Here is a 144,179-nt window from a genome sequence, read left to right as displayed (position 1 = left end):
TGACAGCTGGCTACTGGCAGATAAGGTTAGCTGAGTCTGCAAAAGCCAAAACTGCATTTTCTACCCCTGGTGGGCACTATCAATTTATTGTAATGCCCTTTGGTTTGAAAACCTGCCACTTTTCAAAGGTTGCTGAACCAAGTCCTCTCAGGCCTGGAAGACTTTAGTGCAGCATATCTAGATGATATTGCTGTCTTCAGCTCCACCTGGGAGGATCACCTGATACACCTGAGGAAAGTTTTGGAAGCCCTGCAAAAGGCAGGGCTCACTATCAAGGCTATTAAGTACCAGATAGGGCAGAGTCAGGTTGTGTACCTGGGCCACCTTGTAGGTGGAGGCCAGGTTCAACCACCCAGACTCAGGTCCGAGCTTTCTTGGGCCTGACTGGTTATTATAGAAGGTTTGTAAAGGGATATGGATCCATTGTGACCCCCTTGAATGACCTAACATCTAAGAGGATGCCCAAGAAGGTTCAGTGGACTGTCAGCTGTCAGAAAGCTTTTGATGACCTAAAACAGGCTATGTGCTCTGCTCCAGTGCACCAAAGCCCCAACTACTCCAAAGAATTCATAGTTCAAACTGATGCTTCTGAGGTGGGGGTAGATGCTGTATTATCACAACTGAATGAAGAGGGCCAGGATCAACCAGTAGCTTTTATTAGCAGAAGGTTGACCCCCAGAGAGAAATGTTGGTCAGCTATAGAGAGGGAGGCCTTTGCTGTGGTCTGGGCCTTGAAGAAGCTGAGGCCATACTTGTTTGGCACTCACTTCCTTGTTCAAACAGACCATAAGCCCCTCCTATGGCTAAAACAGATGAAGGGTGAAAACCCCAAACTACTCAGGTGCTCCATTTCCCTACAGGGGATGGACTTTACAGTGGAACATAGACCTGGGAGCAACCATGCCAATGCAGATGGCCTCTCCAGATATTTCCACTTAGAACATGAAGACTCAACTGGTCAAGGTTAGTTTAATGTCCCTGCGTGTGGGGGGGGGGGGGGTTATGTAGGAGAGTGGCATCGACTGCATAGTTGCCCCCAACTTTTTGCTGATTTTTTGACTGTTTTATGACTCTAGACAGGCTGTGGCCCTGCTATCCAGGACCCCAGCCTATCTGCTTCATCTCTAAACTGATGTGAGTACCCTAGGTACAACCCAATTGGATACTGAGGATACCCTGTCAGCCCTTGTAGATGGTACCCTAGGTACCCAGGGCATGGGTCTCTCAGAGGCCTACCAGGGCTGCAGCACTTATTGTGCCACCCTGGGACAGCCATACCAAATGACACCACCAGACCACTACTGTAGTCTGGGTAAGGTGGTGCTTGCACCCCCTTACAGGGATACAGGTACCCTGTGTCCCACCTATGTACAACACATGTATTCTCATTGGTCACCCCTCAAGCAGGCCTTGCTAATCCTACAAGGCAGGGTGCTGAGATATGTGTGAGGGGGGACCCCTACCTGAGTAGGGCCCCTCTGCAACCCTCGTAAAAATCATTGCTGGGTTGTTTGTAGTGTAGCCATACCATATACTCTTAACCGCATTATAAGTATATCGCTATGGCGTGATAACTTGAGAATGGCTACACAGAACCATATCGTGTTTGGTGTCAAACATGTAGGAATCATACCCCCAGTCCAGCCATGGGCATGAGGGCATGATTCCCCCCTGCTAGAGGGGCGATATGGGAAAAGCGGCAGAACTTAGACACCAATTTAAAAGTGCACACGTATCCCAAAATGGATGCTACTCGCCACCCACACGACTCTGGCTGCCTGTTGCTGGGAAAAACCCCAGCCTCGGCAGCTGGACAATAGGGATCCTGTTGCAGGGAGGTGCCAGCACCTTCCCAGACAGGCTATGTGGATCGGAACTGGGTGGGTGCACCATAGGATGCCTTTCAGAGTTGCACGTAGGCTGCTACAGCGCCTACATTCTGCATACACCGCCTGGAACCGGTTCAGGGACATCCTGCCCCTCGCCCATGCGGAAAACACACAAAGGGGAGAGGGTGTAGCCACCCTTTCCCGCCTCAACTCTCATTGGTGGGCTCTGATCTGGACCCTCCCCTAATCTCCTGGATAAAGGTGAATAATGTGTCCCCAGAGCCTCAGATTAATCTTGGACTTCACAGACCTGACCTTCGATGAGCTGCTGCCCAGATGACTGAAGAAATCTCCCTTGGGGTAAAGGAGTTACCCCCCTGCTTGGCAGGCACCTGAAACACTGCAAGTGACCTGGTTGGAACTTTGCTGCTCCTTCAGACATCAACGACTCCTCTCAACCTTGAGGTAGGTTTCCTAGCATCCCAGAGGCCAGTGAGCGTGCCCAGCAAGTCTGAGCACCATGGACCGCTTGGGTGCTGAGATCCCCAGTACCCCAGGACACCGGCCACCTCTTGCGTAGCACATGACCCTGACGAGTGGGGAAGGAGTGCTTTGGCCCAATATTGAGCCAACCTCTCAGCAGCAACTGTGCCAAAGATCAGCACCCTAGCCCACTCCTGTGGCCTGTGGGCACCCTTTTACACACTCCAAATTGCTGCCTCCCGCGGTCCCTTGTCTCTCAACTTGTGGGCCCTAGCAGAGGTCAATCTTTACTTTTAAGAGTTCCCCTGGTTGCTCCATGCCTGCTCTACAGTTTTCTTGAAGGAGACCTCGCTCAGACCTCTTGGGTCTGCACCAGTAGCTGATTTGTTTATCTTGCATGGGTTGCAGTTGCCAAGGCTTAGTGGCTCCAATACGGACACTAACACTGCAGCGACCCTCATCCTATGTAGGACAGTCGCCTTTCAGAAGCTGGCCTTCCTTGAAGCCTCCTGGAGCCCATGGCTGCAGATCCAAGCTACACCTTTTCCACTTGAAGCACCCAACATTGAAGGGCCTCTTTTCCTTGAGCTCCCTGGTCACTGTGCCGTGACCCAGACTCTGTCCCCTCTGCTTCCAGGTTCTCCTCTACAAGATCTACAACTTCATTCTTCACGACATCCTCGACGCTTTTGGCTAGCAGCAGTTTTGTACATTTTCCCATTGAAAACCAGCCCTCGAACCGACATCGAAAACGACCTATGCACCCGGCTTCACTGGGGCAGGTAACAGTGGTACCTCGGTACTCTCGTGGTAGTGGGCTCCTCAAAAGCTTAACTCTAAGCTCCGAACTTTGAACTCCTGCTAAAAGTGTCTTTAATCTTTAAAAATCAAACCGCAACATTCTCCATAGGCCAGCGATCCTAAATGCCCTAGGCATTGTCTGTAGAATTGTTGTGGTTCTTATACCACTTTTTTAATATATGGTTTGGTCCCCCCCCTGGGGCCCTGTGATTCCAGTGCTATTTATTGTATCTATAAATGCTTGTTTGAATTGTAACTTTACCTCTAGCCTCATAAAGAGACTTGTGGGATTCTGTTTAGAATAAATACATATATTTTATATATATACCTGTGTGGACTACTCTTTCATTTGGTCATTCAAGAGGTTATCTATGGTAAAACAACAAGCTTAACACTCCTTCAAGACTTAGCCTGAAGGCTGCTCTCCACAGCTACCACTAGGATAGCTTTCTTTAAAGGTTGTTTTTAACCTATCACCTTAAGAGTCGAATTGGAATGGTGCAAGGTGGCCACTATAACTAGTGGTCAGCATATGCCAGGCCAACTTCTCACACAGTGTTATTGCTGGACTGAATGGATATTACCTGGGTAAATGGAGCAGTGAATCAGTAGTTTGTAGGTGGTTACAGGACTGCATGAATAGTGCACATGTGATTGTAGCACTGCATATGTCAGTACCTGGGTCATCCCATGAGCACATGGATACTTACTGGATATTTAGAGTGCTGCAAGGAGAGTAAATGATGAATTTATAAGTGCTTGGGTTTTGGCGCAATGATTATATGATGACATGGTACTGTCTGGATGATTGGAGGAGTGCACGGAGAGTGACAGTGTGATTGCTGTACTGCGTGGGTACTACCTGGGTAATTGGAGGAGTGAATCAGTAGTGTGTAGGTGGTTAAAGTACTGCATGGATAGTGCGCATGTGGTTGTAGCAATTCATGTGTTAGTGCCTGGGTCATTCCACGAGTGTATGGATAGTGACTGGATATTTAGAGTGCTGCAAGTAGAGTGCATTGTGAAATTAAAAGTGCTTGGGTTTTAGCAGAGTGATTGGATTACTACATGATAATGGCTGGGTGATTGGTGGAGTGCACGGGGAGTAACTGTGTGATTGCTGAACTGCATGGATAATACCTGGGTAATTGGAGCAGTGATTGAGTAGTGTGTAGGTGGTTACACGACTGCATGGATAGTGCACATGTGATTGTAGCACTGCATGTGTTAGTGCCAGGGTCATTCCACATGTGCATGGATAGTGACTGGATATTTAGAGTGCTGCAAGGAGAGTGCATGGTGAATTTATAAGTGCTTGGGTTTTGGCAGAGTGATTGGATAATGACATGGTACTGGCTGGATGATTGGAGGAGTTCCCGGAGAGTGACAGTGTGAATGCTGGACTGCATGGGTACTACCTGGGTATTTGGAGGAGTGAATCAGTAGTGTGTAGGTGGTTAAAGGACTGCATGGATAGTGCGCATGTGATTGTAGCACTGCATGTGTTAGTGCCTGGGTCATTCCACAAGTACAAGGATAGTGACGGCATATGTAGAGTGCTGCAAGGAGAGTGCATGGTGAATTTATACGTGCTTGGGTTTTGGCAGATTGATTGGATTACTACATAATACTGTCTGGGTGATTGGAGGAGTGCACTGGGAGTGACAGTGTGATTGCTGCATTGCATAGATTCTACCTGGGTAATTGGAGGAGTGAATCAGCAGTTTGTAGGTGGATACAGGACTGCATGGATAGTGCACATGTGATTGTAGCTCTGCAAGTATTAGTGCCTGGGTCATTCCACAAGTACATGGATAGTGACGGGATATTTAGAGTGCTGCAAGGAGAGTGCATGTTGAATTTAAAAGTGCTTGGGTTTTGGTGCAGTGATTACATAAGGACATGGTACTGGCTGGATGATTGGAGGTGCGCACAGAGAGTGACAATGTAATTGCTAAACTGCATGGGTACTTCCTGGGTAATTGGATGAGTGAATCAGTAGTGTGTAGGTGGTTACAGGACTGCATGTATAGTGCAAATTTGAGTGCAGCACTGCATGTGTTAGTGCCTGGGTCATTCCACGAGTACATGGATAGTGACTGGATATTTAGAGTGCTGCTAAGGAGAGTGCATGGTGAATTTATAAGTGCTTCTATTTGCGCAGTGATTAGATAAGGACATGGTACTGGCTGGATGATTGGAGGATTGCACTGAGAGTGAGAGTGTGATTGCTGGCCTGCATGGATACTACCTGGGTAATTGGAGCAGTGAATCAGTAGTGTGCAGGAGGTTACAGGACTGCATGAATAGTGCATATGTGATTGTAGCACTGCATGTGTTAGTGTCTAGGTCATTCCACGAGAACATGGATAGTGACTAAATATATAGAGTGCTGCAAGGACAGTGCATGATGAATTTATGAGTGCTTGGGTTTTGGCGCATTGATTAGATAAGGACATAGTACTGGCTGGGTGATTGGAGGAGTGCACAGGGAGTGAAAGTGGTATTGCTGGACTGCAGGGGTACTACCTGGGTAATTGTCGGAGTGAATCACTAGTGTGTAGGTGGTTACATGACTGCATGAATAATGGACATGTGATTGTAGCGCTTCATGTGTTAGTACCTGGGCCATTCCACGAGAACATGGAGAGTGACTGGATATTTATAGTGCTGCAAGGAGAGTGCATGATGAATTTATAAGTGCTTGGGTTTTGGCGCAGTGATTACATAAGGACATGGTACTGGTTGGATGATTGGAGGAGTGCACGGAACGTGAAAGTGTGATTGCTGGAATGCATGGGTACTACCTGGGTAATTGGAGGAGTGACTCACTAGTTTGTAGGTGGTTACATGACTGCATGGATAATGCACATGTGAGTGTAGCACTGCATGTGTTAGTGTCTAGGTCATTCCACGAGAACATGGATAGTGACTAAATATACAGAGTGCTGCAAGGACAGTGCATGATGAATTTATAAGTGCTTGGGTTTTGGCGCATTGATTAGATAAGGACATAGTACTGGCTGGGTGATTGGAGGAGTGCACAGAGAGTGAAAGTGGAATTGCTGGACTGCAGGGGTACTATCTGGGTAATTGTCGGAGTGAATCACTAGTGTTTAGATGGTTACATGACTGCATGAATAATGGACATGTGATTGTAGCACTTCATGTGTTAGTGCCTGGGTCATTCCACGAGTAGATGGAGAGTGACTGGATATTTAGAGTGCTGCAAGGAGAGTGCATGATGAATTTATAAGTGTTTGCGTTTTGTCGCAGTGATTAGATGATGGCATGGTACTGGCTGGATGATTAGAGGAGTGCACAGAGAATGACAGTGTGATTGCTGAATTGCATGAGAACTATCTGGGTAATTGGAGGAGTGAATCAGTAGTGTTTAGGTGGTTAGAGGACTGCATGGATAGTGCACATGTGATTGTAGCACTGCATGTGTTAGTGCCTGGGTCATTCCAAGAATACATGGATAGTGACAGGATATTTGGAGTGCTACAAGGCGAGTGCATGGTGAATTTAGAAGTGGTTGGGTTTTGGGGCAGTGATTACATAAGGACACATACTGGCTGGATGATTGGAGGAGTGCACTGAGAATGACAGTGTAATTGCTGGACTGCATGGGTAATACCTGAGTAATTGGAGGAGTGAATCAGTAGTGTGTAGGTGGTTACAGGACTGCATGGATAGTGCAAATCTGAGTGCAGCACTTGCTGTGTTAGTGCCTGGGTCATTCCACGAGTACATGGATAGTGACTGGATATTTAAAGTGCTGCAAGGAGTGTGCATTGTGAATTTATAAGTGCTTGGTTTTTACACAGTGATTAGATAAGGACATGGTACTGGCTGTAAGATTGGAGGAGTGCACTGAGAGTCACAGTCTGATTGGTGGACTGGATGGGTACTACCTGGGTAATTGGAGAAGTGAATCATTAGTGTGCAGTTGGTTACAGGACTGCATGGATAGTGCACATGTGATTGTAGCACTACATGTGTTAGTGCCTGGGTCATTCCACGAGTACATGCATAGTGACGGGATATTTAGGAGTGCTGCAAAGAGAGTGCACAGTGAATTTATAAGTGCTTGGGTTTTGGCAGAGTGATTGGATTACTACATGAAAATGGCTGGGTGATTGGAGGAGTGCACGGGGAGTGACAGTGTGTAGGAGAGTGGCATCAACTGCATTGTTGCCCCCAACTTTTTGCTGATGTTTTGACTGTTTTATGACTCTAGCCAGGCTGTGGCCCTGCTATCCAGGACCCCAGCCTATCTGCTTCTTCTCTAAACTGATGTGAGTACCCTAGGTACAACCCAATTGGATACTGAGGATACCCTGTCAGCCCTTGTAGATGGTACCATAGGTACCCAGGGCATGGGTCCCTCAGAGGCCTACCAGGGCTGCAGCATTTATTGTGCCACCCTGGGACAGCCATACCAAATGACACCACCAGAACACTACTGTAATCTGGGTAAGGTGGTGCTTGCACCCCCTTACAGGGATACAGGTACCCTGTGTCCCACCTATGTACAACACATGTATTTTCATTGGTCACCCCTCAAGCAGGCCTTGCTAATCCTACAAGGCAGGGTGCTGAGATATGTGTGAGGGGGGACCCCTACCTGAGTAGGGCCCCTCTGCAACCCTCGTAAAAATCATTGCTGGGTTGTTTGTAGTGTAGCCATACCATATACTCTTAACCGCATTATAAGTATATCGCTATGGCGTGATAACTTGAGAATGGCTACACAGAACCATATCGTGTTTGGTGTCAAACATGTAGGAATCATACCCCCAGTCCAGCCATGGGCATGAGGGCATGATTCCCCCCTGCTAGAGGGGCGATATGGGAAAAACGGCATAATTTAGACACCAATTTAAAAGTGCACACGTACCACAAACTGGATGCTACTCGCCACCCACACGACTCTGGCTGCCTGTTGCTGGGAAAAACCCCATCCTCGGCAGCTGTACAATAGGGATCATGTTGCAGGGAGGTGCCAGCACCTTCCCAGACAGGCTATGTGGATTGGAACTGGGTGGGTGCACCATAGGATGCCTTTCAGAGTTGCACGTAGGCTGCTACAGCGCCTACATTCTGCATACACCGCCTGGAACCGGTTCAGGGGCATCCTGCCCCTCGCCCATGCGGGAAACACACAAAGGGGAGAGGGTGTAGCCACCCTTTTCCGCCTAAACTCTCATTGGTGGGCTCTGATCTGGACCCTCCCCTAATCTCCTGGATAAAGGTGAATACTGTGTCCCCAGAGCCTCAGATTAATCTTGGACTTCACAGACCTGACCTTAGATGAGCTGCTGCCCAGATGACTGAAGAAATCTCCCTTGGGGTAAAGGAGTTACCCCCCTGCTTGGCAGGCACCTGAAACACTGCAAGTGACCTGGTTGGAACTTCGCTGCTCCTTCAGACATCAACGACTCCTCTCAACCTTGAGGTGGGTTTCCTAGCATCCCAGAGGCCAGTGAGCGTGCCCAGCAATTCTGAGCACTGTGGACTGCGTGGGTGCCAAGATCCCCAATACCCCAGGACACCGGCCACCTCTTGCGTAGCACACGACTCTGACGAGTGGGGAAGTTGTGCTTTAGCCCAATATTGAGCCAACCTCTCAGCAGTAACTGTGCCAAAGATCAGTACCCTAGCCCACTCCTGTGGCCAGTGGGCACCCTTTTACGCACTCCAAATTGCTGCCTCCTGCGGTCCTTTGTCTCTCGACTTGTGGGCCCTAGCAGAGGTCAATCTTTACTTTTAGGAGTTCTTCTGGTTGCTCCAGGCCTGCTCTACAGTCTCCTTGAAGGAGACATCGCTCAGACCTTGTGGGTCTGCACCAGTAGCTGATTTGTTCATCTTGCATGGGTTGCGGTGGCCAAGGCTTAGTGGATCCAATCTGGACACTAACACTGCAGCGACCCTCATCCTTTGTGGCACAGTCGCCTTTCAGAAGCTGGCCTTCCTTGAATCCTCCTGGAGCCCGTGGCTGCAGATCCAAGCTACACCTTTTCCACTTGAAGCACCCAAAATTGAAGGGCTCTTTTCCTTGAGCTCCCTGGTCACTGTGCCGTGACCCACACTCTGTCCCCTCTGCTTTTAGGTTCTCCTCTACAAGATCTACAACTTCATTCTTCACGACATCATTAACGCTTTTGGCTAGCAGCAGTTTTGTACATTTTCCCATTGAAAATCAGCCCGCGACCCGACATCGAAAACAACCTATGCACCCGGCTTCCCTGGGGCAGGTAACAGTGGTACCTCGGTACTCTCGTGGTAGTGGGCTCCTCAAAAGCTTAACTCTAAGCTCCTAACTTTGAACTCCTGCTAGAAGTATCTTTAATCTTTAAAAATCAAACCGCAACATTCTCCATAGGCCAGCGATCCTAAATGCCCTAGGCATTGTCTGTAGAATTGTTGTGGTTCTTATACCACTTTTTTAATATATGGTTTGGTCCCCCCCTGGGGCCCTGTGATTCCAGTGCTATTTATTGTATCTATAAATGCTTGTTTGAATTGTAACTTTACCTCTAGCCTCATAAAGAGACTTGTGGGATTCTGTTTAGAATAAATACATATATTTTATATATATACCTGTGTGGACTACTCTTTCATTTGGTCATTCAAGAGGTTATCCATGGTAAAACAATAAGCTTAACACTCCTTCAAGACTTAGCCTGAAGGCTGCTTTCCACAGCTACCACTAGGATAGCTTTCTTTAAAGGTTGTCTTTAACCTATCACCTTAGTAGTCGAATTGGACAGGTGCAAGGTGGCCACTATAACTAGTGACCAGCATATGCCAGGCCAACTTCTCACATTGGTGTACAGCGGTTGGATTCAAGCTTGCCATTGTTTTACCAGATAACAAATTGAATTTCTAAAGTGAAAGCCACTTGGTACTAAAGGTACATATAAATTCAAGCTTAGAATATAATAAGTTCTACTGAACTTAGGAGTTGTGTGTAGAGGGTTTAGCACACCTTGACTACAACTCAAGAAAGGGTTCAGTAGGCAACACCTAGTGTAGGTAGATACACCAGTACCACCACACTAGAAATGTCTTTAAGTTCAGGTGCCCATAAGGCTCTGGAAGGACCCCATAGCGTCCCAGTCGACAAATATGATAATCTCTCCTTTGCTGAGCTTAGGGAGATGTGCACCACTAGGCAACGTAAGACAAACAAAGGTGCCAATACTCAACGTCTAGGGGAAATCGTGCTCATAGCAGACTTTAAGCAGACTTTAGTGTCTGATGGGGTAGACAGGTTGGGTGGGCATCCCACAGAAGAGGACACCCCAGGGTTGGACTCTGATGAGGACCAGGAAGAGGAAGATGAAATTGACCTGGATGAACAAGACCATTCACAACATGGAGATGATGGCCCAAGAGGCACTCTCTCCATCCCTAAAGGGAGAATGGTGGATCCAAACAGAAGGAACAGATCCCCCTCAGTGGGGTCCAACCATTCTGAGAGATCCAAAGGGACCTCTGCCTCTTCTCAGAGAAGAGAATCCTCCAAAGAGAGGAAATGCAGACTGATCCAGTTTGAGCAGGCTAAACTACAGCTCAGGAGAGAACAGTTAGCATTGGACAGGGAATCCCTGGAGCTTCAGAAAGCTTCAATAAAATGGGGTCTAGAGACCCCTGGTTGCGGTAATACCCCTAGAGTTAGAGAGAAAGCTCCTGACAATAGGAACCTGCATAAGATTGTGCCCCCCTATCAGTCAGGGGATGATATCCATAAATGGATCACTGCACTTGAGAGGGCCTGTAAAGTTCAGAGGGTCCCAGTAGAGCAGTGGGCAGCAATCTTATGGCTCTCCTTTGCAGACAAAGGTAGAGACAAGCTCCTCTCTGTTAGAGAAGAGGATGCAGATGATTATTATATCTTGAGAGATGCTTTGATAGATGGGTTTGGCTTAACCACTGATCAGTATAGACTACAGTTCAGAGACACCCAGAAAGCACAGAATCAAGATTGGGTAGACTTTGTAGGTTGTGCTACCAAGGCACTGGAAGGTAGGTTAACTGGCAGTAAAGTAAATGATTACCAAGGATTGTATACTCTCATAATGAGGGAGCAGATCCTTAATAATTGTCAGAATCAGCTCTTACATCAGCTCCTGGTGGACTCAGATCTGACCTCTCCCCAAGAATTGGGAAAGAAGGCAGACAAATGGGTCAGAACCAGGATTAAGCAGAAGGTCCAGCCCTTGGGGGTGCAACTAAAAAGGAAGATGCCAAGAACTCTGAGAAGGGTGGGGAAAAGGGAAAAGACCAGCAGTCTTCAACAGGCCCCCAAAAAGCAGCATCTGATAATACCCAGTCCAACAAGGCTAAGCAGCCAAGGAAGCCATGGTGTAAAGTCTGTAAACAGAAAACCCATTGGACTTCAGATTGTAACAAGGCCAAAGACTCCACAAGTACCACACCTGCCCCTAAGGCACCTGTTCCCCCTAGTCCAGTTATAGGTGGTGGTACACAGAACAAGGGCATAGTAGGGTTGACCCTGGGATCTGGAGAGGATTCTGGCCTAGTCAGAACTCCTACTCAGGCTGTCTTAGTTTGTGATGTCGACTTGTCCCTATTTGTGAGTCCCAGTGGTCTGGGCAAATACAAGCAACAGCCTAAAATAAATGGAAGGGAGTCATTAGCTTACAGGGACACAGGAGCCAGTGTCACCAAGGTGACTAAGGACCTTGTGGACCCTAGCCAGATCATACTTGGGGAAACTTACCAAGTGACCAATGCAAGCAACGTTAGTACTAACCATGCTCTAGCAGTTGTGAACTTCTCCTGGGGGGGTAACTGGCCTAAAGAAGGTTGTGGTGAGTGCAGACCTACCGGTTGAATGTTTGCTAGGGAATGATTTGGAGGCCTCAGCATGGGCTGAGGTGGAGCTAACTACCCATGCAGCAATGTTGGGTATACCAGCAGAAGTATTTGCCCTGACAAGGTCAAAAGCAAAGTGACAGGAACTAAACAGGCCTTGGATCCTGGAAGAATGGACCAAGGACCTTCCAAGAGGAGGAGTAGCAGGGGTAAGGCAGAGCCTTCCCCCCAGGAACAGTCTGTAGAGACTCTTTTAGCAGAAGAGGATCTAGCTCCTGAAGAAGGAACTGCCCCAGATGAACTGGAACCTGATCAGGTTGAGTTCTTGGGGGCAGGGGGACCTTCTAGGGCATACTTGAGCCTGGAGCAGCAGAGCTGCCCCACTCTTGAATCCCTCAGACAGCAAGCTGCTGCTGAGGCTGCAGGAAATGCCAGTGGGACCCATAAAATATATTGGGATGATGGGCTCCTTTACTCTGAGGGTCGAGACCCCAAGCCTGGTGCAGCCAGGAGGTTGGTCATACCTCAGAAGTTTAGGGGTTTCCTACTCACACTGGCCCATGATATTCCCTTAGCAGGACACCTAGGCCAAAACAAGACTTGGGACAGTATTGTCCCTCACTTTCATTGGCCACAAATGAGTGAGGACTGTAAGAGCTTTTGCAGCTCTTGCATTACCTGTCAAGCCAGTGGCAAGGCAGGCAAGTCCACAAAGGCCCCCCTGATACCATTGCCTGTGGTGGGGGTGCCCTTTAAACGGGTGGGGATTGATATAGTTGGTCCCCTGGACCCACCAACAGCATCTGGGCACAGGTTCATTCTGGTGGTAGTGGATCATGCCACCAGATACCCAGAAGCTATTCCCCTTAGGACCATCACAGCACCTGTGGTAGCAAGGGCCCTCCTGGGAATCTTTTCCAGGGTGGGTTTTCCTAAGGAGGTATTGTCTAACAGAGGTACAAACTTTATGAGTAGCTACCTCAAGGCAATGTGGAAGGAGTGTGGTGTCAACTATAGGTTCACCACCCCTTACCATCCTCAATGTAATGGCCTTGTTGAGAGATTCAACAAGACCTTAAAGGGTATGATCAAAGGGCTCCCAGAAAAGCTTAGGCGAAAATGGGATGTTCTTCTACCCGGCCTTCTCTTTGCATACAGGGAGGTGCCACAAAAGGGGGTTGGTTATAGCCCCTGTGAACTTTTGTTTTGCCATCCTGTTAGAGGGCCACTCTTTCTTGTGAAGGGGGGATGGGAGCAACCTCTCAAACCCCCTAAACAGGATATTGTGGACTATGTACTTGGTCTCCGCTCCCGGATGGCTGAGTACATGAAGAAGGCAACTAAAAACCTGGAAGCAAGTCAGGAATTACAGAAAGCCTGGCATGACCAAAAGGATGTACTGGTGGTGTACCAGCCAGGACAGAAGGTATGGGTGCTGGAGCCAGTGTCCCCAGCAGCTCTCCAAGATAAATGGAGTGGGCCCCATACCATTTTGGGAAAGAAGGGAAAGGTTACCTATTTGGTGGACCTTGGCACTCCCAGAAGTCCCCACAGGGTACTTCATGTTAATAGACTGAAAGCATATGTGGACAGGGCTGACATGGGCTTGCTCATGGCAACAGATGAGGGGTAGGAGGAAGAGAGTGACCCTCTCCCAGACCTGCTCTCCCACAACCCTGACAATGGGTCAGTTGATGGAGTAGCCTTGGCAGGCAGCCTCACTGACCAGCAGCAAGCAGACTGTAGACAAGTTCTTCAGTCTTACAGACATATGTTTTCTCTGACTCCAAGTCAGACCCCCTGGTGCACTCATGAAGTGGACACTGGGGACAGTCTGCCTGTCAAGAATACAATCTACAGGCATCCTGACCATGTAAGGGACTGCATAAGGACAGAAGTCCAAAAGATGTTGGAATTAGGAGTGATTGAGCCCTCAGAGAGCCCTTGGGCTAGCCCAGTAGTCCTTTTACTAATACCTCACACCCGGGATGGTAAGAGAGAGATGAGGTTCTATGTCGACTACAGGGGACTCAATGCAGTCACTAAGACTGATGCTCACCCAATTCCCAGAGCAGATCAGCTCATAGATAGATTGGCCTCAGCCAAGTGTCTGAGCACATTTGATCTGACAGCTGGCTACTGGCAGATAAGGTTAGCTGAGTCTGCAAAAGACAAAACTGCATTTTCTACCCCTGGTGGGCATTATCAATTTATTGTAATGCCCTTTGGTTTGAAAACCTGCCACTTTTCAAAGATTGCTGAACCAAGTCCTCTCAGGCCTGGAAGACTTTAGTGCAGCATATCTAGATGATATTGCTGTCTTCAGCTCCACCTGGGAGGATCACCTGATACACCTGATGAAAGTTTTGGAAGCCCTGCAAAAGGCAGGGCTCACTATCAAGGCTACTAAGTGCCAGATAGGGCAGAGTCAGGTTGTGTACCTGGGCCACCTTGTAGGTGGAGGCCAGGTTCAACCACTTCAGAGCAAAATCCAGACCATCATGTACTGGGTTGCTCCAACCACCCAGACTCAGGTCCGAGCTTTCTTGGGCCTGACAGGTTATTATAGAAGGTTTGTAAAGGGATATGGATCCATTGTGACCCCCTTGAATGACCTAACATCTAAGAGGATGCCCAAGAAGGTTCAGTGGACTGTCAGCTGTCAGAAAGCTTTTTATGACCTAAAACAGGCTATGTGCTCTGCTCCAGTGCTCCAAAGCCCCAACTACTCCAAAGAATTCATAGTTCAAACTGATGCTTCTGAGGTGGGGGTAGATGCTGTATTATCACAACTCAATGAAGAGGGCCAGGATCAACCAGTAGCTTTTATTAGCAGAAGGTTGACCCCCAGAGAGAAATGTTGGTCAGCTATAGAGAGGGAGGCCTTTGCTGTGGTCTGGGCCTTGAAGAAGCTGAGGCCATACTTGTTTGGCACTCACTTCCTTGTTCAAACAGACCATAAGCCCCTCCTATGGCTAAAACAGATGAAGGGTGAAAACCCCAAACTACTCAGGTGCTCCATTTCCCTACAGGGGATGGACTTTACAGTGGAACATAGACCTGGGAGCAACCATGCCAATGCAGATGGCCTCTCCAGATATTTCCACTTAGAACATGAAGACTCAACTGGTCAAGGTTAGTTTAATGTCCCTGCGTGTGAGGGGGGGTTATGTAGGAGAGAAGCATCGACTGCATAGTTGCCCCCAACTTTTTGCTGATTTTTTGACTGTTTTATGACTCTAGCCAGGCTGTGGCCCTGCTATCCAGGACCCCAGCCTATCTGCTTCTTCTCTAAACTGATGTGAGTACCCTAGGTACAACCCAATTGGATACTGAGGATACCCTGTCAGCCCTTGTAGATGTTACCCTAGGTACCCAGGGCATGGGTCTCTCAGAGGCCTACCAGGGCTGCAGCACTTATTGTGCCACCCTGGGACAGCCATACCAAATGACACCACCAGACCACTACTGTAGTCTGGGTAAGGTGGTGCTTGCACCCCCTTACAGGGATACAGGTACCCTGTGTCCCACCTATGCACAACACATGTATTCTCATTGGTCACCCCTCAAGCAGGCCTTGCTAATCCTACAAGGCAGGGTGCTGAGATATGTGTGAGGGGGGACCCCTACCTGAGTAGGGCCCCTCTGCAACCCTCGTAAAAATCATTGCTGGGTTGTTTGTAGTGTAGCCATACCATATACTCTTTACCGCATTATAAGTATATCGCTATGGCGTGATAACTTGAGAATGGCTACACAGAACCATATCGTGTTTGGTGTCAAACATGTAGGAATCATACCCCCAGTCCAGCCATGGGCATGAGGGCATGATTCCCCCCCTGCTAGAGGGGCGATATGGGAAAAGCGGCAGAACTTAGACACCAATTTAAAAGTGCACACGTATCCCAAAATGGATGCTACTCGCCACCCACACGACTCTGGCTGCCTGTTACTGGGAAAAACCCCAGCCTCGGCAGCTGGACAATAGGGATTCTGTTGCAGGGAGGTGCCAGCACCTTCCCAGACAGGCTATGTGGATTGGAACTGGGTGGGTGCACCATAGGATGCCTTTCAGAGTTGCACGTAGGCTGCTACAGCGCCTACATTCTGCATACACCGCCTGGAACCGGTTCAGGGAAATTCTGCCCTCGCCCACGCGGAAAACACACAAAGGGGAGAGGGTGTAGCCACCCTTTCCCGCCTCAACTCTCATTGGTGGGCTCTGATCTGGACCCTCCCCTAATCTCCTGGATAAAGGTGAATACTGTGTCCCCAGAGCCTCAGATTAATCTTGGACTTCACAGACCTGACATTCGATGAGCTGCTGCCCAGATGACTGAAGAAATCTCCCTTGGGGTAAAGGAGTTACCCCCCTGCTTGGCAGGCACCTGAAACACTCACAACCTTGAGGTAGGTTTCCTAGCATCCCAGAGGCCAGTGAGCGTGCCCAGCAAGTCTGAGCACCATGGACCGCTTGGGTGCTGACATCCCCAGTACCCCAGGACACCAGCCACCTCTTGCGTAGCACACGACCCTGACGAGTGGGGAAGAAGTGCTTTGGCCCAATATTGAGCCAACCTCTCAGCAGCAACTGTGCCAAAGATCAGCACCCTAGCCCACTCCTGTGGCCCGTGGGCACCCTTTTACGCACTCCAAATTGCTGCCTCCCGCGGTCCCTTGTCTCTCAACTTGTGGGCCCTAGCAGAGGTCAATCTTTACTTTTAAGAGTTCCCCTGGTTGCTCCAGGCCTGCTCTACAGTTTTCTTGAAGGAGACCTCGCTCAGACCTCTTGGGTCTGCACTAGTAGCTGATTTGTTCATCTTGCATGGGTTGCAGTTGCCAAGGCTTAGTGGATCCACTACGGACACTAACACTGCAGCGACCCTCATCCTATGTGGGACAGTCGCCCTCCAGAAGCTGGCCTTCCTTGAAGCCTCCCGGAGCCCATGGCTGCAGATCCAAGCTACACCTTTTCCACTTGAAGCACCCGACATTGAAGGGCTCTTTTCCTTGAGCTCTCTGGTCACTGTGCCGTGACCCAGACTCTGTCCCCTCTGCTTTCAGGTTCTCCTCTACAAGATCTGCAACTTCATTCTTCACGACATCCTCGAAGCTTTTGGCTAGCAGCAGTTTTGTACATTTTCCCATTGAAAATCAGCCCTCGAACCGACATCGAAAACGACCTATGCACCCGGCTTCCCTGGGGCAGGTAACAGTGGTACCTCGGTACTCTCGTTTTAGTGGGCTCCTCAAAAGCTTAACTCTAAGCTCCGAACTTTGAACTCCTGCTAAAAATGTCTTTAATCTTTAAAAATCAAACCGCAACATTCTCCATAGGCCAGCGATCCTAAATGCCCTAGGCATTGTCTGTAGAATTGTTGTGGTTCTTATACCACTTTTTTAATATATGGTTTGGTCCCCCCCTGGGGCCCTGTGATTCCAGTGCTATTTATTGTATCTATAAATGCTTGTTTGAATTGTAACTTTACCTCTAGCCTCATAAAGAGACTTGTGGGATTCTGTTTAGAATAAATACATATATTTTATATATATACCTGTGTGGACTACTCTTTCATTTGGTCATTCAAGAGGTTATTATGGTAAAACAACAAGCTTAACACTCCTTCAAGACTTAGCCTGAAGGCTGCTCTCCACAGCTACCACTAGGATAGCTTTCTTTAAAGGTTGTTTTTAACCTATCACCTTAAGAGTCGAATTGGACTGGTGCAAGGTGGCCACTATAACTAGTGACCAGCATATGCCAGGCCAACTTCTCACACAGTGTTATTGCTGGACTGAATGGATATTACCTGGGTAAATGGAGCAGTGAATCAGTAGTTTGTAGGTGGTTACAGGAGTGCATGAATAGTGCACATGTGATTGTAGCACTGCATGTGTCAGTACCTGGGTCATCCCATGAGCACATGGATACTCACTGGATATTTAGAGTGCTGCAAGGAGAGTGAATGATGAATTTATAAGTGCTTGGGTTTTGGCGCAGTGATTATATGATGACATGGTACTGTCTGGATGATTGGAGGAGTGCACGGAGAGTGACAGTGTGATTGCTGTACTGCGTGGGTTCTACCTGGGTATTTGGAGGAGTGAATCAGTAGTGTGTAGGTGGTTAAAGTACTGCATGGATAGTGCGCATGTGGTTGTAGCAATTCATGTGTTAGTGCCTGGGTCATTCCACTAGTACATGGATAGTGACTTGATATTTAGAGTGCAGCAAGGAGAGTGCATGGTGAATTTATAAGAGCTTGGGTTTTGGCGCAGTGATTAGATGATGACATGGTACTGGCTGGATGATTGGAGGAATGCACAGAGTGTGACAGTGTGATTGCTGGACTGCATGGGTAATTGGAGGAGGGAATCAGCAGTGTGTAGGGGGTTACATTACTGCATGGATAGTGCACATGTGATTGTAGCACTGCATGTGCTAGTGCATAGTTCATTCCACAAGTACATGGATAGTGATGGGATATTTAGAGTACTGCAAGGAGTGCGCATGGTGAATTTATAAGTGCTTGGGTTTTAGCAGAGTGATTGAATTACTACATGATGCTGGCTGGGTGATTGGAGGAGTGCACGGGGAGTGACAGTGTGATTGCTGGACTGCATTGATACTACCTACGTAATTGGAGGAGTCAATCAGTAGTGTGTAGGTGGTTACAGTTCTGCATGGATAGTGCACATGTGATTGTAGCACTGCATGTGTTCGTGCCTTGGTCATTTCACGAGTACATGGATATTGATTGGATATTTAGAGTGCTGCAAGGAGAGTGCATGGTGAATTTATAAGTGCCTCGTTTTTGCTCAGTGATTAGATAAGTACATGGTTCTGGCTGGATGATTGGAGGAGTGTACTGAGAGTGACAGTGTGATTGCTGGACTACATGGGTACTACCTGGGTAATTGGAGGAATGAATCAGTAGTGTGTAGGTGGTTAGAGGTCTGCATGGATAGTGCACATGTGATTGTAGCTCTGCATGTGTTAGTGCCTGGGTCATTCCGCGAGTGCATGGATAGTGACTGGATATATAGAGTGCGGCGAGTACAGTTGATGGTGAATTTATAATTGCTTGGGTTTTGGTGCATTGGTTAGAGAAGGACATTGTACTGGCCGGATATTTGGAGGAGTGCACTGAGAGTGACAGTGTCATTGCTGGACTACATGGGCACTACCTTGGTAATTGAAGGAGTGAATCAGTAGTGTGTAGGTGGTTACAGAACGTCATGGATAGTGCACGTGTGATTGTAGCACTGCATGTGTCAGTGTCTAGGTCATTCCACGAGTACATGGATAGTGACTGGATATTTGGATTGCTGCAAGGAGAGTGCATGGTTAATTTATATGTGCTTGGGTTTTGGCGCAGTAATTAGATGATGACATGGTACTGGCTGGATGATTGGTGGAGTGCACGGAGAGTGACAGTGTGATTGCTGGACTGCATGGGTACTACCCGGGTAATTGGAGGAGTGAATCAGTAGTGTGTATGTGGTTACAGGACTGCATGGATAGTGCACATGTGATTGTAGCACTGCATGTGTTAGTGCCTGGGTCATTCCACGAGTGCATGGATAGTGACTGGATATTTAGAGTGCTGCAAGGAGAGTGCATGGTGAAATTAAAAGTGCTTGGGTTTTGGCAGAGTGATTGGATTACTACATGATAATGGCTGGGTGATTGGTGGAGTGCACGGGGAGTAACTGTGTGATTGCTGGACTGCATGGATAATACCTGGGTAATTGGAGCAGTGATTGAGTAGTGTGTAGGTGGTTACAGGACTGCATGGATAGTGCACATGCGATTTTAGCACTGCATGTGTTAGTGCTTGGGTCATTCCACATGTGCATGGATAGTGACTGGATATTTAGAGTGCTGCAAGGAGAGTGCATGGTAAATTTATAAGTGCTTTGTTTTTGCGCAGTGAATAGATAAGGACATTGTACTGACTGGATAATTGGAGGAGTGCACTGAAAGTGACAGTGTCATTGCTGGACTACATGGGTACTACCTGGGTAATTGGAGGAGTGAATCAGTAGTGTGTAGGTGGTTACAGGACTGCATGGATAGTGCACATGTGATTGAAGCACTGCATGTGTCAATGACTGGGGAATTCCACAAGTACATGGATAATGACTGGATATTTAGAGTGCTGCAAGGAGAGTGCATGGTGAAATTAAAAGTGCTTGGGTTTTGGCAGAGTGATTGGATTACTACATGATAATGGCTGGGTGATTGGTGGAGTGCACGGGGAGTAACTGTGTGATTGCTGGACTGCATGGATAATACCTGGGTAATTGGAGCAGTGACTGAGTAGTGTGTAGGTGGTTACAGGACTGCATGGATAGTGCACATGCGATTGTAGCACTGCATGTGTTAGTGCCTGGGTCATTTCACGTGTGCATGGATAGTTACTGGATATTTAGAGTGCTGCAAGGAGAGTGCATGGTAAATTTATAAGTGCTTTGTTTTTGCGCAGTGAATAGATAAGGACATTGTACTGGCCGGATAATTGGAGGAGTGCACTGAGAGTGACAGTGTCATTGTTGGACTACATGGGTACTACCTGGGTAATTGGAGGAGTGAATCAGTAGTGTGTAGGTGGTTACAGGACTGCATGGATAGTGCACATGTGATTGAAGCACTGCATGTGTCAATGACTGGGGAATTCCACAAGTACATGGATAATGACTGGATATTTAGAGTGCTGCAAGGAGAGTGCATGGTGAATTTATAAGTGCTTGGGTTTTGGCAGAGTGATTGGATAATGACATTGTACTGGCTGGATGATTGGAGGAGTTCCCGGAGAGTGACAGTGTGAATGCTGGACTGCATGGGTACTACCTGGGTATTTGGAGGAGTGAATCAGTAGTGTGTAGGTGGTTAAAGGACTGCATGGATAGTGCGCATGTGATTGTAGCACTGCATGTGTTAGTGCCTGGGTCATTCCACAAGTACATGGATAGTGACGGCATATGTAGAGTGCTGCAAGGAGAGTGCATGGTGAATTTATACGTGCTTGGGTTTTGGCAGATTGATTGGATTACTACATAATACTGTCTGGGTGATGGAGGAGTGCACTGGGAGTGACAGTGTGATTGCTGCATTGCATAGATTCTACCTGGGTAATTGGAGAAGTGAATGAGCAGTTTGTAGGTGGATACAGGACTGCATGGATAGTGCACATGTGATTGTAGCACTGCATGTGTTAGTGCCTGGGTCATTCCACGAGTACATGGATAGTGACTGGATATTTAGAGTGCTGCTAAGGAGAGTGCATGGTGAATTTATAAGTGCTTCTATTTGCGCAGTGATTAGATAAGGACATGGGACTGGCTGGATGATTGGAGGATTGCACTGAGAGTGAGAGTGTGATTGCTGGCCTGCATGGATACTACCTGGGTAATTGGAGCAGTGAATCAGTAGTGTGCAGGAAGTTACAGGACTGCATGAATAGTGCATATGTGATTGTAGCACTGCATGTGTTAGTGTCTAGGTCATTCCACGAGAACATGGATAGTGACTAAATATATAGAGTGCTGCAAGGACAGTGCATGATGAATTTATGAGTGCTTGGGTTTTGGCGCATTGATTAGATAAGGACATAGTACTGGCTGGGTGATTGGAGGAGTGCACAGGGACTGAAAGTGGTATTGCTGGACTGCAGGGGTACTACCTGGGTAATTGTCGGAGTGAATCACTAGTGTGTAGGTGGTTACATGACTGCATGAATAATGGACATGTGATTGTAGCGCTTCATGTGTTAGTACCTGGGCCATTCCACGAGAACATGGAGAGTGACTGGATATTTAGAGTGCTGCAAGGAGAGTGCATGATGAATTTATAAGTGCTTGGGTTTTGGCGCAGTGATTACATAAGGACATGGTACTGGTTGGATGATTGGAGGAGTGCACGGAATTTGAAAGTGTGATTGCTGGACTGCATGGGTACTACCTGGGTAATTGGAAGAGTGAATCAGTAGAGTGTAGGTGGATAAAAGACTGCATGGATAGTGCACATGTGATTGTAGCACTGCAAGTGTTAGTGCCTGGGTCATTCCACGAGTACATGAATAGCGACTGGATATTTAGAGTGCTGCAAGGAGAGTGCATGGTGAATTTATAAGTGCTTGGATTTTGTGCAGTGATTAGATAAGGACATATTACTGGCTGGATGATTGGAGGAGTGCCCTGACAGTTACAGTGTGATTGCTGGACTGCATGGGTAGTACCTGGGTAATTGGAGGAGTGAATCACTAGTGTGTAGGTGGTTACATGACTGCATGGTTAACGCACATGTGATTGTAGCACTGCAAGTGTTAGTGCCTGGGTCATTCTACGAGTAGATGCATAGCGACTGGATATTTAGAGTGCTGCAAGGAGAGTGCATGGTGAATTTATAAGCGCTTGGGTTTTGGCGCAGTGATTAGATGATGACATGGTACTGGCTAGATGATTGGAGAAGTGCACAGAGAGTGACAGTGTGATTGTTGGACTGCATGGGATCTACCTGAGTAATTGGAGGAGTGAATCAGCAGTGTGTAGGTGGTTACAGTACTGCATGGATAGTGCACATGTGATTGTAGCACTGCATGTGCTAGTGCCTGGGTCATTCCACGAGTAAATGGATAGTGACTGGATATATAGAGGTCTGCAAGGAGAGTGCATCGCGAATTTAAGAGTGCTTGGGTTTTGGTGCAGTGATTATATAAGGACACGGTACTGGCTGGAAGATTGGAGGAGTGCACCGAGAGTGACAGTGTGATTGCTGGACTGCATTGGTACTACCTGGGTAATTGGAGGAGTGACTCAATAGTGTGTGAGTGGTTAGTGCACATGTGATTTTAGCACTGCATGTGTTAGTGCCTGGGTAATTTCATGAGTACATGGATAGTGACTGGATATTTAGAGTGCTGCAAGGAGAGTGCATGGTGAATTTATAAGTGCTTGGGTTTTGAGCAGTGATTAGATAAGTACATGGTACTGGCTGGATGATTGAAGGAGTGCACTGAGAGTGACAGTGTGATTGCTGGTCTGCATGGGTACTACCTGGGTAATTGGAGGAGTGAATAAGTAGTGCATAGGTGGTTACAGGACTGTATGGATAGTGCACATGTGAGTGCAGCTCTGCATGTGTTAGTGCCTGGGTCATTCCACAAGTACATGGATAGTGACGGGATATTTAGAGTGCTGCAAGGAGAGTGCATGTTGAATTTAAAAGTGCTTGGGTTTTGGTGCAGTGATTACATAAGGACATGGTACTGCCTGGATGATTGGAGGAGTGCACGGAGAGTGACAGTGTGATTGCTGGACTGCATGGGTACTACCTGGGTAATTGGAAGAGTGAATCAGTAGAGTGTAGGTGGATAAAAGACTGCATGGATAGTGCACATGTGATTGTAGCACTGCAAGTGTTAGTGCCTGGGTCATTCCACGAGTACATGCATAGCGACTGGATATTTAGAGTGCTGCAAGCAGAGTGCATGATGAATTTATAAGTGCTTGGGTTTTGGCGCATTGATTAGATAAGGACATAGTACTGGCTGGGTGATTGGAGGAGTGCACAGAGAGTGAAAGTGGTATTGCTGGACACCAGGGGTACTACCTGGGTAATTGTCGGAGTGAATCACTAGTGCGTAGGTGTTTACATGACTGCATGAATAATGGACATGTGATTGTAGCACTTCATGTGTTAGTGCCTGGGCCATGACATGAGTACATGGAGATTGACTGGATATTTAGAGTGCTGCAAGGAGAGTGCATTATGAATTTATAAGTGCTTGGGTTTTGGCGCAGTGATTACATAAGGACATGGTACTGGTTGGATGATTGGAGGAGTGCACGGAATGTGACAGTGTGATTTCTGGACTGCATGGGTACTACCTGGGTAATTGGAGGAGTGAATCACTAGTATGTAGGTGGTTACATGACTGCATGGATAATGCACATGTGATTGTAGCACTGCATGTGTTAGTGTCTAGGTCATTCCACGAGAACATGGATAGTGACTAAATATATAGAGTGCTGCAAGGACAGTGCATGATGAATTTATAAGTGCTTGGGTTTTGGCGCATTGATTAGATAAGGACATAGTACTGGCTGGGTGATTGGAGGAGAGGACAGAGAGTGAAATTGGAAATGCTGGACTGCAGGGCTACTATCTGGGTAATTGTCGGAGTGAATCACTAGTGTGTAGATGGTTACATGACTGCATGAATAATGGACATGTGATTGTAGCACTTCATGTGCTAGTGCCTGGGTCATTCCACGAGTAGATGGAGAATGACTGGATATTTAGAGTGCTGCAAGGAGAGTGCATGATGAATTTATAAGTGCTTGGGTTTTGTCGCAGTGATTAGATGATGGCATGGTACTGGCTGGATGATTGGAGGATTGCACAGAGAGTGACAGTGTGATTGCTGAGCTGCATTGGAACTATCTGGGTAATTGGAGGAGTGAATCAGTAGTGTGTAGGTGTTTACAGGACTGCATGGATAGTGCACATGTGATTGTAGCACTGCATGTGTTAGCGCCTGGGTCATTCCACGAGTACATGGATTGTGACTGAATATTTAGAGTGCTGCAAGGAGAGTGCATGGTGAATTTATAAGTGCCTGTTTCTTGCGCAGTGATTAGATAAGGACATGGCACTGGCTGGATGATTGGAGGAGTGCACTGAGAATGACAGTGTGATTGCTGGACTGCATGGGTAATGCCTGGGTAATTGGAGGAGTGAATCAGTAGTGCGTAGTTGGTTACAAGACTGCATGGATAGTGCACATGTGATAGTGAGTGCTGCTCTGCATGTGTTAGTGCCTGGGTCATTCCACAAGTACATGGATAGTTACGGGATATTTAGAGTGCTGCAAGGAGAGTGCATGGTGAATTTAAAAGTGCTTGGGTTTTGGTGCAGTGATTACATAAGGACATGGTACTGCCTGGATGATTGGAGGAGTGCACGGAGAGTGACAGTGTGATTGCTGGACTGCATGGGTACTACCTGGGTAATTGGAAGAGTGAATCAGTAGAGTGTAGGTGGATAAAACACTGCATGGATAGTGCACATGCGATTGTAGCACTGCAAGTGTTAGTGCCTGGGTCATTCCACGAGTACATGCATTGCGACTGGATATTTAGAGTGCTGCAAGGAGAGTGCATGGTGAATTTATAAGTGCTTGGATTTTGTGCAGTGATTAGATAAGGACATATTACTGGCTGGATGATTGGAGGAGTGCCCTGAGAGTGACAGTGTGATAGCTGGACTGCATGGGTAGTACCTGGGTAATTGGAGGAGTGAATCACTAGTGTGTAGGTGGTTACATGACTGCATGGATAATGCACATGTGATTGTAGCACTGCAAGTGTTAGTGCCTGGGTCATTCCACGAGTACATGCATAGCGACTGGATATTTAGAGTGCTGCAAGGAGAGTGCATGGTGAATTTATAAGCGCTTGGGTTTTGGCGCAGTGATTAGATGATGACATGGTACTGGGTAGATGATTGGAGAAGTGCACGGAGAGTGACAGTGTGATTGTTGGACCGCATGGGATATGGGTAATTGGAGGTGTGAATCAGCAGTGTGTAGGTGGTTACAGGACTGCATGGATAGTGCACATGTGATTGTAGCACTGCATGAGCTAGTGCCTGGGTCATTCCACGAGTACATGGATAGTGACTGGATATATAGAGGTCTGCAAGGAGAGTGCATCCCGAATTTAAGAATGCTTGGGTTTTGGTGCAGTGATTATATAAGGACACGGTACTGGCTGGAAGATTGGAGGAGTGCACCGAGAGTGACAGTGTGATTGCAGGACTGCATTGGTACTACCTGGGTAATTGGAGGAGTGAATCAATAGTGTGTAAGTGGTTACAGGACTGCATGGATAGTGCACATGTGATTTTAGCACTGCATGTGTTAGTGCCTAGGTAATTTCATGAGTACATGGATAGTGACTGGATATTTAGAGTGCTGCAAGGAGAGTGCATGGTGAATTTATAAGTGCTTGGGTTTTTCACAGTGATTATATAAGTACATAGTGCTGGCTGGATGATTGAAGGAGTGCACTGAGAGTGACAGTGTGATTGCTGGACTGCATGGGTACTACCTGGGTAATTGGAGGAGTGAATCAGTAGTGCATAGGTGGTTAAAGGACTGTATGGATAGTGTACATGTGAGTGCTGCTCTGCATGTGTTAGTGCCTGGGTCATTCCACAAGTACATGGATAGTTACGGGATATTTAGAGTGCTGCAAGGAGAGTGCATGGTGAATTTAAAAGTGCTTGGGTTTTGGTGCAGTGATTACATAAGGACATGGTACTGCCTTGATGATTGGAGGAGTGCACGGAGAGTGACAGTGTGATTGCTGGACTGCATGGGTACTACCTGGGTAATTGGAAGAGTGAATCAGTAGAGTGTAGGTGGATTAAAGACTGCATGGATAGTGCACATGTGATTGTAGCACTGCAAGTGTTAGTGCCTGGGTCATTCCACGAGTACATGCATAGCGACTGGATATTTAGAGTGCTGCAAGGAGAGTGCATGGTGAATTTATAAGTGCTTGGATTTTGTGCAGTGATTAGATAAGGACATATTACTGGCTGGATGATTGGAGGAGTGCCCTGAGAGTGACAGTGTGATTGCTGGACTGCATGGGTAGTACCTGGGTAATTGGAGTAGTGAATCACTAGTGTGTAGGTGGTTACATGACTGCATGGTTAATGCACATGTGATTGTAGCACTGCAAGTGTTAGTGCCTGGGTCATTCTACGAGTACATGCATAGCGACTGGATATTTAGAGTGCTGCAAGGAGAGTGCATGGTGAATTTATAAGCGCTTGGGTTTTGGCGCAGTGATTAGATGATGACATGGTACTGGCTAGATGATTGGAGAAGTGCACAGAGAGTGACAGTGTGATTGTTGGACTGCATGGGATCTACCTGAGTAATTGGAGGAGTGAATCAGCAGTGTGTAGGTGGTTACAGGACTGCATGGATAGTGCACATGTGATTGTAGCACTGCATGTGCTAGTGCCTGGGTCATTCCACGAGTAAATGGATAGTGACTGGATATATAGAGGTCTGCAAGGAGAGTGCATCTCGAATTTAAGAGTGCTTGGGTTTTGGTGCAGTGATTATATAAGGACACGGTACTGGCTGGAAGATTGGAGGAGTGCACCGAGAGTGACAGTGTGATTGCTGGACTGCATTGGTACTACCTGGGTAATTGGAGGAGTGACTCAATAGTGTGTAAGTGGTTACAGGACTGCATGGATAGTGCACATGTGATTTTAGCACTGCATGTGTTAGTGCCTGAGTAATTTCACGAGTACATGGATAGTGACTGGATATTTAGAGTGCTGCAAGGAGAGTGCATGGTGAATTTATAAGTGCTTGGGTTTTGCGCAGTGATTAGATAAGTACATGGTACTGGCTGGATGATTGAAGGAGTGCACTGAGAGTGACAGTGTGATTGCTGGTCTGCATGGGTAATACCTGGGTAATTGGAGGAGTGAATAAGTAGTGCATAGGTGGTTACAGGACTGTATGGATAGTGCACATGTGAGTGCAGCTCTGCATGTGTTAGTGCCTGGGTCATTCCACAAGTACATGGATAGTGACGGGATATTTAGAGTGCTGCAAGGAGAGTGCATTATGAATTTATAAGTGCTTGGGATTTGGCGCAGTGATTACATAAGGACATGGTACTGGTTGGATGATTGGAGGAGTACACGGAATGTGACAGTGTGATTTCTGGACTGCATGGGTACTACCTGGGTAATTGGAGGAGTGAATCACTAGTATGTAGGTGGTTACATGACTGCATGGATAATGCACATGTGATTGTAGCACTGCATGTGTTAGTGTCTAGGTCATTCCACGAGAACATGGATAGTGACTAAATATATAGAGTGCTGCAAGGACAGTGCATGATGAATTTATAAGTGCTTGGGTTTTGGCGCATTGATTAGATAAGGACATAGTACTGGCTGGGTGATTGGAGGAGAGGACAGAGAGTGAAATTGGAATTACTGGACTGCAGGGCTACTATCTGGGTAATTGTCGGAGTGAATCACTAGTGTGTAGATGGTTACATGACTGCATGAATAATGGACATGTGATTGTAGCACTTCATGTGCTAGTGCCTGGGTCATTCCACGAGTAGATGGAGAATGACTGGATATTTAGAGTGCTGCAAGGAGAGTGCATGATGAATTTATAAGTGCTTGGGTTTTGTCGCAGTGATTAGATGATGGCATGGTACTGGCTGGATGATTGGAGGAGTGCACCGAGAGTGACAGTGTGATTGCTGAGCTGCATTGGAACTATCTGGGTAATTGGAGGAGTGAATCAGTAGTGTGTAGGTGTTTACAGGACTGCATTGATAGTGCACATGTGATTTTAGCACTGCATGTGTTAGCGCCTGGGTCATTCCACGAGTACATGGATTGTGACTGAATATTTAGAGTGCTGCAAGGAGAGTGCATGGTGAATTTATAAGTGCCTGTTTCTTGCGCAGTGATTAGATAAGGACATGGCACTGGCTGGATGATTGGAGGAGTGCACTGAGAATGACAGTGTGATTGCTGGACTGCATGGGTAATGCCTGGGTAATTGGAGGAGTGAATCAGTAGTGTGTAGGTGGTTACAGGACTGCATGGATAGTGCACATGTGATTGTAGCACTGCATGTCCTAGTTCTTGGGTCATTCCACGAGTACATGGATAGTGACTGGATATTTAGGATGCTGCAAGGAGAGTGAATGGTGAATCTATAAGTGCTTGGTTTTTGCACAGTGAATAGATAAGGACATTGCACTGGCTGGATGATTGGAGGAGTGCACGGAGAGTGACTGTGTGATTGCTGGACTGCATGGATACTACCTGGGTAATGGAAGAGTGAATCAGTACTGCGTTGGTGGTTACTGGACTGTGTGGATAGTGCACATGTGAATGAAGCACTGCATGTGTTAAGGCCTGGGGCATTCCACGAGTACATGGATAATGACTGGATATTTAGAGTGCTGCAAGGAGAGTGCATGGTGAATTTATAAGTGCTTGGGTTTTGGCAGAGTGATTGGATTACTACCTGATACTGGCTGGGTGATTGGAGGAGCGCACGGGGAGTGACAGTGTGATTGCTGGACTACATGGATACTACCTGGGTAATTGGAGGAGTGAATCAGTAATGTGCAGGTGGTTACAGGGCTGCATGGATAGTGCACATGTGATTGTAGCACTGCATGTGTTACTGCCTGGGTCATTCCACAAATACATGGATAGTGACTGGATATTTAGACTGCTGCAAGGAGAATGCATGTTGAATTTATAAGTGCTTGGGTTTTTGCGTAGTGATTAGATAATTACATGCTACTGGCTGGATGATTGGATGAGTGCACAGAGAGTGACAGTGTGAATGCTGGACTGCATGGGTACTTCCTGGGTATTTGGAGGAGTGAATCAGTAGTGTGTATGTGGATACCGGACTGCATGGATAGTGCACATGTGATTGTAGCACTGCATGTGTTAGTGCCTGGGTCATTCCATGAGTACATGGATAGTGACGGGCTATTTAGAGTGCTGCAAAGAGAGTGCATGGTGAATTTGTAGTGCTTGGGTTTTGGGAGAGTGATTGGATTACTACATGATACTGGCTGGGTGATTGGAGGAGTGCGCGGGGATTGACAGTGTGATTGCTGGACTGCATGGATACTACCTGGGTAATTGAAGGAGTGAATCAGTAGTGTGTAGGTGGTTACAGGACTGCATGGATAGTGCACATGTGATTGTAGCACTGCATGTGTTAGTGCCTGGGTCATTCCAGGAGTACATGGATAGTGACTGGATATTTAGAGTGCTGCAAGTAGAGTGCATGGTAAATTTATAAGTGCTTAGGTTTTGGTGCAGTGATTTCATAAGGACATGGTACTGCCTGGATGATTGGAGGAGTGCACGGAGAGTGACAGTGTGATTGCTGGACTGCATGGGTACTACCTGGGTAATTGGAAGAGTGAATCAGTAGAGTGTAGGTGGATAAAAGACTTCATGGATAGTGCACATGTGATTGTAGCACTGCAAGTGTTAGTGCCTGGGTCATTCCACTAGTACATGCATAGCGACTGGATATTTAGAGTGCTGCAAGGAGAGTGCATAGTGAATTTATAAGCGCTTGGGTTTTGGCGCAGTGATTAGATGATGACATGGTACTGGCTAGATGATCGGAGAAGTGTACGGAGAGTGACAATGTGATTGTTGGACTGCATGGGATCTACCTGAGTAATTGGAGGAGTGAATCAGCAGTGTGTAGGTGGTTACAGGACTGCATGGATAGTGCACATGTGAATTTAGCACTGCATGTGTTAGTGCCTGGGTAATTTCACGAGTACATGGATAGTGACTGGATATTTAGCGTGATGCAAGGAGAGTGCATGGTGAATTTATAAGTGCTTGGGTTTTGCGCAGTGATTAGATAAGTACATGGTACTGGCTGGATGATTGAAGGAGTGCACTGAGAGTGACAGTGTGATTGCTGAACTGCATGGGTACTACCTGGGTAATTGAAGGAGTGAATCAGTAGTGCATAGGTGGTTACAGGACTGTATGGATAGCGCACATGTGAGTGCAGCTCTGCATGTGTTAGTGCCTGGGTCATTCCAAGAGTACATGGATAGTGACTGGATATTTAGAGTGCTGCTAAGGAGAGTGCATGGTGAATTTATAAGTGCTTGTATTTGCGCAGTGATTAGATAAGGACATGGTACTGGCTGGATGATTGGAGGATTGCATTGAGAGTGAGAGTGTGATTGCTTGCCCTCATGGGTACTACCTGGGTAATGGGAGAAGGGAATCATTAGTGTGTAGGTGGTTACAGGACTGCATGGATAGTGTACATGTGATTGTAGCAATGTATGTGTTAGTGCCTGGGTTATTCCACGAGTACATGGATAGTGACGGGCTATTTAGAGTGCTGCAAAGAGAGTGCATGGTGAATTTGTAGTGCTTGGGTTTTGGGAGATTGATTGGATAACTACATGATACTGGCTGGGTGATTGGAGGAGTGCACGGGGAGTGACAGTGTGATTGTTGGACTGCATGGATACTACCTGGGTAATTGGAGCAGTGAATCAGTAGTGTGCAGGAGGTTACAGGACTGCATGAATAGTGCACATGTGATTGTAGCACTGCATGTGTTAGTGTCTAGGCCATTCCACGAGAACGTGGATAGTGACTACATATATAGAGTGTTGCAAAGACAGTTCATGATGAATTTATAAGTGCTTGGTTTTTGGCGCATTGAATAGATAAGGACACAGTACTGGCTGGATGATTGCAAGAGCGCACAGAGAGTGAAAGTGGTATTGCTGAACTGCATGGGTACTACCTTGGTAATTGTCGGAGTGAATCACTAGTGTGTAGGTGGTTACATGACTGCATGAATAATGGACATGTGATTGTAGCACTGCATGTGTTAGTGCCTGGGTCATTCCACGAGAACATGGAGAGTGACTGGATATTTAGAGTGCTGCAAGGAGAGTGCATGATGAATATATAAGTGCTTGGGTTTTGGCACAGTGATTAGATGATGACATGGTACTGGTTGGATGATTGGAGGAGATCACGGAGAGTGACAATGCAATTGCAGGACTGCATGGGTACTACCTCGGTAATTGGAGGAGTGAATCAGTCGTGTGTAGGTGGTTACAGGACTGCATGGATAGTGCACACGTGATTTTAACACTGCTTGTGCTAGTGCCTGGGTCATTTCACGAGTACATGTATAGTGACTGGATATTTAGAGTGCTGCAAGGAGAGAGCATGGTGAATTGATTAGTGCTTAGGATTTGGCAGAGTGATTGAATTACTACATGATACTGGCTGGGTGATTGGAGGAGTGCACGGGGAGTAACAGTGTGATTGCTGGACAGCTTGGATACTACCTGGGTAATTGGAGGAGTGAATCAGTAGTGTGTAGGAGGTTACAGAACTGCATGGATGGTGCACATGCTATTGTAGCACTGCGTGAGTTAGTGCCTGGGTCATTCCACGAGTACATGGATAGTGACTGGATATTTAGAGTGCTGCAAGGAGAGTGCAGGGTGAATTTATAAGTGCTTTGGTTTTGGCGCAATGATCAGATGATGACATGGTACTCGCTGGGTGATTGGAGGAGTTCACGGAAAGTGACAGTGTGATTGCTGGACTGCCTGGGTACTACCTGGGTAATTGGAGGAGTGAATCAGTAGTGTGTAGGTGGTTACAGAACTGCATGGATAGTGCACATGCTATTGTAGCACTGCGTGTGTTAGTGCCTGGGTCATTCCACGAGTACATGGATAGTGACTGGATATTTAGAGTGCTGCAAGGAGAGTGCAGGGTGAATTTATAAGTGCTTGGGATTTGGCAGAATGATTGGATTACTGCATGATAATGGCTGGGTGATTGGAGGAGAGCACGGGGAGTGATAGTGTGATTGCTGGACTGCATGGATACTGCCTGGCTAATTGGAGCAGCGAATCAGTAGTGTGTAGGTGGTTACAGGACTGCATGGATAGTGCACATGTGATTGTAGCACTGCATGTGTTAGTGCCTGGGTCATTCCACGAGTACATGGATAGTGACAGGATATTTGGAGTGCTACAAGGAGAGTGCATGGTGAATTTAGAAGTGGTTGGGTTTTGGCGCAGTGATTACATAAGGACACAGTACTGGCTGGATGATTGAAGGAGTGCACGGAGAGTGACAGTGTGATTGCTGAACTGCATGGGTAGTATCTGGGTAATTGGAGGAGGGAATCAGTAGTGTGTAGGTGGTTACAGGACTGCATGGATAGTGCACATGTGATTGCAGCACTGCATGTGCTAGTGCCTGGGTCATTCCACGAGTACATGTATAATGACTGGATATTTAGAGTGCTGCAAGGAGAGTGGATGGTGAATTTATAAGTGCTTAGGTTTTGGGAGAGTGATTGGATTACTACATGATAATGGCTGGGTGATTGGAGGAGAGCACAGGGAGTGACAGTGTGATTGCTGGACTGCATGGATACTACCTGGGAAATTGGAGCAGTGAATCAGTTGTGTGCAGGAGGTTACAGGACTGCATGAATAGTGCACATGTGATTGTAGCACTGCATGTGACAGTGTCTAGGCCATTCCACGAGAACATGGATAGTGACTAGATATATAGAGCGCTGCGAGGACAGTGCATGGTGAATTTTTAAGTGCTTGGGTTTTGGCGCAGTGATTAGAAGATGACATGTCACTGCATGGATACTACCTGGGTAATTGGAGGAGTGAATCAGTCGTGTTTAGGTGGTTACAGGACTGCATGTATAGTGCACATGTGATTTTAGCACTGCATGTGTTAGTGCCTAGGTCATTTCACGAGTACATGGATGGTGACAGGATATTTGGAGTGCTACAAGGAGAGTGCATGGTGCATTTAGAAGTGGTTGGGTTTGGGCGCAGTGATTACAAAAATACACAGTACTGGCTGGGTGATTGAAGGAGTGCACGGAGAGTGACAGTGTGATTGCTGAACTGCATGGGTACTATCTGGGTAATTGGAGGAGTGAATCAGTAGTGCGTAGTTGGTTACAAGACTGCATGGATAGTGCACATGTGATAGTGAGTGCTGCTCTGCATGTGTTAGTGCCTGGGTCATTCCACAAGTACATGGATAGTTACGGGATATTTAGAGTGCTGCAAGGAGAGTGCATGGTGAATTTAAAAGTGCTTGGGTTTTGGTGCAGTGATTACATAAGGACATGGTAATGCCTGGATGATTGGAGGAGTGCACGGAGAGTGACAGTGTGATTGCTGGACTGCATGGGTACTACCTGGGTAATTGGAAGAGTGAATCAGTAGAGTGTAGGTGGATAAAAGACTGCATGGATAGTGCACATGTGATTGTACCACTGAAAGTGTTAGTGTCTGGGTCATTCCTCGAGTACATGCATAGCAACTGGATATTTAGAGTGCTGCAAGGATAGTGCATGGTGAATTTATAAGTGCTTGGATTTTGCGCAGTGATTAGATAAGGACATGGTACTGGCTGCAAGGTTGGAGGAGTGCCCTGAGAGTGACAGTGTGATTGCTGGACTGCATGGGTAGTACCTGGGTAATTGGAGGAGTGAATCACTAGTGTGTAGGTGGTTACATGACTGCATGGATAATGCACATGTGATTGTAGCACTGCATGAGTTAGTGCCTGGATCATTCCACGAGTACATGGATAGTGACTGGATATTTAGAATGCTGCAAGAAGAGTGCATGGTGAATTTATAAGTGCTTGGGTTTTGGCGTAGTGATTAGATGATGACATGGTACTGGCTGGATGATTGGAGGAGTGCACTGAGAGTGACACTGTGATTGCTGGACTGCATGGGTTCTACCTGGGTAATTAGAGGTGTGAATCATTAGTGTGTAGGTGGCTACAGGACTGCATGGATAGTGCACATGTGATTGTAGCACTGCATGTGCTAGTGCCTGGGTCATTCCACGAGTACATGGATAGTGACTGGATATATAGAGGTCTGCAAGGAGAGTGCATCCCGAATTTAAGAGTGCTTGTGTTTTGGTGCAGTGATTACATAAGGACACGGTACTGGCTGGAAGATTGGAGGAGTGCACGGAGAGTGACAGTGTAATTGCTGGACTGCATTGGTACTACCTGGGTAATTGGAGTAGTGAATCAATAGTGTGTAGGTGGTTACAGGACTGCATGGATAGTGCACATGTGATTTTAGCACTACATGTGTTAGTGCCTGGGTCATTCCACGAGTACATGGATAGTGACTGGATATTTAGAGTGCTGCAAGGAGAGTGCATGGTGAATTTATAAGTGCTTGTATTTGCAAAGTGATTAGATAAGGACATGGTACTGGCTGGATGATTGGAGGTTTGCACTGAGAGTGAGAGTGTGATTGCTGGCCTGCATGGGTACTACCCGGGTGTGAGAAGTTGGCCTGGTATATGCTGTTCACTAGTTCTAGTGACCACCTTGTACCATGCCAAGCAACCCTTATGGTGTGGTTGTAAGTCAACCTTTTCGGACTAGCTGCCCTAGTGGTAGCGTAGGCTAAGCAGTCTTTGAGGCTAAACTCGTGAAGCGTGTTAAGCCAGCTGTTTTACCAAATGCAACCCCCTTTTATACCAATGAAAGGACACCACACAGATATATATTCAAAATATATATGTATTTATTTCTCAAAGTAACCCCTAGTCTCTTTATGAGCACAGGAGCACAAATCGTCAAACAAGATTATCACAGAATACACAGAAGTTGCACTTTATATGGATAGGCCCTGGTGGCCACTCGAACCATATACTAAAATAGTGGTATAAGTACCACGAACAGAAAAGGGAAAAGGCCTAGGGCCTCTAGAATCGCTGGGCCTACAAGGAGCTAACGTCAGTTAGTGACCAGGAGGTCCACGGGTGGCGTGTGCAGAGCAAATAGTCACACGCGTGCTCCCATAGGTTTCAATGGGTGCGTAAAAAGTACAAAGTTACTGCAAAAGGAATCTTCCGGATGACCTAGGAACTTAAGATTTGGAACACAGGCACTAGAGATGTAATACTACACTTGGGCACAGGTGTGCCAGCTTTACCTCACCCACAGGAAGCGGGTGCATAGGCCTCGAAGTGCGTCGGGTTTCTTCTATCTGTTCCGTTGAGCCTGGGACAAAGATGCTGCAGGCGGTCGGTCGGGAAGAGATGCAGTGGATCCAAGAGTGGATCGGAGATGTTGAAGACCTGTAAGCAGAGGGGACAGTGTTCACAGTCACTAGCCAGTGACCAGCGTGGCACCAGGTGGGTACCAGGCGATGTCGGGTGCAAACAGGAAGGAAGGTGTAGCTTGACTCTGCAGCCACGTGGTCCCTGAAGGTCGACGACGTCCAGGAGTCGAGTCACGAGCTGTCCCACGCAGGCTCTCGCTGTCGGCGGTGTCGGCGACTTGATCGAAGCAAACAAGCCTTGGCAAAAGCAATTGTTGTAGGCAAGGAGTTTAAGCTGATGGTTCTGACCAGCAAGGTCAGAGGAACTGCTCCTTTGGAGGGGAGCAAGGGCCAGTCTGGAGCAACCAGACCAGCGGTGTTTGTCGTAGATTTCGTCGCCAAGATGGCCACTAGCCAGCGGGCCAGCAACCGGTTAGGCGCGTCGAGTGGCAAAATGCAGAAGGGCCCCACGCAGATCGTGGAGATGCTGGAGGGCTCACCTTTGGTGCAGATGCTGCTCGAGGGTTGGGCTTCTCAGGACCCAAAGCACAACTTGGAGGGAGCCTTGGTTGTTGCACTTGTCAGCTTGTCGTAGTCGTTCCAAGATGGCTGGCTCCACGTGTCTCGGTGCCTCCACGGGTCTCCTCTTTTCAGGGACTGTGGATCGGGCGGTGAGAGGTCTGGAGGTCCAGGTCTTGTCAGTCTCTGGGCTCGGGCTCCGGCGGGAGGCGGCGGCAAAGCAGACGTTGATGCGCTGGATGGTGCTTGCGTTAGCAAGGTGGTCACTCCCTGACCACAGGGGAGATTTTCTTCAGTCTTCTGTGCAGCAGAATGTCGAAGTTCCCGTCTTCTTCTTAGTTTCAAGTTGATTCCAGGATGTCTGAAGTCTTAGGACACAGCTCCTACCTTTATTCGGATTCTAGGGGCCGGACTACCTGCTAGGTCCCTCCCTATGGGTGGGACCAGGAAGGGGGGTGGTTACACCCCCAATCCTTTGTCCAGCTCGCCCCAGGCCTGGGACTGGTGTGCCCCAGGACCGGTTTGAACTGGCATATGCCCCGAGGCTCCTTGTGAGCCACAGGCATGTCTGGTTTCTTTCAAGCCCTACCTGACCAATACACAAAATCCTGTCTGGGGTGGTGCATGCACCTCCCCTGGCAGGAAACCCTTTGTCCACACCTCCCAAGCTGGAAGGACTCCCAGCAGCAGGAGGGCAGACTTGTGTCTGTGGTGGCAGCATCCATTTTGTGGAGCTGAGGCTATGTCTGATTTTACCCGGGTTTCAGGCACTGTACATGTCGTGTCCCTCTAGAAGGGTGGAATGCTAACCCCGTCGCCAGAATTGGCGAGGGGTTAGTATTCCAATTCGTATGACACCTTACTCGACATGTTTTGATAAAGCCAAACCAAAGATAGCATTTAACCGCGAGGTTCATAATGCACTTAAGAGTATATGGTATGACGATATCTGGAAACAGTAGAAGGAAGTTGTTCCGACCACTGCAGACAGGCTCAGCTCATGCCAGAGCACCATCTCACATGGAACCAAGCACTCTGCCTTCAGGATTGTTAAGGCCTGCCATAGGAGTGACTTATAGGTTACCAGGTGTCCCATTTAAGTTTAGGTATAGGTATACTACACCTAAGTAAGAGGTGATTACACCAACTTACCCCAGCTGAGTGATCAGCCAGTTGTGTCAGATTGTTAGGCCAAGCCTGGGGTGGCATAATACATGCTTCAGCCCCTGGCAGGCCTTGGGTACACCAATGCCCTGGGTACCTAGTGTACACTGGTACAGGGGCTGACAGGGTGATCCAACCAATTGGGTATGTACCTAGGGTACATGGAGTCCATTTTAAAGAGAGAACAGCCAGGCTGAGATCCTGAATAGCAGGATCTCAGGCCAACTAAGTCGAAAAACCAGCTAGACACTAGGCAAAAATTTGGGGGTAACCATAGTCAGATATCCACCTTCCTACACAACCCCCCCCCAAACGAAGGGAGATAAGGCTGACCTTGACCAGGTAAGCCTATATTGCCCAAGTGGCCATATAAGGAGGAACCAGCACTGGCATGGTTACCCCCTGTCTCATGGTCCACTAAGCAATCCCTCACCCTAAGGGTATCAGAGGGTCTCCACCATAGGGAATCTCTACCTTTGGCGTGTCTTGGCAAAGTAAAAGGCTGGTGTTGAGATGGAGTACTGAAGTGAGTGTCCTCAAAGTGAGGCCTCAGCTTCCTCCAATCATCCTTCACCATGGATGCCTTTCTTTCCTTAACTGAGTTGCACTGTGCTCTCAGGGTCAGCCTCTGGCTACCTAAAGCTGGAGGCTGGGTCCCTTTTGTGGGCTTACTGGAGGGACAGGTCAGGTTTGGGGCCCTAAGGTCCCAGGTTTGCCTGTGCCCAACAGAATCCCTCTGGGGGAGGTCCCTAACTACCTGTAAAGGAGATCCCTCAGGAATGTTTTTACCCATCACCTGACTAGGGCTACTAGCCAGGCAATCCTCATTCTTTTGATGGGGGGGTTCTTGTGGACAGGGGCCCTCTGGGGGTCCACTGGCCTCCCTGACCTCTGCAGTCCTGGGCTGACTGGGGCAGGGTAGAGAGAGGCAGGTTACCTGCACCAGACTGGGTCCCACCTTGGAAGGGGCCACTGACATCAGAGGCTCTGCCAGGCCAGGCCTGGCTACCTCTGGGGCAGTTCCTTCACAAGGGGTGAGGTCAGATCCCTGAGGAGGCTGACCTTTTCCTAATGTCTGGGGAGAGGGAGACTTTTCTTCCTCCCCACTACTCTCAGTTTGTGTGGAGTGATCCATTGTTTCAGGCTTCACTACACCTATGTCAGTCTGAGTATAGGCTGAGACCATTACAGCCTTGCCAACCTTTTCAGGGGGGCACTCAGTTTGTGTTTGAGCTGTGACTGTCACAGCTCTGCCAGTCTCTACAGGGAAGTCTGTCTGTGCCTGGGCTGTGGCTACCACTGCCCTTCCAACCTTTTCAGGGAGGAAATCTATTTGGACAGGGGTTGTGAATGGCACAACCCCCCTACCCTTTTGTGACAGGCCTACCATTTTAGAATGGGTGTCTTGTTCAACTCCAGCCCAGGCTGAGAGTTCTAAGTCATTCCCCAGTAAGCAGTCTACAGGCAAGGTTGGGGACACTGCTACCCTTTTAGGGCCAGTGACCCCTCCCCAGCTGAGACATACCTCTGCCATGGGATGACTGTTTTGTTTGCCATCAATGTTAGTCACCTGGTAGGAGAAACCAGGCAAAAGCTGCTCAGAGGGAACTAGCCAATGGGCCACCATTGTGATGCTAGCTCCAGTGTCTCTGTAGGCCTCAGCTTTTGTACCATTGATGTAGGGCTCCTGTCTGTACCTACCCAAGGTGTTGGGACAGGCAGTGAAGTTGGCAAACCCCATGCCACCATCACAGACAAGAGTGGTTGCTGTAGGGGAATTGGCTAAGCCAGGGTCCCCCTGTGTTCCCCAAGTAAACCCACCCAAATTTTTGGGGGCACTCCCACCACCTGGGGGATTACTGCTGACAGTAATAGGTGGTGTGACAGGAGTAATTGGAGGAACAGTTTTGTTTTTAGCCCTTGGGCAACCGCTGTCAGTTTTCCAATGCCCAGGAGTTTTACACTCATGGCAGTAGGGCTTTTTAGCTGTGGTAGAGGAGGGAGCTTGGGACCCACCACCCTGTGTGGAGTTTTGGGGCCCTGAGGAAGGTTTCTCTTTTTCTTTATCCCCACCCTTCTCTTGAGGCTTGGTGGTATCTTTCTTTTGGTCACCACCCTGGTTTTTAGGCCTGATCCTGGTCCTGACCCATTTATCTGCCCTCTTTCCCAATTCTTGGGGAGAGGTCAAATCTGAGTCTACCAGGTGTTGATGGAGAAGCTGGTTTTGACAATTACTTAAAATCTGCTCTCTCATCATCAAATTGTACAATCCTGTATAATCAGACACCTTACTTCCCAGCAACCAACCCTCCAAAGCCTTAGTGGCACATTCCACATATTCAGACCAGTCCTGAGTCTGTGTCTTCTGGGTGTCTCTGAACATTAACCTGTACTGTTCAGTGGTTAAGCCTAACCCATCAACTAGGACACTCTTCAGGACTCTGTAATTTCTGACATCCTCTTCTCTAACAGTGAGGAGTCTATCTCTGCCTCTCCCCTCAAAGGAGAGCCATAAGATTGCTGCCCACTGGTCTTCAGGAACCTGCTGCACTTTGCAGGCTCTCTCAAGAGCAGTCATCCATTTGTGGATGTCATCCCCACTTTTGTAGGGGGGCACAATCTTGGACAGGTTCCTATTGTCAAAGACCCTATCTTTGTCCCTAGGGACATTGCTGCCACCAGTGGGTATAGACCCACTCTCTCTAGGCTGCCTAGCCTTGTTCAGTTTTTCTTCCATCAGGGCTACTTCTAGCTCCTGCTTCCTGATCCTCAGCTGGGCTTCCTGCATTCTGGCCTCATGTTCCCTCCTCTGAGGGGTGGTCAGTCTCCTTCTGGAGTGACCTTGAGAGCCTCTAGAGCCATGGGAAGCATTGGAGTCACCTGAGCGATTCCTTTGCCTTCCAAGCCCTGTGTTAAGTCCACTGGGGAGATCCAATGGGGTGAACCCACTGTCAGTCCCCAACAGCCTTAGTTTAGCTGGGCCAAGTATAACACTTGGCACTGGGCTAGTTCTCCCTTCATCCCCACTCACATCTGTATCCCCATCTCTTTCCTCCCCTGTAGTATGGTTCTCATCTAAGGGATGGCTATTGGAACTGGGTACCTCTGTAGTATCTTCAGAAGGGGGGCCTCCTGTTCCTGACCCTAAGGGGGCTAACTGGGAAGCTTTCTTGAGTGCTCTCTGATTCTCATCATTCTGTAAGAGCTCTCTGAGCTCAGCAGAGTTTGGGTTCTTGGGCTGTTTAAGGCCTCTAAGAGTTGCCAAATGCCTGAGCTCATTCTGATTAAGGGTAGCAAAGCTGGATGGTGCCCTCTGGGGGTCACTCTCAACAGAGATGGGTACAGTGGACCCCTCTGCCCCGGCCATTGCTCTTAAGTGTGGGTGGATGTGTTGCAATCTACCTACACTTGGGTTTACCTACTAAACCTATCTAGTAGTTGTAGTCAGGGTGTGCTACTCCCTTTGCTCTACAACAACTAAGTTCAGTAGAACTTATGTATATCTAATCTTGTTTTATATGTACCTACAGGTACCTATGTGATCTTTCAATTGGTAACCAAGAGATTACAATGGTAAAACACAGCAAGCTCAAATCCAACCGCTGCTCACCAATGTGAGAAGTTGGCCTGGTATATGCTGTTCACTAGTTCTAGTGACCACCTTGTACCATGCCAAGCAACCCTTATGGTGTGGTTGTAAGTCAACCTTTTCGGACTAGCTGCCCTAGTGGTAGCGTAGGCTAAGCAGTCTTTGAGGCTAAACTCGTGAAGCGTGTTAAGCCAGCTGTTTTACCAAATGCAACCCCCTTTTATACCAATGAAAGGACACCACACAGATATATATTCAAAATATATATGTATTTATTTCTCAAAGTAACCCCTAGTCTCTTTATGAGCACAGGAGCACAAATCGTCAAACAAGATTATCACAGAATACACAGAAGTTGCACTTTATATGGATAGGCCCTGGTGGCCACTCGAACCATATACTAAAATAGTGGTATAAGTACCACGAACAGAAAAGGGAAAAGGCCTAGGGCCTCTAGAATCGCTGGGCCTACAAGGAGCTAACGTCAGTTAGTGACCAGGAGGTCCACGGGTGGCGTGTGCAGAGCAAATAGTCACACGCGTGCTCCCATAGGTTTCAATGGGTGCGTAAAAAGTACAAAGTTACTGCAAAAGGAATCTTCCGGATGACCTAGGAACTTAAGATTTGGAACACAGGCACTAGAGATGTAATACTACACTTGGGCACAGGTGTGCCAGCTTTACCTCACCCACAGGAAGCGGGTGCATAGGCCTCGAAGTGCGTCGGGTTTCTTCTATCTGTTCCGTTGAGCCTGGGACAAAGATGCTGCAGGCGGTCGGTCGGGAAGAGATGCAGTGGATCCAAGAGTGGATCGGAGATGTTGAAGACCTGTAAGCAGAGGGGACAGTGTTCACAGTCACTAGCCAGTGACCAGCGTGGCACCAGGTGGGTACCAGGCGATGTCGGGTGCAAACAGGAAGGAAGGTGTAGCTTGACTCTGCAGCCACGTGGTCCCTGAAGGTCGACGACGTCCAGGAGTCGAGTCACGAGCTGTCCCACGCAGGCTCTCGCTGTCGGCGGTGTCGGCGACTTGATCGAAGCAAACAAGCCTTGGCAAAAGCAATTGTTGTAGGCAAGGAGTTTAAGCTGATGGTTCTGACCAGCAAGGTCAGAGGAACTGCTCCTTTGGAGGGGAGCAAGGGCCAGTCTGGAGCAACCAGACCAGCGGTGTTTGTCGTAGATTTCGTCGCCAAGATGGCCACTAGCCAGCGGGCCAGCAACCGGTTAGGCGCGTCGAGTGGCAAAATGCAGAAGGGCCCCACGCAGATCGTGGAGATGCTGGAGGGCTCACCTTTGGTGCAGATGCTGCTCGAGGGTTGGGCTTCTCAGGACCCAAAGCACAACTTGGAGGGAGCCTCGGTTGTTGCACTTGTCAGCTTGTCGTAGTCGTTCCAAGATGGCTGGCTCCACGTGTCTCGGTGCCTCCACGGGTCTCCTCTTTTCAGGGACTGTGGATCGGGCGGTGAGAGGTCTGGAGGTCCAGGTCTTGTCAGTCTCTGGGCTCGGGCTCCGGCGGGAGGCGGCGGCAAAGCAGACGTTGATGCGCTGGATGGTGCTTGCGTTAGCAAGGTGGTCACTCCCTGACCACAGGGGAGATTTTCTTCAGTCTTCTGTGCAGCAGAATGTCGAAGTTCCCGTCTTCTTCTTAGTTTCAAGTTGATTCCAGGATGTCTGAAGTCTTAGGACACAGCTCCTACCTTTATTCGGATTCTAGGGGCCGGACTACCTGCTAGGTCCCTCCCTATGGGTGGGACCAGGAAGGGGGGTGGTTACACCCCCAATCCTTTGTCCAGCTCGCCCCAGGCCCGGGACTGGTGTGCCCCAGGACCGGTTTGAACTGGCATATGCCCCGAGGCTCCTTGTGAGCCACAGGCATGTCTGGTTTCTTTCAAGCCCTACCTGACCAATACACAAAATCCTGTCTGGGGTGGTGCATGCACCTCCCCTGGCAGGAAACCCTTTGTCCACACCTCCCAAGCTGGAAGGACTCCCAGCAGCAGGAGGGCAGACTTGTGTCTGTGGTGGCAGCATCCATTTTGTGGAGCTGAGGCTATGTCTGATTTTACCCGGGTTTCAGGCACTGTACATGTCGTGTCCCTCTAGAAGGGTGGAATGCTAACCCCGTCGCCAGAATTGGCGAGGGGTTAGTATTCCAATTCGTATGACACCTTACTCGACATGTTTTGATAAAGCCAAACCAAAGATAGCATTTAACCGCGAGGTTCATAATGCACTTAAGAGTATATGGTATGACGATATCTGGAAACAGTAGAAGGAAGTTGTTCCGACCACTGCAGACAGGCTCAGCTCATGCCAGAGCACCATCTCACATGGAACCAAGCACTCTGCCTTCAGGATTGTTAAGGCCTGCCATAGGAGTGACTTATAGGTTACCAGGTGTCCCATTTAAGTTTAGGTATAGGTATACTACACCTAAGTAAGAGGTGATTACACCAACTTACCCCAGCTGAGTGATCAGCCAGTTGTGTCAGATTGTTAGGCCAAGCCTGGGGTGGCATAATACATGCTTCAGCCCCTGGCAGGCCTTGGGTACACCAATGCCCTGGGTACCTAGTGTACACTGGTACAGGGGCTGACAGGGTGATCCAACCAATTGGGTATGTACCTAGGGTACATGGAGTCCATTTTAAAGAGAGAACAGCCAGGCTGAGATCCTGAATAGCAGGATCTCAGGCCAACTAAGTCGAAAAACCAGCTAGACACTAGGCAAAAATTTGGGGGTAACCATAGTCAGATATCCACCTTCCTACACCGGGTAATTGGAGGAGTGGATAATTTGTGTGTAGGTGGTTACCGGACTGCCTGGATTATGCACATGGGATTGTAGGATTGCATGTGTTAGTGCCTGGGTTATTCCACGAGTACATGGATAGTGACGGGCTATTTAGAGTGCTGCAAAGAGAGTGAATGGTGAATTTGTAGTGCTTGGGTTTTGGCAGAGTGATTGGCTGGGTGATTGGAGGAGTGCACGGGGAATGACAGTGTGATTGCTGGACAGCATGGATGCTACCTGGGTAATTGGAGCAGTGAATCAGTAGTGTGCAGGAGGTTACAGGACTGCATGAATAGTGCACATGTGATTGTAGCACTGCATATGTTAGTGTCAAGGCCATTCCACAAGAACATGGATAGTGACTAGATATATAGAGTGCTGCAAGGACAGTGCATGATGAATTTATAAGTGCTTGGGTTTTGGCGCATTGATCAGATAAGGACACGGTACTGGCTGGATGATTGGAGGAATGCACGGAGAGGGAAAGTAGTATTGCTGGACTGCATGGGTACTACCTGGGTTATTGTCGGAGTGAATCACTAGTGTGTAGGAGGTTACATGACTGCATTAATAATTGACATGTGATTGTAGCACTGCATGTGCTAGTGCCTGGGTCATTACACGAGTACATGGATAGTGACTGGATATTTAGAGTGCTGCAAGGAGAGTGCATTGTGAATTTATAAGTGCTTGGTTCTTGTGCAGTAATTTGATAAGGACATGGTACTGGCTGGATGATTGGAGGAGTGCACGGAGAGTGACAGTGTGATTGCTGGACTGCATGGGTTCTACCTGGGTAATTGGAGGAGTGAATCATCAGTGTGTAGGTGGTTACAGGAATGCATGGATAGTGCACATGTGAATGTAGCACTGCATGTGCTAGTGCCTGGGTCATTCCACGAGTACATGGATAGTGACTGGATATTAGAGTGCTGCAAGGAGAGTGCATTGTGAATTTATAAGTGCTTGGTTCTTGCGCAGTAATTAGATAAGGACATGGTACTGGCTGCATGATTGGAGGAGTGCACGGAGAGTGACAATGTGATTGCTGGACTGCATTGGTAGTACCTGGGAAATTGGAGTAGTGAATCAGTAGTGTGTAGGTGGTTACAGGACTGCATGGATAGTGCACATGTGGTTGTAGCACTGCATGTTCTAGTGCCTGGGTCATTCCACAAGTACATGGATAGTGAATGGATATATAGAGGTCTGCAAGGAGAGTGCATGGTGAATTTATGAGTGCTTGGGTTTTGGTGCAGTGATTACATAAGGACACGGTACTGGCTGGAAGAATGGAGAAGTGCACGGAGAGTGACAGTGTGATGGCTGGACTGCATTGGTACTACCTGGGTACTTGGAGGAGAGAATCAGTAGTGTGTAGGTGGTTACAGGACTGCGTGGATGGTGCACATGTGATTGTGGCACTGCATGTGTTAGTGACTGGGTCATTCCATGAGTACATGGATAGTGACTAGATATTTAGAGTGCTGCAAGGAGAGTGCATGGTGAAGTGCCTGGTTTTACGCAGTGATTAGATAAGTACATGGTACTGGCTGGATGATTGAAGTAGTGCACTGAGAGTGACAGTGTGATTGCTGGACTGCATGGGTGCTACCTGGATAATTTGAGGAGTGAATCAGTAGTGTGTAGGTGGTTACAGGACTGCATGGATAGCGTACATGGGATTGTAGCACTGCATTTGTTAGTGCCTGGGTCATTCTACGAGTACATGGATAGTGACTGGATATTTAGAGTGCTACAAGGAGAGTGCATGGTGAATTTGTAGTGCTTGGGTTATGGCAGAGTGATTGAATTACTACATGAAAATGGCTCGGTGATTGGAGGAGTGCATGGGGAGTGACAGTGTGATTGGTGGACTGCATGGATACTACCTGGGTAATTGGAACAGTGAATCAGTAGTGTGCAGGAGGTTACAGAACTGCATGAATAGTGCACATGTGATTGTAGCACTGCATGTGTTAGTGTCTAGGCCATTCCACGAGACAATGGATATTGACTAGATACATAGAGTGCTGCAAGGACAGTGCATGATGAATTTATAAGTGCTTGGGTTTTGGCGCATTGATTAGATAAGGACACGGTACTGGCTGGATGATTGGAGGAGTGCACAGAGAGTTAAAGCGGTATTGCTGGACTGCATGGGTACTACCTGGGTAATTGTCGGAGTGAATTACTAGTGTGTAGATGGTTACATGACTGCATGAATAATGGACATGTGATTGTAGCACTGCATGTGTTAGTGCCTGGGTCATTCCACGAGTTCATGGAGAGTGACAGGATATTTAGAGTGCTGCAAGGAGAGTGCATGATGAATTTATAAGTGCTTGGATTTTAGTGCAGTGATTAGATGATGACATGGTACTGGCTGGATGATTGGAGGAGATCACGGAGAGTGACAATGTAATTTCTGGAATGCATGGGTACTACCTGGGTAATTGGAGGAGAAAATCAGTCATGTGTAGGTGGTTACAGGACTGCATGGATAGTGCACATATGATTGTAGCACTGCATGTGCTAGTGCCTGGGTCATTCCACGAGTACATGTATAGTGACTGGATATTTAGAGTGCTGCAAGGAGAGTGGATGGTAAATTTATAAGTGCTTAGGTTTTGGGAGAGTGATTGAATTACTACTGTATACTGGCTGGGTGATTGGAGGACTGCACGGGGAGTAACAGTGTGTTTGCTGGACAGCATGGATACTATACTACCTGGATAATTGGAGGAGTGAATCAGTAGTGTGTAGGTGGTTACAGGACTGCATGGATAGTGCACATGTGATTGTAGCACTGCATGTGTTAGCGCCTGGGTCATTACACGAGTACATGGATAGTGACTGGATATTTATAGTGCTGCAAGGAGAGTGCATGGTGAATTTATGAGTGCTTGGTTCTTGCGCAGTAATTAGATAAGGACATGGCACTGTGATTGCTGGACTGCTTGGGTAGTACCTGAGTATTTGGAGGAGTGAATCACTAGTGTGTAGGTGGTTAGATGACTGCATGGATAATGCACATGTGATTGTTGCACTGCATGAGTTAGTGCCTGGGTCATTCCACGAGTACATGGATAGTGACTGGATATTTAGAGTGCTGCAAGTAGAGTGCATGGTGAATTTATAAGTTCTTGGGTTTTGGCGCAGTGATTAGATGAAGACATGGTACTGGCTGGGTGATTGGAGGAGTGCACGTAGAGTGAAAGTGTGATTGCTGGACTGCATTGGTAGTACCTGGGTAATTGGAGGAGTGAATCAGTAGTGTGTAGGTGGTTACAGGACTGCATGGATAGTGCACATGTGATTGTAGCACTGCATGTTCTAGTGCCTGGGTCATTCCACGAGTACATGGATAGTGACTGGATATATAGAGGTCTGCAAGGAGAGTGCATGTTGAATTTATGAGTGCTTGGGTTTTGGTGCAGTGATTACATAAGGACACGGTACTGGCTGATAGTTTGGAGGAGTGAATGGAGAGTGACAGTGTGATTGCTGGACTGCATTGGTACTGCCTGGGTAATTGGAGGAGTGAATCAGTAGTGTGTAGGTGGTTACAGGACTGCATGGATAGTGCACATGTGATTGTGGCACTGCATGTGTTAGTGCCTGGGTCATTCCACGAGTATATAGATAGTGACTGGATATTTAGATTGCTGCAAGGAGAGTGCTGTCAGGATCACCTCCGTGGCACCGAGGCGCCTTCCTAGCCGGCAGCAGACTACAACTCCCAGAAGGCCGGAGTTCCGATGACAGGATTTAAGCGCCAATGGCGCCCGAGACGGTGCGCGTAATTGACGTCACCCGGATCTCTCGCAGTGGCGAGAACGAAGAAACTGATTCCTAAAGCGTCCAGGAGTCGAACGATACGTTGACGGCTCCTAGGCGAACGTCCAGAATACAGGGGGTCGAGGTGGAGAATTCAACCGCTCGTCCCGCATTTCAGGAGCAGACGGTGAGTCTGCGAGTGCGTTCGGTGGACGCATCACGGGAAGTGCCGGACCTCTTGATTCCGAGGGGCTGCCCTGCCACCCTTCGCTCCGCGTCAACAGCAGGTCGGAAGAAGGATATTCCGAGAGCTGCACGATACGAATGGGGGCCCTCCATCTTCACCAAACAGGTATCGAACCGTGACTGTGTAGGCGGCAGAATACAGAGGCGGTCCCAACCGCGTATTCTGATCGCCCGTTCATTTTGCTTTACTCTGTCCTCCTGCATCCCCAGCCCGGTGCGAGGGGTGCCGAACTATAGAAGTTTCCTGCCTTCTAAGTAACCACATATCTCTGGAACTATGCCAGGATTGCCGGCGAATTGTTTTTTCCATTGGCTCTGAATAGGGTGGAGTTAACCTTATGTGGGAAAGAGCCTAAAGATATCCATGACTATTAATCCTTTCCTACCGCCGCTCGGAGAAAGATGTATGTTTGCTGGGAGGGCATGTTTCTACCCCAGGACCTCAGCTAAGGGGTGTAGAGTAGCCAGCATTTCCCATATTTAACACTGTTGCCTTTGTCGTTTCAGGTTTCCCTTTCCCCGCTGTCCCTTCCCTTTCCTTTCCCTCGCCTGATAATTCGAATGCCCTGTTTTGTTAACTCTTCAGGGACTTGGTAATATCAGGAGGTGGACGCTCTTTCTACACGACTGACCCCTGCGGAGCCTGGCCTGACAAGTGCAGCGTGAATTTATAAGTCCTTGGGTTTTGGCAGAATGATTGGATTACTACATGATAATGGCTGGGTGATTGGAGGAGTATACGGAGAGTGACAGTGTGATTGCTGGACTGCAAGGGTATTAACTGGGTAATTGGAGGAATGAATCAGTAGTGTGTAGTTGGTTAAGGGACTGCATGGATAGTGTACATGTGATTGTAGCACTGCATGTGCTAGTGCCTGGGTCATTCCACAAGTACATAGATAGCGATGGGATAATTAGAGTGCAGCAAGGAGAGTGCATGGTGAATTTATAAATGCTTGGGATTTGGCAGAGTGATTGGATTACTACATGATACTGGCTGGGTGATTGGAGGAGAGCACAGGGAGTGACAGTGTGATTGCTGGACTACATGGATACTACCTGGGTAATTGGAGGAGTGAATCAGTAGTGTGTAGGTGGTTACAGGACTGCATGGATAGTGCACATTTGATTGTAGCACTGCATGTGTTAGTGCCTGGGTAATTCCACGAGTACATAGATAGTGACAGGATATTTGTAGTACTACAAGGAGAGTGCATGGTGAATTTAGAAGTGCTTGGGTTTTGGCGCAGTGATTACATAAGGACACAGTACTGGATGGATGATTGGAGGAGTGCACGGAGAGTGACAGTGTGATTGCTGAACTGCATGGGTACTATCTGGGTAATTGGAGGAGTGAATCAGTAGTGTGTAGGTGGTAACAGGACTGCATGGATAATGCACATGTGATTGTAGCACTGCATGTGTTAGTGCCTGGGTCATTCCACAAGTACATGGATAGCGACAGGATAGTTAGTGTGCTGCAAGGAGAGTGCATGGTGAATTTATAAATGCTTGGGATTTGGCAGAGTGATTGGATTACTACATGATACTGGCTGGGTGATTGGAGGAGTGCACATGGCGTGACAGTGTGATTGCTGGGCTACATGGATACTACCTGGGTAATTGGAGGAGTGAATCAGTAGTGTGTAGGTGGTTACAGGACTGCATGGATAGTGCACATTTGATTGTAGCACTGCATGTGTTAATGCCTGGGTCATTCCACGAGTACATAGATAGTGACAGGATATTTGGAGTACTACAAGGAGAGTGCATGGTGAATTTAGAAGTGCTTGAGTTTTGGCGCAGTGATTACATAAGGACACAGTACTGGATGGATGATTGGAGGAGTGCACGGAGAGTGACAGTGTGATTGGTGAACTGCGTGGGTACTATTTGGGTAATTGGAGGACTGAATCAGTAGTGTGTAGGTAGTAACAGGACTGCATGGATAGTGCACATGTGATTGCAGCACTGCATGTGTTAATGCCTGGGCCATTCCATGAGTACATGGATAATGACTGGATATTTAGAGTGCTGCAAGTAGAGTGCATGGTGAATTTAAAAGTGCTTGGGTTTTGGCAGAGTGATTGGATTACTACATGATACTGGCTGGATGATTGGAGGTGCGCACGGGGAGTGACAGTGTGATTGCTGGACTACATGGGTTCTACCTGGGTAATTGGAGGTGTGAATCAGTAGTGTGTAGGTGGTTACAGGACTGCATGGATAGTGCACATGTGATTGTAGCACTGCAAGTGTTAGTGCCTGGGTCATTCCACGAGTACATGGATAGCGAATGGATATTTAGAGTGCTGCAAGGAGAGTGCATGGTAAATTTATAAGTGCTTGGATTTTGTGCAGTGATTAGATAAGGACATGGTACTGGCTGGATGATTGGAGGAGTGCACGGAGAGTGACAGTGTGATTGCTGGACTGCATGGGTACTACCTGGGTAATTGGAGGAGTGAATCAGTAGTGTGTAGGTGGTTACAGGACTGCATGGATAGTGCACATGTTATTGAAGCACTGCATGTGTTAATGCCTGGGTCATTCCACAAATACATAGATAGTGACTGGATATTTAGACTGCTGCAAGGAGAGTGCATGTTGAATTTATATGTTTTTGGGTTTTTGCGCAGTGATTAGATAATTACATTGTACTGGCTAGATGATTGGAGGAGTACAAGGAGACTGACAGTGTGAATTCTGGACTGCATGGGTACTACCTGGAAATTTGGAGGAGTGAATCAGTAGTGTGTAGGTGGATACAGGACTGCATGGATAGTGTCCATGTGATTGTAGCACTGCATGTGTTAGTGCCTGGGTCATTCCACGAATACATTGATAGTGACTGGATATTTAGAGTGCTGCAAGGAGAGTCCATGGTGAATTTATAAGTGCTAGGGTTTTGGCAGAGTGATTGGGTTACTACATCATACTGGCTGGGTGATTGGAGGAGTGCACAGGGATTGACAGTGTGATTGCTGGACTGCATGGGTACTACCTGGGTAATTGGAGGAGTGAATCAGTAGTGTGTAGGTGGTTACAGGACTGCATGAATAGTGCACATGTGATTGTAGCACTGCAAGTGTTAGTGCCTGGGTCATTCCACGAGTACATGGATTGCGACTGGATATTTAGAGTGCTGCAAAGAGAGTGCATGGTGAATTTATAATTGCTTGGATTTTGCGCAGTGATTAGATAATGACATGGTACTGGCTGGATGATTGGAGGAGTGCACAGATAGTGCCAGTGTGATTGCTGGACTGCAAGGGGACTACCTGGGTAATTGGAGGAGTGAATCAGCAGTGTGTAGGTGGTTACAGGACTGCATGGATGGTGCACATGTGATTGTAGCACTGCATGTGTTAATGCCTGGGTCATTCCTTGAGTACATGGATAGTGACTGGATATTCAGAGTGCCACAAGGAGAGTGCATGGCGAATTTATAAGTGCTTGGTTTTTGGTGCAGTGATTAGATGATGACATGGTACTGGCTGGATGATTGGAGGAGTGCACGGAACGTGAAAGTGTGATTGCTGGACTGCATGGGTTCTACCTGGGTAATTTGAGGAGTGAGTCAGTTGTGTGTAGGTGTTTACAGGACTGCATGGAGAGTGCACATGTGATTGTAGCACTGCATGTGTTAGTGCCTGGGTCATTCCACAAGTACATGGATAGTGACTGGATATTTAGAGTGCTGCAAGGAGAGTGCATGGTTAATTTTAGAGTGTTTGGGTTTTGGCACAGTGATTATATAAGGACCTGGTACTGGCTGGATGATTGGAGGTGTGCACAGAGAGTGACAGTTTGATTACTGGACAGCATGGGTTCTACTTGGGTAATTGGAGGAGTGAATCAGTAGTGTGTAGGTGGTTAAAGGACTGTATGGCTAGTACACATGTGATTGTAGCACTGCATGTGCTAGTGCCTGGGTCATTCCACAAGTACATGGATAGTGACTGGATATTTAGAGTGCTGCAAAGAGAGTGCATGGTAAATTTATAAGTGCTTGGGTTTTGGCGGAGTGATTAGATAAGGACATGGTACTGGCTGGATGATTTGAGGAGTGCACGGAGAGTGGCAGTGTGAATGCTGGAGTGCATAGGTACTACCTGGGTAATTGGAGGAGTGCATAAGCAGTATCTAGGTAGTTAGACAACCGCATGGATAGTGTACATGTGATTGTACCACTGCATTTGTTAGTGCCTGGGTCACTGCATGAGTACATGGATAGTGACTGGATACTTCGACTACTTCAAGCAAGTGCATGGTGAATTTATAAGTGCTTGGGTTTTGGCGGAGTGATTGGATAAGTACATGGGACTGGCTGGGTGATTGGAGGAGTGCATGGGAAGTGACAGGGGGGTTGCTGGACTGCATGGGTACTACCTGGGTAATTAGAGGAGTGAATAGGTAGTGTGTAGGAGGTTAGAGGACTGCATGGATAGTGCACATGTGATTGTAGCACTGCATGTGTTAGTGCCTGGGTCATTGCATGAGTACATGGGTACTGACTGGATGATTAGAGTGCTGCAAGGTGAGTGCATGGTATATTTATAAGTGCTTGGGTTTTGGTAGAGTGATTGGATAAGGACATTGTGCTGGATGGGTGATTTGAGGAGTGCATGGGAAGTAAGAGGGAAATTACTGTATAGGTAGCACTCAAAGGATTGTAGAAGTGCATGAATTATTGCCTGGGTAATTGCATGAGTACCTGGATAGTGACTGGATTTTTAGGGTGCTGCAAGGAGAGTGTATGGTGAATTCATAAGTGCTTGGGTTTTGGCAGAGTGATTGGATTACTACATGATACTGGCTGGGTGATTGGAGGAGAGCACAGGGAATTAGTGTGATTGCTGGTCTGCATGGGTACTACCTGGGTAATTAAAGGAGTGAATCAGTAGTGTGGAGGTAGTTAGAGGACTGCATGGATAGTACACATCTGATTGTAGCACTACATGTTTTAGTGCCTGGGTCATTGCATGATTACATGGATAGTGACTGGATACGTAGAGTGCTGCAAGGAGAGTGCATGTTGAATTTAGAAGTGCTTCCATTTTGGCACAGTGATTGGAAAAGGACACTAAACATATATACAATTGAATAAATAGTATCTAAAGAGATAGATAACTCATTACATACTATCTAGTTAAGTAGATATGTCCAATATGCCACAAAGGGTAATATATGGTTAATTACATCTTGACCATTCAATCTACAAATATGTGCCAACATAAAATGTTACCTCAGAACAGACTTAGGAAAGAAAAGCAATTAACAACACATTTAATGATCATTTTCAAAACCGCATATATCTTCAGCTTTGTTTCTAAAAATTATGTGGCATAATTCAACTATAACTTTGCTAAAACTATAAAAAAAACTAATTAACACCACCTTATTTCACCATTCTATCTTTAATTATATACCATAATTTATCCTTAACTTCTGTACAAACTAATAATACAAACCTAATTTATAACACCTTATATGATCATCTTTCGAACACCAGAGTTCTGCTGCATCTTTACCAAAGTATCTATAATTATGCAGTATCATTAAACTATACCTTTGTAGAGAGAAGAAAAAATAATGCCTAATAAACTATACATTATATGAACATCTTTCAAAATACACATTTGTACTTCATCTTCAACCACCTAACTAAAAATCTAAAAATATGAAGCATTATTCAGCTAATCCTTTGAACAGAGTTATAAATATATATTAATGTACAGATTATTTTTCCAAAAAACCTTATGTACAATTAAACTAATTCCAAAATACATCTCTACATTTAATAATATATTTCAAACAACACCGTTTTACAATAATCTCAAATCTTTTTTAAATAAACCTCAAAAATATATAACTCACCTTTCAAATAAATTTGTTGAATGAAAAATCTCACACACTCAGACAAAATTTTCTTTTACACACAGTCAATATAGATCACAAGACTCTGCAAGGTGAAACTAGTAATGGCAAGATTTCCCTCTATTATTCCATACAAATACACATAAGCAACAAATGGCATTGCTTCCCAGAGATTTTCAAATTGAAAAACACATGTCCATTGGTCAGAAGATAATAACCCTTTTCAACTGACTTCTTCACCCCTTCTCCTTAATGTTAGTTTCCATAGCAACAGGTCATGCAACATTCAACTTTACTGCCAGGTCACAAGTTCACCACACACTGTTGCAAATGAGAAGAGCAGGTGTGGTTGGCTTTGCAAAACATAACCTTATCCTTTCTGCTGTACCTTTCAAACATATTTTACTAACCAATAAGAAACTTGCTTTTTAAACAAAGTAAAATGCATCCTATTTTTCAATGTACAATGTTCTTAAACAGCCAATCACATCTCTAATTTCTTTGAAACAGAATCTTGTCCACCATTTTAGATATCTCTCATTCTACCAACTGATTACCTTAGCTGCAGAAATCTTTTCATTACCTAAAGTCATCACTTCAAAATGCTTTCAAGGTGGATTGTTGGGTACAGCTATGTTTTCTGGTGCAAAAGGTATGCTGAATGCAGAGGTATTGACAAAGACCTAGCTTTGCAAAATATAGACATTAAATGGATTGGACAGAGAGGATTAAAGTGGCACCAATTGAGGCCTTTGGTTAAAACTTTTTTGCATCTCCAAGCCCCTGACCTCATGATTGTGGACTGTGGTGGCAATGACCTAGGCATATTGACTGTGGTAGGTCTGGACACCTTTACAGAATTGATGTTGCTTTTCTCCCAAACTGCCTTTGTATACTCTAACATATGCCAAAAGACAGAAATGGAAGTGGTCCAATCAATTTTGTCCTCAGATTAAGAAAGCTAGAAAAAATTTCCATATATAACAACAATCTACGTTTCCATATGGAGGGCATCTACAGGAGTGATGGAGTACACTTCACTGATGAAGGGAACAGAGTGTTTCTCAACAACCTGAAGCTCTGTAGCTGCAAGAAACTCATAATAAACACAAAGGCTCTTTTTAGAGCCACCCAATAACCAAACATATAACCTAGGTTTATATAAAAAATAATCTTAATTATTTTCGCTCTGAGTCGCGTACCCAGAGCGACTTAAAGCTGTGCACCCATCGCTTTCACACCAGGGGGCCGCTCACCCATCGTGTTCACACCAGGGGGCCGCGCTGAGCGCTGCGTACCCATCGTGTTCACACTAGGGGTTGCGCTTGGGTCGGGACTCCAATTTTTATATATTTTTAAAACGTCTACTTGCATTCATTTATATTCACCCCAGGGACCCCATCCCACGGGGCATGCCCAAATATACTTTTTTTTTTAACAAGAAAAAAAAACGGAGGAGGGGGGACTGCCACCCCAATCGCGGGCCATTTTGGGCCCCGGGGACCACATCCCCCGGGACCTGGCTTCATGCTTTGGGAACCCTAATGCCCCCACGGTCCCACTGCATCCCCGCCTCCTGCGGGAGCCAGCATTGCTTTTCCACATGGGAAGCTGCTGACATGCAGCTCCCCATGTAGAAAAGCAAGAAGCGAGAAGCGAGAGCAGTAAACCTGCTCTCCCTTCCAAAATCAAAACAAGAGTTTGCAATGACACGGCGGGAGCCGCACGGCTCTCGCCCTTTCATTGCAAACAGCAGTGTCCCGGGGGTGGGTACACTGGGACACTGCAGGAGCTGGCCCTGGGGGGTGGCGGTCCCCAGGGCCAGTGAGGGTTCCAGGAGGGGGGCCCCTCCCAACTAGTGCACAGCCCCGGGGAGGTGGTGGTCTAGGGGGCCCGGGGGTCTGTAACGGACCCCCGAATTTACATGATTAGTGCCCTGGGGAGGTGGCGGTCCCCGGAGCGTTTGGAGGGGCTCGAGCCTCACCCACTCAGTTTAATTTTTTTTTTATAAAAGAAGCCCCTGGGGATGGCGGTCCCCAGGACTTGGGGGGCCTTGAAGGCCCCGCCACAAATTAAACAAACCCTGGGGGGTGGTGGTCCCTGGGGCTGCGGGGGCCCCTGCGGACCCCTGAAATTAATGGACAATGCCCTCTGGACCTGGCCCACCAGGGGACTTGTAGAAAACGAAAGGCGGGAGCCCGCGCTTTATTTTTTAAAAATATTTTCATCAGGGTTCGCGACCCCAATGCGACTTCCGCTGAAATTATTTTTAAAAAAATGCTTTTTTTGGCCCTGCGTATCCTTCTGGAACCCCCAGAGCAGGCCTTGGGGGTCAGGGTGTTTATACCCTGCCCCCTTTTCTTGTTTTTCAACTTTGTTTTACTGTTTTCATGTGACTCGGTCCGAGTCACAAGATGGCTGCCAACACTTCCTGGTTTGGAGCGTTGGCAGCCAATCACAGTGAAGCTTGTGGACGGGAGGGCACGCGTATCCACCGCATCCCTAGATATCCAAACTTTTATTTTTTGAATATCTCAGCAGCTACTGAACGGATTTACACCATTTAAAAAAAAGGACGCTTTCTGAACCAAGCACCACCTTTTTGCCAACTTTTGGTGTAATTCCGTTCAGCAGTTTGGGCTGTAGCCTTGGCTAAAGTTTCCTATGGAAAATTGATTTTCCAACCTTTATTTTTTGAATTTCTCAAGAACTACTGAATGGATTTACACCATTTAATAAAAATGACTCTTTAAGAACCAAGGGCTACATTTTTGCCAAATTTGGTGTAATTCCGTTCAGCAGTTCGGGCTGTAGCCGTGTTTAAAGTTTCCTATGGAAAATAACATGGAGAAAACATGTTTTGGGACCTCCTTTTTTCTCGGCCCCCGCTTGACGAATCACCCTGAAACTTTCAAGACAGGAGCTGACCCGAGCGCACCACTAGTTTTGAAAATTTTCCGAAGATTCGTCAAACGACGCCAAAGTTATTAGGAAAACAAAAAACGCGTTTCCTATTGAAACTAGGTCCTAACTATAACTATCTACTGCCGAGCACCAATAGGTAATATATATATATATATATTCACTGAAAAAAAAAGGTTTCAGGGGCGTTATAGTTAGGAATTGGCATTTAAAAAACCTTAGAAATTCACGGAAAAAACTATAGGTTTCAGAGGCGTTATAGTTAGCTGGACATTTCCCTCGTACAAAACCCTAGAAATTCCCCCGTTATAGTTAGTTCAGCTAACTATAACTCGCGCCCCCGCAATGCACTGCTGATGACGTCACATATTACATCACTCATGACACGGTCAGTGACATCACTGATGACATCACTGATGACATCTGAAATGACATCACTGATGACATCACTGAAGACGTCGTCCAGTGAGTGTGTGTTTCTGTAAATTTTAAATATGTTTAATATATATAGGTTAAAACCTATGGAAGAATGAGTGGGTGTATAAGTGTGTGAATGGATGATTTAGTAGGTGCGTGACTGACACTATAAGTGAGTCATTAAACGTATCTTACTGCAGACTAGTGACTAAACTGTGTGAATGTCTGTATCTGTCTATCTGTTGGTGTATAAGCGGCTGCATGGTTTTGTGAATAGCTATATGAGTGTCTCCATGGGTTATTGATTGGTTGTCTGAGTATCTGTATGGGTGCCTGAGTGTTTGTGTGGGTGGGGTGTGGGTGACTCTGTGCATACATGTGTGAGTGGGTGATTCTATGGGTGCATGGTTTTAAGAGTGCATCTGTGATGGACTGTATGGTTGGGTGAGTGTATGTATGGGTGTTTTAGGGATTGAATGTATATCTCAGTGGTACATGTGTGACTAACTACATATGTGAAAGGTAGTATATATGTGTGTAAGAGTATATAAGTGGGTATATGTGAGAGTGTGTGATTGTGAGAGTGGCTGTATGGATGAGTGTGTGCTTGTATCAGTGATTGTATAAGATCGTAAGAATGTGGTACTATTTTTATGAGTAAGTGAACTTGTGTGTGTATAACTGCATAGGTGAGTAAATGGGAGTGTGATTAATTATTTGCATGACTGACTAGGTGTGAGAGTACCTCTATGGATGATTGGTGGTGTGTGAGTGTCTATGTAGGTGTATAAATGCATATGATAGTCCTGTACTGAGTGACTGTGAGTATGAGTGACTGTACAGGTGAGTGAGTGGATGTGTGTGTAGATCTAAGAGTCAATGAGTGGGTATGTAGTTATTGGTATTGGAGTATCTATGGTTTTGAGAACGGACGTCTGAAATTTTGATTGAGTATATCAAAGGGTGTGAGAAGATGCACTCATTTATCACATGGATGATGTCATGAGTGATGTCATTTCAGATGTCATAAGTGATGTCATCACTGATGTCACTGACCATGTCATGAGTGATGTAATATGTGACGTCATCAGCAGTGCATTGCGGGGGCGTGAGTTTTAGTTAGCTGAACTAACTATAACGGGGGAAATGTCCAGCTAACTATAACGCCCCTGAAACCTATGTTTTTTTCAGTGAATTTCAAAGGTTTTTTAAATGCCAATTCCTAACTATAACGTGCATGAAACCTATGGTATTTTCAGTGAATTTCAAAGGATTTGTAAATGCTAATTCCTATCTATAACTTATCTCTAAAGATATCATGTTCAATGATTTTCATTGGATTTCTATATTTTTCAATTTCAGTGTGTCAATTTCATTAATTATGTTTTTTTCAAGTTCTTTTTTAACACTATTTTTTTAACCTATTTTTTCATTTAAATCTTTTCAAAATTAAAAAATATTATTTATTTTTATTGGGTTTTTCAAACATATATTTTTTTTAACTATATGTTCAAAACTTTATTTTATATATTTTTTCCCATGTTTTTTGGATCCGCGCACCCTATGCGCACCGCTCTCGATCCCTACATGGTAGCATCCGCGCATGGTATGCGTTGGGTACGTGTTTAGTGCGCGATCGCAATACGACCGGAACGCGACTCCCAGCCTATAAGCGACACGTTCGATGTACGTAACGCGACGTTTACGCGCTTCTGCGATGCGTCATGTGCGTCTATGATGCGGTAGGTGCACGGATCCCACAAAATATTTAACATTTAAAAAAACATATATATGTATTTCATGTAAATATTAATTGAAGACAATCTCTAAACTAGTCTCTAAACTAGTCTTAAAAGTAATAAAAGTAATATATTTTTACATCTAATCCTATATTTCTTTTTAATTCAATTTCGCGGATGCGCGCTGGGTGCGTGCTGCGTAAGCGCAGGGTGCGCGGATCCCATGTGACCTGCAAAAAAAGAGATTTGATTGGTTCATTACACTTCCTGTTCTAACTATTGAAAGACCCCACCCAATTCAATCATTTTTCTTTCACCTTCTTTGGAGGAGCATCTCTTTGCAGAGAAGAAGTTTTTTTAGATTTTTTAGATTAAGTTTACACTTAGCTCCAACTTTTTTCTCCTAAAAATGGCTTCAGGGCAGCAGGCATCACCTGCATCTCCTCATACATCTGAGCTAAATTTCTTTGTTAGTGTGTGAAAGTTTCGGTGAATGTATGTGTAGTACATAATTGACTGAATGAATGCATTAGTAGCGTATGGTGAATGTATAAGTGCAGAACTATGAGGAAGTGCTGCAGCATCACACAGTAATCTCTTTAACTGCAGTGTGCTGTAGTACTTCCGAAGCACAGGGATGCAACATATGTACATAAATATGTTGCAAATTTCTGCTTCTCTCTGCACGGCTGCTTAAACTGCAGCCATGTGGTGACAGAGGCACCCTTGCACCATACTGCAAGGATATCTGTGTCATGTGCTGTTTGTTTTTCTGCAGGAAGACACACCTTCCTGCACAAAAACAATGAGAAAATGCATTTTTCTCCTTCAATGTATGCTGAACATTTTAGCATGCATTGAAGATATAAAAATGTGGGGAAATGAAAACAATTCTCCTTGTGCTTTTCTACACCAATTTTAGAATGGTGCAGCATTCACACACATATCAAGATTTATAATTTCTGATAAATCTAGAGATGTGTCTTGTTCTATGAGTATTCAGTGCAATCATGCACAACAACACTTATAGAACACCCTTTCAACGCAAAGTGGTGTGCGTGATGAGGTTGTATTTACATGGAGTAGAAAAAGTGCACAGAGTGGCTTTTCCTCTCTTTGTAAAAATGAAAGAGTGTCTTGCGCAATAACTATGTTACAAAAAGTGACATATTTCCGGTTTTAAAATTCCTCGCGAATGATAGAAGGTAAGCACAGAGTTTTGTCTGCAAAGATGTTCAAAGAAGAATGATTGAAATGATTGCGGTCCTTCAATAGGTACAATGGGAAATATTATGAACCCACTCAAATCTCTTTTTTTGCTGGTCACATGATATCTGATTATGGTCAGATTTCAAAACTACATAGGTATAAACAGAGTGTTTTTAGAAACGTGTTTCAACTTTGTAGCTTCTTGCAGACCTCCTCATTCTGTATATTGAGACTTAGTTAAACTTACCTTCACAGTAATAGGAATAAAAAATGGTATACATTTTTTCAGATTTTCATTGCAATCTAAATTGATATAAATTGCTTATTTTAAAATTTGGATCTGTGAAAGAAAAGAAAAAAAAAATTGTAACATGTAATAATACATTTTTTACAACACAGCATAATTTCCACAATGTAATTTGTTTGCCTTTTTTGCTGTTCTCAGAATATATTGAATTTCACTAGAAATAGTGATTTCAATCGTACTCATCACTTAACAGCGGGCAAAAAAAAAACAATCAGAAAGATTGTTAAAAAAAACCCCATCATGCTATTCTCAGTAAAATACCAGAAAATACAAATCACACATATATGAAATGCTTCCAGCTTACAAAATTTTATAACTTTAACTTATAAAAACTGTAAATATTGCCGCTTTAAAATATTCACCGAATCAATGACCACCAAAAAGTCCATAATTCAAAAATATACCTTTCCTTGAGGCCAAATGGTATTTTTGCACTCCTTCTTTATGTAAATTGTCCAATGGTAGTCCTATTAAATTATAATAATACATTCTTCAGAGGATGAATTATCTTCCTAAAACTTTGACTTTAAAAATATTAGGTAGGAATTTTGCAATTCCCTAGGCAAACGTTGTTTAAAAGCCAACTGGGAATCATTACAAAGTGTCCAGCCTTAGTCACATTTTAGATAGGCAGTGTAATGTCCAGATGTGGTGGAAGGACCATCATGGAAAATTATTGCAATTGCTACAAAAGTCCTTCCTGATATTGATAGTTGTGCTGCTACAAATTGCTTTATTAAAGTATCCAATTTTCTTCCGTCAGCTGTACAACGTTGCATCATTAAAATTATGTATTTTACATATTTTGTTAAGAATAATGTGGATAACATTTCTGATTCACATTGGCTACACTCCATGTTTTGATTTGCTCCTTTAACTAATTTATTGAAAGACACTGATTTACAGTCTGGTAATGTTAAATACAGAAATCTCTCAGTGTCTACATAGGTGCTTCATGTATACATGCAATTTTCACAATAATGTTCCCATTTGTAAGAAAGGCCAAATATATTTTCTATTTCTACACCTTCATTTTCAAGAATGGTAAGCATATACATTAAAAATTCCTGAGCATCTTGTTGGATATTTTGTGAAAATTCTGTAGAACCAGAACACACATCCAAAAGACTACGAACATCTGAAACAGATTGTATTTTACTTGTACCTGTTGTCAATTTTTCATAAACAGAATGCAACAGAGAACAAAATCTTTTTTCCCGATTCTGCATAATTTGTTCTCGCAAACCTTCCAGATAAAAAACAACATTGACCACTACATTAGCATAGCAGTTGACACCAGAACTATTTTCAAACTGATAACCAACAATCTCTTCAACAGTGTCCCATTTCTTTTTACCTGCAATCACAACATTATCTTGTTCTTTTCCCTTCTTGACACCTTCAGAACAGATATTCTCTAACCTTTTTTTTTCGACCAACCACACGCTTTTCAAATACAGGATATTTACCTAAATTTGGAGCATACACCCTTCTTAACCTATTATACTCTTTTACACAGTTTGCATCTGCAGTAACCTTTGTCTCATCAAAATCAATCAAAAACAAACCAAATAATGTTCTGACTCGCGACAAAGCAACATATGCCATACCCTCTTTAAATACGGTAGATCCAATGTTCACCAATACACTGTCTACACTTAATCCTTGAGATTTGTGAATAGTCACTGCGTATGCCAGAGAAAATGGAAATTGTTTTCTTCGGACATATAAATCTTTAACAAGCAAAAAACGAACTGAACAACGACCAATTTCTTTAACTTCATCAATCTGATCAAATTTAATTTTTAAAAATTCAATTCCTTCTTTTTTCTGATAATTCACAAAATCCACCACTTTATCCATTGCACCATTAACTAAACCTTTCTCTACATCCAAATTACGCCTTAAAATTACCCAACAGTTTACACACGCATGTAGTGTCTAAACCAGCAGTTTTAGAAATTATAAATTCTAAACAATCCAGTTTCGATCTCAACTTTCCCGTCAAAATAATAGTGATTCCTTCATTCTGTATTTTATCAATGGCTTCCATTTTTACAATTTCTTAATTTTCCAGTTTCAATAGTTCTTCGTTGAATATGGAACACTCGCACAGTGTTGGTATTAAGCAAATCACTGATTTATTTTTAGCAATTTCCACGTACACTTTTGCAGGAACTGCATTTTCATTTGGAAAGAAATCGACTCTCCAAAGCTTGTTTGCCTTGTTTTGAAAGAATTCCAATTCTTATATCTTGAAGAATCAATCAATCAATCAGAGCATTTATATAGCGCACTGCTCACCCGGAGGGTCTCAAGGCGCTTGGGGAGGGGGGGTCCGCTACTGCTCGAACAGCCAGGTCTTGAGCTGCTTCCTGAAGGCGAGGTGGTCTTGGGTCAGGCGGAGGTGGGTCGGGAGGGAGTTCCAGGTCTTGGCGGCCAGGTAGGAGAAGGACCTTCCTCCAGTGGCGGCTCTTCGGATGCGGGGGACGGCAGCGAGGGCGTGGTTAGTCGATCGAAGCTGGCGTGTGGGAGTGTAGAAGTTGAGGCGGCTGTTGAGGTATCTTGGGCCTTGGTTGTGTAGGGCTTTGTGTGTGTGGGTGAGGAGACGGAAGGTGATTCTTTTGTTGATCGGGAGCCAGTGCAGGTCTCTCAGGTGTCCGGAGATGTGGCTGTCGGGGGATGTCGAGGATGAGTCTTGCTGAGGCGTTCTGGATCCGCTGGAGTCTCCTCTGGAGTTTGGCGGTGGTTCCGGCGTAGAGGGAGTTGCCGTAGTCCAGTCGGCTGGTGACGAGGGCCTGGGTGACCGTCTTCCTGGTCTCGGTGGGGATCCACCGGAAGATCTTACGTAGCATGCGCAGGATGTTGAAGCATGACGAGGAGACGGCGTTGACTTGTCTGGTCATGGAAAGGGAAGAGTCCAGGATGAAGCCCAGGTTGCGTGCGTGGTCTGTGGGTTTGGGTGCGCTGCCCAGGGCGGTGAGCCACCAGGAGTCGTCCCAGGCGGAGGGTGAAGAGCCCAGGATGAGGACTTCCGTCTTGTCTGAGTTCAGTTTCAGGCGGCTGTTCAACATCCACTCGGCTACGTCTGTCATCCCTTCGTGTAGGTTGGCTCTGGCGGTGGCGGGGTCGTTGGTGAGGGAGAGGATCAGCTGGGTGTCGTCGGCGTAGGAGATGATGTTGAGGTTGTGTTGGCGTGCGATGGCCGCGAGGGGGCTCATGTAGACGTTGAAGAGGGTGGGGCTGAGCGAGGAGCCTTGAGGAACGCCGCAGATGACTTCGGTGGCTTCTGATCTGAACGGGGGGAGGCGGATTCTCTGTGTCCTTCCGGCGAGGAAGGAGATGATCCATTCTAGTGCCTTTCCTTGGATTCCCACGTTGCTGAGGCGCTGCACTAGGGTGCGGTGGCAGACAGTGTCGAATGCCGCGGAGAGGTCCAGGAGGATGAGGGCTGCAGTTTCCCCGTTGTCGAGCAGGGCACGGATGTCATCGGTGGCTGCGATGAGGGCGGTCTCGGTGCTGTGGTTGGCCCGGAAGCGGGACTGCGAGAGGTCGAGGGATCCGTTCGTCTCGAGGAAGGCGGACAGCTGCTTGTTGACGGACTTCTCGATGACTTTGGCCGGGAACGGGAGGAGCGAGATGGGGCGGTAGTTTTTGAGTTCGGTGGGGTCCGCTGATGGTTTCTTCAGTAGAGCGCTGAGTTCGGCGTGCTTCCAGCTCTCTGGGAAGGTAGCGGTGTCGAAGGAGGTGTTGATGATGCCCCGCAGGTGGGGAGCGATGACGGCGTCGGCCTTGTTGAAGACGTGGTGAGGGCAGGGGTCGGTTGGGGATCCGGAGTGGATGGAGTTCATCGTGCGGATGGTGTCTTCGGGGGTGATCGGGGTCCAGGCACAGAGGGTGGTGGTGGGGGTCGTTGGTGTGGTCATAGGGTGCGTCGGTTGTGTGCTGAAGCTGTTGTGTATGTCTGCGATCTTGTTGTGGAAGTAGGAGGCGAGGGAGTTGCAGAGGTCTTGTGATGGGGTGATGTCGTTGTTTCCGGCGTTGGGATTGGAGAGGTCTTTGACGATGTTGAAGAGTTCCTTGCTGTTGTGTGCGCTGTTGTCCAGTCGTTCCTTGAATGCGGTTTTCTTGGTGGTATGGATCAGTTGGTGGTGTTTTCGGGTTGCGAGCTTGAGGGTTGTCATGTTGTCTGGTGTGGGGTCTCTGTGCCAGGCTCGCTCGAGGGCACGGCAGTTCTTTTTGGAGCTCTTGAGTTCGTCGGTGAACCAAGGTGCTTTCTTACTGCCGGGTCTGCTGGGCGGGGTCCTCAGTGGGGCAAGGTCGTCTGCGCAGTTGCTGATCCATTTCGCGAGGTTGTTGGCGGCCTGGCTGGGGTTCGCAGAGCTGGCGGGGGGATCTTGGCTCAGGGCTTCGGCGAGCTGGTCGGCTGTGATCTTGTTCCAGTTTCTACGTGCGACCTGTTGCTGGTGGTGGTGGATCGTGTTCTTTTTGAAGCTGAAGTGGACGCAGCTGTGGTCCGTCCAGTGGAGTCCGGTGGCGTGGCTGAAGGTGATGTGCTTGCTGGATGAGAAGATGGGGTCGAGTGTGTGTCCGGCGTGGTGGGTGGGGGAGGTCACCAGCTGCTTGAGACCGAGGTTGTCGAGGTTGTCCAGCAGGGGTCAGCATCATTTGCCTGTCGCATATTTGTTGTCAGTTCTTTGTATTCAAAATGAGTCCAAATGTTCACATTACCAACACTGCCAAGAGACTTTCTGGTATCTTCATGGGCGAGTGTTTCAAATACCGGTTGTTCTTTTACCGGAGTTAGTTGCAGTAGATCTCCAAAATCTATGACGTGTTTTCCTCCAAATAATACGTCATACTCTGTTTTAAGAATTTGCTGCATTCTTAAATGCACAAAGGCAAGCATCAAGTTTGAGACCATGCTCACCTCATCAATAATAAGAAGTTTCATTTTCTTCAGGACTCTTGAAACTTCAAAACAAGCTTCTCCAGATAGCTTGTGGTATTCCAATTTGTTCTCATGCTCTACTGGCAGCATTAGTAAACGATGTAAAGTAATTCCTTTAATGTTATGTGCTGCCAACCCAGTTGGAGCGGTGACAACACAAGACAAATGCGAATCAGTTGTTTTCTGCAGATAACTTTTAATTACTTTAATTAAGAAACTTTTTCCTGTTCCAGCTTGACCCCTCACATACATTCAGATAGGTTGAAATGATGTACATGAGCACCCTCTCTTTTCATGAAGTAATCCAAGGTCAATCTGCTCTTTCACTTGCTGATATATTTGTTTCTGTTCAACATTTAGGGGTCGATTCTGATCCTGTTAAAAGGCCCTACGAATAGTCGTAAGGAGCGTTTTCCCCATACAACTCGTACCAGGTAAACTCATTTCACAACCTAGGAAGTACGATTCGTACAGAAAGCCTTTTTCTGTACGAATCGTACAAAAGACTGTACAGCAAAAAAATACCCACGATCCCGATCTGGAAATGCTTGTACGCGACGTCTGTACGTATTTCACCAGCGTTTTCCGGCCCAGCTAGTACGATTCGTACCAACGTCACTCTGTACGGCTCTTTCTTTACGGGAGCCAAACATAGCCGGAAAAGCAGAGTCCGACGCCAACGGCAACGCCAAAGAGCCCCGGTACGTGACGTACAGCCATGAACCCCATCGTACGTGTCATCCCGGTCCTCTTGACCTACGACCGGTTGCACCGCACCCGACGCACAGGCCGCAGAAGGTGAGAACAACATGCGTGGGTACAGTGCGTACCACACGTACCAGAACGGCGCCGTGACAACAGTGGTACAGACCATACCCAAGCATGAATGCGTGGGTACGGTGCGTACCATACGTACCCCTACGGCACCATGCCAACAGTGGTACGGACTGCACCCACGCATGAATACGTGGGTACGGTGCATACTCCTACGGCCCCATGAGTCCTCAGGTACGGACCGTACCCACGCATGAATGTGTGGGTACGGTGCGTACCCCTACGGCCCCATAATTAATCTTGTACGGCCCGTACCCACGCATGAATGCGTGGTTACGGTACGTACCCCTACAGCCCCATAATTAATCAGGTACAGACCGTACCCACGCATTAATACGTGGGTACGGTGCGTATCCCTACGGCCCCATGCGTCCTCAGGTACAGACCGTACACACGCATGAATGCGTGGGTACGGTGCGTACCTTCTACGGCCCCATGATTAACCCGGTAAGGACCGTACCCAAGCATACATGTGTGGGTACGGTCCGTACCACACGTACCCCGTTACGGCAGCAGGAAAATTTGGATACAAGGCATACACACGCCAGGAATGTGGGCATAGAGGACTGGCCCAGCATGTTACCTACAAATTGATGTGTGTGTAGGTCCTGGCCAGCAGTGTACAGCTCCAAGGGGGTGCGTGGGTGGGTGCAGAGGCCTCCCAGCAGTGCCCAGACATATGAGGGGTGGGTGCAAATCACTCCCAGCAGTGCCCAGACATATGAGGGGTGGGTGCAAATCACTCTCAGCAGTGCTCAGACATATGAGGGGTGGGTGCAGAGGACTACCAGCAGTGCCCAGACATATGAGGGGTGGGTGCAGAGGACTACCAGCAGTGCCCAGACATATGAAGGGTGGGTGCAGAGGCCTCGCAGCAGTGTCCAGACTTATGAGGGGTGGGTGCAGAGGACACACAGCAGTGCCCAGACATATGAGGGGTGGGTGCAGAGGCCTCCCAGCAGTGCCCAGACATATGAGGGGTGGGTGCAGAGGCCTCCCAGCAGTGCCCAGACATATGAGGGGTGGGAGCATATCACTCCCAGCAGTGCCCAGACATATGAGGGGTTGGTGTATATCACTACCAGCAGTGCCCAGACAAATGTTGGTGGGTGCAGAGGACTCCCAGCAGTGCCCAGACATATGAGGGGTGGGTGCAGAGGACTACCAGCAGTGCCCAGACATATGAAGGGTGGGTGCAGAGGCCTCCCAGCAGTGCCCAGACGTATGAGGGGTGGGTGCAGAGGACTCCCAGCAGTGCCCAGACATATTAGGGGTGGGTGCAGAGGACTACCAGCAGTGCCCAGACATATGAGGGATGGGTGCAGAGGCCTCCCAGCAGTGCCCAGACATATGAGGGGTGGGTGCAGAGGCCTCCCAGCAGTGCCCAGACATATGAGGGGTGGATGCATATCACTCCCAGCAGTGCCCAGACATATGAGGGGTGGGTGTATATCACTACCAGCAGTGCCCAGACAAATGTTGGTGGGTGCAGAGGACTCCCAGCAGTGCCCAGACATATGAGGGGTGGGTGCAGAGGACTCCAGCAGTGTCCAGACATATGAGGGGTGGGGGCAGAGGCCTCCCAGCAGTGCCCAGACATATGAGGGGTGGGGGCAGAGGCCTCCCAGCAGTGCCCAGACATATGAAGGGTGGGTGCAGAGGACTCCCAGCAGTGCCCAGACATATGAGGGGTGGGTGCATATCACTCCCAGCAGTGGCCAGACATATGAGGGGTGGGTGCATATCACTCCCAGCAGTGCCCAGGCATATGAGGGGTGGGTGCAGAGGACTTCCAGCAGTGCCCAGACATATGAGGGGTGGGTGCAGAGGACTACCAGCAGTGCCCAGACATATGAGGGGTGGGTGCAGAGGCCTCCCAGCAGTGCCCAGACATATGAGGGGTGGGTGCAGAGGCCTCCCAGCAGTGCCCAGACATATGAGGGGTGGGAGCATATCACTCCCAGCAGTGCCCAGACATATGAGGGGTTGGTGTATATCACTACCAGCAGTGCCCAGACAAATGTTGGTGGGTGCAGAGGACTCCCAGCAGTGCCCAGACATATGAGGGGTGGGTGCAGAGGACTACCAGCAGTGCCCAGACATATGAAGGGTGGGTGCAGAGGCCTCCCAGCAGTGCCCAGACGTATGAGGGGTGGGTGCAGAGGACTCCCAGCAGTGCCCAGACATATGAGGGGTGGGTGCAGAGGACTACCAGCAGTGCCCAGACATATGAGGGATGGGTGCAGAGGCCTCCCAGCAGTGCCCAGACATATGAGGGGTGGGTGCAGAGGCCTCCCAGCAGTGCCCAGACATATGAGGGGTGGATGCATATCACTCCCAGCAGTGCCCAGACATATGAGGGGTGGGTGTATATCACTACCAGCAGTGCCCAGACAAATGTTGGTGGGTGCAGAGGACTCCCAGCAGTGCCCAGACATATGAGGGGTGGGTGCAGAGGACTCCAGCAGTGTCCAGACATATGAGGGGTGGGGGCAGAGGCCTCCCAGCAGTGCCCAGACATATGAGGGGTGGGGGCAGAGGCCTCCCAGCAGTGCCCAGACATATGAAGGGTGGGTGCAGAGGACTCCCAGCAGTGCCCAGACATATGAGGGGTGGGTGCATATCACTCCCAGCAGTGGCCAGATATATGAGGGGTGGTTGCATATCACTCCCAGCAGTGCCCAGACATATGAGGGGTGGGTGCAGAGGACTCCCAGCAGTGCCCAGACATTTGAGGGGTGGGTACAGAGGACTACCAGCAGTGCCCAGACATATGAGGGGTGGGTGCATATCACTCCCAGCAGTGGCCAGACATATGAGGGGTGGGTGCAGAGGACTCCCAGCAGTGCCCAAACATATGAGGGGTGGGTGCAGAGGACTCCCAGCAGTGCCCGGACATATGAGGGGTGGATGCAGAGGCTTCCCAGCAGTGCCCAGAAATATGAGGGGTGGGTACAGAGGACTACCAGCAGTGCCCAGACATATGAGGGGTGGGTGCATATCACTCCCAGCAGTGCCCAGACATATGAGGGGTGGGTGCAGAGGACTCCCAGCAGTGCCCAGACATATGAGGGGTGGTTGTATATCACTACCAGCAGTGCCCAGACATATGAGGGGTGGGTGCATATCACTCCCAGCAGTGCCCAAACATATGAGGGGTGGGTGCAGAGGACTCACAGCAGTGCCCAGACATATGAGGGGTGGGTGCAGAGGACTCCCAGCAGTGCCCAGACATATGAGGGGTGGGTGCATATCAAACTCAGCAGTGACGAGACATATGAGGGGTGGGTGCAGAGGACTCCCAGCAGTGCCCAGACATATGAGGGGAGGGTGCAGAGGCCTCCCAGCAGTGCCCAGACATATGAGGGGTGGGTGCAGAGGACTACCAGCAGTGCCCAGACATATGAGGGGAGGGTGCATATCACTCCCAGCAGTGCCCAGACATATGAGGGGTGGGCGCAGAGGACTCCCAGCAGTGCCCAGACATATGAGGGGTGGGTGCATATCACTCCCAGCAGTGCCCAAACATATGAGGGGTGGGTGCAGAGGACTCCCAGCATTGCCCAGTCATATGAGGGGTGGGTGCATATCACTCCCAGCAGTGCCCAGACATATGAGGGGTGGGTGCAGAGGACTCCCAGCAGTGCCCAGACATATGAGGGGTGGGTGCATATCACTCCAAGCAGTGCCCAGACATATGAGGGGTGGGTGCAGAGGACTCCCAGCAGTGCCCAGACATATGAGGGGAGGGTGCATATCACTCCCAGCAGTGGCCAGACATATGAGGGGTGGGTGCAGGAGGACTCCCAGCAGTGCCTAGACATATGAGGGGTGGGTGCAGAGGCCTCCCAGCAGTGCCCAGACATATGAGGGGTGGGTGCAGAGGACTCTCAGCAGTGCCCAGACATATGAGGGGTGGGTGCAGAGGACTACCAGCAGTGCCCAGACATATGAGGGGTGGGTGCATATCACTGACAGCAGTGGCCAGACATATGAGGGGTGGGTGCAGAGGACTCCCCGCAGTGCCCAGACATATGAGGGGTGGGTGCAGAGGCCTCCCAGCAGTGCCCAGACATATGAGGGGTGGGTGCAGAGGACTACCAGCAGTGCCCAGACATATGAGGGTGGGTGCATATCACTCCCAGCAGTGCCCAGGCATCTGAGGGGTGGGTGCAGAGGACTTCCAGCAGTGCCCAGACATATGAGGGGTGGGTGCAGAGGACTACCAGCAGTGCCCAGACATATGAGGGGTGGGTGCATATCACTCCCAGCAGTGCCCAGACATATGAGGGGTGGGTGCATATCACTCCCAGCAGTGGCCAGACATATGAGGCGTGGGTGCATATCACTCCCAGCAGTGGCCAGACATATGAGGGGAGGGTGCATATCACTCCCAGCAGTGGCCAGACATATGAGGGGTGGGTGCAGAGGACTCCCAGCAGTGCCCAGACATATGAGGGGTGGGTGCAGAGGACTACCAGCAGTGCCCAGACATATGAGGGGTGGGTGCAGAGGACTCCCGGCAGTGCCTAGACATATGATGGGTGGGTGTATATCACTACCAGCAGTGCCCAGACATATGAGTGGTGGGTGCATATCACTCCCAGCAGTGCCCAGACATATGAGGGGTGGGTACAGAGGACTCCCAGCAGTGCCCAGACATATGAGGGTTAGGTGCAGAGGACTACCAGCAGTGCCCAGACATATGAGGGGTGGGTGCATATCACTCCCAGCAGTGGCCAGACATATGAGGGGTGGGGGCAGAGGACTCCCCGCAGTGCCCAGACATATGAGGGGTGGGTGCAGAGGCCTCCCAGCAGTGCCCAGACATATGAGGGGTGGGTGCAGAGGACTACCAGCAGTGCCCAGACATATGAGGGGTGGGTGCAGAGGACACCCAGCAGTGCCCAGACATATGAGGGGTGGGTGCAGACGCCTCCCAGCAGTGGCCAGACATATGAGGGGTGGGTGCAGAGGACTACCAGCAGTGCCCAGACATATGAGGGGTGGGTGCATATCACTCCCAGCAGTACCCAGGCATATGAGGGGTGGGTGCAGAGGACTCCCAGCAGTGCCCAGACATATGAGGGGTGGGTGCAGAGGACTCCCAGCAGTGCCCAGACATATGATGGGTGGGTGTATATCATTACCAGCAGTGCCCAGACAAATGAGGGGTGGGTGCATATCACTCCCAGCAGTGCCCAGACATATGAGGGGTGGGTGCAGAGGACTCCCAGCAGTGCCCAGACATATGAGGGGTGTGTGCATATCACTCCCAAAGTGCCCAGAAATATGAGGGGTGGGTGCAGAGGACTCCCAGCAGTGCCCAGACATATGAGGGGTGGGTGCATATCACTCCCAGCAGTGCCCAGACATATGAGGGGTGGGTGCAGAGGACTCCCAGCAGTGCCCAGACATATGAGGGGTGGGCGCATATCACTCCCAGCAGTGGCCAGACATATGAGGGATAGGTGCAGAGGCCAGCCAGCAGTGCCCAGACATATGAGGGGTGGGTGCAGAGGACTCCCAGCAGTGCCCAGACATATGAGGGGTGGGTGCAGAGGACTACCAGCAGTGCCCAGACATATGAGGGGTGGGTGCATATCACTCCCAGCAGTGGCCAGACATATGAGGGGTGGGTGCAGAGGACTCCCAGCAGTGCCCAGACATATGAGGGGTGGGTGCAGAGGACTCCCAGCAGTGCCCAGACATATGAGGGGTGGGTGCAGAGGCCAGCCAGCAGTGCCCAGACATATGAGGGGTGGGTGCAGAGGACTCCCAGCAGTGCCCAGACATATGATGGGTGGGTGTATATCACTACCGGCAGTGCCCAGACGTATGAGGGGTGGGTGCATATCACTCCCAGCAGTGCCCAGACATATGAGGGGTGGGTGCAGAGGACTCCCAGCAGTGCCCAGACATATAAGGGGTGTGTGCATATCACTCCCAAAGTGCCCAGACATATGAGGGGTGGGTGCAGAGGACTCCCAGCAGTGCCCAGACATATGAGGGGTGGGTGCATATCACTCCCTGCAGTGCCCAGACATATGAGGGGTGGGTGCAGAGGACTCCCAGCAGTGCCCAGACATATGAGGGGTGGGTGTATATCACTACCAGCAGTTCCCAGCCATATGAGTGGTGGGTGCATATCACTCCCAGCAGTGGCCAGACATATGAGGGGTGGGTACAGAGGACTCCCAGCAGTGCCCAGACATATGAGGGGAGGGTGCAGAGGCCTTCCAGCAGTGCCCAGACATATGAGGGGTGGGTGCAGAGGACTACCAGCAGTGCCCAGACATATGAGGGGAGGGTGCATATCACTCCCAGCAGTGCCCAGACATATGAGGGGTGGGCGCAGAGGACTCCCAGCAGTGCCCAGACATATGAGGGGTGGGTGCATATCACTCCCAGCAGTGCCCAAACATATGAGGGGTGGGTGCAGAGGACTCCCAGCAGTGCCCAGTCATATGAGGGGTGGGTGCATATCACTCCCAGCAGTGCCCAGACATATGAGGGGTGGGTGCAGAGGACTCCCAGCAGTGCCCAGACATATGAGGGGTGGGTGCATATCACTCCCAGCAGTGCCCAGACATATGAGGGGTGGGTGCAGAGGACTCCCAGCAGTGCCTAGACATATGAGGGGAGGGTGCATATCACTCCCAGCAGTGGCCAGACATATGAGGGGTGGGTGCAGGAGGACTCCCAGCAGTGCCTAGACATATGAGGGGTGGGTGCAGAGGCCTCCCAGCAGTGCCCAGACATATGAGGGGTGGGTGCAGAGGACTCTCAGCAGTGCCCAGACATATGAGGGGTGGGTGCAGAGGACTACCAGCAGTGCCCAGACATATGAGGGGTGGGTGCATATCACTGACAGCAGTGGCCAGACATATGAGGGGTGGGTGCAGAGGACTCCCCGCAGTGCCCAGACATATGAGGGGTGGGTGCAGAGGCCTCCCAGCAGTGCCCAGACATATGAGGGGTGGGTGCAGAGGACTACCAGCAGTGCCCAGACATATGAGGGTGGGTGCATATCACTCCCAGCAGTGCCCAGGCATCTGAGGGGTGGGTGCAGAGGACTTCCAGCAGTGCCCAGACATATGAGGGGTGGGTGCAGAGGACTACCAGCAGTGCCCAGACATATGAGGGGTGGGTGCACATCACTCCCAGCAGTGCCCAGACATATGAGGGGTGGGTGCATATCACTCCCAGCAGTGGCCAGACATATGAGGCGTGGGTGCATTTCACTCCCAGCAGTGGCCAGACATATGAGGGGAGGGTGCATATCACTCCCAGCAGTGGCCAGACATATGAGGGGTGGGTGCAGAGGACTCCCAGCAGTGCCCAGACATATGAGGGGTGGGTGCAGAGGACTACCAGCAGTGCCCAGACATATGAGGGGTGGGTGCAGAGGACTCCCAGCAGTGCCTAGACATATGATGGGTGGGTGTATATCACTACCAGCAGTGCCCAGACATATGAGTGGTGGGTGCATATCACTCCCAGCAGTGCCCAGACATATGAGGGGTGGGTACAGAGGACTCCCAGCAGTGCCCAGACATATGAGGGTTAGGTGCAGAGGACTACCAGCAGTGCCCAGACATATGAGGGGTGGGTGCATATCACTCCCAGCAGTGGCCAGACATATGAGGGGTGGGTGCAGAGGACTACCAGCAGTGCCCAGACATATGAGGGGTGGGTGCATATCACTCCCAGCAGTACCCAGGCATATGAGGGGTGGGTGCAGAGGACTCCCAGCAGTGCCCAGACATATGAGGGGTGGGTGCAGAGGACTCCCAGCAGTGCCCAGACATATGATGGGTGGGTGTATATCATTACCAGCAGTGCCCAGACAAATGAGGGGTGGGTGCATATCACTCCCAGCAGTGCCCAGACATATGAGGGGTGGGTGCAGAGGACTCCCAGCAGTGCCCAGACATATGAGGGGTGTGTGCATATCACTCCCAAAGTGCCCAGAAATATGAGGGGTGGGTGCAGAGGACTCACAGCAGTGCCCAGACATATGAGGGGTGGGTGCATATCACTCCCAGCAGTGCCCAGACATATGAGGGGTGGGTGCAGAGGACTCCCAGCAGTGCCCAGACATATGAGGGGTGGGCGCATATCACTCCCAGCAGTGGCCAGACATATGAGGGATAGGTGCAGAGGCCAGCCAGCAGTGCCCAGACATATGAGGGGTGGGTGCAGAGGACTCCCAGCAGTGCCCAGACATATGAGGGGTGGGTGCAGAGGACTACCAGCAGTGCCCAGACATATGAGGGGTGGGTGCATATCACTCCCAGCAGTGGCCAGACATATGAGGGGTGGGTGCAGAGGACTCCCAGCAGTGCCCAGACATATGAGGGGTGGGTGCAGAGGACTCCCAGCAGTGCCCAGACATATGAGGGGTGGGTGCAGAGGCCAGCCAGCAGTGCCCAGACATATGAGGGGTGGGTGCAGAGGACTCCCAGCAGTGCCCAGACATATGATGGGTGGGTGTATATCACTACCGGCAGTGCCCAGACGTATGAGGGGTGGGTGCATATCACTCCCAGCAGTGCCCAGACATATGAGGGGTGGGTGCAGAGGACTCCCAGCAGTGCCCAGACATATAAGGGGTGTGTGCATATCACTCCCAAAGTGCCCAGACATATGAGGGGTGGGTGCAGAGGACTCCCAGCAGTGCCCAGACATATGAGGGGTGGGTGCATATCACTCCCTGCAGTGCCCAGACATATGAGGGGTGGGTGCAGAGGACTCCCAGCAGTGCCCAGACATATGAGGGGTGGGTGTATATCACTACCAGCAGTTCCCAGCCATATGAGTGGTGGGTGCATATCACTCCCAGCAGTGGCCAGACATATGAGGGGTGGGTACAGAGGACTCCCAGCAGTGCCCAGACATATGAGGGGAGGGTGCAGAGGCCTTCCAGCAGTGCCCAGACATATGAGGGGTGGGTGCAGAGGACTACCAGCAGTGCCCAGACATATGAGGGGAGGGTGCATATCACTCCCAGCAGTGCCCAGACATATGAGGGGTGGGCGCAGAGGACTCCCAGCAGTGCCCAGACATATGAGGGGTGGGTGCATATCACTCCCAGCAGTGCCCAAACATATGAGGGGTGGGTGCAGAGGACTCCCAGCAGTGCCCAGTCATATGAGGGGTGGGTGCATATCACTCCCAGCAGTGCCCAGACATATGAGGGGTGGGTGCAGAGGACTCCCAGCAGTGCCCAGACATATGAGGGGTGGGTGCATATCACTCCCAGCAGTGCCCAGACATATGAGGGGTGGGTGCAGAGGACTCCCAGCAGTGCCCAGACATATGAGGGGAGGGTGCATATCACTCCCAGCAGTGGCCAGACATATGAGGGGTGGGTGCAGGAGGACTCCCAGCAGTGCCTAGACATATGAGGGGTGGGTGCAGAGGCCTCCCAGCAGTGCCCAGACATATGAGGGGTGGGTGCAGAGGACTCTCAGCAGTGCCCAGACATATGAGGGGTGGGTGCAGAGGACTACCAGCAGTGCCCAGACATATGAGGGGTGGGTGCATATCACTGACAGCAGTGGCCAGACATATGAGGGGTGGGTGCAGAGGACTCCCCGCAGTGCCCAGACATATGAGGGGTGGGTGCAGAGGCCTCCCAGCAGTGCCCAGACATATGAGGGGTGGGTGCAGAGGACTACCAGCAGTGCCCAGACATATGAGGGTGGGTGCATATCACTCCCAGCAGTGCCCAGGCATCTGAGGGGTGGGTGCAGAGGACTTCCAGCAGTGCCCAGACATATGAGGGGTGGGTGCAGAGGACTACCAGCAGTGCCCAGACATATGAGGGGTGGGTGCACATCACTCCCAGCAGTGCCCAGACATATGAGGGGTGGGTGCATATCACTCCCAGCAGTGGCCAGACATATGAGGCGTGGGTGCATTTCACTCCCAGCAGTGGCCAGACATATGAGGGGAGGGTGCATATCACTCCCAGCAGTGGCCAGACATATGAGGGGTGGGTGCAGAGGACTCCCAGCAGTGCCCAGACATATGAGGGGTGGGTGCAGAGGACTACCAGCAGTGCCCAGACATATGAGGGGTGGGTGCAGAGGACTCCCAGCAGTGCCTAGACATATGATGGGTGGGTGTATATCACTACCAGCAGTGCCCAGACATATGAGTGGTGGGTGCATATCACTCCCAGCAGTGCCCAGACATATGAGGGGTGGGTACAGAGGACTCCCAGCAGTGCCCAGACATATGAGGGTTAGGTGCAGAGGACTACCAGCAGTGCCCAGACATATGAGGGGTGGGTGCATATCACTCCCAGCAGTGGCCAGACATATGAGGGGTGGGGGCAGAGGACTCCCCGCAGTGCCCAGACATATGAGGGGTGGGTGCAGAGGCCTCCCAGCAGTGCCCAGACATATGAGGGGTGGGTGCAGAGGACTACCAGCAGTGCCCAGACATATGAGGGGTGGGTGCAGAGGACACCCAGCAGTGCCCAGACATATGAGGGGTGGGTGCAGACACCTCCCAGCAGTGGCCAGACATATGAGGGGTGGGTGCAGAGGACTACCAGCAGTGCCCAGACATATGAGGGGTGGGTGCATATCACTCCCAGCAGTACCCAGGCATATGAGGGGTGGGTGCAGAGGACTCCCAGCAGTGCCCAGACATATGAGGGGTGGGTGCAGAGGACTCCCAGCAGTGCCCGGACATATGATGGGTGGGTGTATATCATTACCAGCAGTGCCCAGACATATGAGGGGTGGGTGCATATCACTCCCAGCAGTGCCCAGACATATGAGGGGTGGGTGCAGAGGACTCCCAGCAGTGCCCAGACATATGAGGGGTGTGTGCATATCACTCCCAAAGTGCCCAGAAATATGAGGGGTGGGTGCAGAGGACTCCCAGCAGTGCCCAGACATATGAGGGGTGGGTGCATATCACTCCCAGCAGTGCCCAGACATATGAGGGGTGGGTGCAGAGGACTCCCAGCAGTGCCCAGACATATAAGGGCTGGGCGCATATCACTCCCAGCAGTGGCAAAACATATGAGGGATAGGTGCAGAGGCCAGCCAGCAGTGCCCAGACATATGAGGGGTGGGTGCAGAGGACTCCCAGCAGTGCCCAGACATATGAGGGGTGGGTGCAGAGGACTACCAGCAGTGCCCAGACATATGAGGGGTGGGTGCATATCACTCCCAGCAGTGGCCAGACATATGAGGGGTGGGTGCAGAGGACTCCCAGCAGTGCCCAGACATATGAGGGGTGGGTGCAGAGGACTCCCAGCAGTGCCCAGCCATATGAGGGGTGGGTGCAGAGGCCAGCCAGCAGTGCCCAGACATATGACGGGTGGGTGCAGAGGACTCCCAGCAGTGCCCAGACATATGATGGGTGGGTGGATATCACTACCAGCAGTGCCCAGACATATGAGGCTTGGGTGCATATCACACCCAGCAGTGCCCAGACATATGAGGGGTGGGTGCAGAGGACTCCCAGCAGTGCCCAGACATATAAGGGGTGTGTGCATATCACTCCCAAAGTGCCAAGACATATGAGGGGTGGGTGCAGAGGACTCCCAGCAGTGCCCAGACATATGAGGGGTGGGTGCATATCACTCCCTGCAGTGCCCAGACATATGAGGGGTGGGTGCAGAGGACTCCCAGCAGTGCCCAGACATATGAGGGGTGGGTGTATATCACTACCAACAGTTCCCAGACATATGAGTGGTGGGTGCATATCACTCCCAGCAGTGGCCAGACATATGAGGGGTGGGTGCAGAGGACTCCCAGCAGTGCCCAGACATATGAGGGGCGGGTGCAGAGGACTCCCAGCAGTGCCCAGACATATGAGCGGTGGGCGCATATCACTCCTATCAGTGGCCAGACATATGAGGGGTAGGTGCAGGGGACTACCAGCAGTGCCCAGACATATGAGGGGTGGGTGCAGAGGACTCCCAGCAGTGCCCAGACATATGAGGGGTGGGTGTATATCACTCCCAGCAGTGCCCAGACATATGAGGGGTGGGTGCATATCACTCCCAGCAGTGCCCAGACATATGAGGGGTGTGTGCATATCACTCCCAGCAGTGCCCAGACATATGAGGGGTGGGTGCATATCACTCCCAGCACTGCCCAGACATATGAGGGGTGGGTGCAGACGCCTCCGAGCAGTGGCCAGACATATGAGGGGCGGGTGCAGAGGACTACAAGCAGTGCCCAGACATATGAGGGGTGGGTGCATATCACACCCAGCAGTACCCAGGCATATGAGGGGTGGGTGCAGAGGACTCCCAGCAGTGCCCAGACATATGAGGGGTGGGTGCAGAGGACTCCCAGCAGTGCCCAGACATATGATGGGTGGGTGTATATCATTACCAGCAGTGCCCAGACATATGAGGGGTGGGTGCATATCACTCCCAGCAGTGCCCAGACATATGAGGGGTGGGTGCAGAGGACTCCCAGCAGTGCCCAGACATATGAGGGGTGTGTGCATATCACTCCCAAAGTGCCCAGAAATATGAGGGGTGGGTGCAGATGACTCCCAGCAGTGCCCAGACATATGAGGGGTGGGTGCATATCACTCCCAGCAGTGCCCAGACATATGAGGGGTGGGTGCAGAGGACTCCCAGCAGTGCCCAGACATATGAGGGGTGGGCGCATATCACTCCCAGCAGTGGACAGACATATGAGGGATAGGTGCAGAGGCCAGCCAGCAGTGCCCAGACATATGAGGGGTGGGTGCAGAGGACTCCCAGCAGTGCCCAGACATATGAGGGGTGGGTGCAGAGGACTACCAGCAGTGCCCAGACATATGAGGGGTGGGTGCATATCACTCCCAGCAGTGGCCAGACATATGAGGGGTGGGTGCAGAGGACTCCCAGCAGTGCCCAGACATATGAGGGGTGGGTGCAGAGGACTCCCAGCAGTGCCCAGACATATGAGGGGTGGGTGCAGAGGCCAGCCAGCAGAGCCCAGACATATGAGGGGTGGGTGCAGAGGACTCCCAGCAGTGCCCAGACATATGATGGGTGGGTGTATATCACTACCAGCAGTGCCCAGACATATGAGGGGTGGGTGCATATCACTCCCAGCAGTGCCCAGACATATGAGGGGTGGGTGCAGAGGACTCCCAGCAGTGCCCAGACATATAAGGGGTGTGTGCATATCACTCCCAAAGTGCCCAGACATATGAGGGGTGGGTGCAGAGGACTCCCAGCAGTGCCCAGACATATGAGGGGTGGGTGCATATCACTCCCTGCAGTGCCCAGACATATGAGGGGTGGGTGCAGAGGACTCCCAGCAGTGCCCAGACATATGAGGGGTGGGTGTATATCACTACCAGCAGTTCCCAGACATATGAGTGGTGGGTGCATATCACTCCCAGCAGTGGCCAGACATATGAGAGGTGGGTGCAGAGGACTCCCAGCAGTGCCCAGACATATGAGGGGTGGGTGCAGAGGACTCCCAGCAGTGCCCAGACATATGAGGGGTGGGCGCATATCACTCCCATCAGTGGCCAGGCATATGAGGGGTAGGTGCAGGGGACTACCAGCAGTGCCCAGACATATGAGGGGTGGGTGAAGAGGACTCCCAGCAGTGCCCAGACATATGAGGGGTGGGTGCAGAGGCCAGCCAGCAGTGCCCAGACATATGAGGGGTGGGTGCAGAGGACTCCCAGCAGTGCCCAGACATATGAGGGGTGGGTGCAGAGGACTACCAGCAGTGCCCAGACATATGAGGGGTGGGTGCATATCACTCCCAGCAGTGGCCAGACATATGAGGGGTGGGTGCAGAGGACTCCCAGCAGTGCCCAGACATATGAGGGGTGGGTGCAGAGGACTCCCAGCAGTGCCCAGATATATGAGGGGTGGGTGCAGAGGCCAGCCAGCAGTGCCCAGACATATGAGGGGTGGGTGCATATCACTCCCAGCAGTGCACAGACATATGAGGGGTGGGTGCAGAGGACTCCCAGCAGTGCCCAGACATATGAGGGGTGGGTGTATATCACTCCCAGCAGTGCCCAGACATATGAGGGGTGGGTGCATATCACTCCCAGCAGTGCCCAGACATATGAGGGGTGTGTGCATATCACTCCCAGCAGTGCTCAGACATATGAGGGGTGGGTGCATATCACTCCCAGCACTGCCCACACATATGAGGGGTGGGTGCAGAGGACTCCCAGCAGTGCCCAGACATATGAGAGGTGGGTGCATATCACTCCCTGCAGTTCCCAGACATATGATGGGTGGGTGCAGAGGGCTCCCAGCAGTGCCCAGACATATGAGGGGTGGGTGCATATCACTCCCAGCAGTGCCCAGACATATGAGGGGTGGATGCAGAGGACTCCCAGCAGTGCCCAGACATATGAGGGGTGGGTGTATGTCACTACCAGCAGTGCCCAGACATATGAGTGGTGGGTGCATATCACTCCCAGCAGTGGCCAGACATATGAGGGGTGGGTGCAGAGGACTCCCAGCAGTGCCCAGACATATGAGGGGTGGGTGCAGAGGACTCCCAGCAGTGCCCAGACATATGAAGGGTGGGTGCATATCACTCCCAGCAGTGGCCAGACATATGAGGGGTAGGTGCAGGGGACTACCAGCAGTGCCCAGACATATGAGGGGTGGGTGCAGAGGCCAGCCAGCAGTGCCCAGACATATGAGTGGTGGGTGCAGAGGACTCCCAGCAGTGCCCAGACATATGAGGGGTGGGTGCAGAGGACTACCAGCAGTGCCCAGACATATGAGGGGTGGGTGCATATCACTCCCAGCAGTGGCCAGACATATGAGGGGTGGGTGCAGAGGACTCCCAGCAGTGCCCAGACATATGAGGGGTGGGCGCAGAGGACTCCCAGCAGTGCCCAGACATATGAGGGGTGGGTGTATATCACTCCCAGCAGTGCCCAGACATATGAGGGGTGGGTGCATATCACTCCCAGCAGTGCCCAGACATATGAGGGGTGTGTGCATATCACTCCCAGCAGTGCCCAGACATATGAGGGGTGGGTGCATATCACTCCCAGCACTGCCCAGACATATGAGGGGTGGGTGCAGACGCCTCCGAGCAGTGGCCAGACATATGAGGGGCGGGTGCAGAGGACTACAAGCAGTGCCCAGACATATGAGGGGTGGGTGCATATCACACCCAGCAGTACCCAGGCATATGAGGGGTGGGTGCAGAGGACTCCCAGCAGTGCCCAGACATATGAGGGGTGGGTGCAGAGGACTCCCAGCAGTGCCCAGACATATGATGGGTGGGTGTATATCATTACCAGCAGTGCCCAGACATATGAGGGGTGGGTGCATATCACTCCCAGCAGTGCCCAGACATATGAGGGGTGGGTGCAGAGGACTCCCAGCAGTGCCCAGACATATGAGGGGTGTGTGCATATCACTCCCAAAGTGCCCAGAAATATGAGGGGTGGGTGCAGATGACTCCCAGCAGTGCCCAGACATATGAGGGGTGGGTGCATATCACTCCCAGCAGTGCCCAGACATATGTGGGGTGGGTGCAGAGGACTCCCAGCAGTGCCCAGACATATGAGGGGTGGGCGCATATCACTCCCAGCAGTGGCCAGACATATGAGGGATAGGTGCAGAGGCCAGCCAGCAGTGCCCAGACATATGAGGGGTGGGTGCAGAGGACTCCCAGCAGTGCCCAGACATATGAGGGGTGGGTGCAGAGGACTACCAGCAGTGCCCAGACATATGAGGGGTGGGTGCATATCACTCCCAGCAGTGGCCAGACATATGAGGGGTGGGTGCAGAGGACTCCCAGCAGTGCCCAGACATATGAGGGGTGGGTGCAGAGGACTCCCAGCAGTGCCCAGACATATGAGGGGTGGGTGCAGAGGCCAGCCAGCAGAGCCCAGACATATGAGGGGTGGGTGCAGAGGACTCCCAGCAGTGCCCAGACATATGATGGGTGGGTGTATATCACTACCAGCAGTGCCCAGACATATGAGGGGTGGGTGCATATCACTCCCAGCAGTGCCCAGACATATGAGGGGTGGGTGCAGAGGACTCCCAGCAGTGCCCAGACATATAAGGGGTGTGTGCATATCACTCCCAAAGTGCCCAGACATATGAGGGGTGGGTGCAGAGGACTCCCAGCAGTGCCCAGACATATGAGGGGTGGGTGCATATCACTCCCTGCAGTGCCCAGACATATGAGGGGTGGGTGCAGAGGACTCCCAGCAGTGCCCAGACATATGAGGGGTGGGTGTATATCACTACCAGCAGTTCCCAGACATATGAGTGGTGGGTGCATATCACTCCCAGCAGTGGCCAGACATATGAGAGGTGGGTGCAGAGGACTCCCAGCAGTGCCCAGACATATGAGGGGTGGGTGCAGAGGACTCCCATCAGTGCCCAGACATATGAGGGGTGGGCGCATATCACTCCCATCAGTGGCCAGGCATATGAGGGGTAGGTGCAGGGGACTACCAGCAGTGCCCAGACATATGAGGGGTGGGTGAAGAGGACTCCCAGCAGTGCCCAGACATATGAGGGGTGGGTGCAGAGGCCAGCCAGCAGTGCCCAGACATATGAGGGGTGGGTGCAGAGGACTCCCAGCGGTGCCCAGACATATGAGGGGTGGGTGCAGAGGACTACCAGCAGTGCCCAGACATATGAGGGGTGGGTGCATATCACTCCCAGCAGTGGCCAGACATATGAGGGGTGGGTGCAGAGGACTCCCAGCAGTGCCCAGACATATGAGGGGTGGGTGCAGAGGACTCCCAGCAGTGCCCAGACATATGAGGGGTGGGTGCAGAGGCCAGCCAGCAGTGCCCAGACATATGAGGGGTGGGTGCATATCACTCCCAGCAGTGCACAGACATATGAGGGGTGGGTGCAGAGGACTCCCAGCAGTGCCCAGACATATGAGGGGTGGGTGTATATCACGCCCAGCAGTGCCCAGACATATGAGGGGTGGGTGCATATCACTCCCAGCAGTGCCCAGACATATGAGGGGTGTGTGCATATCACTCCCAGCAGTGCTCAGACATATGAGGGGTGGGTGCATATCACTCCCAGCACTGCCTACACATATGAGGGGTGGGTGCAGAGGACTCCCAGCAGTGCCCAGACATATGAGAGGTGGGTGCATATCACTCCCTGCAGTTCCCAGACATATGATGGGTGGGTGCAGAGGACTCCCAGCAGTGCCCAGACATATGAGGGGTGGGTGCATATCACTCCCAGCAGTGCCCAGACATATGAGGGGTGGATGCAGAGGACTCCCAGCAGTGCCCAGACATATGAGGGGTGGGTGTATGTCACTACCAGCAGTGCCCAGACATATGAGTGGTGGGTGCATATCACTCCCAGCAGTGGCCAGACATATGAGGGGTGGGTGCAGAGGACTCCCAGCAGTGCCCAGACATATGAGGGGTGGGTGCAGAGGACTCCCAGCAGTGCCCAGACATATGAGGGGTGGGTGCATATCACTCCCAGCAGTGGCCAGACATATGAGGGGTAGGTGCAGGGGACTACCAGCAGTGCCCAGACATATGAGGGGTGGGTGCAGAGGCCAGCCAGCAGTGCCCAGACATATGAGTGGTGGGTGCAGAGGACTCCCAGCAGTGCCCAGACATATGAGGGGTGGGTGCAGAGGACTACCAGCAGTGCCCAGACATATGAGGGGTGGGTGCATATCACTCCCAGCAGTGGCCAGACATATGAGAGGTGGGTGCAGAGGACTCCCAGCAGTGCCCAGATATATGAGGGGTGGGTGCAGAGGACTCCCAGCAGTGCCCAGACATATGAGGGGTGGGTGCAGAGGCCAGCCAGCAGTGCCCAGACATATGAGGGGTGGGTGCATATCACTCCCAGCAGTGCACAGACATATGAGGGGTGGGTGCAGAGGACTCCCAGCAGTGCCCAGACATATGAGGGGTGGGTGTATATCACTCCCAGCAGTGCCCAGACATTTGAGGGGTGGGTGCAGAGCACTCCCAGCAGTGCCCAGACATATGAGGGGTGTGTGCATATCACTCCCAGCAGTGCCCAGATATATGAGGGGTGGGTGCATATCACTCCCAGCACTGCCCAGACATATGAGGGGTGGGTGCAGAGGACTCCCAGCAGTGCCCAGACATATGAGAGGTGGGTGCATATCACTCCCTGCAGTTCCCAGACATATGATGGGTGGGTGCAGAGGACTCCCAGCAGTGCCCAGACATATGAGGGGTGGGTGCATATCACTCCCAGCAGTGCCCAGACATATGAGGGGTGGATGCAGAGGACTCCCAGCAGTGCCCAGACATATGAGGGGTGGGTGTATATCACTACCAGCAGTGCCCAGACATATGAGTGGTGGGTGCATATCACTCCCAGCAGTGGCCAGACATATGAGGGGTGGGTGCAGAGGACTCCCAGCAGTGCCCAGACATATGAGGGGTGGGTGCAGAGGACTCCCAGCAGTGCCCAGACATATGAGGGGTGGGTGCATATCACTCCCAGCAGTGGCCAGACATATGAGGGGTAGGTGCAGGGGACTACCAGCAGTGCCCAGACATATGAGGGGTGGGTGCAGAGGACTCCCAGCAGTGACCAGACATATGAGGGGTGGGTGCATATCACTCCCAGCAGTGGCCAGACATATGAGTGGTGGGTGCAGAGGACTCCCAGCAGTGCCCAGACATATGAGGGGTGGGTGCAGAGGACTCCCAGCAGTGCCCAGACATATGAGGGGTGGGTGCAGAGGCCAGCCAGCAGTGCCCAGACATATGAGGGGTGGGTGCAAATGACTCCCAGCAGTGCCCAGACATATGAGGGGTGGGTGCAGAGGACTACCAGCAGTGCCCAGACATATGAGGGGTGGGTACATATCACTCCCAGCAGTGGCCAGACATATGAGGGGTGGTTGCAGAGGTCTCCCAGCAGTGCCCAGACATATGAGGGGTGGATGCATATCACTCTCAGCAGTGGCCAGACATATGAGGGGTGGTGCAGAGGACTCCCAGCAGTGCCCAGACATATGAGGGGTGGGTGTATATCACTACCATAAGTGCCCAGACATATGAGGGGTGGGTGCATATCACTCCCAGCAGTGCCCAGACATATGAGGGGTGGGTGCAGATGACTCCCAGCAGGGCCAAGACATATGAGGGGTGGGTGCAGAGGACTCCCAGCAGTGCCCAGACATATGAGGTGTCGGTGCAGAGGACTCTCAGCAGTGCCCAGACATATGAGGGTTGGCTGCATATCACTCCCAGCAGTGCCCAGACATATGAGGGGTGGGTGCAGAGGACTCCCAGCAGTGCCCAGAAATATGAGGGGTGGGTGCATATCACTCCCAGCAGTGCCCAGACATATGCGGGGTGGGTGCAAAGGACTTCCAGCAGTGCCCAGACATATCAGGGGTGGGTGCATGTCAATCCCAGCAGTGGCCAGACATATGAGGGGTGGGTGCAGAGGCCTCCCAGCAGTGCCCAGACATATGAGGGGTGGGTGCAGAGGACTCTCAGCAGTGCCCAGACATATGAGGGGTGGGTGCAGAGGCCTCCCAGCAGTGCCCAGACATATGAGGGGTGGGTGAAGAGGACTTCCAGCAGTGCCCAGACATATGAGGGGTGGCTGCATATCACTCCCAGCAGTGCCCAGGCATATGAGGGGTGGGTGCAGAGGACTTCCAGCAGTGCCCAGACATATGAGGGGTGGGTGCAGAGGACTACCAGCAGTGCCCAGACATATGAGGGGTGGGTGCAGAGGCCTGCCAGCAGTGCCCAGACATATGAGGGGTGGGTGCAGAGGCCTCCCAGCAGTGCCCAGACATATGAGGGGTGGGTGCATATCACTCCCAGCAGTGCCCAGGCATATGAGGGGTGGGTGCAGAGGACTTCCAGCAGTGCCCAGACATATGCGGGGTGGGTGCAGAGGCCTCCCAGCAGTGCCCAGACATTTGAGTGGTGGGTGCAAAGGCCTCCCAGCAGTGCCCAGACATATATGGGGTGGGTGAATATCACTCCCAGCAGTGCCCAGGCATATGAGGGGTGGGTGCAGAGGACTTCCAGCATTGCCCAGACATATGAGGGGTGGGTGCAGAGGACTACCAGCAGTGCCCAGACATATGAGGGGTGGGTGCATATCACTCCCAGCAGTGCCCAGGCATAGGAGGGGTGGGTGTAGATGACTTCCAGCAGTGCCCAGACATATGAGGGGTGGGTGCAGAGGACTCCCCGCAGTGCCCAGACATATGAGGGGTGGGTGCACAGGCCTCCCAGCAGTGCCCAGACATATGAGGGGTGGGTGCAGAGGCCTCCCAGCAGTGCCCAGACATATGAGGGGTGGGTGCATATCACTCCCAGCAGTGCCCAGGCATATGAGGGGTGGGTGCAGAGGACTTCCAGCAGTGCCCAGACATATGAGGGGTGGGTGCAGAGGACTCCAGCAGTGTCCAGACTTGTGAGGGGTGGGGGCAGAGGCCTCCCAGCAGTGCCCATACATATGAGGGGTGGGGGCAGAGGCCTCCCAGCAGTGCCCAGACATATGAAGGGTGGGTGCAGAGGACTACCAGCAGTGCCCAGAGATATGAGGGGTGGGTGCAGAGAACTCCCACCAGTGGCTAGACATATGAGGGGTGGGTGCATATCACTCCCAGCAGTGCCCAGACATATGAGGGGTGGGTATAGAGGACTCCCAGCAGTTTCCAGACATATGAGGGGTGGGTGCAGAGGACTCTCAGCAGTGCCCAGACATGTGAGGGGTGGGTGCATATCCCTCCCAGCAGTGGCCAGACATATGAGGGGTGGGTGCAGAAAACTCCCAGCAGTGCCCAGACATATGAGGGGTGGGTGCATATCACTCCCAGCAGTGCCCAGACATATGAGGGGTGGGTGCAGAGGACTCCCAGCAGTGCCCAGACATATGAGGGGTGGGTGCATATCACTCCCTGCAGTGCCCAGACATATGAGGGGTGGGTGCAGAGGACTCCCAGCAGTGCCCAGACATATGTGGGGTGGGTGCAGAGGCCAGCCAGCAGTGCCCAGACATATGAGGGGTGGGTGCAGAGGACTCCCAGCAGTGCCCAGACATATGATGGGTGGGTGTATATCACTACCAGCAGTGCCCAGACATATGAGGGGTGGGTGCATATCACTCCCAGCAGTGCCCAGACATATGAGGGGTGGGTGCAGAGGACTCCCAGCAGTGCTCAGACATATGAGGGGTGTGTGCATATCACTCCCAAAGTGCCCAGACATATGAGGGGTGGGTGCAGAGGACTCCCAGCAGTGCCCAGACATATGAGGGGTGGGTGCATATCACTCCCTGCAGTGCCCAGACATATGAGGGGTGGGTGCAGAGGACTCCCAGCAGTGCCCAGACATATGAGGGGTGGGTGTATATCACTACCAGCAGTTCCCAGACATATGAGTGGTGGGTGCATATCACTCACAGCAGTGGCCAGACATATAAGGGGTGGGTGCAGAGGACTCCCAGCAGTGCCCAGACATATGAGGGGTGGGTGCAGAGGACTCCCAGCAGAGCCCAGACATATGAGGGGTGGGCGCATGTCACTCCCATCAGTGGCCAGACATATGAGGGGTAGGTGCAGGGGACTACCAGCAGTGCCCAGACATATGAGGGGTGGGTGAAGAGGACTTCCAGCAGTGCCCAGACATATGAGGGGTGGGTGCAGAGGCCAGCCAGCAGTGCCCAGACATATGAGGGGTGGGTGCAGAGGACTCCCAGCGGTGCCCAGACATGTGAGGGGTGGGTGCAGAGGACTACCAGCAGTGCCCAGACATATAAGGGGTGGGTGCATATCACTCCCAGCAGTGGCCAGACATATGAGGGGTGGGTGCAGAGGACTCCCAGCAGTGCCCAGACATATGAGGGGTGGGTGCAGAGGACTCCCAGCAGTGCCCAGACATATGAGGGGTGGGTGCAGAGGCCAGCCAGCAGTGCCCAGACATATGAGGGGTGGGTGCATATCACTCCCAGCAGTGCACAGACATATAAGGGGTGGGTGCAGAGGACTCCCAGCAGTGCCCAGACATATGAGGGGTGGGTGTATATCACTCCCAGCAGTGCCCAGACATATGAGGGGTGGGTGCAGAGCACTCCCAGCAGTGCCCAGACATATGAGGGGTGTGTGCATATCACTCCCAGTAGTGCCCAGACATATGAGGGGTGGGTGCATATCACTCCCAGCAGTGCCCAGACATATGAGGGGTGGATGCAGAGGACTCCCAGCAGTGCCCAGACATATGAGGGGTGGGTGTATATCACTACCAGCAGTGCCCAGACATATGAGTGGTGGGTGCATATCACTTCCAGCAGTGCCCAGACATATGAGGGGTGGGTGCAGAGGACTCCCAGCAGTGCCCAGACATATGAGGGGTGGGTGCAGAGGACTCCCAGCAGTGCCCAGACATATGAGGGGTGGGTGCATATCACTTCCAGCAGTGGCCTGACATATGAGGGGTAGGTGCAGGGGACTACCAGCAGTGCCCAGACATATGAGGGGTGGGTGAAGAGGACTCCCAGCAGTGCCCAGACATATGAGGGGTGGGTGCATATCACTCCCAGCAGTGGCCAGACATATGAGGGGTGGGTGCAGAGGACTCCCAGCAGTGCCCAGACATATGAGGGGTGGGTGCAGAGGACTCCCAGCAGTGCCCAGACATATGAGGGGTGGGTGCAGAGGCCAGCCAGCAGTGCCCAGACATATGAGGGGTGGGTGCAAAGGACTCCCAGCAGTGCCCAGACATATGAGGGGTGGGTGCAGAGGACTACCAGCAGTGCCCAGACATATGAGGGTTGGGTACATATCACTCCCAGCAGTGGCCAGACATATGCATGGTGGTTGCAGAGGTCTCCCAGCAGTGCCCAGACATATGAGGGGTGGGTGCATATCACTCTCAGCAGTGGCCAGACATATGAGGGGTGGTGCAGAGGACTCCCAGCAGTGCCCAGACATATGAGGGGTTGGTGTATATCACTACCATAAGTGCCCAGACATATGAGGGGTGGGTGCATATCACTCCCAGCAGTGCCCAGACATATGAGGGGTGGGTGCAGAGGACTCCCAGCAGGGCCAAGACATATGAAGGGTGGGTGCAGAGGACTCCCAGCAGTGCCCAGACATATGAGGTGTGGGTGCAGAGGACTCCCAGCAGTGCCCATACATATGAGGGTTGGCTGCATATCACTCCCAGCAGTGCCCAGACATATGAGGGGTGGGTGCAGAGGAATCCCAGCACTGCCCAGACATATGAGGGGTGGGTGCATATCACTCCCAGCAGTTCCCAGAAATATGCGGGGTGGGTGCAGAGGACTTCCAGCAGTGCCCAGACATATCAGGGGTGGGTGCAGGTCAATCCCAGCAGTGGCCAGACATATGAGGGGTGGGTGCAGAGGCCTCCCAGCAGTGCCCAGACATATGAGGGGTGGGTGCAGAGGACTCTCAGCAGTGCCCAGACATATGAGGGGTGGGTGCAGAGGACTACCAGCAGCTCCCAGACATATGAGGGGTGGGTGCATATCACTGACAGCAGTGGCCAGACATATGAGGGGTGGGTGCAGAGGACTCCCCGCAGTGCCCAGACATATGAGGGGTGGGTGCAGAGGCCTCCCAGCAGTGCCCAGACATATGAGGGGTGGGTGAAGAGGACTTCCAGCAGTGCCCAGACATATGAGGGGTGGGTGCATATCACTCCCAGCAGTGCCCAGGCATATGAGGGGTGGGTGCAGAGGACTTCCAGCAGTGCCCAGACATATGAGGGGTGGGTGCAGAGGACTACCAGCAGTGCCCAGACATATGAGGGGTGGGTGCAGAGGCCTACCAGCAGTGCCCAGACATATGAGGGGTGGCTGCAGAGGCCTCCCAGCAGCACCCAGACATATGAGGGGTGGGTGCATATCACTCCCAGCAGTGCCCAGGCATATGAGGGGTGGGTGCAGAGGACTTCCAGCAGTGCCCAGACATACGAGGGGTGGGTGCAGAGGCCTCCCAGCAGTGCCCAGACATATAAGGGGTGTGTGCATATCACTCCCAAAGTGCCCAGACATATGAGGGGTGGGTGCAGAGGACTCCCAGCAGTGCCCAGACATATGAGGGGTGGGTGCATATCACTCCCTGCAGTGCCCAGACATATGAGGGGTGGGTGCAGAGGACTCCCAGCAGTGCCCAGACATATGAGGGGTGGGTGTATATCACTACCAGCAGTTCCCAGACATATGAGTGGTGGGTGCATATCACTCCCAGCAGTGGCCAGACATATGAGAGGTGGGTGCAGAGGACTCCCAGCAGTGCCCAGACATATGAGGGGTGGGTGCAGAGGACTCCCAGCAGTGCCCAGACATATGAGGGGTGGGCGCATATCACTCCCATCAGTGGCCAGGCATATGAGGGGTAGGTGCAGGGGACTACCAGCAGTGCCCAGACATATGAGGGGTGGGTGAAGAGGACTCCCAGCAGTGCCCAGACATATGAGGGGTGGGTGCAGAGGCCAGCCAGCAGTGCCCAGACATATGAGGGGTGGGTGCAGAGGACTCCCAGCAGTGCCCAGACATATGAGGGGTGGGTGCAGAGGACTACCAGCAGTGCCCAGACATATGAGGGGTGGGTGCATATCACTCCCAGCAGTGGCCAGACATATGAGGGGTGGGTGCAGAGGACTCCCAGCAGTGCCCAGACATATGAGGGGTGGGTGCAGAGGACTCCCAGCAGTGCCCAGACATATGAGGGGTGGGTGCAGAGGCCAGCCAGCAGTGCCCAGACATATGAGGGGTGGGTGCATATCACTCCCAGCAGTGCACAGACATATGAGGGGTGGGTGCAGAGGACTCCCAGCAGTGCCCAGACATATGAGGGGTGGGTGTATATCACTCCCAGCAGTGCCAAGACATATGAGGGGTGGGTGCATATCACTCCCAGCAGTGCCCAGACATATGAGGGGTGTGTGCATATCACTCCCAGCAGTGCTCAGACATATGAGGGGTGGGTGCATATCACTCCCAGCACTGCCCACACATATGATGGGTGGGTGCAGAGGACTCCCAGCAGTGCCCAGACATATGAGGGGTGGGTGCATATCACTCCCAGCAGTGCCCAGACATATGAGGGGTGGATGCAGAGGACTCCCAGCAGTGCCCAGACATATGAGGGGTGGGTGCATATCACTCCCAGCAGTGCCCAGACATATGAGGGGTGGGTGCATATCACTCCCAGCAGTGGCCAGACATATGAGGGGTAGGTGCAGGGGACTACCAGCAGTGCCCAGACATATGAGGGGTGGGTGCAGAGGACTCCCAGCAGTGCCCAGACATATGAGGGGTGGGTGCATATCACTCCCAGCAGTGGCCAGACATATGAGTGGTGGGTGCAGAGGACTCCCAGCAGTGCCCAGACATATGAGGGGTGGGTGCAGAGGACTCCCAGCAGTGCCCAGACATATGAGGGGTGGGTGCAGAGGCCAGCCAGCAGTGCCCAGACATATGAGGGGTGGGTGCAAATGACTCCCAGCAGTGCCCAGATATATGAGGGGTGGGTGCAGAGGACTACCAGCAGTGCCCAGACATATGAGGGGTGGGTACATATCACTCCCAGCAGTGGCCAGACATATGAGGGGTGGTTGCAGAGGTCTCCCAGCAGTGCCCAGACATATGAGGGGTGGATGCATATCACTCTCAGCAGTGGCCAGACATATGAGGGGTGGTGCAGAGGACTCCCAGCAGTGCCCAGACATATGAGGGGTGGGTGTATATCACTACCATAAGTGCCCAGACATATGAGGGGTGGGTGCATATCACTCCCAGCAGTGCCCAGACATATGAGGGGTGGGTGCAGATGACTCCCAGCAGGGCCAAGACATATGAGGGGTGGGTGCAGAGGACTCCCAGCAGTGCCCAGACATATGAGGTGTCGGTGCAGAGGACTCTCAGCAGTGCCCAGACATATGAGGGTTGGCTGCATATCACTCCCAGCAGTGCCCAGACATATGAGGGGTGGGTGCAGAGGACTCCCAGCAGTGCCCAGAAATATGAGGGGTGGGTGCATATCACTCCCAGCAGTGCCCAGACATATGCGGGGTGGGTGCAGAGGACTTCCAGCAGTGCCCAGACATATGAGGGGTGGGTGCAGAGGACTCTCAGCAGTGCCCAGACATATGAGGGGTGGGTGCAGAGGCCTCCCAGCAGTGCCCAGACATATGAGGGGTGGGTGAAGAGGACTTCCAGCAGTGCCCAGACATATGAGGGGTGGCTGCATATCACTCCCAGCAGTGCCCAGGCATATGAGGGGTGGGTGCAGAGGACTTCCAGCAGTGCCCAGACATATGAGGGGTGGGTGCAGAGGACTACCAGCAGTGCCCAGACATATGAGGGGTGGGTGCAGAGGCCTGCCAGCAGTGCCCAGACATATGAGGGGTGGGTGCAGAGGCCTCCCAGCAGAGCCCAGACATATGAGGGGTGGGTGCATATCACTCCCAGCAGTGCCCAGGCATATGAGGGGTGGGTGCAGAGGACTTCCAGCAGTGCCCAGACATATGAGGGGTGGGTGCAGAGGCCTCCCAGCAGTGCCCAGACATTTGAGTGGTGGGTGCAAAGGCCTCCCAGCAGTGCCCAGACATATATGGGGTGGGTGAATATCACTCCCAGCAGTGCCCAGGCATATGAGGGGTGGGTGCAGAGGACTTCCAGCATTGCCCAGACATATGAGGGGTGGGTGCAGAGGACTACCAGCAGTGCCCAGACATATGAGGGGTGGGTGCATATCACTCCCAGCAGTGCCCAGGCATAGGAGGGGTGGGTGTAGATGACTTCCAGCAGTGCCCAGACATATGAGGGGTGGGTGCAGAGGACTCCCCGCAGTGCCCAGACATATGAGGGGTGGGTGCACAGGCCTCCCAGCAGTGCCCAGACATATGAGGGGTGGGTGCAGAGGCCTCCCAGCAGTGCCCAGACATATGAGGGGTGGGTGCATATCACTCCCAGCAGTGCCCAGGCATATGAGGGGTGGGTGCAGAGGACTTCCAGCAGTGCCCAGACATATGAGGGGTGGGTGCAGAGGACTCCAGCAGTGTCCAGACTTGTGAGGGGTGGGGGCAGAGTCCTCCCAGCAGTGCCCATACATATGAGGGGTGGGGGCAGAGGCCTCCCAGCAGTGCCCAGACATATGAAGGGTGGGTGCAGAGGACTACCAGCAGTGCCCAGAGATATGAGGGGTGGGTGCAGAGAACTCCCACCAGTGGCTAGACATATGAGGGGTGGGTGCATATCACTCCCAGCAGTGCCCAGACATATGAGGGGTGGGTATAGAGGACTCCCAGCAGTTTCCAGACATATGAGGGGTGGGTGCAGAGGACTCTCAGCAGTGCCCAGACATGTGAGGGGTGGGTGCATATCCCTCCCAGCAGTGGCCAGACATATGAGGGGTGGGTGCAGAAAACTCCCAGCAGTGCCCAGACATATGAGGGGTGGGTGCATATCACTCCCAGCAGTGCCCAGACATATGAGGGGTGGGTGCAGAGGACTCCCAGCAGTGCCCAGACATATGATGGGTGGGTGTATATCACTACCAGCAGTGCCCAGACATATGAGGGGTGGGTGCATATCACTCCCAGCAGTGCCCAGACATATGAGGGGTGGGTGCAGAGGACTCCCAGCAGTGCTCAGACATATGAGGGGTGTGTGCATATCACTCCCAAAGTGCCCAGACATATGAGGGGTGGGTGCAGAGGACTCCCAGCAGTGCCCAGACATATGGGGGGTGGGTGCATATCACTCCCTGCAGTGCCCAGACATATGAGGGGTGGGTGCAGAGGACTCCCAGCAGTGCCCAGACATATGAGGGGTGGGTGTATATCACTACCAGCAGTTCCCAGACATATGAGTGGTGGGTGCATATCACTCACAGCAGTGGCCAGACATATAAGGGGTGGGTGCAGAGGACTCCCAGCAGTGCCCAGACATATGAGGGGTGGGTGCAGAGGACTCCCAGCAGAGCCCAGACATATGAGGGGTGGGCGCATGTCACTCCCATCAGTGGCCAGACATATGAGGGGTAGGTGCAGGGGACTACCAGCAGTGCCCAGACATATGAGGGGTGGGTGAAGAGGACTTCCAGCAGTGCCCAGACATATGAGGGGTGGGTGCAGAGGCCAGCCAGCAGTGCCCAGACATATGAGGGGTGGGTGCAGAGGACTCCCAGCGGTGCCCAGACATGTGAGGGGTGGGTGCAGAGGACTACCAGCAGTGCCCAGACATATAAGGGGTGGGTGCATATCACTCCCAGCAGTGGCCAGACATATGAGGGGTGGGTGCAGAGGACTCCCAGCAGTGCCCAGACATATGAGGGGTGGGTGCAGAGGACTCCCAGCAGTGCCCAGACATATGAGGGGTGGGTGCAGAGGCCAGCCAGCAGTGCCCAGACATATGAGGGGTGGGTGCATATCACTCCCAGCAGTGCACAGACATATAAGGGGTGGGTGCAGAGGACTCCCAGCAGTGCCCAGACATATGAGGGGTGGGTGTATATCACTCCCAGCAGTGCCCAGACATATGAGGGGTGGGTGCAGAGCACTCCCAGCAGTGCCCAGACATATGAGGGGTGTGTGCATATCACTCCCAGTAGTGCCCAGACATATGAGGGGTGGGTGCATATCACTCCCAGCAGTGCCCAGACATATGAGGGGTGGATGCAGAGGACTCCCAGCAGTGCCCAGACATATGAGGGGTGGGTGTATATCACTACCAGCAGTGCCCAGACATATGAGTGGTGGGTGCATATCACTTCCAGCAGTGCCCAGACATATGAGGGGTGGGTGCAGAGGACTCCCAGCAGTGCCCAGCCATATGAGGGGTGGGTGCAGAGGACTCCCAGCAGTGCCCAGACATATGAGGGGTGGGTGCATATCACTTCCAGCAGTGGCCTGACATATGAGGGGTAGGTGCAGGGGACTACCAGCAGTGCCCAGACATATGAGGGGTGGGTGAAGAGGACTCCCAGCAGTGCCCAGACATATGAGAGGTGGGTGCATATCACTCCCAGCAGTGGCCAGACATATGAGGGGTGGGTGCAGAGGACTCCCAGCAGTGCCCAGACATATGAGGGGTGGGTGCAGAGGACTCCCAGCAGTGCCCAGACATATGAGGGGTGGGTGCAGAGGCCAGCCAGCAGTGCCCAGACATATGAGGGGTGGGTGCAAAGGACTCCCAGCAGTGCCCAGACATATGAGGGGTGGGTGCAGAGGACTACCAGCAGTGCCCAGACATATGAGGGTTGGGTACATATCACTCCCAGCAGTGGCCAGACATATGAGTGGTGGTTGCAGAGGTCTCCCAGCAGTGCCCAGACATATGAGGGGTGGGTGCATATCACTCTCAGCAGTGACCAGACATATGAGGGGTGGTGCAGAGGACTCCCAGCAGTGCCCAGACATATGAGGGGTGGGTGTATATCACTACCATAAGTGCCCAGACATATGAGGGGTGGGTGCATATCACTCCCAGCAGTGCCCAGACATATGAGGGGTGGGTGCAGAGGACTCCCAGCAGGGCCAAGACATATGAAGGGTGGGTGCAGAGGACTCCCAGCAGTGCCCAGACATATGAGGTGTGGGTGCAGAGGACTCCCAGCAGTGCCCAGACATATGAGGGTTGGCTGCATATCACTCCCAGCAGTGCCCAGACATATGAGGGGTGGGTGCAGAGGAATCCCAGCAGTGCCCAGACATATGAGGGGTGGGTGCATATCACTCCAAGCAGTTCCCAGAAATATGCGGGGTGGGTGCAGAGGACTTCCAGCAGAGCCCAGACATATCTGGGGTGGGTGCAGGTCAATCCCAGCAGTGGCCAGACATATGAGGGGTGGGTGCAGAGGCCTCCCAGCAGTGCCCAGACATATGAGGGGTGGGTGCAGAGGACTCTCAGCAGTGCCCAGACATATGAGGGGTGGGTGCAGAGGACTACCAGCAGTGCCCAGACATATGAGGGGTGGGTGCATATCACTGACAGCAGTGGCCAGACATATGAGGGGTGGGTGCAGAGGACTCCCCGCAGTGCCCAGACATATGAGGGGTGGGTGCAGAGGCCTCCCAGCAGTGCCCAGACATATGAGGGGTGGGTGAAGAGGACTTCCAGCAGTGCCCAGACATATGAGGGGTGGGTGCATATCACTCCCAGCAGTGCCCAGGCATATGAGGGGTGGGTGCAGAGGACTTCCAGCAGTGCCCAGACATATGAGGGGTGGGTGCAGAGGACTACCAGCAGTGCCCAGACATATGAGGGGTGGGTGCAGAGGCCTACCAGCAGTGCCCAGACATATGAGGGGTGGGTGCAGAGGCCTCCCAGCAGCACCCAGACATATGAGGGGTGGGTGCATATCACTCCCAGCAGTGCCCAGGCATATGAGGGGTGGGTGCAGAGGACTTCCAGCAGTGCCCAGACATACGAGGGGTGGGTGCAGAGGCCTCCCAGCAGTGCCCAGACATATGAGGGGTGGGTGCAGAGGCCTCCCAGCAGTGCCCAGGCATATGAGGGGTGGGTGCATATCACTCCAAGCAGTGCCCAGGCATATGAGGGGTGAGTGCAGAGGATTTCTAGCAGTGCCCAGACATATGAGGGGTGGGTGCAGAGGACTACCAGCAGTGCCCAGACATATGAGGGGTGGGTGCATATCACTCCCAGCAGTGCCCAGACATATGAGGGGTGGGCGCAGATGACTCCCAGCAGTGCCCAGACATATGAGGGGTGGGTGCATATCACTCCCAGCAGTGCCCAGACATATGAGGGGTGGGTGCAGAGGACTCCAAGCAGGGCCAAGACATATGAAGGGTGGGTGCAGAGGACTCCCAGCAGTGCCCAGACATATGAGGTGTGGGTGCAGAGGACTCCCAGCAGTGCCCAGACATATGAGGGTTGGCTGCATATCACTCCCAGCAGTGCCCAGACATATGAGGGGTGGGTGCAGAGGAATCCCAGCAGTGCCCAGACATATGAGGGGTGGGTGCATATCACTCCCAGCAGTTCCCAGAAATATGCGGGGTGGGTGCAGAGGACTTCCAGCAGTGCCCAGACATATCAGGGGTGGGTGCAGGTCAATCCCAGCAGTGGCCAGACATATGAGGGGTGGGTGCAGAGGCCTCCCAGCAGTGCCCAGACATATGAGGGGTGGGTGCAGAGGACTCTCAGCAGTGCCCAGACATATGAGGGGTGGGTGCAGAGGACTACCAGCAGTGCCCAGACATATGAGGGGTGGGTGCATATCACTGACAGCAGTGGCCAGACATATGAGGGGTGGGTGCAGAGGACTCCCTGCAGTGCCCAGACATATGAGGGGTGGGTGCAGAGGCCTCCCAGCAGTGCCCAGACATATGAGGGGTAGGTGAAGAGGACTTCCAGCAGTGCCCAGACATATGAGGGGTGGGTGCATATCACTCCCAGCAGTGCCCAGGCATATGAGGGGTGGGTGCAGAGGACTTCCAGCAGTGCCCAGACATATGAGGGGTGGGTGCAGAGGACTACCAGCAGTGCCCAGACATATGAGGGGTGGGTGCAGAGGCCTACCAGCAGTGCCCAGACATATGAGGGGTGGGTGCAGAGGCCTCCCAGCAGCACCCAGACATATGAGGGGTGGGTGCATATCACTCCCAGCAGTGCCCAGGCATATGAGGGGTGGGTGCAGAGGACTTCCAGCAGTGCCCAGACATATGAGGGGTGGGTGCAGAGGCCTCCCAGCAGTGCCCAGACATATGAGGGGTGGGTGCAGAGGCCACCCAGCAGTTCCCAGGCATATGAGGGGTGGGTGCATATCACTCCAAGCAGTGCCCAGGCATATGAGGGGTGAGTGCAGAGGACTTCCATCAGTGCCCAGACATATGAGGGGTGGGTGCAGAGGACTACCAGCAGTGCCCAGACATATGAGGGGTGGGTGCATATCACTCCCAGCAGTGCCCAGGCATATGAGGGGTGGGTGCAGAGGACTTCAAGCAATGCCCAGACATATGAGGGGTGGGTGCAGAGGACTCCCCGCAGTGCCCAGACATATGCGGGGTTGGGTGCAGAGGCCTCCCAGCAGTGCCCAGACATATGAGGGGTGGGTGCAGAGGCCTCCCAGCAGTGCCCAGACATATGAGGGGTGGGTGCATATCACTCCCAGCAGTGCCCAGGCATATGAGGGGTGGGTGCAGAGGACTTCCAGCAGTGCCCAGACATATGAGGGGTGGGTGCAGAGGACTCCAGCAGTGTCCAGACTTGTGAGGGGTGGGGGCAGAGGCCTCCCAGCAGTGCCCATACATATGAGGGGTGGGGTCAGAGGCCTCCCAGCAGTGCCCAGACATATGAAGGGTGGGTGCAGAGGACTACCACCAGTGCCCAGACATAAGAGGTGTGGGTGCAGAGGACTCCCAGCAGTGGCTAGACATATGAGGGGTGGGTGCATATCACTCCCAGCAGTGGCCAGACATATGAGGGGTGGGTGCAGAGGACTCCCAGCAGTGCCCAGACATATGAAGGGTGGGTGCAGAGGACTCCCAGCAGTGCCCAGACATATGAGGGGTGGGTGCAGAGGCCAGCCAGCAGTGCCCAGACATATGAGGGGTGGGTGCAAAGGACTCCCAGCAGTGCCCAGACATATGAGGGGTGGGTGCAGAGGACTGCCAGCAGTGCCCAGACATATGAGGGTTGGGTACATATCACTCCCAGCAGTGGCCAGACATATGAGTGGTGGTTGCAGAGGTCTCCCAGCAGTGCCCAGACATATGAGGGGTGGGTGCATATCACTCTCAGCAGTGGCCAGACATATGAGGGGTGGTGCAGAGGACTCCCAGCAGTGCCCAGACATATGAGGGGTGGGTGTATATCACTACCATAAGTGCCCAGACATATGAGGGGTGGGTGCATATCACTCCCAGCAGTGCCCAGACATATGAGGGGTGGGTGCAGAGGACTCCCAGCAGGGCCAAGACATATGAAGGGTGGGTGCAGAGGACTCCCAGCAGTGCCCAGACATATGAGGTGTGGGTGCAGAGGACTCCCATCAGTGCCCAGACATATGAGGGTTGGCTGCATATCACTCCCAGCAGTGCCCAGACATATGAGGGGTGGGTGCAGAGGAATCCCAGCAGTGCCCAGACATATGAGGGGTGGGTGCATATCACTCCCAGCAGTTCCCAGAAATATGCGGGGTGGGTGCAGAGGACTTCCAGCAGTGCCCAGACATATCAGGGGTGGGTGCAGGTCAATCCCAGCAGTGGCCAGACATATGAGGGGTGGGTGCAGAGGCCTCCCAGCAGTGCCCAGACATATGAGGGGTGGGTGCAGAGGACTCTCAGCAGTGCCCAGACATATGAGGGGTGGGTGCAGAGGACTACCAGCAGTGCCCAGACATATGAGGGGTGGGTGCATATCACTGACAGCAGTGGCCAGACATATGAGGGGTGGGTGCAGAGGACTCCCCGCAGTGCCCAGACATATGAGGGGTGGGTGCAGAGGCCTCCCAGCAGTGCCCAGACATATGAGGGGTGGGTGAAGAGGACTTCCAGCAGTGCCCAGACATATGAGGGGTGGGTGCATATCACTCCCAGCAGTGCCCAGGCATATGAGGGGTGGGTGCAGAGGACTTCCAGCAGTGCCCAGACATATGAGGGGTGGGTGCAGAGGACTACCAGCAGTGCCCAGACATATGAGGGGTGGGTGCAGAGGCCTACCAGCAGTGCCCAGACATATGAGGGGTGGGTGCAGAGGCCTCCCAGCAGCACCCAGACATATGAGGGGTGGGTGCATATCACTCCCAGCAGTGCCCAGGCATATGAGGGGTGGGTGCAGAGGACTTCCAGCAGTGCCCAGACATATGAGGGGTGGGTGCAGAGGCCTCCCAGCAGTGCCCAGACATATGAGGGGTGGGTGCAGAGGCCTCCCAGCAGTGCCCAGGCATATGAGGGGTGGGTGCATATCACTCCAAGCAGTGCCCAGGCATATGAGGGGTGAGTGCAGAGGACTTCCAGCAGTGCCCAGACATATGAGGGGTGGGTGCAGAGGACTACCAGCAGTGCCCAGACATATGAGGGGTGGGTGCATATCACTCCCAGCAGTGCCCAGACATATGAGGGGTGGGCGCAGATGACTCCCAGCAGTGCCCAGACATATGAGGGGTGGGTGCATATCACTCCCAGCAGTGCCCAGACATATGAGGGGTGGGTGCAGAGGACTCCAAGCAGGGCCAAGACATATGAAGGGTGGGTGCAGAGGACTCCCAGCAGTGCCCAGACATATGAGGTGTGGGTGCAGAGGACTCCCAGCAGTGCCCAGACATATGAGGGTTGGATGCATATCACTCCCAGCAGTGCCCAGACATATGAGGGGTGGGTGCAGAGGAATCCCAGCAGTGCCCAGACATATGAGGGGTGGGTGCATATCACTCCCAGCAGTTCCCAGAAATATGCGGGGTGGGTGCAGAGGACTTCCAGCAGTGCCCAGACATATCAGGGGTGGGTGCAGGTCAATCCCAGCAGTGGCCAGACATATGAGGGGTGGGTGCAGAGGCCTCCCAGCAGTGCCCAGACATATGAGGGGTGGGTGCAGAGGACTCTCAGCAGTACCCAGACATATGAGGGGTGGGTGCAGAGGACTACCAGCAGTGCCCAGACATATGAGGGGTGGGTGCATATCACTGACAGCAGTGGCCAGACATATGAGGGGTGGGTGCAGAGGACTCCCTGCAGTGCCCAGACATATGAGGGGTGGGTGCAGAGGCCTCCCAGCAGTGCCCAGACATATGAGGGGTGGGTGAAGAGGACTTCCTGCAGTGCCCAGACATATGAGGGGTGGGTGCATATCACTCCCAGCAGTGCCCAGGCATATGAGGGGTGGGTGCAGAGGACTTCCAGCAGTGCCCAGACATATGAGGGGTGGGTGCAGAGGACTACCAGCAGTGCCCAGACATATGAGGGGTGGGTGCAGAGGCCTACCAGCAGTGCCCAGACATATGAGGGGTGGGTGCAGAGGCCTCCCAGCAGCACCCAGACATATGAGGGGTGGGTGCATATCACTCCCAGCAGTGCCCAGGCATATGAGGGGTGGGTGCAGAGGACTTCCAGCAGTGCCCAGACATATGAGGGGTGGGTGCAGAGGCCTCCCAGCAGTGCCCAGACATATGAGGGGTGGGTGCAGAGGCCTCCCAGCAGTGCCCAGGCATATGAGGGGTGGGTGCATATCACTCCAAGCAGTGCCCAGGCATATGAGGGGTGAGTGCAGAGGACTTCCAGCAGTGCCCAGACATATGAGGGGTGGGTGCAGAGGACTACCAGCAGTGCCCAGACATATGAGGGGTGGGTGCATATCACTCCCAGCAGTGCCCAGGCATATGAGGGGTGGGTGCAGAGGACTTCAAGCAGTGCCCAGACATATGAGGGGTGGGTGCAGAGGACTCCCCGCAGTGCCCAGACATATGAGGGGTTGGGTGCAGAGGCCTCCCAGCAGTGCCCAGACATATGAGGGGTGGGTGCAGAGGCCTCCCAGCAGTGCCCAGACATATGAGGGGTGGGTGCATATCACTCCCAGCAGTGCCCAGGCATATGAGGGGTGGGTGCAGAGGACTTCCAGCAGTGCCCAGACATATGAGGGGTGGGTGCAGAGGACTCCAGCAGTGTCCAGACTTGTGAGGGGTGGGGGCAGAGGCCTCCCAGCAGTGCCCATACATATGAGGGGTGGGGGCAGAGGCCTCCCAGCAGTGCCCAGACATATGAAGGGTGGGTGCAGAGGACTACCAGCAGTGCCCAGACATATGAGGTGTGGGTGCAGAGGACTCCCAGCAGTGGCTAGACATATGAGGGGTGGGTGCATATCACTCCCAGCAGTGCCCAGACATATGAGGGGTGGGTGCAGAGGACTCCCAGCAGTTTCCAGACATATGAGGGGTGGGTGCAGAGGACTCTCAGCAGTACCCAGACATGTGAGGGGTGGGTGCATATCACTCCCAGCAGTGGCCAGACATATGAGGGGTGGGTGCAGAGGACTCCCAGCAGTGCCCAGATTTTGGACAGGCCACATGAAGTGCTCGCTCTCTCCCCGCATGACACGGCCCAAGCCCCGGACTCCTAGGTGTTACCCACAAGAGCAACCCGCACCCCGTCTCCCGACGGAACTCCTGCCCCCGTACATCCATGTATCATGGGGCCGAACCCCTCCCGGCTCCCCCGGCCGGATCAGCCGCCATCTTGGACACTGCGCCACGAGGCCGCGTGGCCTCAGCTCGACCCTAACCCTGGGCCTGGCCCGGCCCCGACAGCCCGGCACCACCATCCACCCAGGAGGTGAACGGACCACTTGGCAGGTCAATGGGAGAACGAAGGGTCGATGGCTCTCCCCCGCCAGGTGCCGATCGCCCCCCAGCTCCCCCGGGCGCTGGCTCCACCCCCTGCTGGGTGTCTGGACTCCCTCATCCCGGACCCCCCGACCTCCAAGTGCGAGGGTCCGGACATCAAAGGGCGCCAGACCTATAACTAGGGCAGCTCCAGAGCAGGAAGGCAGTTGTATCCTGGAGTCGAGAGACACCGAGAAGAACTCAGCCTTGACGGACTACTGGCGCTGCCGTAGCCCTGCCTTGTGAATTATCGTCCTGCCTGCTGGCGCTGCCACGGCATTCTGCATCATCCATCCTCGTCGGGACCTGCTGGCGCTGCCGCGGACCGTTGTAACGACCACCTTCATCGGGACCTGCTGGCGCTGCCGCGGACCGTTGTAACGACCACCCTCATCGGGACCTGCTGGCGCTGCCGCGGACCGTGTAACGACCACCTTCATCGGGACCGGCTGGCGCTGCCGCGGACCGTTGTAACGACCACCTTCATCGGGACCTGCTGGCGCTGCCGCGGACCGTGTAACGACCACCTTCACCGGGACCTCGTGCCGCGGCCCGTCCCAGCTAGAACACCGAGCTCGAGGATTGTGAGCTACCCACCATACCATCTCAGCTACCAGATTGGTAACCAGACTGTCCCGCTACCCCCTTTTCCCAAACCAAGAGACTAGAATCGAGGGGACCCCTGAGTCCAGACCTCCTTGTACCATTTCATCGTACCTCAAGAAATCGCCTATAAAGAACGTTAAATCCTATCCTTGTGTGGTGTGTATCTGTGGGGGGGAAGTTACTCATCTGTACGATCGCTGGAGACGGCTCTCCCCGGAGACCTCTCCCCTCGTCCTCGGCCGACCCTCCCGGTCCGTCTAACATTGGTGGCCAGCGGCGCGATCCGAATCAACGCGTAATCGTACAGAGAGTAGCTCACCCCACGACAAAACCACGATGTCAACCAAAGAGAGCGGATCCACCGAGAAATTCCAGATGGATAAATTGGAAGAGTACAGCCATCGTGAACTGAAACAATTCTGCATGGAACTAGGCATTGCTACCACCGGCCTGAGTACCAAAGACGATTTTAAGCACGCCATTGAGTCGTGGGCAGAAACCGGGGTCGCCGGATCCCCAGACCAAAACGGTGCAGCATCGGAGAGGAACGCCACGGCTCCCGAGGAGCGAGGAACGGGCCTCTCGCAGGAAGAGATCCAAGAAAGAGAAAAAAACAGATTACATGAGTTGGAAATGGCACGACTCAAAATGGACGGTGAACTAAAATTAGCCGAGCAAAAACTGAACCTAGAACATCTGCGGCTCCGAGAAGAACGGGAAGAAAAACAGAGGCAGAGAGAGCTCGAAGAAAAAAGACTAACATTCGAACACGAGCGCAAACTGGCGGAAATAGAACTACGGAAGCAGAACAAAGAACCGGAGGTGCCCGAGCGACCGCGCACCCCGGGAGCGACAGAAAAGAAAGTCCACATCCCCAAGGATGTTGTCCGAGAGTATGTCCGAGAGGACGACATACAACAGTGGTTCAAGGCCTACGAGATCGCCATGACCTCCCACCGGATCGATCGGAGTGACTGGGGAGCCGGCCTATGGGGGAGGTTCGTCAACGAAGGCCGCGATGCCCTACTGCAGCTCCCAGACCATCAGATGTCATCCTATGACCACATGAAGGCTGCCCTCCTCACCCGATATGGGCTCACACCCGAAATGTACCGCCAGAGGTTTCGGGACTGCACCCGGATCCCGGGTACAACGTGGGTGGAATATGTCAACTATTTCAGCCGAGCCTTCGAGGGTTGGATCAAGGGAAGCCACGTAACGACCTACGAGCAACTTTTTAACCTCATGGTGTGGGAGCACCTGTCTAACAACTGCTTCGTCGAGCTCAGGCAGCACCTCCTCGACAGTAAATTGACTGACCCACGGCAACTCGCCGCCGAAGCTGACCGGTGGGAAAGCACCCGAGTGGGCCGGAGAGGGCCACACGAGCAAAACCGGAACAACCAAGGTCAGCACCATCCCCGAGGAGGAGGAGGAGGCCAGGGGCGAGGGAGAGACACCGTCCCGGCCACTCCCGCTGCCAGCACCCCACCCCCGGCCGGCCGGGGCAACCCCCCGATGCGCCCGGGGTTCCGAGCCAATGTCACGTGTCACCGATGCCAGCGAGTCGGCCACTACGCCAATGACCCGAACTGCCCGCAGAACCAAACGCCAAAACCCCGCCAGGTAGCTGCCGCCGCCCTGGGGGGAGAACAAATCTCCGAGGAACAAGAAGAATATGAGCAGGCACAACAAGAGTGGGAACCGGCCGCCATGGTTCTAGCGTGCCTAGGGGGAGAAGACATGGTCCCGCGGGCTCCCCTACCCGCCAACACCAGAAAATATAGCCAGTGGGTGAACATTAATGGGCGCCGGGCCGAAGCCCTACGCGACACAGGGGCCAGTGTGACGGCCGTCCGCTGTCACCTGGTAAAACCAGAGCAGATCCTGCCGAACATTCTCTGCCCCGTCCGCTCAGCCGACAATTCCGAGAGTCTATGTCGGATGGCCTGCGTCCCCTTCGAATGGGGAGGGGTCTCCGGCATGTTGAAGGTAACGGTCCGGGATGATGCCCCCGTGGACTGTCTCCTGGGGAATGATCTTGAGAGTTCCCCGTGGGCCGCCGTCGAAAGAAGAGAGCACCTGGGGATGCTGGGCCTCCCGGACTGGGCGTGCGTAACCACCCGGTCCATGGCCGCCCGTGCCATCCCCCGACCAGAAGAACCAGAATGGCCTGCACCTCCTGCCCCGATCGCTCCAGTAGAGGACACCGACTATACCGACCCCCCAGAGTCAACCCCCGCAGGGGTGGCCCAGCCCCAGGACCTTCCCGGCCTGGCTCAGTGGCGTCAAGAAGGGGGGCCCACCCAGGAACAGTTCCGCCAGGAGCAGAAGACCTGTCCCTCCCTCGAGGGACTCCGCCAGCAAGCCATCGCCCAGAGCACCGGGGACTCCACCGGAGCCCATTGGGTCTATTGGGATAACGACCTGTTATACAGTGAACAGAGAATCGCGGAGTTAGGGGCCAGTCGAGTGCTGGTGGTGCCCCTCCGTTTCAGAGACTTCCTGCTAAATTTGGCCCACGATGTCCCTCTGGCGGGACACCTGGGCCAGGACAAAACCTACAGTCGCCTGGTGACCCACTTTTTCTGGCCGAGGATGCGAAACGACGTCCTCAACCACTGCCGGTCCTGCCCCACGTGCCAGGCCAGCGGGAAGAGCGGCCGTAAGCTCAAAGCACCTCTGCAACCCTTCCCAGTTGTCACCACCCCGTTCGAGAGGGTGGGAATAGACATTGTGGGGCCCCTGGACCCCCGCACAGCACAAGGACATCGGTTCATCCTGGTACTGGTGGACCACGCCACCCGCTACCCCGAGGCTGTGCCCCTGCGAACTGTAACAGCTCCGGTGGTCGGCCGGGCCTTAATGGGGATCTTCTCCCGGGTGGGCTTCCCCCGAGAAGTCGTCAGCGACCGAGGCACAAACTTTATCTCGAAATATATGAAGTCCCTCTGGCAACAGTGCGGGGTCACCTACCGATTCACGACCCCCTATCATCCTCAAGGAAACGGACTAGTTGAGCGATTCAACCGCACGCTCAAGGGAATGATTGGGGGATTGGAAGAGCCCCTCCATCGCCAGTGGGATGTACTACTTCCGTGCCTCCTCTTCGCCTATCGAGAAGTTCCCCAGAAGTCCCTCGGTTTTAGCCCCTTCGAACTGTTGTACGGGCACCCTGTGCGAGGGCCCCTCAGCCTAGTCAAAGAAGGTTGGGAGATGGCCCCCCTAAAGACCCCTCCAGACGTCTTCAAGTACCTCCTGGCACTACGCAATCAGACCCGGCGATTCAGGGAAATGGCAAAAGCGAATCTTGAGGCCAGTCAGGAGGACATGAAAAAATGGTACGATCAAAATGCCTCCTCCGTCGAATTCGAACCTGGTCAACAAGTGTGGGTGATGTCCCCCACCGAACCATGTGCCTTGCAGGACAAGTGGACGGGGCCCTTCAAAGTGGTCGAACGCAAGAGCCCCGTCACCTATCTCATCGATATGGAGTCTCCCCGGAACCCCCTCCGAGTCCTCCACACCAACAGACTCAAACCCCACTTTGTGCGCTCGGAACTCAGCATCCTGATGGCTACAGACAGTGGGGCGGAAGAAGACTCCGAGCCTCTCCCTGATCTCCTGAAGACTCAGGAGAAAGACAGTTCCGTGGACGGGGTCCGGCTCTCCGATGCCCTCACCCCAGAGCAACGCCAAAGCTGCCGGAACCTCCTGCTGCAGTTTGCTACTCTGTTTTCCCTCACCCCAGGGGTCACCCCCTGGTGCTTGCACGACGTGGACACGGGGGACAGTCCCCCTATCAGACACCGGGCATACCGCGTACCAGATCGGGTGCGGGCCTGCATCCAAGAGGAAGTGTTCAAGATGCTCACGCTCGGGGTCATCGAGCCCTCGGACAGCCCCTGGGCCAGCCCGGTCGTGCTGGTCCCCAAAGCCGCTGCCCCCGGCACCACTCCTGAACTCCGATTCTGCGTCGACTATCGGGGCTTGAATGCTGTCACCAGGACCGACGCTCATCCCATCCCCCGAGCGGATGAATTGATCGACCGCATGGGGGCTGCCCGCTACCTCAGCATCTTCGACCTGACAGCGGGCTACTGGCAGATCGGTCTCACACCCGAGCCCAAGAACGGTCCGCCTTTTCTACTCCCGATGGCCACTATCACTTCAAGGTCATGCCCTTCGGCATGAAGAATGCCCCAGCTACTTTTCAGCGACTAGTGAACCAGGTCTTGGCGGGGCTCGAAGAGTTCAGCGCCGCCTACCTGGACGATATCGCTGTGTACAGCCACCACTGGTCCGACCACCTCCACCACCTCCGAGAGGTCCTGCAAGCCCTCCAGCGGTCCGGCCTCACAATCAAGGCCGGCAAGTGCCAAATTGGTCAGGGGTCCGTGACCTACCTCGGACACCAGGTGGGAAGCGGTCTGGTGGCCCCTCTGCAACTCAAAATCGCTGCCATCCAGTCCTGGCAACCCCCAGTCACGCAGACCGAGGTCCGAGCCTTCTTGGGACTCACCGGCTACTACCGGCGGTTCGTGAGGGACTATGGCAGCATTGTGGGGCCCCACACGGGTCTCACGTCCAAAAACCAACCGAAGAAGATTAACTGGACCCCCGACTGTCAAGCGGCCTTCGAGAAGCTGAAAGCCGCCCTGTGCACCGCCCCTGTGCTCCAGGCCCCCGATTACAGTCGGGAATTCATTGTACAAACGGACGCCTCCGACCTCGGCATCGGGCGGTTCTCTCCCAGCTGAACCCCGAGGGTCTTGACCAGCCGGTGGCCTTCATCAGCAGACGCCTCCTGGCCCGAGAACAGCGCTGGAGCACAATCGAGAGGGAGGCCTTCGCAGTGGTGTGGGCCCTCAAAAAGCTCCGGCCCTATCTCTTCGGTACCCACTTCCGGGTGCAAACCGATCATCGACCCCTGCAGTGGCTAATGCTGATGCGGGGGGAAAACCCAAAACTATTGCGCTGGTCCATCTCCCTGCAGGGGATGGACTTCACTGTGGAACATCGACCGGGCCAAGACCACGCCAACGCAGATGGCCTGTCACGCTTTTTCAGCCTCGACGAGGAGAGTCCCCAAGAGGATGGGTGACTCTCCCCGCCTTCAGCTGGGGGGGACGCATGTTGGACAGGCCACATGAAGGGCTCGCTCCCTCCCCGCACCCCTCCCGGCTCCCCCGGCCGGATCAGCCGCCATCTTGGACACTGCGCCACGAGGCCGCGTGGCCTCAGCTCGACCCTAACCCTGGGCCTGGCCCGGCCCCGACAGCCCGGCACCACCATCCACCCAGGAGGTGAACGGACCACTTGGCAGGTCAATGGGAGAACGAAGGGTCGATGGCTCTCCCCCGCCAGGTGCCGATCGCCCCCCAGCTCCCCCGGGCGCTGGCTCCACCCCCTGCTGGGTGTCTGGACTCCCTCATCCCGGACCCCCCGACCTCCAAGTGCGAGGGTCCGGACATCAAAGGGCGCCAGACCTATAACTAGGGCAGCTCCAGAGCAGGAAGGCAGTTGTATCCTGGAGTCGAGAGACACCGAGAAGAACTCAGCCTTGACGGACTACTGGCGCTGCCGTAGCCCTGCCTTGTGAATTATCGTCCTGCCTGCTGGCGCTGCTGCGGCCTTCTGCATCATCCATCCTCGTCGGGACCTGCTGGCGCTGCCGCGGACCGTTGTAACGACCACCTTCATCGGGACCTGCTGGCGCTGCCGCGGACCGTTGTAACGACCACCCTCATCGGGACCTGCTGGCGCTGCCGCGGACCGTGTAACGACCACCTTCATCTGGACCGGCTGGCGCTGCCGCGGACCGTTGTAACGACCACCTTCATCGGGACCTGCTGGCGCTGCCGCGGACCGTGTAACGACCACCTTCACCGGGACCTGCTGGCGCTGCCGCGGCCCGTCCCAGCTAGAACACCGAGCTCGAGGATTGTGAGCTACCCACCATACCATCTCAGCTACCAGATTGGTAACCAGACTGTCCCGCTACCCCCTTTTCCCAAACCAAGAGACTAGAATCGAGGGGACCCCTGAGTCCAGACCTCCTTGTACCATTTCATCGTACCTCAAGAAATCGCCTATAAAGAACGTTAAATCCTATCCTTGTGTGGTGTGTATCTGTGGGGGGGAAGTTACTCATCTGTACGATCGCTGGAGACGGCTCTCCCCGGAGACCTCTCCCCTCGTCCTCGGCCGCCCTCCCGGTCCGTCTAACACCAGACATATGAGGTGTGGGTGCAGAGGACTACCAGCAGTGCCAACACATATGAGGGGTGCGTGCATATCACTCCCAGCAGTGGCCAGACATATGAGGGTTGGGTGCAGAGGACTCCCAGCAGTGGCCAGACATATGAGGGGTGGGTGCAGAGGACTCCCAGCAGTGCCCAGACATATGAGGGGTGGGTGTAGAGGCTTCCCAGCAGTGCCCAGACATATGAGGGGTGGGTACAGAGGACTACCAGCAGTGCCCAGACATATGAGGGGTGGGTGCATATCACTCCCAGCAGTGCCCAGACATATGAGGGGTGGGTGCAGAGGACTCCCAGCAGTGCCCAGACATATGAGGGGTGGTTGTATATCACTACCAGCAGTGCCCAGACATATGAGGGGTGGGTGCATATGACTCCCAGCAGCGCCAAAACATATGAGGTGTGGGTGCAGAGGACTCCCAGCAGTGCCCAGACATATGAGGGGTGGGTGCAGAGGAATCCCAGGAGTGCCAGACATATGAGGGGTGGATGCAGAGGACTCCAAGCAGTGCCCAGACATATGAGGGGTGGGTGCATATCACTCCCAGCAGTGCCCAGACATATGAGGGGTGGGTGCAGAGGACTCCAAGCAGTTCCCAGACATATGAGGGGTGGGTGCATATCACTCCCAGCAGTGCCCAGACATATAAGGGGTGGGTGCAGAGGACTCCCAGCAGTGCCCAGACATATTAGCGGTGGGTGCATATCACTCCCAGCAGTGGCCAGACATAGGAGGGGTGGGTGCAGAGGACTCCCAGCAGTGCCCAGACATATGAGGGGTGGGTGCAGAGGACTCACAGCAGTGCCCAGACATATGAGGGGTGGGTGCAGAGGCCTCCCAGCAGTGCCCAGACATATGAGGGGTGGGTGCAGAGGACTACCAGCAGTGCCCAGACATTTGAGGGGTGGGTGCAGAGGACTCCCAGCAGTGCCCAGACATATGAGGGGTGGGTGCAGAGGACTACCAGCAGTGCCCAGGCATATGAGGCGTGGGTGCATATCACTCCCAGCAGTGCCCAGACATATGAGGGGTGGGCGCAGATGACTCCCAGCAGTGCCCAGACATATGAGGGGTGGCTGCATATCACTCCCAGCAGTGCCCAGACATATGAGGGTGGGTGCAGAGGACTCCCAGCAGTGCCCAGTCATATGAGGGGTGGGTGCATATCACTCCCAGCAGTGCCCAGACATATGAGGGGTGGGTGCAGAGGACTCCCAGCAGTGCCCAGACATATGAGGGGTGGGTGCATATCACTCCCAGCAGTGCCCAGACATATGAGGGGTGGGTGCATCTCACTCCCAGCAGTGGCCAGACATATGAGGGGTGGGTGCATATCACTCCCAGCAGTGGCCAGACATATGAGGGGAGGGTGCATATCTCTCCCAGCAGTGGCCAGACATATGAGGGGTGGGTGCAGAGGACGACCAGCAGTGCCCAGACATATGAGGGGTGGGTGCAGAGGACTCCCAGCAGTGCCCAGACATATGATGGGTGGGTGTATATCACTACCAGCAGTGCCCAGACATATGAAGGGTGGGTGCATATCACTCCTAGCAGTGCCCAGACATATGAGGGGTGGGTACAAAGGACTCCCAGCAGTGCCCAGACATATGAGGGTTAGGTGCAGAGGACTACCAGCAGTGCCCAGACATATGAGGGGTGGGTGCATATCACTCCCAGCAGTGGCCAGACATATGAGGGGTGGGTGCAGAGGACTCCCCGCAGTGCCCAGACATATGAGGGGTGGGTGCAGAGGCCTCCTAGCAGTGCCCAGACATATGAGGGGTGGGTGCAGAGGACTACCTGCAGTGCCCAGACATATGAGGGGTGGGTGCAGAGGACTCCCAGCAGTGCCCAGACATATGAGGGGTGGGTGCAGAGGCCACCCAGCAGTGGCCAGACATATGAGGGGTGGGTGCAGAGGAAAACCAGCAGTGCCCAGACATATGAGGGGTGGGTGCATATCACTCCCAGCAGTACCCAAGCATATGAGGGGTGGGTGCAGAGGACTCCCAGCAGTGCCCAGACATATGAGGGGCGGGTGCAGAGGACTCCCAGCAGTGCCCAGACATATGATGGGTGGGTGTATATCACTCCCAGCAGTGCCCAGACATATGAGGGGTGGGTGCAGAGGACTCCCAGCAGTGCCCAGACATATGAGGGGTGGGTGCATATCACTCCCAGCAGTGGCCAGACATAGGAGGGGTGGGTGCAGAGGACTCCCAGCAGTGCCCAGACATATGAGGGGTGGGTGCATATCACTCCCAGCAGTGGCCAGACATAGGAGGGGTGGGTGCAGAGGACTCACAGCAGTGCCCAGACATATGAGGCGTGGGTGCATATCACTCCCAGCAGTGCCCAGACATATGAGGGGTGGGCGCAGATGACTCCCAGCAGTGCCCAGACATATGAGGGGTGGGTGCATATCACTCCCAGCAGTGCCCAGACATATGAGGGGTGGGTGCAGAGGACTCCCAGCAGTGCCCAGTCATATGAGGGGTGGGTGCATATCACTCCCAGCAGTTCCCAGACATATGATTGGTGGGTGCAGAGGACTCCCAGCAGTGCCCAGACATATGAGAGGTGGGTGCATATCACTCCCAGCAGTGCCCAGACATATGAGGGGTGGATGCAGAGGACTCCCAGCAGTGCCCAGACATATGAGGGGTGGGTGTATATCACTACCAGCAGTGCCCAGACATATGAGTGGTGGGTGCATATCACTCCCAGCAGTGGCCAGACATATGAGGGGTGGGTGCAGAGGACTCCCAGCAGTGCCCAGACATATGAGGGGTGGGTGCAGAGGACTCCCAGCAGTGCCCAGACATATGAGGGGTGGGTGCATATCACTCCCAGCAGTGGCCAGACATATGAGGGGTAGGTGCAGGGGACTACCAGCAGTGCCCAGACATATGAGGGGTGGGTGAAGAGGACTCCCAGCAGTGCCCAGACATATGAGGGGCGGGTGAAGAGGAATCCCAGCAGTGCCCAGACATATGAGGGGTGGGTGCATATCACTCCCAGCAGTGGCCAGACATATGAGTGGTGGGTGCAGAGGACTCCCAGCAATGCCCAGACATATGAGGGGTGGGTGCAGAGGACTCCCAGCAGTGCCCAGACATATGAGGGGTGGGTGCAGAGGCCAGCCAGCAGTGCCCAGACATATGAGGGGTGGGTGCAGAGGACTACCAGCAGTGCCCAGACATATGAGGGGTGGGTACATATCACTCCCAGCAGTGGCCAGACATATGAGGGGTGGTTGCAGAGGTCTCCCAGCAGTGCCCAGACATATGAGGGGTGGATGCATATCACTCTCAGCAGTGGCCAGACATATGAGGGGTGGTGCAGAGGACTCCCAGCAGTGCCCAGACATATGAGGGGTGGGTGTACATCACTACCATAAGTGCCCAGACATATGAGGGGTGGGTGCATATCACTCCCAGCAGTGCCCAGACATATGAGGGGTGGGTGCAGATGACTCCCAGCAGGGCCAAGACATATGAGGGGTGGGTGCAGAGGACTCCCAGCAGTGCCCAGACATTTGAGGTGTGGGTGCAGAGGACTCTCAGCAGTGCCCAGACATGTGAGGGTTGGCTGCATATAACTCCCAGCAGTGCCCAGACATATGAGGGGTGGGTGCAGAGGACTCCCAGCAGTGCCCAGACATATGAGGGGTGGGTGCATATCACTCCCAGCAGTGCCCAGACATATGCGGGGTGGGTGCAGAGGACTTCCAGCAGTGCCCAGACATATCAGGGGTGGGTGCATGTCAATCCCAGCAGTGGCCAGACATATGAGGGGTGGGTGCAGAGGCCTCCCAGCAGTGCCCAGACATATGAGGGGTGGGTGCAGAGGACTCTCAGCAGTGCCCAGACATATGAGGGGTGGGTGCAGAGGACTACCAGCAGTGCCCAGACATATGAGGGGTGGGTGCATATCACTGACAGCAGTGGCCAGACATATGAGGGGTGGGTGCAGAGGACTCCCCGCAGTGCCCAGACATATGAGGGGTGGGTGCAGAGGCCTCCCAGCAGTGCCCAGACATATGAGGGGTGGGTGAAGAGGACTTCCAGCAGTGCCCAGACATATGAGGGGTGGCTGCATATCACTCCCAGCAGTGCCCAGGCATATGAGGGGTGGGTGCAGAGGACTTCCAGCAGTGCCCAGACATATGAGGGGTGGGTGCAGAGGACTACCAGCAGTGCCCAGACATATGAGGGGTGGGTGCAGAGGCCTACCAGCAGTGCCCAGACATATGAGGGGTGGGTGCAGAGGCCTCCCAGCAGTGCCCAGACATATGAGGGGTGGGTGCATATCACTCCCAGCAGTGCCCAGCCACATGAGGGGTGGGAGCAGAGGACTTCCAGCAGTGCCCAGACATATGAGGGGTGGGTGCAGAGGCCTCCCAGCAGTGCCCAGACATATGAGGGGTGGGTGCAGAGGCCTCCCAGCAGTGCCCAGACATATATGGGGTGGGTGAATATCACTCCCAGCAGTGCCCAGGCATATGAGGGGTGGGTGCAGAGGACTTCCAGCAGTGCCCAGACATATGAGGGGTGGGTGCAGAGGACTACCAGCAGTGCCCAGACATATGAGGGGTGGGTGCATATCACTCCCAGCAGTGCCCAGGCATAGGAGGGGTGGGTGCAGAGGACTTCCAGCAGTGCCCAGACATATGAGGGGTGGGTGCAGAGGACTCCCCGCAGTGCCCAGACATATGAGGGGTGGGTGCACAGGCCTCCCAGCAGTGCCCAGACATATGAGGTGTGGGTGCAGAGGCCGCCCAGCAGTGCCCAGACATATGAGGGGTGGGTGCATATCACTCCCAGCAGTGCCCAGGCATATGAGGGGTGGGTGCAGAGGACTTCCAGCAGTGCCCAGACATATGAGGGGTGGGTGCAGAGGACTCCAGCAGTGTCCAGACTTGTGAGGGGTGGGGGCAGAGGCCTCCCAGCAGTGCCCATACATATGAGGGGTGGAGGCAGAGGCCTCCCAGCAGTGCCTAGACATATGAAGGGTGGGTGCAGAGGACTACCAGCAGTGCCCAGAGATATGAGGGGTGGGTGCAGAGGACTCCCACCAGTGGCTAGACATTTGAGGGGTGGGTGCATATCACTCCCAGCAGTGCCCAGACATATGAGGGGTGGGTACAGAGGACTCCCAGCAGTTTCCAGACATATGAGGGGTGGGTGCAGAGGACTCTCAGCAGTGCCCAGACATGTGAGGGGTGGGTGCATATCACTCCCAGCAGTGGCCAGACATATGAGGGGTGGGTGCAGAGGACTCCCAGCAGTGCCCGGACATATGAGGGGTGGGTGCATATCACTCCCAGCAGTGACCAGACATATGAGGGGTGGGTGCAGAGGACTCCCAGCAGTGCCCAGACATATGGAGGGTGTGTGCATATCACTCCCAAAGTGCCCAGACATATGAGGGGTGGGTGCAGAGGACTCCCAGCAGTGCCCAGACATATGAGGGGTGGGTGCATATCACTCTCAGCAGTGGCCAGACATATGAGGGGTGGTGCAGAGGACTCCCAGCAGTGCCCAGACATATGAGGGGTGGGTGTACATCACTACCATAAGTGCCCAGACATATGAGGGGTGGGTGCATATCACTCCCAGCAGTGCCCAGACATATGAGGGGTGGGTGCAGATGACTCCCAGCAGGGCCAAGACATATGAGGGGTGGGTGCAGAGGACTCCCAGCAGTGCCCAGACATTTGAGGTGTGGGTGCAGAGGACTCTCAGCAGTGCCCAGACATGTGAGGGTTGGCTGCATATAACTCCCAGCAGTGCCCAGACATATGAGGGGTGGGTGCAGAGGACTCCCAGCAGTGCCCAGACATATGAGGGGTGGGTGCATATCACTCCCAGCAGTGCCCAGACATATGCGGGGTGGGTGCAGAGGACTTCCAGCAGTGCCCAGACATATCAGGGGTGGGTGCATGTCAATCCCAGCAGTGGCCAGACATATGAGGGGTGGGTGCAGAGGCCTCCCAGCAGTGCCCAGACATATGAGGGGTGGGTGCAGAGGACTCTCAGCAGTGCCCAGACATATGAGGGTGGGTGCAGAGGACTACCAGCAGTGCCCAGACATATGAGGGGTGGGTGCATATCACTGACAGCAGTGGCCAGACATATGAGGGGTGGGTGCAGAGGACTCCCCGCAGTTTCCAGACATATGAGGGGTGGGTGCAGAGGCCTCCCAGCAGTGCCCAGACATATGAGGGGTGGGTGAAGAGGACTTCCAGCAGTGCCCAGACGTATGAGGGGTGGCTGCATATCACTCCCAGCAGTGCCCAGGCATATGAGGGGTGGGTGCAGAGGACTTCCAGCAGTGCCCAGACATATGAGGGGTGGGTGCAGAGGACTACCAGCAGTGCCAAGACATATGAGGGGTGGGTGCAGAGGCCTACCAGCAGTGCCCAGACATATGAGGGGTGGGTGCAGAGGCCTCCCAGCAGTGCCCAGACATATGAGGGGTGGGTGCATATCACTCCCAGCAGTGCCCAGGCACATGAGGGGTGGGTGCAGAGGACTTCCAGCAGTGCCCAGACATATGAGGGGTGGGTGCAGAGGCCTCCCAGCAGTGCCCAGACATATGAGGGGTGGGTGCAGAGGCCTCCCAGCAGTGCCCAGACATATATGGGGTGGGTGAATATCACTCCCAGCAGTGCCCAGGCATATGAGGGGTGGGTGCAGAGGACTTCCAGCAGTGCCCAGACATATGAGGGGTGGGTGCAGAGGACTACCAGCAGTGCCCAGACATATGAGGGGTGGGTGCATATCACTCCCAGCAGTGCCCAGGCATAGGAGGGGTGGGTGCAGAGGACTTCCAGCAGTGCCCAGACATATGAGGGGTGGGTGCAGAGGACTCCCCGCAGTGCCCAGACATATGAGGGGTGGGTGCACAGGCCTCCCAGCAGTGCCCAGACATATGAGGGGTGGGTGCAGAGGCCGCCCAGCAGTGCCCAGACATATGAGGGGTGGGTGCATATCACTCCCAGCAGTGCCCAGGCATATGAGGGGTGGGTGCAGAGGACTTCCAGCAGTGCCCAGACATATGAGGGGTGGGTGCAGAGGACTCCAGCAGTGTCCAGACTTGTGAGGGGTGGGGGCAGAGGCCTCCCAGCAGTGCCCATACATATGAGGGGTGGAGGCAGAGGCCTCCCAGCAGTGCCTAGACATATGAAGGGTGGGTGCAGAGGACTACCAGCAGTGCCCAGAGATATGAGGGGCGGGTGCAGAGGACTCCCACCAGTGGCTAGACATATGAGGGGTGGGTGCATATCACTCCCAGCAGTGCCCAGACATATGAGGGGTGGGTACAGAGGACTCCCAGCAGTTTCCAGACATATGAGGGGTGGGTGCAGAGGACTCTCAGCAGTGCCCAGACATGTGAGGGGTGGGTGCATATCACTCCCAGCAGTGGCCAGACATATGAGGGGTGGGTGCAGAGGACTCCCAGCAGTGCCCAGACATATGAGGGGTGGGTGCATATCACTCCCAGCAGTGACCAGACATATGAGGGGTGGGTGCAGAGGACTCCCAGCAGTGCCCAGACATATGGAGGGTGTGTGCATATCACTCCCAAAGTGCCCAGACATATGAGGGGTGGGTGCAGAGGACTCCCAGCAGTGCCCAGACATATGAGGGGTGGGTGCATATCACTCCCTGCAGTGCCCAGACATATGAGGGGTGGGTGCAGAGGACTCCCAGCAGTGCCCAGACATATGAGGGGTGGGTGTATATCACTACCAGCAGTTCCCAGACATATGAGTGGTGGGTGCATATCACTCCCAGCAGTGGCCAGACATATGAGGGGTGGGTGCAGAGGACTCCCAGCAGTGCCCAGACATATGAGGGGTGGGTGCAGAGGCCAGCCAGCAGTGCCCAGACATATGAGGGGTGGGTGCAGAGGACTCCCAGCAGTGCCCAGACATATGATGGGTGGGTGTATATCACTACCAGCAGTGCCCAGACATATGAGGGGTGGGTGCATATCACTCCCAGCAGTGCCCAGACATATGAGGGGTGGGTGCAGAGGACTCCCAGCAGTGCTCAGACATATGAGGGGTGTGTGCATATCACTCCCAAAGTGCCCAGACATATGAGGGGTGGGTGCAGAGGACTCCCAGCAGTGCCCAGACATATGAGGGGTGGGTGCATATCACTCCCTGCAGTGCCCAGACATATGAGGGGTGGGTGCAGAGGACTCCCAGCAGTGCCCAGACATATGAGGGGTGGGTGTATATCACTACCAGCAGTTCCCAGACATATGAGTGGTGGGTGCATATCACTCACAGCAGTGGCCAGACATATGTGGGGTGGTTGCAGAGGACTCCCAGCAGTGCCCAGACATATGAGGGGTGGGTGCAGAGGACTCCCAGCAGTGCCCAGACATATGAGGGGTGGGCGCATATCACTCCCATCAGTGGCCAGACATATGAGGGGTAGGTGCAGGGGACTACCAGCAGTGCCCAGACATATGAGGGGTGGGTGACGAAGACTCCCAGCAGTGCCCAGACATATGAGGGGTGGGTGCAGAGGCCAGCCAGCAGTGCCCAGACATATGAGGGGTGGGTGCAGAGGACTCCCAGCAGTGCCCAGACATATGAGGGGTGGGTGCAGAGGACTACCAGCAGTGCCCAGACATATGAGGGGTGGGTGCATATCACTCCCAGCAGTGGCCAGACATATGAGGGGTGGGTGCAGAGGACTCCCAGCAGTGCCCAGACATGTGAGGGGTGGGTGCAGAGGACTCCCAGCAGTGCCCAGACATATGAGGGGTGGGTGCAGAGGCCAGCCAGCAGTGCCCAGACATATGAGGGGTGGGTGCATATCACTCCCAGCAGTGCACAGACATATAAGGGGTGGGTGCAGAGGACTCCCAGCAGTGCCCAGACATATGAGGGGTGGGTGTATATCACTCCCAGCAGTGCCCAGACATATGAGGGGTTGGTGTAGAGCACTCCCAGCAGTGCCCAGACATATGAGGGGTGTGTGCATATCACTCCCAGCAGTGCCCAGACATATGAGGGGTGGGTGCAAATCACTCCCAGCAGTGGCCAGACATATGAGGGGTGGGTGCAGAGGACTCCCCGCAGTGCCCAGACATATGAGGGGTGGGTGCAGAGGCCTCCTAGCAGTGCCCAGACATATGAGGGGTGGGCGCAGAGGACTACCAGCAGTGCCCAGACATATGAGGGGTGGGTGCAGAGGACTCCCAGCAGTGCCCAGACATATGAGGGGTGGGTGCAGAGGCCACCCAGCAGTGGCCAGACATATGAGGGGTGGGTGCAGAGGAAAACCAGCAGTGCCCAGACATATGAGGGGTGGGTGCATATCACTCCCAGCAGTACCCAGGCATATGAGGGGTGGGTGCAGAGGACTCCCAGCAGTGCCCAGACATATGAGGGGTGGGTGCAGAGGACTCCCAGCAGTGAACAGACATATGATGGGTGGGTGTATATCACTCCCAGCAGTGCCCAGACATATGAGGGGTGGGTGCAGAGGACTCCCAGCAGTGCCCAGACATTTGAGGGGTGGGTGCATATCACTCCCAGCAGTGGCCAGACATAGGAGGGGTGGGTGCAGAGGACTCCCAGCAGTGCCCAGACATATGAGGGGTGGGTGCATATCACTCCCAGCAGTGGCCAGACATAGGAGGGGTGGGTGCAGAGGACTCACAGCAGTGCCCAGACATATGAGGCGTGGGTGCATATCACTCCCAGCAGTGCCCAGACATATGAGGGGTGGGCGCAGATGACTCCCAGCAGTGCCCAGACATATGAGGGGTGGGTGCATATCACTCCCAGCAGTGCCCAGACATATGAGGGGTGGGTGCAGAGGACTCCCAGCAGTGCCCAGTCATATGAGGGGTGGGTGCATATCACTCCCAGCAGTTCCTAGACATATGATGGGTGGGTGCAGAGGACTCCCAGCAGTGCCCAGACATATGAGGGGTGGATGCAGAGGACTCCCAGCAGTGCCCAGACATATGAGGGGTGGGTGTATATCACTACCAGCAGTGCCCAGACATATGAGTGGTGGGTGCATATCACTCCCAGCAGTGGCCAGACATATGAGGGGTGGGTGCAGAGGACTCCCAGCAGTGCCCAGACATATGAGGGGTGGGTGCAGAGGACTCCCAGCAGTGCCCAGACATATGAGGGGTGGGTGCATATCACTCCCAGCAGTGGCCAGACATATGAGGGGTAGGTGCAGGGGACTACCAGCAGTGCCCAGACATATGAGGGGTGGGTGAAGAGGACTCCCAGCAGTGCCCAGACATATGAGGGGTGGGTGAAGAGGAATCCCAGCAGTGCCCAGACATATGAGGGGTGGGTGCATATCACTCCCAGCAGTGGCCAGACATATGAGTGGTGGGTGCAGAGGACTCCCAGCAGTGCCCAGACATATGAGGGGTGGGTGCAGAGGACTCCCAGCAGTGCCCAGACATATGAGGGGTGGGTGCAGAGGCCAGCCAGCAGTGCCCAGACATATGAGGGGTGGGTGCAGAGGACTACCAGCAGTGCCCAGACATATGAGGGGTGGGTACATATCACTCCCAGCAGTGCCCAGACATATGAGGGGTGGATGCATATCACTCTCAGCAGTGGCCAGACATATGAGGGGTGGTGCAGAGGACTCCCAGCAGTGCCCAGACATATGAGGGGTGGGTGTACATCACTACCATAAGTGCCCAGACATATGAGGGGTGGGTGCATATCACTCCCAGCAGTGCCCAGACATATGAGGGGTGGGTGCAGATGACTCCCAGCAGGGCCAAGACATATGAGGGGTGGGTGCAGAGGACTCCCAGCAGTGCCCAGACATTTGAGGTGTGGGTGCAGAGGACTCTCAGCAGTGCCCAGACATATGAGGGTTGGCTGCATATCACTCCCAGCAGTGCCCAGACATATGAGGGGTGGGTGCAGAGGACTCCCAGCAGTGCCCAGACATATGAGGGGTGGGTGCATATCACTCCCAGCAGTGCCCAGACATATGCGGGGTGGGTGCAGAGGACTTCCAGCAGTGCCCAGACATATCAGGGGTGGGTGCATGTCAATCCCAGCAGTGGCCAGACATATGAGGGGTGGGTGCAGAGGCCTCCCAGCAGTGCCCAGACATATGAGGGGTGGGTGCAAAGGACTCTCAGCAGTGCCCCGACATATGAGGGGTGGGTGCAGAGGACTACCAGCAGTGCCCAGACATATGAGGGGTGGGTGCATATCACTGACAGCAGTGGCCAGACATATGAGGGGTGGGTGCAGAGGACTCCCCGCAGTGCCCAGACATATGAGGGGTGGGTGCAGAGGCCTCCCAGCAGTGCCCAGACATATGAGGGGTGGGTGAAGAGGACTTCCAGCAGTGCCCAGACATATGAGGGGTGGCTGCATATCACTCCCAGCAGTGCCCAGGCATATGAGGGGTGGGTGCAGAGGACTTCCAGCAGTGCCCAGACATATGAGGGGTGGGTGCAGAGGACTACCAGCAGTGCCCAGACATATGAGGGGTGGGTGCAGAGGCCTACCAGCAGTGCCCAGACATATGAGGGGTGGGTGCAGAGGCCTCCCAGCAGTGCCCAGACATATGAGGGGTGGGTGCATATCACTCCCAGCAGTGCCCAGGCACATGAGGGGTGGGTGCAGAGGACTTCCAGCAGTGCCCAGACATATGAGGGGTGGGTGCAGAGGCCTCCCAGCAGTGCCCAGACATATGAGGGGTGGGTGCAGAGGCCTCCCAGCAGTGCCCAGACATATATGGGGTGGGTGAATATCACTCCCAGCAGTGCCCAGGCATATGAGGGGTGGGTGCAGAGGACTTCCAGCAGTGCCCAGACATATGAGGGGTGGGTGCAGAGGACTATCAGCAGTGCCCAGACATATGAGGGGTGGGTGCATATCACTCCCAGCAGTGCCCAGGCATAGGAGGGGTGGGTGCAGAGGACTTCCAGCAGTGCCCAGACATATGAGGGGTGGGTGCAGAGGACTCCCCGCAGTGCCCAGACATATGAGGGGTGGGTGCACAGGCCTCCCAGCAGTGCCCAGAAATATGAGGGGTGGGTGCAGAGGCCTCCCAGCAGTGCCCAGACATATGAGGGGTGGGTGCATATCACTCCCAGCAGTGCCCAGGCATATGAGGGGTGGGTGCAGAGGACTTCCAGCAGTGCCCAGACATATGAGGGGTGGGTGCAGAGGACTCCAGCAGTGTCCAGACTTGTGAGGGGTGGGGGCAGAGGCCTCCCAGCAGTGCCCATACATATGAGGGGTGGAGGCAGAGGCCTCCCAGCAGTGCCTAGACATATGAAGGGTGGGTGCAGAGGACTACCAGCAGTGCCCAGAGATATGAGGGGTGGGTGCAGAGGACTCCCACCAGTGGCTAGACATATGAGGGGTGGGTGCATATCACTCCCAGCAGTGCCCAGACATATGAGGGGTGGGTACAGAGGACTCCCAGCAGTTTCCAGACATATGAGGGGTGGGTGCAGAGGACTCTCAGCAGTGCCCAGACATGTGAGGGGTGGGTGCATATCACTCCCAGCAGTGGCCAGACATATGAGTGGTGGGTGCAGAGGACTCCCAGCAGTGCCCAGACATATGAGGGGTGGGTGCAGAGGACTCCCAGCAGTGCCCAGACATATGAGGGGTGGGTGCAGAGGCCAGCCAGCAGTGCCCAGACATATGAGGGGTGGGTGCAGAGGACTACCAGCAGTGCCCAGACATATGAGGGGTGGGTACATATCACTCCCAGCAGTGGCCAGACATATGAGGGGTGGTTGCAGAGGTCTCCCAGCAGTGCCCAGACATATGAGGGGTGGATGCATATCACTCTCAGCAGTGGCCAGACATATGAGGGGTGGTGCAGAGGACTCCCAGCAGTGCCCAGACATATGAGGGGTGGGTGTACATCACTACCATAAGTGCCCAGACATATGAGGGGTGGGTGCATATCACTCCCAGCAGTGCCCAGACATATGAGGGGTGGGTGCAGATGACTCCCAGCAGGGCCAAGACATATGAGGGGTGGGTGCAGAGGACTCCCAGCAGTGCCCAGACATTTGAGGTGTGGGTGCAGAGGACTCTCAGCAGTGCCCAGACATATGAGGGTTGGCTGCATATCACTCCCAGCAGTGCCCAGACATATGAGGGGTGGGTGCAGAGGACTCCCAGCAGTGCCCAGAAATATGAGGGGTGGGTGCATATCACTCCCAGCAGTGCCCAGACATATGCGGGGTGGGTGCAGAGGACTTCCAGCAGTGCCCAGACATATCAGGGGTGGGTGCATGTCAATCCCAGCAGTGGCCAGACATATGAGGGGTGGGTGCAGAGGCCTCCCAGCAGTGCCCAGACATATGAGGGGTAGGTGCAGAGGACTCTCAGCAGTGCCCAGACATATGAGGGGTGGGTGCAGAGGACTACCAGCAGTGCCCAGACATATGAGGGGTGGGTGCATATCACTGACAGCAGTGGCCAGACATATGAGGGGTGGGTGCAGAGGACTCCCCGCAGTGCCCAGACATATGAGGGGTGGGTGCAGAGGCCTCCCAGCAGTGCCCAGACATATGAGGGGTGGGTGAAGAGGACTTCCAGCAGTGCCCAGACATATGAGGGGTGGCTGCATATCACTCCCAGCAGTGCCCAGGCATATGAGGGGTGGGTGCAGAGGACTTCCAGCAGTGCCCAGACATATGAGGGGTGGGTGCAGAGGCCTACCAGCAGTGCCCAGACATATGAGGGGTGGGTGCAGAGGCCTCCCAGCAGTGCCCAGACATATGAGGGGTGGGTGCATATCACTCCCAGCAGTGCCCAGGCACATGAGGGGTGGGTGCAGAGGACTTCCAGCAGTGCCCAGACATATGAGGGGTGGGTGCAGAGGCCTCCCAGCAGTGCCCAGACATATGAGGGGTGGGTGCAGAGGCCTCCCAGCAGTGCCCAGACATATATGGGGTGGGTGAATATCACTCCCAGCAGTGCCCAGGCATATGAGGGGTGGGTGCAGAGGACTTCCAGCAGTGCCCAGACATATGAGGGATGGGTGCAGAGGACTACCAGCAGTGCCCAGACATATGAGGGGTGGGTGCATATCACTCCCAGCAGTGCCCAGGCATAGGAAGGGTGGGTGCAGAGGACTTCCAGCAGTGCCCAGACATATGAGGGGTGGGTGCAGAGGACTCCCCGCAGTGCCCAGACATATGAGGGGTGGGTGCACAGGCCTCCCAGCAGTGCCCAGACATATGAGGGGTGGGTGCAGAGGCCTCCCAGCAGTGCCCAGACATATGAGGGGTGGGTGCATATCACTCCCAGCAGTGCCCAGGCATATGAGGGGTGGGTGCAGAGGACTTCCAGCAGTGCCCAGACATATGAGGGGTGGGTGCAGAGGACTCCAGCAGTGTCCAGACTTGTGAGGGGTGGGGGCAGAGGCCTCCCAGCAGTGCCCATACATATGAGGGGTGGAGGCAGAGGCCTCCCAGCAGTGCCTAGACATATGAAGGGTGGGTGCAGAGGACTACCAGCAGTGCCCAGAGATATGAGGGGTGGGTGCAGAGGACTCCCACCAGTGGCTAGACATATGAGGGGTGGGTGCATATCACTCCCAGCAGTGCCCAGACATATGAGGGGTGGGTACAGAGGACTCCCAGCAGTTTCCAGACATATGAGGGGTGGGTGCAGAGGACTCTCAGCAGTGCCCAGACATGTGAGGGGTGGGTGCATATCACTCCCAGCAGTGGCCAGACATATGAGGGGTGGGTGCAGAGGACTCCCAGCAGTGCCCAGACATATTGTGGAAATATGGATTTTTCTGGTCAGTTATGTCCCCTATCTTGGACCCCAACGGTTCTATGTGCATGTTACAAGTACATGTATGTTTCCTCCAGTTCCAGTTATGAAGACGCAAATACATGTGCGTCCACCGTCAACATGTCCTCTGTCAGATCCGCCATGAATAGGCCGGATATTCCATTCCTAAATATGAAAGGCCACCGGCTTTATATGGCTCAGTTACTCCATTTTGCAGTCCAGGCAAGTAGGCCCTGATTCTGTCATCAAACTCTTCTTGCCTTCTGCCTCTGAAAGCTCCAGTCTGAGCCTGCATCTGTGACCATGAACTTTGTCTCATTCTCTGCGCGGCTCACGAAGCCTGACATCAGCCTATTCTCTGCCAAGAACTGTATTTCACCTTCGAATTATCTGCTTCCCCCTCAGCCGATGCATTCCTGCCTAGTAGTTTAAGTAAACATTCTTCCAGTTACCAAGCAAAAGGCCCAGCTTCTCTGTCCTCATGCAAGTAATTCATAGCCCTGTTACCATGGAATATTCCTATCCCCTCGCATTTAGTGTAGACACTTAGACGCTTGTACACGCACGCACAGTCAGTATAGAATAGATTCTGTCCGAGAGTCCTTCTTTCGTGGATAACATAGTTCTTTAAACATAGGATGTTAGATATGATTTGGGATTAGGTTGACTTGACCCCCCAGACTTCTTGTCTCCACATGTAGAGCTAAATGTCAAGTCCCCTTCACCCCCTAGTTACACGTCAATTACACGTCATGTTGCTGCGCGCGCATCTATGCCAAGTATTATCTTATGGATCCACCTATATGTGACATCATAACCAATTACGTTCCTTTTTACTCCTTATTACACCCATTTTTGGTTACGCAGATAAATCGTCATTTTCCTTATCAATTGTTACGCCTACTGCATTCGCCTCATTGTAATGTATGATCTATAAAAGTCATTTCTTGTCAATAAAGTATGTACTTCACTTCCTGAACCCCCGTGGTGATGGAACTTGGAGCAACCGATTATAATCGATCACTGGAATAAAGCCCATTCCGAACCTCTAATACCACGGATTCTGCCTCTCATTTTACTGAGCTATTTTATTATGTTTATATATCAAATTAAGTCCCGGTAAAGGAATTTTATTTACCACATGAATGGCGCCCGAACAGGGACACTTTCTCATCTCACGCGCCGGCGGTGAGTTGCAGGCCCGGTCTCCTGCCACAGCTGGACGGACAATAACGCGTACCAGCAGGATTTCCTGTAGCTCCCTCCGGTCAAGCGGGGGCGACTGAGACTGCGATCAACACCCAGACGAGGCGGTGAGAAGTGCGAAGTATCCCGACCAGAGCCTAGCTGAGAGAGCAAGATCCGAGGTATACAGAGACCCACCAGTTCGAAGTCAAGCCCAGTTTCCGACGAGTCGAGTCGAGTCCAGTCCGGTTCAAGTTCAAGTTACCGAGGCCTTCCGTTTCCGAAGCTACCCGGTGAGTACCATTACTGGGGAGGCATTTCTGACGTGCACATAGGTTGTGCCGGTCAAGACGGGTTTGGGTACACAAATCCGGTCTGCACTGTTTTAGCAGTGTATCTGTACTGTTTAGCAGTATATCAAGTATTCCGAAGTATCTAGTTATTGTCAAGAATTAAGCTTGGTGATTAGTTATGCAGACGATCATCATTGTTGTTTCAGTTAAAGGTTTAATGTTAAATGTTAAATGTTTTAAGTACGTTCTGCATATTGTGGTATGAATGACTGTTCTTTATCGTGTTTATTGTATTAAGTCTGTTCAAAATCAAGTATCAGGTCAGTTGGTCAAAATCAAGTATAAGGTCAGTTCTCAATATGCCGTTCTTTTCGAAACTAAGACAGATCACTACAAGAAAAGGGGTACTCGAAGAAGCCGTTCCTATTCCTCCTAGGGACACTCCAGGGTACTTCATGTATCATAAACATGGCTTAGACGCTATATTATTTCTTGATTTATGGGTAGACTACACCAAGGGATTACCAGAAAGTCAGAGGTGGCCCGCAGCGGGAACCTGGGATGCGGAGTGCATCATGAAAGTCGAGGAAGAGTTATGGAAAAGGAAGGTCAGACAGTCACAGAAAGACGCCGTTGAGTTATGGCGTAAAGAATCTCATAGACGCACAGAAAAAGCACGTAGACAGGAAGAAAAGAATAAAGAGAGTTCAAATAAAGTTCGAGAGAATCCATTAATTGAGGAAGGTATCCGAGTGAAATCAGAACAAGTAGATAGGCAAAGAAATGCCCTTATGAATGGTATGTATCCCCTCCTGGCCGAAGGATTACCTAAGGCTACTCCAGAAAAACCGAAAGACTTGCCGCCCCCATTATTCCCAATAAAGGTACATCCTAAGGGGCATCCTAGAACCGCAGAAGATGTTTTTCTTTCTTCATATTTAGATGACGCAGCTCCCGAGTATGCTAATTCTGCCCCACATAGACCGCCTATCAGGGAGGTTCAACGCCAAGATCCAGTGCCCGTATCCCTACAGCAACAGATCGTGTCACAAGTTCCGGCAAGCACATCTGTTTCTGCATCTGTTCCTACAGCTACTTCTATAGCTGTGTCCACACCTATAGTTGCTGTGTCACGTTCAACGAATCCTTTCACACCCGACACCCCAGATGGGGCTACGGGAGGTGCTAGTAACATTTTTTCTACGCCACCCAGAATGAATAAACTTACTTTTCAAGAGTCAGCACATTCACGTACACCCAAACTCATAAGTGCCCGTACGCTGAAGGAACTTCTTATAGATTGCAGATATGACCCTGTGCCCGGTAAAGAGGACGAAATGACCCTGGCATCATTGCGTATCAGACGAGCCGCAGTGTATTTAGGGAAGTTACCAGGAATGACTGCGCATCTAGATAAAATATATCATTTTGTCCAAACAGGGCGAGATCCAGAATGTATTAACAGAGCTATGGAATACCAGAAAGTAGAGATACAGGGGGAACTGTTACGTTTCCTCATAAATTGTGTGATCAGAAATAAAGACCGACCGGGGGTAAACCCGGAAGCAATGCAAATTCTTACCAGATGGAGCCAGAATATATCAGAAGGGAGACATGATAAGCAAAATTGTATAATAGCCATGTGCCGAAAGATCCGTAAAGAAATAGAACGCCTACACGAAGAGAGATTAGAGGTAGACGAGTTCGAACAAAGCGAGGAAGAAGGGTCAGGACTGCCCACAGGACAGTCAGACACCATAGCCTATGTAGGAAGAGGAAGATCTTGTAATAGTAATAGATGTCTTATGGACCCGATACGTCCGATATGTCCAGATAATAACAGGAATTTCCAAATACCTATAATTAATATAAGGTCTAACGAGCATTCGTTCCAAACCGCCGACAAACTACTCCGAGAACGAAGGGGTTATCATTTTCTCGATTCTATGGATGAACAAGATTTAGCCAGGGCAGCTGTCCATTGGGTGGACAGTCCCGGAAAATATAGTGATGATACAGTAGTACGCACATTTTTGAATCTCACCCCAGATGAACAGAGGTTAGTTGGGATTTATATGATTCAACAACTCATTATACTATATCGGAGTCAGCGTTCGGACCCTGGTCCCTTACCTGACATATTGACTGAATTGCTTATGAATAAATGGAGAGGTGCAGGTACTAAATTAATTAAAGAAATTCTAGAATCAAGAAAGCAGTATATTCTTTTTGTATGCGCAGAGCGTGTCTCATTGCCCATCAAGGAAAGAACCACGTATTACATGGATAGACAGAATCCCTTACGAGAAGTGCACCCAATAAAGGGCGAGGACAACGAGTTCAAGCGCGTATTTGTATATACGCCCATATCGAAAATAGAGTTGTTAGAAATGAAGAAAGTGGTACCCAGTCATGACAAAGATCCAGCGGGGTTTCACCGAGAAATTAAAGACATGTTACTCATGGGAGAGTATACCTATCCCGACATTATGACAATATTAAAGGTATTGATGCCTGCTGGTATTTATGAGAAACTCAGGGAAAAAGAGTGGGAGGTAGGAGACCAAAAGATAGAATGGTCAGTGTTAGAAGCGGAAGAAAAGGCCCGAACTGCAGGAGCAGGACTTGGGGATAAAACTAAAGCACTGCCAGGTTTACTAGTACAGGTACTGCCGCGTTTGTTAACTACGAAAAAGGAAGATTGGGGTACAATTTCAGCCTGTAAACAGAAGCAAGATGAAGACACTAGTGATTACTATGCCCGATTTGAAAAATGTTTTGGTATAAATAGTGGCATAAAAGCAAGTAGCGAATCATACCCACATCTGTTTGTAACAAAATTAGTAGAAAATGCCCTGCCCCCAGTAAAGAATAGAGTATTAAAATTCGAGAGTACCTGGCAAGGTAACACTCCATCACAAATGTTACAAATGTTACAGTACCATCACAATAGAATTAGAGAGGAACAAGAACATGAACACAGACGCATGAAAGACACGAAAATGAAAATGCTAGTTTCCCAGACAGTTCCAGCTGAAGGACATAAAAAGGGTATGACACATTCCGATTCAGCAGGACCTGTAAAAGGGACATGCAATTATTGTAAAAAGCCAGGTCATTACGTACACGACTGTCCAGTTTTAAAACATAATATCGCCATAGGTAAAACACAAGAAAGATCACGGCCACTCAGACAAGATCAGAATGAACAAGGAGCTCTGCAGCATGCCCAGGCCATGCCAGCCGCACAACAGCCAATACAGTTTGTGCCAGCTGCACCACCGTTGCCTGTTGCTGCCACACAGACAACAACACGACAAATGTATCAGACCGCACAGTATGAATATCCTGAGTATCAGCGTTACGCATGAACTAGCCTAGAGAGGGAAGTTGACTTACCCCTTATTGAAATACCTGTAGATCAAGAAGGACCTTATGTACATAGTGAATTATTAGGCCAAGATAGAAAATTTTTACTCGATACAGGGGCAAGTCGAACAACTATAAAACGTAGTGAAGTTCCAGGGGCACCCCTCTCAGGCTCACAGAATATTTCCCTTGGTTTTTCAGGAAAACCTATTGTTAATGAAGTATCACAGCCTCTTCCACTTACGATAGGACCTCTGACCCGAACTACAGATTTATTGCTTACTAAATCATGTCCAGAAAATCTGTTAGGAATAAAAACACTGAAAGCTCTAGGAGCCATAATATGTTGTTCTCCGGAAGGAGTAAGGTTGTTTTTACGTGATTTTAAAGGTCACTATGTGTCTAGAGACATGGATCCCCGACTGCAGACTTTACCTACACATCTATGGGCACAAGGCCCTACTGATGTTGGATGTATGAATATTACACCATATCGAGTCACATTAAAGGCAGGAGTGGTGCTACCACGAATGCGACAATACAAGTTACCACCAGATGCTGTAGTGGCTTTACTACAAATCATTGACGAACTTATTACCCAAGGAGTGGTTGTGGAAACCGACTCCAATGTATGTAATTCACCGATAATTCCGATTCTTAAACGAACAGATCCAAAGGCCCCGCCAGTCTATCGATTGGTTATTGATCTGCGCGAGTTAAACAAGTGCATTGTGCCACAATTCCCTGTGGTCCCAGATATCTCGTCATTACTGACAGCTATTGATTCCGAAGCAACATTCTTTACTGTAATTGATCTCAAGAATGCCTTTTTCAGCGTCCCAATAGATCCGGAAAGCCAATATTTGTTCGGATTTAGTTTAAATGGGCGTAGCTTTAAATTCTCACGCGCACCTCAAGGATTTACAGAAAGCCCCAGCATCTATAGCCAAGCACTGAAACGAGAACTAGACAGTATCCACATGCCAGTTAACACTGCTCTGCTTCAATATGTCGATGATCTGCTGATCACCGCGAGAAGCGAACCGGAATGTGAAAAAGCATCACTGACAGTTTTACAATTTCTAGCCGAAAAGGGGCACAAGGTGTCCCCTTCTAAGCTGCAATTCTGTGTCCAGCGAGTTATTTATCTTGGACACTCGCTGTCCAAGGAGGGAAGGCAGCTTACACCCGACCGCATTCAGTTAATAGCTAACATGCCAATACCCAAGACGCAAAAGGAGGTGCGGGCTTTCATAGGCCTCACTTCATATTGTAGGCAGTGGATCCCTCAGTATGCATTTCTAGCAAAACCACTCATTCAGTTGACAACACAGGAGGCAGCCACATCGACTGTTCTCCCTTGGACTCAGGAACATACACAAGCTTTTGAAAGCCTAAAGAAAGCTTTATGTCAAGCACCTGTCTTAGCAACACCATGTTACAGAAAACAGTTTACACTTTTTGTTACAGAACGCGAAGGTACTGCTTTGTCAGTACTCACACAGGAACAAGCAGGAGCACACAAACCATGTGCTTATTTTTCTAGTACATTAGATCCTGTAGCTCAGGCTTTGCCTGCATGCCTGAAATCAGTAGCAGCGACAGCTTTAGCAATCAGACAAAGCGATGCCATAGTGTTAGGACATCCATTGACAGTTCAAGTGCCACACGCAGTAGAGGTTCTTGTAAACAGAACGCAAACACAACACTTGACTATAGCGCGACTTACAGGGTACGAACTTACATTGTTTCAGCCACATATAGAAATCAGACGCTGTAACACATTGAATCCTGCCACACTTTTGCCAGTAACCGGAACAGACCCACTAGCTCATGACTGTATTGAAGTTATTACTATAACGACAAAACCCAGACAAGACTTAACCGATGTCCCATTGTCAGATCCAGACCTGACATTGTATGTAGATGGTTCATGTATGAGAACAAGTACAGGAGAGTTAGTGGCCGCTTACGCAGTCACAACAGATACTGAAGTCATTGAAACTAATCGTATAAATACTTTGTCAGCTCAAGCCGCAGAGCTTATTGCTCTGACACAAGCCTGTATTCAAGCCACGAATAAAAAAGTCAACATATACACTGATTCACGTTATGCATTCGGAGTTGTACATGACTTCGGCGTGCTGTGGCGAGAGAGAGGTTATTTAACTTCCCACGGTGCCCACATTCAGCACGGACCCCTCATTCATGCCTTATTAGATGCAATACATCGACCCACTGCAATATCAATTATGAAATGTAAGGCTCATACGAAGGTTACTGATATCATTTCCCAAGGCAATGATCTAGCCGACAGAACAGCTAAACAGACTGCTCAAACTCAAACCCCCGACATGATAAAGACAATAGTCCCGACACCAACACAGTGTATGACAGTTAAAGATCCTACTCTTGACGTAATTGACATACAGACACATGCTACACCAGACGAAATAAAGAAATAGACTGAATTAGGAGGGATCCAAACGGACCAAGGATGGATGATGAAGGAAAAGTCTGTATGGTTCCTTCCTGATTCAATGGTCCAAGTTATAATTAACACTATACATAGTCCAGCACATCTAGGAGAAAAAGCTATGCTAGACAGCATTCAACACATTTGGTTCAATAAACATTTACGAGCAGCAGCCAAACAAAAAGTCCGTACCTGTATGATCTGTTGCCAGTTCAACCCAGGAAAAAGCGTTCCCGTAGAACAGGGTGGATTTCATCCTCCTGATCACCCTTTTGAAGTGCTCCAGATGGATTATATCCAGATGGAACGATGTCGAGGATTCAAATATGTTCTCGTAGTTGTCTGCGCTCTGTCCCGTTGGACGGAGGCATACCCGGTTTCAGATTACACTGCCCCGACTACTGCCAAACAGTTGGTTCGAGAATTCTTCCCACGATACGGTTTACCACGTGTTGTCTACTCAGATAACGGCCAGCCGTTCTCATCCGAATTAATGAAACATGTTTCACTTCTGTTAGGATATCAGTGGAAATTCCACTGTGTCCGACACCCCGAGGCAGCAGGTCTCGTAGAAAGACATAATCAGATACTGAAAATCAGATTGTCCAAAATATGCAGAGAGAAAGGTGTCGACTGGATAGTAGCGTTACCAGTTGCACTCTTTTACATGAGAATGGTAGCACACTCTCGAACAGGGCTATCCCCGTATGAGGTGATCTTTGGCAGACCACCAAATATGTGGGGGACGCCTATACCACGCAAAATAACTGATGTTGACTGTAATATGCTGACAGATTACTTGGCTTCCTTGATGTCTGCACTACAATCTTGTCGTTCACAGGTAGCTGCAGCCTTTCCCGACAACACTGAGGTGAAACCCCATGACGTAGTTCCGGGTGATCTCGTATTTGTGAGAAATTTCGACCGAAAGACTCAGCTGGAGCCCAGGTGGAAGACACCCAAGTTGGTTCTGCTCACTACAAGGACAGCCGTGAAGATCGAGGGCCGCAAGGGCTGGATTCATTCAAGTCATATCAAGAAATTTCATGGACTATCCTCGGATATAGACATTGTGCCCTGCACTCCCTCACAGACTGATTCAAAACTTCCTTTGGTTGAAAAGACTAAAACCGAACTCTATAAAGTAAAATTGAGGCCTAGAACGTCAGACAATTTGATTGTTTAAGTCCTCTCCAAGGTGAAGCGGTTGAATTTGTCTCTGACATGTATCCTCTAGACCTGAATCATGGACAGTCGCGGAAAATGTTGAAACGACAGGCGTATTGTAAATCACTGCGTAGCCATTGCATAGTGACATTAATAATCTTGTTTTCCTTAAGTCTTTTAATAATTACTGCAAGTATATTGTTGCACATATATTACCCTATTGCCAGAAACGTTTACAATGTTACCGCAGAACATTCTTTTAGTGACCTACCGCCGCATGAATTGTCTTATAGACTTGCGCTGCGCAATAACACTTTCATTAGTATGTTACATCATTCCCATCAGACTAGTAATGCCACCAATTGTTGGGTGTGTGGTCGGCTCCCTCCCTATCAGAATTATGAAGGAGTCCTGCCATTCTTTCCACACCCATTTACACATAATGGCTCCTGTGGAGCATGGTTTAGTTTAATCAATTCCATAGACTCAGACACAGCAGTTTACCAAGATCATTGGGTATGGGGAAACCTGAACCTAGTTTTACTCAAGGTCTGCTACCCTGACAAGGAGGGTCGCCCCAAAAGAACAGGAACTGATCTAGAAAATGAAGTATATGGATTAGGTAATTTTACACCTAATCTCATGATTCTAAATGTCGTATCCGAAGTTGAACTAGTCTTACCCACCATGTCAGTATTCCCAGCGAAGGGTGAATTGTGTGTAAGAAAGATTGGTTCCATACATATGGGCCATAGTAAATGCACTACTATAGTAGAATTCAGTGATCAAGGCAAATCTTCATTTAGAGCTTATCGCCACTCCTACTTTATATGTGGTCAGACTGCATATATGCGTCTACCTCTAGATTGGGATGGTACCTGCTACATTGCATTCCTTTTGCCACCTGTTTTCCTAGCTCCTCCTGATTATTACAGAAATATTCATTTAGTACACAACAGAGAGCGGAGAGATCTCCCAATTGTCGATTACACTGAAACAGCATGGGAAAAATACACAGATTTCAATAAAGGCATCTTTCCTTATATAGGTACTGTTACTAATAGTAAACTGATACGTAGATTAACTAGAACCCTTGAAGCAGTAGTGAATGAAACTATTTCCGCCCTAGGCAATTTAACAGAAGAGCAGTCTGCTATGCGGGTTGTTGTGCTTCAAAATCGTCTTGTCCTTGACGTCATCCTGGCTGATAGGGGCGGAGCTTGTAAGGTCATCGGATCAAGCTGCTGCGTATTCATACCAGAAAATTCGCCATCAGTATATAAAGCCATAACTCGCCTTCATAAGATTGTAAACCAGATACACCAGAACCCAGGCACTTGGACTTGGTCCAGTTGGTTTTGGAGTGTGATATCAGCCTGGGGATGGAGAGTTCTATCCTTCCTAGGTATTGGCCTTCTCATACTATTCAGTTGCTGTCTATGTCTACAATGTGGACCAGCGATCTGTGGTCTGTGTGCCACATCGTGCATTCCACATCAAGATTTTCATTCAAGATCCCGGAAGAAGAAAGAAGAACAAATGATGCTATATGAACAGATCAATGGATTAATGAAGATTGATATCTCTTAACGGGCAAGTAGGGGACAAGGAGGGAATGTGGAAATATGGATTTTTCTGGTCAGTTATGTCCCCTATCTTGGACCCCAACGGTTCTATGTGCATGTTACAAGTACATGTATGTTTCCTCCAGTTCCAGTTATGAAGACGCAAATACATGTGCGTCCACCGTCAACATGTCCTCTGTCAGATCCGCCATGAATAGGCCGGATATTCCATTCCTAAATATGAAAGGCCACCGGCTTTATATGGCTCAGTTACTCCATTTTGCAGTCCAGGCAAGTAGGCCCTGATTCTGTCATCAAACTCTTCTTGCCTTCTGCCTCTGAAAGCTCCAGTCTGAGCCTGCATCTGTGACCATGAACTTTGTCTCATTCTCTGCGCGGCTCACGAAGCCTGACAGCCTGACCTGACCTCTGCCAAGAACTGTATTTCACCTTCGAATTATCTGCTTCCCCCTCAGCCGATGCATTCCTGCCTAGTAGTTTAAGTAAACATTCTTCCAGTTACCAAGCAAAAGGCCCGGCTTCTCTGTCCTCATGCAAGTAATTCATAGCCCTGTTACCATGGAATATTCCTATCCCCTCGCATTTAGTGTAGACACTTAGACGCTTGTACACGCACGCACAGTCAGTATAGAATAGATTCTGTCCGAGAGTCCTTCTTTCGTGGATAACATAGTTCTTTAAACATAGGATGTTAGATATGATTTGGGATTAGGTTGACTTGACCCCCCAGACTTCTTGTCTCCACATGTAGAGCTAAATGTCAAGTCCCCTTCACCCCCTAGTTACACGTCAATTACACGTCATGTTGCTGCGCGCGCATCTATGCCAAGTATTATCTTATGGATCCACCTATATGTGACATCATAACCAATTACGTTCCTTTTTACTCCTTATTACACCCATTTTTGGTTACGCAGATAAATCGTCATTTTCCTTATCAATTGTTACGCCTACTGCATTCGCCTCATTGTAATGTATGATCTATAAAAGTCATTTCTTGTCAATAAAGTATGTACTTCACTTCCTGAACCCCCGTGGTGATGGAACTTGGAGCAACCGATTATAATCGATCACTGGAATAAAGCCCATTCCGAACCTCTAATACCACGGATTCTGCCTCTCATTTTACTGAGCTATTTTATTATGTTTATATATCAAATTAAGTCCCGGTAAAGGAATTTTATTTACAGGGGTGGGTGCATATCACTCCCAGCAGTGACCAGACATATGAGGGGTGGGTGCAGAGGACTCCCAGCAGTGCCCAGACATATGGAGGGTGTGTGCATATCACTCCCAAAGTGCCCAGACATATGAGGGGTGGGTGCAGAGGATTCCCAGCAGTGCCCAGACATATGAGGGGTGGGTGCATATCACTCCCTGCAGTGCCCAGACATATGAGGGGTGGGTGCAGAGGACTCCCAGCAGTGCCCAGACATATGAGGGGTGGGTGTATATCACTACCAGCAGTTCCCAGACATATGAGTGGTGGGTGCATATCACTCCCAGCAGTGGCCAGACATATGAGGGGTGGGTGCAGAGGACTCCCAGCAGTGCCCAGACATATGAGGGGTGGGTGCAGAGGCCAGCCAGCAGTGCCCAGACATATGAGGGGTGGGTGCAGAGGACTCCCAGCAGTGCCCAGACATATGATGGGTGGGTGTATATCACTACCAGCAGTGCCCAGACATATGAGGGGTGGGTGCATATCACTCCCAGCAGTGCCCAGACATATGAGGGGTGGGTGCAGAGGACTCCCAGCAGTGCTCAGACATATGAGGGGTGTGTGCATATCACTCCCAAAGTGCCCAGACATATGAGGGGTGGGTGCAGAGGACTCCCAGCAGTGCCCAGACATATGAGGGGTGGGTGCATATCACTCCCTGCAGTGCCCAGACATATGAGGGGTGGGTGCAGAGGACTCCCAGCAGTGCCCAGACATATGAGGGGTGGGTGTATATCACTACCAGCAGTTCCCAGACATATGAGTGGTGGGTGCATATCACTCACAGCAGTGGCCAGACATATGAGGGGTGGGTGCAGAGGACTCCCAGCAGTGCCCAGACATATGAGGGGTGGGTGCAGAGGACTCCCAGCAGTGCCCAGACATATGAGGGGTGGGCGCATATCACTCCCATCAGTGGCCAGACATATGAGGGGTAGGTGCAGGGGACTACCAGCAGTGCCCAGACATATGAGGGGTGGGTGAAGAGGACTCCCAGCAGTGCCCAGACATATGAGGGGTGGTTGCAGAGGCCAGCCAGCAGTGCCCAGACATATGAGGGGTGGGTGCAGAGGACTCCCAGCAGTGCCCAGACATATGAGGGGTGGGTGCAGAGGACTACCAGCAGTGCCCAGACATATGAGGGGTGGGTGCATATCAATCCCAGCAGTGGCCAGACATATGAGGGGTGGGTGCAGAGGACTCCCAGCAGTGCCCAGACATGTGAGGGGTGGGTGCAGAGGACTCCCAGCAGTGCCCAGACATATGAGGGGTGGGTGCAGAGGCCAGACAGCAGTGCCCAGACATATGAGGGGTGGGTGCATATCACTCCCAGCAGTGCACAGACATATAAGGGGTGGGTGCAGAGAACTCCCAGCAGTGCCCAGACATATGAGGGGTGGGTGTAGAGCACTCCCAGCAGTGCCCAGACATATGAGGGGTGTGTGCATATCACTCCCAGCAGTGCCCAGACATATGAGGGGTGGGTGCAAATCACTCCCAGCACTGCCCAGACATATGAGGGGTGGGTGCAGAGGACTCCCAGCAGTGCCCAGACATATGAGAGGTGGGTGCATATCACTCCCTGCAGTTCCCAGACATATGATGGGTGGGTGCAGAGGACTCCCAGCAGTGCCCAGACATATGAGGGGTGGGTGCATATCACTCCCAGCAGTGCCCAGACATATGAGGGGTGGATGCAGAGGACTCCCAGCAGTGCCCAGACATATGAGGGGTGGGTGTATATCACTACCAGCAGTGCCCAGACATATGAGTGGTGGGTGCATATCACTTCCAGCAGTGGCCAGACATATGAGGGGTGGGTGCAGAGGACTCCCAGCAGTGCCCAGACATATGAGGGGTGGGTGCAGAGGACTCCCAGCAGTGCCCAGACATATGAGGGGTGGGTGCATATCACTCCCAGCAGTGGCCTGACATATGAGGGGTAGGTGCAGGGGACTACCAGCAGTGCCCAGACATATGAGGGGTGGGTGAAGAGGACTCCCAGCAGTGCCCAGACATATGAGGGGTGGGTGCATATCACTCCCAGCAGTGGCCAGACATATGAGGGGTGGGTGCAGAGGACTCCCAGCAGTGCCCAGACATATGAGGGGTGGGTGCAGAGGACTCCCAGCAGTGCCCAGACATATGAGGGGTGGGTGCAGAGGCCAGCCAGCAGTGCCCAGACATATGAGGGGTGGGTGCAAAGGACTCCCAGCAGTGCCCAGACATATGAGGGGTGGGTGCAGAGGACTACCAGCAGTGCCAAGACATATGAGGGTTGGGTACATATCACTCCCAGCAGTGGCCAGACATATGAGTGGTGGTTGCAGAGGTCTCCCAGCAGTGCCCAGACACATGAGGGGTGGGTGCATATCACTCTCAGCAGTGGCCAGACATATGAGGGGTGGTGCAGAGGACTCCCAGCAGTGCCCAGACATATGAGGGGTGGGTGTATATCACTACCATAAGTGCCCAGACATATGAGGGGTGGGTGCATATCACTCCCAGCAGTGCCCAGACATATGAGGGGTGGGTGCAGAGGACTCCCAGCAGGGCCAAGACATATGAGGGGTGGGTGCAGAGGACTCCCAGCAGTGCCCAGACATATGAGGTGTGGGTGCAGAGGACTCCCAGCAGTGCCCAGACATATGAGTGTTGGCTGCATATCACTCCCAGCAGTGCCCAGACATATGAGGGGTGGGTGCAGAGGACTCCCAGCAGTGCCCAGACATATGAGGGGTGGGTGTATATCACTCCCAGCAGTTCCCAGACATATGCGGGGTGGGTGCAGAGGACTTCCAGCAGTGCCCAGACATATCAGGGGTGGGTGCATGTCAAACCCAGCAGTGGCCAGACATATGAGGGGTGGGTGCAGAGGCCTCCCAGCAGTGCCCAGACATATGAGGGGTGGGTGCAGAGGACTCTCAGCAGTGCCCAGACATATGAGGGGTGGGTGCAGAGGACTACCAGCAGTGCCAAGACATATGAGGGGTGGGTGCATATCACTCCCAGCAGTGCCCAGGCATATGAGGGGTGGGTGCAGAGGACTTCCAGCAGTGCCCAGACATATGAGAGGTGGGTGCAGAGGACTACCAGCAGTGCCCAGACATATGAGGGGTGGGTGCAGAGGCCTACCAGCAGTGCCCAGACATATGAGGGGTGGGTGCAGAGGCCTCCCAGCAGCGCCCAGACATATGAGGGGTGGGTGCATATCACTCCCAGCAGGCCCAGGCATATGAGGGATGGGTGCAGAGGACTTCCAGCAGTGCCCAGACATATGAGGGGTGGGTGCAGAGGCCTCCCAGCAGTGCCCAGACATATGAGGGGTGGGTGCAGAGGCCTCCCAGCAGTGCCCAGACATATGAGGGGTGGGTGCATATCACTCCAAGCAGTGCCCAGGCATATGAGGGGTGGGTGCAGAGGACTTCCAGCAGTGCCCAGACATATGAGGGGTGGGTGCAGAGGACTACCAGCAGTGCCCAGACATATGAGGGGTGGGTGCATATCACTCCCAGCAGTGCCCAGGCATATGAGGGGTGGGTGCAGAGGACTTCAAGCAGTGCCCAGACATATGAGGGGTGGGTGCAGAGGACTCCCCGCAGTGCCCAGACATATGAGGGGTGGGTGCAGAGGCCTCCCAGCAGTGCCCAGACATATGAGGGGTGGGTGCAGAGGCCTCCCAGCAGTGCCCAGACATATGAGGGGTGGGTGCATATCACTCCCAGCAGTGCCCAGGCATATGAGGGGTGGGTGCAGAGGACTTCCAGCAGTGCCCAGACATATGAGGGGTGGGTGCAGAGGACTCCAGCAGTGTCCAGACTTGTGAGGGGTGGGGGCAGAGGCCTCCCAGCAGTGCCCATACATATGAGGGGTGGGGGCAGAGGCCTCCCAGCAGTGCCCAGACATATGAAGGGTGGGTGCAGAGGACTACCAGCAGTGCCCAGACATATGAGGTGTGGGTGCAGAGGACTCCCAGCAGTGGCTAGACATATGAGGGGTGGGTGCATATCACTCCCAGCAGTGCCCAGACATATGAGGGGTGGGTGCAGAGGACTCTCAGCAGTGCCCAGACATGTGAGGGGTGGGTGCATATCACTCCCAGCAGTGGCCAGACATATGAGGGTTGGGTGCAGAGGACTCCCAGCAGTGGCCAGACATATGAGGGGTGGGTGCAGAGGACTCCCAGCAGTGCCCAGACATATGAGGGGTGTGTGTAGAGGCTTCCCAGCAGTGCCCAGACATATCAGGGGTGGGTACAGAGGACTACCAGCAGTGCCCAGACATATGAGGGGTGGGTGCATATCACTCCCAGCAGTGCCCAGACATATGAGGGGTGGGTGCAGAGGACTCCCAGCAGTGCCCAGACATATGAGGGGTGGTTGTATATCACTACCAGCAGTGCCCAGACATATGAGTGGTGGGTGCATATGACTCCCAGCAGCGCCAAAACATATGAGGTGTGGGTGCAGAGGACTCCCAGCAGTGCCCAGACATATGAGGGGTGGGTGCAGAGGAATCCCAGGAGTGCCAGACATATGAGGGGTGGATGCAGAGGACTCCAAGCAGTGCCCAGACATATGAGGGGTGGGTGCATATCACTCCCAGCAGTGCCCAGACATATGAGGGGTGGGTGCAGCGGACTCCAAGCAGTTCCCAGACATATGAGGGGTGGGTGCCTATCACTCCCAGCAGTGCCCAGACATATAAGGGGTGGGTGCAGAGGACTCCCAGCAGTGCCCAGACATATGAGGGGTGGGTGCATATCACTCCCAGCAGTGGCCAGACATAGGAGGGGTGGGTGCAGAGGACTCCCAGCAGTGCCCAGACATATGAGGGGTGGGTGCAGAGGACTCACAGCAGTGCCCAGACATATGAGGGGTGGGTGCAGAGGCCTCCCAGCAGTGCCCAGACATATGAGGGGTGGGTGCAGAGGACTACCAGCAGTGCCCAGACATATGAGGCATGGGTGCATATCACTCCCAGCAGTGCCCAGCCATATGAGGGGTGGGTGCAGATGACTCCCAGCAGTGCCCAGACATATGAGGGGTGGGTGTATATCACTCCCAGCAGTGCCCAGACATATGAGGGTGTGTGCAGAGGACTCCCAGCAGTGCCCAGTCATATGAGGGGTGGGTGCATATCACTCCCAGCAGTGCCCAGACATATGAGGGGTGGGTGCAGAGGACTCCCAGCAGTGCCCAGACATATGAGGGGTGGGTGCATATCACTCCCAGCAGTGCCCAGACATATGAGGGGTGGGTGCATCTCACTCCCAGCAGTGGCCAGACATATGAGGGGTGGGTGCATATCACTCCCAGCAGTGGCCAGACATATGAGGGGAGGGTGCATATCACTCCTAGCAGTGCCAAGACATATGAGGGGTGGGTACAGAGGACTCCCAGCAGTGCCCAGACATATGAGGGTTAGGTGCAGAGGACTACCAGCAGTGCCCAGACATATGAGGGGTGGGTGCATATCACTCCCAGCAGTGGCCAGACATATGAGGGGTGGGTGCAGAGGACTCCCCGCAGTGCCCAGACATATGAGGGGTGGGTGCAGAGGCCTCCTAGCAGTGCCCAGACATATGAGGGGTGGGTGCAGAGGACTACCAGCAGTGCCCAGACATATGAGGGGTGGGTGCATATCACTCCCAGCAGTGCCCAGCCATATGAGGGGTGGGTACAGAGGACTCCCAGCAGTGCCCAGACATATGAGGGTTAGGTGCAGAGGACTACCAGCAGTGCCCAGACATATGAGGGGTGGGTGCATATCACTCCCAGCAGTGGCAAGACATATGAGGGGTGGGTGCAGAGGACTCCCCGCAGTGCCCAGACATATGAGGGGTGGGTGCAGAGGCCTCCTAGCAGTGCCCAGACATATGAGGGGTGGGTGCAGAGGACTACCAGCAGTGCCCAGACATATGAGGGGTGGGTGCATATCACTCCCAGCAGTGCCCAGACATATGAGGGGTGGGTGCAGCGGACTCCAAGCAGTTCCCAGACATATGAGGGGTGGGTGCATATCACTCCCAGCAGTGCCCAGACATATAAGGGGTGGGTGCACAGGACTCCCAGCAGTGCCCAGACATATGAGGGGTGGGTGCATATCACTCCCAGCAGTGGCCAGACATAGGAGGGGTGGGTGCAGAGGACTCCCAGCAGTGCCCAGACATATGAGGGGTGGGTGCAGAGGACTCACAGCAGTGCCCAGACATATGAGGGGTGGGTGCAGAGGCCTCCCAGCAGTGCCCAGACATATGAGGGGTGGGTGCAGAGGACTACAAGCAGTGCCCAGACATATGAGGCATGGGTGCATATCACTCCCAGCAGTGCCCAGCCATATGAGGGGTGGGTGCAGATGACTCCCAGCAGTGCCCAGACATATGAGGGGTGGGTGCATATCACTCCCAGCAGTGCCCAGACATATGAGGGTGTGTGCAGAGGACTCCCAGCAGTGCCCAGTCATATGAGGGGTGGGTGCATATCACTCCCAGCAGTGCCCAGACATATGAGGGGTGGGTGCAGAGGACTCCCAGCAGTGCCCAGACATATGAGGGGTGGGTTCATATCACTCCCAGCAGTGCCCAGACATATGAGGGGTGGGTGCATCTCACTCCCAGCAGTGGCCAGACATATGAGGGGTGGGTGCATATCACTCCCAGCAGTGGCCAGACATATGAGGGGAGGGTGCATATCTCTCCCAGCAGTGGCCAGACATATGAGGGTTGGGTGCAGAGGACTCCCAGCAGTGCCCAGACATATGAGGGGTGGGTGCAGAGGCCTCCCAGCAGTGCCCAGACATATGAGGGGTGGGTGCAGAGGACTACCAGCAGTGCCCAGACATATGAGGCATGGGTGCATATCACTCCCAGCAGTGCCCAGCCATATGAGGGGTGGGTGCAGATGACTCCCAGCAGTGCCCAGACATATGAGGGGTGGGTGTATATCACTCCCAGCAGTGCCCAGACATATGAGGGTGTGTGCAGAGGACTCCCAGCAGTGCCCAGTCATATGAGGGGTGGGTGCATATCACTCCCAGCAGTGCCCAGACATATGAGGGGTGGGTGCAGAGGACTCCCAGCAGTGCCCAGACATATGAGGGGTGGGTGCATATCACTCCCAGCAGTGCCCAGACATATGAGGGGTGGGTGCATCTCACTCCCAGCAGTGGCCAGACATATGAGGGGTGGGTGCATATCACTCCCAGCAGTGGCCAGACATATGAGGGGAGGGTGCATATCACTCCTAGCAGTGCCAAGACATATGAGGGGTGGGTACAGAGGACTCCCAGCAGTGCCCAGACATATGAGGGTTAGGTGCAGAGGACTACCAGCAGTGCCCAGACATATGAGGGGTGGGTGCATATCACTCCCAGCAGTGGCCAGACATATGAGGGGTGGGTGCAGAGGACTCCCCGCAGTGCCCAGACATATGAGGGGTGGGTGCAGAGGCCTCCTAGCAGTGCCCAGACATATGAGGGGTGGGTGCAGAGGACTACCAGCAGTGCCCAGACATATGAGGGGTGGGTGCATATCACTCCCAGCAGTGCCCAGCCATATGAGGGGTGGGTACAGAGGACTCCCAGCAGTGCCCAGACATATGAGGGTTAGGTGCAGAGGACTACCAGCAGTGCCCAGACATATGAGGGGTGGGTGCATATCACTCCCAGCAGTGGCAAGACATATGAGGGGTGGGTGCAGAGGACTCCCCGCAGTGCCCAGACATATGAGGGGTGGGTGCAGAGGCCTCCTAGCAGTGCCCAGACATATGAGGGGTGGGTGCAGAGGACTACCAGCAGTGCCCAGACATATGAGGGGTGGGTGCATATCACTCCCAGCAGTGCCCAGACATATGAGGGGTGGGTGCAGCGGACTCCAAGCAGTTCCCAGACATATGAGGGGTGGGTGCATATAACTCCCAGCAGTGCCCAGACATATAAGGGGTGGGTGCACAGGACTCCCAGCAGTGCCCAGACATATGAGGGGTGGGTGCATATCACTCCCAGCAGTGGCCAGACATAGGAGGGGTGGGTGCAGAGGACTCCCAGCAGTGCCCAGACATATGAGGGGTGGGTGCAGAGGACTCACAGCAGTGCCCAGACATATGAGTGGTGGGTGCAGAGGCCTCCCAGCAGTGCCCAGACATATGAGGGGTGGGTGCAGAGGACTACAAGCAGTGCCCAGACATATGAGGCATGGGTGCATATCACTCCCAGCAGTGCCCAGCCATATGAGGGGTGGGTGCAGATGACTCCCAGCAGTGCCCAGACATATGAGGGGTGGGTGCATATCACTCCCAGCAGTGCCCAGACATATGAGGGTGTGTGCAGAGGACTCCCAGCAGTGCCCAGTCATATGAGGGGTGGGTGCATATCACTCCCAGCAGTGCCCAGACATATGAGGGGTGGGTGCAGAGGACTCCCAGCAGTGCCCAGACATATGAGGGGTGGGTTCATATCACTCCCAGCAGTGCCCAGACATATGAGGGGTGGGTGCATCTCACTCCCAGCAGTGGCCAGACATATGAGGGGTGGGTGCATATCACTCCCAGCAGTGGCCAGACATATGAGGGGAGGGTGCATATCTCTCCCAGCAGTGGCCAGACATATGAGGGTTGGGTGCAGAGGACTCCCAGCAGTGCCCGGACATATGAGGGGTGGGTGCAGAGGACTACCAGCAGTGCCCAGACATATGAGGGGTGGGTGCAGAGGACTCCCAGCAGTGCCCAGACATATGATGGGTGGGTGTATATCACTACCAGCAGTGCCCAGACATATGAAGAGTGGGTGCATATCACTCCTAGCAGTGCCCAGACATATGAGGGGTGGGTACAGAGGACTCCCAGCAGTGCCCAGACATATGAGGGTT

The sequence above is a fragment of the Triturus cristatus genome, chromosome 1_1 (assembly GCF_964204655.1).
Source record: "Triturus cristatus chromosome 1_1, aTriCri1.1, whole genome shotgun sequence".
In the NCBI taxonomy this organism is placed as follows: Eukaryota; Metazoa; Chordata; class Amphibia; order Caudata; family Salamandridae; genus Triturus; species Triturus cristatus.
The sequence above is the reverse complement of the archived record's forward strand: the minus strand, read 5'-3'. Positions refer to the sequence as shown.